General features: G+C 48.7%; 1 protein-coding gene across 2 annotated transcripts; it reads right to left on the reverse strand.

Annotated features, from left to right (window-relative positions):
• Window positions 1–2,155: 2,155 nt before the first annotated feature.
• Window positions 2,156–110,527, reverse strand: IQSEC3 (IQ motif and Sec7 domain ArfGEF 3). 2 transcript variants are annotated; one of them, XM_030322638.1, is made up of 14 exons: window positions 109,962–110,527; window positions 76,541–76,624; window positions 54,518–54,797; window positions 41,751–42,880; window positions 39,584–39,745; window positions 23,772–23,894; window positions 23,149–23,315; window positions 17,889–18,028; window positions 16,649–16,774; window positions 14,586–14,685; window positions 14,248–14,409; window positions 11,319–11,411; window positions 8,966–9,015; window positions 2,156–5,690 (listed from the first exon to the last, which is right to left on the reverse strand). In XM_030322638.1, the coding sequence occupies exons 1-14, from the start codon at window positions 110,525–110,527 to the stop codon at window positions 5,256–5,258; spliced, it is 3,618 nt and encodes a 1,205-aa protein (XP_030178498.1). In that variant the 3' UTR covers window positions 2,156–5,255. The 2 variants fall into 2 exon arrangements, with proteins under 2 accessions (XP_030178498.1, XP_032449786.1); XM_032593895.1 differs by lacking the exons at window positions 76,541–76,624; window positions 109,962–110,527 and having other exon boundaries at window positions 5,530–5,673; window positions 54,518–54,576.
• Window positions 110,528–137,645: the final 27,118 nt, after the last annotated feature.

Consider the following 137,645-nt stretch of genomic DNA (forward strand, 5'->3'; position numbering starts at 1 on the left):
TTCCTCACTGTGGGTGTTTCTCTTCTGGGGCCTGCACTGGTGGCCTGGGTCCTCCCGCTACGGCCCAGCCCTAAACGCCACCCCCACCCGGCCTGCCTCTGGAATAGCCTGACAGCCTGCTTTCAACCCACCTCCTTTCCCGCTGATTATCATCCCCATCTGTCTGGAGTTTTCCAGGAGAAGCCTAATTTTATTATTTCCTCAGTATAAGTAGTTCTTCAAATGCATTTAAGTAAGAGATAGTAACGATTTTCATGTAAGTAAATTCATATATTAGGAAATATCTCGGTTTCTGCCTCAAAACACTGTGGCCATTCAACATTGTGGAGATGGTCTTTGAACTGCTCACCTGCCCTCAGACCTGACCTTGACCTTGTTGAATATGCCTCCCCATAGAGGCCTTCCTTGACTGTTCACTCTGACACAGCCCTTCCCTGTCACCTCTAGCGTGCCAGCACTCACTATGTGAGAGTAATTGGTCTGTTTGTGTGTGACGGTACCACTCTGTGTGAGCTCCCGGAGGGCAGGAATTTTGTCCCATTCACTGTGTACCCCCCACCCCCAAGGCGGGGGCCTGGTGCATGCTGGGGCTTCGCAGCCTTGCTGACTTTCCCTGGATTCTAGCGCTGGCATCTCGTTCTGGCCCATTGCTCTCAGCTACAAGCCTATCCATCCCTGTCTCCCTTATTGGAAACATTCTAAGCCAATGGCTGATGAGTTTGAGTTTCCCCCCAAAGGGTCACTACCAGGGAGAGTCACTGGCCCTGGCTCTCCAGCCCTGTGGCAGATGGATCCAGGGGCCTCTGTTAGAGAGAATGGTCTTTCTCTCTTGCTGAGCCAGGAATGCGTTCCTTCCAGATGACCTCAGGGGCCGGCAGGCTTGGAGAATGGTGGCTAGCCTGTGTTCTCACACAGCAGCAGCCCTTTTGGCCTTTGGCCCTCTCCCAGGCCTGGGCTGAGCTGGGTCCCCTCAGGGGTGCTCTCGAGGGGCCTGTCCTCAGATTCTTGGGTCAGAGAGTTCCCAGGATGGGACAGGTCCTAGCTGGCCCCAGGCTGCTCCTGGAATTTCCCGTTTCCTGGAAGGAGGGTAGAGGTCATGTTCCTCTCCACTTTTGCAGGGGATAATGGGACCCAACCTGGGGAGCTGTCTGGATTTCAGGGTGTTCAGAGTTCTGGTCACCAGGAGAGCTGGTTGCCCTCTTTGCAGGTGTCCCTGGCCCCGCCATCTTGGCTGGTTGCTTTTTTCCCATGGTGCAGTGCCTCTGATGCTTCAGCTTTGCTGGAAGGCTCTCTCCTCTCTCCTCTGCCAGGAGAAATCACTCTCTGTGAAGCCTCTGTCCATGGAGCCTGATGTGAGCACTGCATGTAGCTGTGAATGCTGGCCCAAGCCCCTTGTGTCTCTCCTAGCCCTGATTTTCTTGTTTTCTCCTGCATTACAGCCACCTTGTCTTTGTCTTATCCTGCCGCCACCAAATCTCAGCATCCCTTCCAGCAACCCACAGATGTTTGCACCCCCACACTCTGTGGTTCCGTGTACCTTCCCTGGTAGTGTTCCCTCAGTCCCTTCACTTGAGCCTGGTGCCCTCCACACAGGGCTTGTCAAAGCAGACCTGTGATTAGACAGTCAGGCTTTGGGGGGTTGACCATGGTCAGTGGGACCCTGGGTCCCCAACATGCCCCTGTTCTCCATTGCAGAAAGTCATGCAGGGCAGATGCGGTCCTGGTCCCTTGTCTCTCACTCTACTGAGATGCACACTGCCAGTCATGGGGCCTCCTCCCCCCAAAACTGCTCCGGTCTCCACGGTTAGGTGCTCTCTTACCTGGCTGACAGGTAAGTTGGTGGGGTCAGCTCCCTGGCCCTGCGTCCCCAGCTCTGACCCATCATATGACCCCCCCCCCACACCCAAGTCTCCTTTAGTTAAGTTGGGGCTTCCTAACCATGTCCCATGGTGGCACAGAGGTACCTCCTCCTGGAGTGAGGGGTGACATCACTGTGGCCAGAAGAGAGCAGACTGGCAGCCCAGTGCTCAAAGACCTCAGGTCGGAGGGCCTCAGAACAGCCTCTGGCTTTGGCCTCTGGACAATCAGACACTCTGATTTAAAGTAGGACTTCCCTCTGAGAGAACAAAACAAATGCAACCAACACAAAATTTGCTCAAGTGACATATTTCAATATAATCTCTAAAACTCTATGAATTGAACAGATAAAATACCTCTGGGCTATTTTGTTACAAAATATTTGCCATTTGGATTAGTCGCTGGGTGCAGCCACCCTGCCTTTCCCTAGAGAGGTTTCTCTCCAGCGGGGTGAAGGGGCATATGCAGGGAGGTGGGGTGCAGCAAGAAGGTATATACAGCAGAACACAGGGACAGATGGACGGATGGTTACCAGGGAAGCCTATTGGACACAAAGACACATTCTGGCAGGCTGTGGGGGCACAGGTGCAGGGGTGGGGGGTGTCAAGGATCTCAGGGGTCAAGGACTCAGGGCTGATCAATACGTGTGCCCTTGGAGGCAGGCAGACTTCCAGCTCAAGCTGCCAGGGCGGGTCTTACTCCAGGTGTGGGGTGGGACTTGCCTGAAACCGTGTGGGAAAGGGAGTTGTATTTCCCATTCTTGATTCTGGAGTTGGGGCCAGATGGATAAAATTGAGCAAGGGGCCCAGATCCTCTAAAATAAGGCCTAGAGAGTTGATAAAGTGGGGCCACCCTGGGGTAATCGGACATGTACCCAGGACGCTGTGTCTGGGGGCCCAGTCAGCCCTCCATTGCCCCCACCATCTTGGGAGCCAGGGGGAGCCGAGTGCATCTGCAGCTGGGCTCACTGGGAGAGCTGGAGGCTCTGCCACGGCTGCTGCCATGGGAGGAGCAGGAGGCTTATCCCAGGTCTTTGGGGATGAGGCTCTGGGGACAGGGACAGCGGTGGGTCTCAACTTTAGCCTGTTGGCTGATCAGGGGAGGGTGGTTATAGGCAACGGGAACTCTTGCTTCCCCAACAGTGAGGGGGCCCCATTGCACCCCGCTTCAGGCCATCAGGAATTAAAAGGTCCTTATAGCTTGGGCTTGGTGCCACGTGCTGCTGACCCCAGGCTGGTCCGCCTCCTAGGCCAGGCCTCCCAGTGCTGCCACCGCAGTGACGGGGGAGGGAAGCCCCCACCTGGGGAAGGGGCCCTGAGATGCCTGAGCATCTGGGTCCTCAGAGAGAGGCTCCAGGCACATGTCAGCCCTGAGGCTGGTCCTGACCTGGAAGGTTAGGGCTGTGGCAGAGGTGGGGGGAGGGGCCAGAGTTGCCACGCCCATCAACAGGGAGGTGGGCGCTGTCAGCGAGAAGCACTATGTGAGTAGGTGACAAGGGATCCGATGGCTGAGACTGTGTCCCTTCTCAGCAGCTCCGGCACTCATGGTCCCCACCCTATGAGCACACTTAGCCGCCTCACAGCCCCTCTTCCTCCCTGCTGCCTACACTCCCTTCCAGCACGGCTTCTCATTTGAGCTTCATCCACTCCCTCCTGAGTCCCCGACTCCTGCGGCCTAGGCCTGCACTTTTTAAGGGTGATCCCTGCCTTGGCCAAGGGCACCAGAGGGGACTGAATCCTTGTGCTCCGTCAGCCAGTCTGTTCCAAAAGGCTGTGGGTTGGAGCCACTTGTTATAGGGAAGACCCAGGACAGGGGCCAGGGCAACAAGGACGGGGGACATTAGCTGGGCAGCCACCGAGGGAGGAGGCGGCAAATTGGTCACAAGTTATGGAAACCAGGCTGACAAAGACACAGCCAGAAATAAACTCACTGGGTGACATCATACTGACGTCTGGGTGACCACACACACACACACACACGCACGCACACGCACACGAAACTAGGTCATCTGGAACCTCCTAGAGTGGGGGAGGACTCTGTGCCTCCTAGCTGGCTCAGGGCACTCCCTTTAGGGCACAGGGTAGGCATCAGGAAGGAGCAGATTCACTTTAGACCTGCCCGATATTCACTGCCATCTCTTGGCATGCTTTGATAATGGGCTCCAAGTGGGACAGGATCTTAATGAAGGACAGCAACGAGCTCTTGGCACAGGACTGGAGAGTCCAGCCTGGTTTGGGACAGAACTTCCTTGAAAGGCCTGGGATTGGGGCAGGCTATGCTGCTGCCCCAGGTCTTTGGGGCTGGGCTGCCTGGGTTCCGTGGGGGTCTCATAAAAGCTGACCTGGGAGGTCAGCGAGCCCAGCTTGGCTCTCCTTTGCAATTGTGAAGGCGAAGGGGTCTTTTAGCCACTCCTACTGGAGGCAGGTCTGGCACCTTCTGGGGTGGGGGAGGGGGATCAGGGATTTAAAGGCTGAAGGGCTGGTTTGGGATGGCAGCAGGGGGCGTGCAAGCACCTCTGGACCACCTGCTCCTCTCACCCGTGGATGTGTGCAAACCTCTCCTGGAGGCCACAGAAATCATTCAAGAGGGAGTCTGGACGTGGGTCCAAATTCTACCTCTGCTGGCTGCATTTGTCCCTGGGCAAATCACTGCTCCTTCTCCCTGTTTGTACTTCCACATTGGAAGAACCCGTGTGTGTTTAAGTCCACGCCCTGGGCACTTTGCATTGGCCAGGTCATATCTGGGGCTAGAAAATGAAGAAACCCTTTTAAAAGTTGGATTTTATGGATGTAGGACCTCACGATTCCATGGCTCTGCCGACTTGATCTTTCCCTCTTAACCTTTCTCAAAACTTTCCTGAAGTCTGAGCAGCCCTGGGCAGGCAGGGCCCAGCTCCTGAGAAAGCAGGAAAAGGCCCTGGGAGGAGGCAGAGGGTGTGACCAAACTCCTGAGACTGCTGGGCTTCGGGGTGCAGCAGAGGAAGCCTCCTTACCTGGCCTGAGGCCTGGGGCCTAACACACTCAAGACTCAGAAGCCGGTTAGGCCCTCAGCTCTTGCTTTCTTCAGTCCACAGCCCAAGTGGCCAGAGTGGTGGCAGGAGGAAGAGGAGGTCTGGACGTGCCTGGCTGTGTGGGGCCCCAGGAGAGTGAGGTGGTGTCTCCAGATTGGGGGGAAGGGGTGCTCAATGGAGTGAGGGGAGCAGGGTTGGGCGAGGCAAACCCAGGTGCCAGGGATTGGGATTCTCTTTCCAAAATGATGGTGATCAGTGACCAGTAGCGCATCGTGCCAGGGCGTGGGGAGCAGCGAGCAAAGGGGCGGTGGGGGCTGCTGGGTGCAGCCGAGGGCCCCTCAGCGGCCAGCCCTCCTGGGACAGCAGCAGGGTGGGGGGGGGGCAGAGTCTACACCAGGCTCCTGGAGCCGCTGGAGTAGCGGCGCCGGTGCAGCAGAGAGCCAGGCGGGCAGTACTGGTGGGGGTGATTGTAGGGGGGTGGGGGCGGGGGCAGCGGAGGCTGGTGGATGACCTTGACCGGGGAGCCTGGGCCACCCAGGGGTGTGGAGCCACAGGAGTCGGAGGAGGACGAGGTGTAGCAGGAGAGAGCCTGGCTCAGCAGGGGCTCCATGCGGGCCAAGCAGGGCTTGTCCAGGACAATGACCTTGACAATTTGCTGGCATTGCACCAGGGTCCCGGGGGGTGTGGGTGGCAGCGGCGGCAGCGGCGGGGGCTGCTCCCTCAAGGGGCTAGGCTGCGGGTCTGGCAGTGGCACCGGCGCTCCCCTCTCGGCCCCCAGCCCGGGGTTGTGCTGAGACGTTTGAAGCCTGTTGTGAATTGACACCTAGTTTAGAAACAGCCAGAGAAGCATGAAATGTTACAAGACTAATTCCCAGCTGCTAGGACTGGCTACCCTGAGCCTCCCTCCCCACCATTCCTGTCTCCTATGCCCCTCGGAGGCTCCCAGCCCTCACCTGGACCCGCCATCTCTCCACCCACCTGGAGGAAACCTGACTGCTGAACCCAAGTGCCGACCCTGGGTGGGGAAGGGAGAGCCCGTCTCCTCACCTGTGAGATGGGCACCTGGGCCAGCCGCCCCTAGGGTTCTGCAGTGCTCTGCAGTCACATTTCACAGGCAAACCTCTCTCTGCCTCCCTCTCTACCACCTCTGAGCTTGGAAAACAGGGGAAATGGTCTTTGGCCCCTCCTTGCCTCCCAGAGCTGTGTTGAGGGACAGTCAGTCATCTTTGAGCCTTTCAAGCCCCCTCCTCCGGCCCGCTTTGTTAAAGGAGAAGCTTCATTGTTCTGTCGAATTACAAAGGTGCCCAAACCCAAAATGCCAGGGCCCCCTGAATACGTGATCTGGACCTACCGGATCCTCCTGGATCCCCAAGGCCAAAACCATGCATGTGAAAGCAGCCCAGACAGCCAAGGCCAGAGTGTGGTCCCTAGCTGCCTTTCTGGCCCAGCCTGCGTCCCGGTTAAATGTGTCCCACTGCAGGAGAGGGTACCCAGAAAGGACTCTAATCTTCACCCCCTCTCTCAGCCCCTGGAAGTCACTGTGAACCAGCCTGGCCTCCTCTTGCTGGCAGGGGGAGGTTGAGGAAATGGGAGGAAGGGAGCTAGCACCTTCTGAGAGGGGAGGGGTTAATTCCTCACCCTCCAGCTCCCCAGCCTGTAGGTGCAACGTGCCTCAGTCCCCTTCTAACACCTGGACTTCTGGAGTGGCTGAGACCTTCACCCTGAGGACGCATCCTACTGCCCTTGGGCACTGTCACCCAGGATGGGCTGCCCAGAAGAGCACAGAGGGGGAAATTGATGCTGTAGGGGAGGGTTCTTGATCGCCAGGCCTAGACCAAGATGGCTCAGCTCAAAACTATCTCAGAGACCTAAACCAGCAGATCCTATTGTCAGCAGAAGGTGCAGTCTCTGGGCCTGTGCCCTCCCCTTGGGCTGCTCCACAGTTCCCCAAGCGCCGGCTCCGTCCGCCCCTTCAATATCCACATTGCAGGCTTTGCTCTTCCCTCTCAACCTCCAACTTTGGCAGCGTTTTCTAGGCCCGAGATTCCCCCCAATGAAATGAAGGAGCCCCTGAGTCCCTCAGTGCCCTGCCAGGACACAGGGCAGGCACAGGGCATTGCTGGGGCCCACCTTCCTCCTGGGGAGCCCTCTGTGGACCTCATTCTGGCAGAAGGCCTCTGCCCCCCGCTGCCGGAGGGCACTGGCTCCTTGCCCCGCCTGCATGGATTCTGAGTTATTCCCCACGAGAAAAGTGGCCTGAACGGTGGGTGCAGGCTTTCTGCCCTCCTGCTCCCCCAGACTGTACAGCAGAAGTCTGACCGCACTAATCCAGACCCCCTGAGCCTGCCTTCTTTTCCCAGGGGCCGTGACCCTCCCGCCCACAGAGCACCGCAGCTTTTGGCTCCTCCTCGCCTCTTCTTCACTTCTCGCTTCCTGATCCCCTCCACTGTCTGCACCTCCCTCATCTCCACCTCCACCCCGTATCTCTAATGGTAAGTGAGCAGCAGGAAGTGACAGCAACACATTCATTTTGACCCCCTTCTCACCTTCCTGCTGATGAAGGGGAGAGAAAAGAGAGAGAAAGAGAGAGAAAGAAAGAGAGGAGATGGAACATGAGTAGCAGGTCAGAACAGCTCAGAGAAGATGGAGAAGCGCCTGCCAGAGGGGCTCGGCCAGGCAATGACGAGAGAGGGCAGAGGACAAGAGAGCTTGGGGTCCAGCTGAGAGGCCGGGAGCAGCGAGGCTGCCCTCCGTGCAGGGGAGCAGAGGCTGGCAGGGCCCTGGGGCTGGCTGGGGGTGGCAGCCTTGCAGATAGCCACATGGCCCTCTGGCAGGGTGGGAGGGGAGAACGGGCCATCAGGTCGCTTGTCCTCCCTGGGCAGGTCAGGCTAAGGCACGGGCAGAGCTGGTAGAACAAACCGGAAGGCTGGTAACTTTGTGTGTTTATCTGCAAGGCTAGAGAATGGGCAGCTGCAGGAAGATGGGGAGAAGAGGGGGCAGGGGATGGAATACCCACCCTGGGGGCTTGTCAGCTGCCGGGGCAGGAAGCTCCTCCGTGTAAAGGTGCCTCCTCCAGACACAGGTGTGTGGGGGGTGGGGGCCATGGGGAAAGAGGGAAGACACGGGGCTCCCCTGGGGTATCCTGGTGGGCAGGCTCCTCCCTCAGACCTCTAAGTGGGGGCTCCTCCAGCTTGGGGTGGGGCTGGGAAAGGAGGTGTCTGTGTGAGAAGCTAGTAGTCCCTGGAAGCCTGGCAGAGGAGTGGGAGGGGAAGGCTCACTGGGGAGCAGTGGAGGAGGACTGGGCCCCAGCAAAGCTTGTAGGGGCCACTGAATGCCCCCCAGGTGACACTTGGGGGCCTGGCAAGGACCAGCTTCTGTGGCTACGTGGCTTGGGGATGGGCAACCCCCCCTCCCACACGGACAGTCTTCAAATTTACGTGCTCCCCACCCCCAGTGAAATCCCTAGGATGACTCAACCCTGTTCTGCCTCATCAGCTCCTGCACACACCCCTACGCCATGGCCAGCTTTCCGAATGGACCAGCCGGTCCAGGGAGGAGCTCCACCCTCTCAGCTGCCCCCTCCAGTTCTCCACCTGCCCCAAGAGGCGGCTGAGGGCAGGATCCAGGGTGGAAGCGGTCACTGGGGCTGGACTTGAGGGGTGAGTCTCTGGAGGGGCCCAGGCTCCCTCCTATGGAGGATAGGGGAACTGAGGAAAAGGGAACAGTGGCTTCCCTGATAGAGCGGGTACTAGGGGGATCAGTGAGCGATCTCTGCTGGGGGAGTGGGTTGGGGGATGGGTGGGGTCGCTACGGAGGCGGCATGGGCATCTCTGCAGGTGTTGGTCTGGGAGCTCGGCCTCGGAGGGCACTCAGCTGGGGAATGGGCAGAAAGTGCTGTGGCATTATTAGGTGCTGGAACAGTGGCATTACCCATGCTAGCAGTAACTTTTAATTGTATCTCTTGAAATTGGTAAAATGGTGAGTCGGGCTGGGGAGGCATTGATTAATACCTGAGAAGAGAAACAACAGAGACAGTGAGAAGAAGGACAAGCGGGGGTGCACGGAACCACTCACCTGGGCAACCAGGCCTCCACTTACCTCCACGGTGCTCTCCACCGGCTTCTCCCCCAGGGCAGCTTCCCTTTTGGCTTTGAATGCAAAGAGCACAGGGCTCACTCTCCAACCAGCCCGACACAAATCCCTGCCTCTCCCTCCCAGCCCCCACCCCACTCCTCCACCCCCAATACCAAGCATCCTTGCAGTTACACGTTGTGGCCAGAAGACTCTGGGTACCATGCCACTCCTGACGGAGGTGCAGCCCCAGGGCGGGGGCTAGAAGTCGGAGCCCAGTTCTGCCACTTAGTAGCTGTGCGACCTTGGGAGTCCAGCCTAGAAGATCTCTGAGGTTTTTTAAGCGAGCATTACTGAGTCTCAGCAAGCATTGCTCAGTCTTGACAGCCTGAGCCACTGTCAAAGGTTCCCCGGTATGGACTGTGGAAGTTGGTTTTGCGGTGGCATTGGTTCTTGGCTCTCAGAGACATCAGGAGGCTCTGCTGTGTGTTTGTGGGCACTGCACTAACCTGCCTCTTTCAGCCACAGGCACCTTGAGGGAAGGGCCATGTTCCTTTTGTGTTTCTACCCCTGCTACTTGGCTGAGTGGTGGGGATTCAATGAGTGGGGACCTGTAGAGCACTCACCACAGGGCCTGGCATGCTTAGCTTAAGCTTAGCTGATGACGGCTGTGTAACTGCTGCTGGGGCATTCTGACTGGGCCAGCACAGCACCGGGGACCCTGCAGATCTCCAGGGACATCGTGGTAGCTTTTTCTGGCTCAGTCGCTCCTGGCTCCCACCCCTGCCCCAGCAGGCCACCCAGAGCCCCTCTGCTGGAGCCCCTGTGACTTCTCAACACAGTGTGCATGTGTGTGTGTGTGTGTGTGTGTGTGTGCTCACGCATGAGCAAGTTCCCTTGCTGTGCTCATCGCCCTGCTTTCTGTAGCACAGAGGGAGCTCTGCCATTATTTGGAACCTAGGAGAACCCCACTGGGGAGGTGACTGATGGACCAGGCCATGGAGACATGCATCCTGGTCTGATTGGGGGGTGCCGCTTCCAGAAGAGGCATGCTGGGATGCAGAGTGGGGTGGGGTGTCAAGTGCTTAATCACAACTGAGGTTTGGCTCTGGAGTTTCAACAGCTGTGCAAACAAGCAGTGACTCGTATACTGTGACCTTACAGACATGAAGGGGCCGGCTGAAAAATCAGGCAGGGTGGAGAATTATGACTGCATGATGGCAGGTCAAACCCATACACAGAAGATGATATCAGAGTGAGAATCTCCATGCAGCTGAAACAGCCCCAGGTCTTGTCTGGAAAATGAATCTCATCTCTTAGCTGAGTGACCGGTGCTGTGATGCTGTCTGTCCTGGCATCACAGTGTCATGGCTGTAACTGAGGGTTGGGGACCAGCCTGAAACCCACCGGAGTGTCTCAGCTCAAGCTAATGTCTTGCTGGAACCCTGGTCTTCTAGTGCTTAGCAGGGGACACACAGCAGGCACCCAATAAATGTTGGGTAAATGAAAGAACAAATGGCTGAATTAATTAATTAGTGAACAGTTCTGATGGTTTGCTGGGGGTTTGTTGGGATGGGAGTTAATTCTCACACCATCTCTCCCTCTAATTTTTATTTGGGACTGCAGAGTGGGGGTGGAGGTAACTCTTCCCATGCCCCCTGTGGGTGGGGGTAAAGGTGAGGGGCAAGAGGTAGAAAGTAGGAAGATGTCCATGGAAGAAATAAAGCAGGTCTAGAAAACGTGGCCAAAAGTGGTCAAAAAAAAAAAAAAAATCTGAGGCTGGCTTGATGCGTCTGGAGTGCATAAGTCAATTTGAAGAAACCATTTGGGAAGTTAGGTTTGGAGGTTTATCTGGGTTTGGGGGCGGGCTGACTCTGGCCTGGGATAGGAAAGCACTCGTGGCTCCTTAGGGAAAGGACTGGACGGGCAGATCAAGATTTCCAGACCCTCCTGGCCACCCTCCTTACTGGGCTCATGCTGCTTCTCTTTACTACACCTGTCACCCCCTCCAGTGAACCTGAGTCCCCAGACAGCCTGGGTGTGGGGTGGGAGGGGGTGGGTAGGAGGCTCCCCGACTGGGGTTAGGGCTGTCTTGGCCTGACTCCTCCAGGGAGAATGGTTGTTTTTCACAGGGACCCAGGGCCTCAGGACAGCATGTAAATCGACACATTCCTCTCACGCCTTCCTTCTCACTCGCACCACTAAGGCCCATGAGATTAAGCCTGGAGCTCCTAGCAGAAAGAAATGGCCATGGGAACGAGTACTTTCCTCACCCCAATTCCCCAGGAACCCCAGGCTGGGGGCAGAGGGTGGCCCCCATGCAGGCCCAGGGCCATCGTAGGCCTGGGGCCCGGGACAACGGAGCAGAACCAGGGCTCACCTGTAGGCGATCCGTGCTTGGACTGTGGGTCCACCTGTGCCCCGCTGGACTTGAAGGACAGCGTCTTTGCTCCCTGCTGCTTCTCCAGCTCCCCTATAGGACAGAGAGGCCCGTGAACAGAGAGGAACCCAGCCTCAAGCACAGTGAGGTGGAAGAGGAATGAGGAGAGAACAAGAAGAGGGGGGCTCCCTGACACGCTACGAAGTGTGGCCTGAGTCTGGCACCCCACTTCACAGCTAGAGCCTCGGTTTCTCCATCTCTGTGTGGGGGGAAGCTATTAGCTGCTTGAATGTCAGAGGCAAAAGAGAGGGCGGTGGGCTGCTTGGGTCTGAATCCTGGTTCTGGGGCTTCCTAGCTGTGTGGCTTTGGACAATTTACTTAACCTCTCCATGACTTACCGGAGGGGACATCGGTGCCCACTTCAAAGTGCTGTTAAGAGGATTACGTGAGGAAATACATCAAAGCCCTTGAGAACGAGGCCTGGCTGGAGGCAGGTGCTCAATAAATATTAGCTTTTATTATAGCAGAAACAAATTTCTTGGACCAGCGGACCTCGGTGATGGCTGGTGACAGCCAGCCTGCCCACCTTGTGCCCAGCGGGACAGACCTTCCTCAGGGTTTCCAGAGCTCTCCCAGGGAGGAGATTCCCCACCGAGGGTGTCGGTGCGGCGCAGTCCGTGTGGCCAGGGCATCTGTCTTGTCCACAACCTTGACTCCTCTCCCTAGACTGTCAACTTGTTCCTTCTCGTTCTCTCGGCGGTGCTAGAGAAGCGCCAGTTACCATCCTCAGAGGTTTGACGATTATTAAATCACTCCTTCAGTGTCTCTTTTCCAGGAGACATAACTCAAGTTCCTTTGATTAAGACCGCTCTCCTGGGTCCCATTTTCTGTCTCTCTAGTTGTCAGGAAGCCAGGAACACTGGACTGCATACTCCAAACCAGAACAGTTTGTCCTGACTGCTTGAAGTACACCACCAGTCAATACTTGATACTTATCTTGAATGGGGGGTCGTCCCTCCCTGGAAAAGGGCTGTCTTGGCTTTGGAGAAATTAGCATCGTAATTATAAGCACAGAGTCTGAGGACCTTGGTGCGAATCTTGCTTTGTCACCGACTGTGTGAACTTGGACAGCTTCCTTAAGCTCTGTTAGACTCTCCTTACTCGTAAAATGAGGACAATCCTACCTGCCTCACGGAAAATTGTGGCAGGGATTAAACAATATGATAGGTCTGGCATTCAGCCCAGTGCCGGGCATGTAACGCATGGTAGCTGTTACTGTTTTCACTTTCTTTTCTACTTCCTTCCCTCCCTGCCTCCCTCACCAGTACTTCATCTTTTCTCAGCTGTTACTTCCAGCCAGACGTGAGGCTCTCTCTCTGCTCCCCTGTCCTCTAGACAGCAGGAGATGATATTCACTCTTGATATACTGCTTCTGGCAATGTCTACTCCTTTGTACTTTGGAAGGGACAGGGATGCCGCTCCCGGGCTGATGGGGGAAAAGGGATCTCTTCCAGCAAGCATGGGGCCCATTGGTGTGCTGTGCCTCCCCAGGGCTGTGCAGAGCCATCTGTAACATTTTGACAGTGACAGAAGTGACATTTGAGGGTGTGTCCTTGAGCATGTTCAAGATCAACAGCCAAGGTGGCGTCTCTGAGCATCCAGTCCAGCCGTTGAAGAGTCTGTCTGTCATCCTGCTGAGCTCGCGGTTGCCCCCAGAGCGCAGACAAGGGAATGTACACCCCTACCACCCAAGCAGTTACCGAGTTGTACGGTCTGGTCTGGTGGGTTTTTGTTTCAACCAGATTTAACGGTTTCCTGACGATATTATACACGGAACGTCTTCTGTCGTTCTCAGAGGAGAAAGTACATGAGCCTCAGAATCAGACTCAAACGCAAGCGCCACCTTCTCCACTTCTAATACGCACACCCTTAAACACATCCCTCAGTGGCCCTGGGTCTCGTCTGTGAACTGCAGACAAGCACCTACCTTGCGACCTCACTGTGAATGCTGTAGGCAAACTGCCTGGCACGTAGTAGGTGTTCCAAAAACGCTGATTAAAAAGCACTGCCCTGTCATGTTGGTCCCTTGCTCCCAAAACTCCCACTGCCTTTCCTATTGCTTAATGGGTTTATATTAATTTAGAACCACTTCCCAACAGAGTGACCGTATAAGGCAGACCTGAAGTCTGTCTGTACTTTCCGGTTTAGTTTCTGAATCCATTCTTACTAAACTTCCCGATAAAGGCGATCTATGCTTAAGCAGCAAAAGCTTGCAAGTGGGCACAGCTTGCAGGCCACTGCTGCTCTTTTCCTAAACCACAAAGTAACTGGCAAACCACCCGGACCTACAAAGACCCCACATAGTTTCTACAATGCCTGAATTGGAACAATCAAGAATCAAGGCATTCCTTAGGGGAAAAAAAAGACAACTCCTAGGTGAGGGATAGTCAGAAAACCAGGCTGGACTCTTCAAAAAGACCATCGCATGAAAAAACAAAGTCGGGGGGACTATGATTCTAGATTAAAAGAGATTAAGGAAAATGACACAACCAGATGTAATGCGTGAATGTGACTGGATCCAGGGGGAGGGGCTGTACAAGGCAGTTCAGTGGGAAGAGAAGCACCTGGGTCCCCAGGCCTTTTGGGTTTGCCTCCTTGCCTTGGTCAGCTGGCTTGGATGTGTTGCTCAAACACCACAGAGTCCCCTGTTCCAGGGGACACCCCCACAGCCCCACCGGAGCATGTGCACCTCGCTTTAACTGTGATGGTGCAGTGGGGCCGGGGTGGCCTCGGGATGGCAGGAGCGTCTTTGGCTCACCCCACACTCGCTCCACAGTGGGGCGAGGAGTCAGACTTGTGCCGCAAGCAGCCTGTGTTCCCCACTGACCCTGAGCCCGCCCGCCCGCCCACCCGGCCACCGCATCCTTACACTCTATCCGGATCTGCTCCAGCTCTGTCACCTCAGCGATGGATTCCTTCAGGTCCTCCACAAACTTCTGCATCTCGTCCGAGCCCAGGGCACAGAAATGCAGCACCTGCTTCTTCTCAGAGCCCGAAAGCGGGGTCACCAGGGTGATGCCATGAGAGTAATCTGGAAAGCAGACCCCAGGCCCCCATGGCCGTGAGCAGCAGTGAGCGAGGCGGGAGCCGGCTCAGTGTGGAGAGTTGGACGGGGCTTTTGGGGTGCTTGCCCCCTTCCCCCTCCCTGCAGCCTCCAACTTCTCCCCAATACCCTTGGCCACATCTCCGGGGCCGAGGGAGACTCACATTCATTCTCAAAGAGGTGGAACCCCATGCCCAGCAGGCCCACTGACTTGCAGAACGTGTATGTGGAGGAGCTCTTCTTCTTCGGGCAAAGTTTGAGAATCTGTTCAAGAGAGGGAGACAGACATGCACTGAGCGTGTACACACATGTGTGCACACGCAGGCCCACGAGCACACAGGGACACAGGTGAGCACACACACAAAAAGAAACATGAACACACGTGCACGCTTATATACTTAGGGTACATTCACACGTTGACATCCACGCATATGTACACACACACACACACACACACACACATATAACAGGTATATAAATACACATACCCTATCACAATATGGGGTTTCTTGTATTGCATAAAACCCCTCAGTGGCTGTTCCCACTGCACTTAGAAGTGCACATTGCCCGCCTCTCCCCATCTGGTCCCTGCCTCACTCTGGCTTCATGTTCAAGCCCTGCTGTCATCCTTTCCGTGGCCTGAATAGGGCCAGCTTGGTCCTGCTGCAGGCCCTTTGCACATGCTATCCCCATTCCGCACCTCTCCCTGCGGCTCTCTGCATGGCTGGATTGCTCTCATTACTTAGATCTGAACTCAGATGCCGCCTGCTTAGAGATCTCCTTGAGCAACCCATGGAACAAACAAAAACAAACCAAACCACATTGGCCCTAACCCCAGCCCCTCCTTCCTCCCTATCCGGTCATTGGGTTTCATCGTCTTCACACCACCTTTTTCCCAATTTGATACTATCTGGTTTATTTGTTTCCTTCATTATTTCCTATCTCCCTCCCCAACTAAAATGGAAACTTAGCCAGTTGCTCAGTACTTAAACACTTCTTCAGCACCTTCTCCCAGCTGGGCCCTGGAGGCCCAGGAGCGCAGAAGCCAGAGAGAGCTGTGCCCCCAGAGTGCCTAACAGAGCTGCGGAGCAAGACCGGTCAGGGGGTAAACCAATGGATTGATCCATAAAGCATAATAAGCAGAAGAAAACCAAAGTGAAGGAATAAATAAGGTAATTCCAGAAACTGACAAGTGTTTTGAAGAGAATGAAATAGGGAAGGAATAGAAGGTGACTGGGCAGGCTACCTTTCGAGGTGCACAGGGAGGGCCTCTGGGAGGAGGTGATGTTTGAATTGAGACCTGAATGAAGACAGGGAGGTGGCTGGGCAAAGTCTGGCAGGGTGGTGGCAAGAACAAAGGTCTGAGATGGAAGGAGCCTGGGCCTTGGGACTCAGCTCTCGAGACCAAGGTGCCAGCGCAGGCAAGCGGTGGAGTGGAGGGTGGGGAGGGGAGGTCAGAGATCCAGGAGGCCTCCAAGTGGGGGGTGCGGGCTTCCTTTGCCTGGCATGGGAAACATGGCAGATATGAGGCCCCATTTGTACTCTGGAAGGATCACTCTGCTGCTCTGTGCAAGGTGGAGCTCAGGGGGGGATGGTTAGATGTGGGATAATTTTAGAGATAGTGCCACCATGACTCATGGATAGAGAGGATGTGGGAGACAAGGGAAAGACAGAGACCCGATCGTGTTCACCGCTGTTTCCCAGCACTTACAAAAATGCCCGGTACATAGTTGACCCTCATTAAATATTGTGGAATGGATACCTATTCCAAAGAACAAAGAATGAGTACGCCATAGACATGCACGCACACACGTGCACATACACACACATGCACGCATCCCCTGGGCCCCAGGCAGCGCAGGCCCCGCTCAGGCCCACCATCCCCCACTGGCTGTGGGACGAGAAGCACATCCCTGTCCTGTCCCGCCCCAGGTTTCTTATACTGTGGGAGAGGCTCATGATCTGTGATCTGGTTCATTCCCACCATGACTGTGGAACCATAAACAAATCACTTGACCTCTCTGAGCCTCAGCTTCATAACTTACAAAGCAGCCCTATGTGACTAAGCAACCTCACCCCCCATGATGGGACAGTGTCGTGCAAGAGGAATCAGCCCCTAACTGTGGCATTCTGAGTGAAGTCTCTGAGGCCCTCCCCGCCCCTCTCTGGGGTCAGGGCTAAGGCTGAGCTGGGCAGCAGGTGGCCCGGGCCTGGCCCGTGTACTCACCACCAGCAGGTCGTTGAAGAGGAACACCTCCCTCTGATGCGCGGCCTGCTTCTGCAGCTTGTTGACATCTGTCACCTCAAAGAGCCGGCTGCAGCAGACCAGGCGGCGGTGGGGCACCGACAGCACCTTTGGTGGAAGCAGGAACTTAGGGGAGGAGCCCTGGAGCTCACAGTCCTCCCCACCCCATAGCACCCACTTTCCGGGAAAGCAGATGGAGGCCAAGGTTTCTACTGCAAGGCCTGAACTTGACCCTAAACGTCCTCTCTCCTCACCGGGGCTCTTCCCTTGTCATGCTTCTTGGGGAGCAAGGCTTGGGGAGAAGGGTTCATCACGCTGGAGTAAGTGAGATGAAGGCACGGGGAATGGAAATTGAAAAGAGCTTCCAGATTGGTCAAATTTGGTTGCTGTCAACCCCCACGACCCAGGCTGCAGCCTGCAAGGTGGCCCCTTTGTCCCTTTCTCTACTGCACACCCAAATGCAAGTGTGCAAGAGGGAGGGGACTGCAGGGATACCTCAAATCTGCCGCGTGTAAAACAATCTACTGCAGGCCTCGGCAAGAAAGGCTCTGGGCAGAAAAGGGCCATCCCTGCAGAGAGGAGCTCAGTGTAGAGCTCAGACGACATCCTCAGACTGCTTCTTAGGTCAGCAATTTAGGGAGGAGAAACTGGAGACAAATACCAGAACCCACTCTACATGCTTTCAGTTTATGGCATGAAGAGTCTCTGCTGACATATGAGTAGTAAACTACAGAGAATCATTGCCAACATGGACCATATTGCCTGCGACACAGGTCACAACTAAGGGGCACACCAGTGGCTTACCACAGTCTAGAGCCTACTTCAGCCTCTTTCCTGTCTTCTATTCTGTAGGACCATCCAGGAAAGCCCAGTATCCATCCCATCCTAAGTCTCCCCATCTGGCCATCCAGATGCTTCAACCCTAGACCACTGGGCAGCCTTTCCCAACATCTCACCTCAGCCTCTCTGCTGCCATAGCTGGTAGCACTGAGGAAGTGAGGTAAGGGAAAACGGAGGGTGCAGTGTATGGTACAGAGTAAGGACTCAATTACTATGAAGTGAGCAAATAATGGAAAAGTGTTCCTGAAAGGGAAGGAGGAGATTGGGAGGAGATGTCAGCTGGTCTTGAGACAAAGGCAGGTGCGAGATAGGGGGCGCCTGGCAGCCATGGGAGAGGAAGTGGCTCCCACGGGGTGAGTGCTGTTCTGTAGTGGGCACTTACCGTCTTCATGCCCACAATGGACTTCTCCACCTTGGTGACATACGTGACGTGGTCCTCATTGGACTTGAGCTCCTTCTGTTGTATCCTTTCATAGATGCCCACCACCAGCTCCCTGGGGATGTCGGCGCCGTCATCCACACCTATCAACATGGCAAGGGAAGGGGAGGCGAAGGAGGCGGAGGACGGATGTGTCAGAGGCCTGCAGCCAGAGAGGGGAAGCCCCCACCAGGCTGATGTTCCACAGGGGTGGCCTTGATTTTGCCCTGTCCCTGTTGCAAAACCTTCAGTGACTGGCTTCCCAGCCCCACTGAATTAAAGACAGACTCCTTAGCCAGGCACCAGAACTACTACAATATGGTCCCAACACACATTTGCAGTCTCATCTCCTGCTGTTCCATAACCAGAACATCCACTCTCACCTCCCTGGTCTCTTTCCTCATCCTCAAATACAGCCTCCATGTTCCCACTCAGGGCCTCACTTCTGTAGTTCTTCTTGTGCTCTGTGTATTTGTCTACCCCCACCCCACTCCCTGTCCCCCATGAGAACAACTTGAAGGCTAATATTGTCTTTTTTTTTAAGTTTTTTTAAAAAATCTATTTTGAGAAAGAGAGAATCTCAAGCAGGCTCTACACTGACAGCGCAGACCCCAACATGGGGCTTGAACTCATGAACGGTGAGACCATGACCTGAGCCAAAACCAAGAGTCGCATGCTTAACTGACTGAACCACCCAGGTGCCCAGCTGATGTTCTGTCTTATTCTCTCTTGGATCTCCTCCCTCTCACACCTAATCCCCACCCCTGATTAGTTGTTAACTAAGAATGTGTGACAAGATTCTTCCCTCACTGGGAGCGTGGGGAGGTGGTGGTGGTTACATGTTAGGTGAAGAGGAGCCGGACAGCCCCCTGTAGCAATGCAGGTAAGGACACTCTACTCCCATCTCTTACTTCATAGTAATAAAACTCCAGGAACAAAAAATACTGACTTGGAAACAAATTCTTTGGGAAGTAGAAAGAGAAGCCATAAAAAATTTCTTCATTCTACCTTTCCTAAATCTTTTTTTAATGACTATATGCTTCTCCTATAAGACAGAAACATTCAAAGTAAAGCAACTTTGGCAAGTGTCCTCAAAGGAGATTTCCTACCTAGTGAGAGGACATTATACCTTCTATGAGCAACTCTTTGTATCAATCCCATTTCTTCCACATCTGATCTTGGTTCTTCAAGTCAGGCAAATTAGCCCATGCAGCACCCCTGGGGGCCTAAAAGACATCAGGCTGGGGGCAAGAAAGAGCAGGGACCAGGACTGAACACACAGAGGCTCCCAGCCGAAATGGCAGGTTGCACACCTTTGCTCCTTCTGAATATTCTGGTCAAAGGGAATTTTTTAAAGAGGCATATACACACAAAGAGAAAGAGAATGGGGGAAGAAACAAGGGCACCATATGACCTGGAAAGTGGATGCATGAGCAATCCTGAGAAAGTGGAAATTGAAGCCGGCCGAGAAGTTACAAGCTATTCAGCACACCACAGAACCACCAAAGGGCTCTGGAATGGGTGGCAACAGGAATCCCACTTTTAGTGGAGGTGAGGTCAGGCTGGAAACAGGAAAACAGGTTGATAATCAGTCTAAAAAGGATTTAGATCTCCCTGTCCCTTCCTCTGCTTCAGCAGCAGACTGAAGGTCAGTCCTCTAGAAGAGGTGAACCAGGAACTCTGGGGTGGGGGCACCCAAGCCCAGTCCAAGGTGGGAGTCTGTGCTGAAAACTGGAGCATGGAGTTGATGTCTATGTATTAAGAGACCCTCTCAATCCTTCTTACCCAAAAGATCTTAGAATATTGGCAGCCAGACTCATACCCTCTGGTCAACAGATCGGACATTTCTCTTCTGGGGAATCAACCAGCACAAGAGAAAAATCTGAAGATACTGCAGTAAGGGTGTCCCAATGAAACAGCTCAATTTAATCACCCTATGAAAAAGCCCACCACTCAGAACCCCCCACCCATACTCACAGAGTTTTTAATCAGCCTTTTAGCTCACTCTTAAATATTTGAGAACCATCAAGTTTCATCAAGTATATATGGAAAGTCTATAACACAAGAGAGAAAGAAGTACGGGAAAAACAGAAAAAGGAAGCCAGAAGAAATAGAGGCAAGTAGGGAGTAACCAAAACAAACAGATACCATCAGAGATACATGAGAAGATAGCTGCATCTACAAAACAAGACTAAAATGCTATAAAAGGGGAATATTTACAGAAGAAAAGAGTTATTAAAAATGAAAAATATGACAGCAGAAATGAAAAAAATTGTAGGAAACTCGCAAGATAAAGCCAAGGGACATCTTCAAGAAAGTCCAACCAGAAGACGAATATGGAAAATAGAAAACTGTAAAAATTAGAACATCAAACCAGGAGATCTAACATCTGAATAACATGAGTGCCAGAAAGACAGTACAGAGAAGATGATATCTGCACCCTCATGTTCACTGTAGCATTACTTACAACAGCCAAGACATGGAAGAAACCTATGTGTGTATTGAGAGATGATGGATAAAGAAGGTGTGTGTGTGTGTGTGTGTGTGTGTGTGTATAATGGAATATTAGTCATAAAAGAGAATGAAATCTTGCCATTTACAACAACATGGATGGAGCTAGAGGGTACTATGCTAAGTGAAACAACTCAGAAAGAAAAACACAGTATGACTTCACTTATATGTGGAATCTAAATGCAAAACAAATGGACAAAACAAAATAGAAACAGACTCATAAATACAGAGAACAAACTGTTGGTTGCCGGAGGGGAGGCAGGTTGGGTGTGGGCAAAATAAATGAAGGGGATTAAGAGGTACAAGCTTCCAACTATAAAATAAATTGAGTCATGGGGATATAATGTACAGCACAGGAAATACAGTCAATAATACCGTAATAAGTTTGTATGGTGACAGATGGTAACCAGACTTATCATGGGGACCATTTCCCAATGTATAAAAATATCAAATCACTATGACGTACACCTGAAACTAATAGGACATCAATTATACTTCAATTTTAAAAAGAACCATAATGAGGCGAAACATCAGGAAAATTTAGAAGACAAAGGAGAAAGAGAAGAGCCTGTACATTTTCAGAGAGAGAGAGAGAGAGAGAGAGAGAAATAATATGCAAAAGGTGAGGAATTGGAATGGCAGAGTAGCACTGTCCATTAAAAGACAATGGAGCAATGCCCTCAAAATTTTGAGTTCAGTGTTTCCAATCTGGAATTCTATGTCCAGCCAAACTCCCAATCAAGAGTGAAGGTAGAAAACAAATATCCAGACACACAAGTTCTCAAAAATTTGTGGCCAATGTACCTTTCGTATGGAAGAAAACTAAAAATGAGCCAGCTATGAAATCTAGGATACAGGAACCGAACACAGGAACAAGACAAAGGAGGTGCCCGGATGATAGTGGAGGGAATCCTAGGTGACTGCATGCAGCTGGCCCAGCCACCTGTCCAGATAGGAGCAGAGACTAGAGGCTCTTGGGAGAGAGACCCCAAGAAGAATACCTCTCCGTGTTCCACGTGCAGAGAGGAACTTGACACTTAGGTTGGGGAGTTTGGAGATAAATTAGTGGCAGGTATGTAGAGAGTTGAGCAAATGGGAAAAGAACACAATATTCACTCCATGGAAAGGAGAAATAGAAAGGGTTTGTAATCATGCTATACTTCAAGACTCAGCTTTGAACTGTGTTTACCTAGTCTTAATACCATAAACACTGACGTCACAAAAAGAATGCTACAGCTGTAAGAAGATCATGGGGATTCAGGGTAGTTTTAGTGGGGGTGGGTTGGGGAAGGTGGATCAAAGAGGGCTAATGCTCATGTTCTATGAAATTGCTATGGTCTGAATGTCTGTGTTTCCCTTCCCCCTTTCATATGCTGAAATCCTAGCTCCCAAAACTGATAGTATTAGGAGGTGGGGCCTTTAGAAACCAAATTATAAAGGTGGAGTCCCCGTGAATGAGGTCAGTGCCATGTAAAAAGGACCTCAGAGAGCCCACCCCTTCCACCAGGCGAGTGCACTGAGAGAAAGCCCCCGCCAGAACCAGGAAGAGGGCTCTCACCAGACACCAAATCTGCCAGAACCTTCATCTCGGGCTTCCTGGCCTCCAGAACTGTGAGAAACATGTCTGTTTATAAGCTACCCAGCCAGTAGTATTTTGTTATAGCAACCTGAACGGATTAAGATATAAATTAATAGATAATGCTCAACATTTTTAAAAATGAACAAGTAGCAGGGTATAAAAGAAAGCAAAGTATAGATACTATTTCATCCCATCTATATGAAATTCAAGAGCTACACAGCTAGTCAATGCGGACGGAAGGTCAGGAGCCTTGGCATTCTGACAGGGGCACTGACTAGGCCGGGACATGAAAGGATGTTCTGGGGCCAGGGGAATGATCTGGAACGAGAGCCGGCTGTGATCACACATGCATATGAACATAAACTTCATCATGCTTTCAGATTTGTACACCTTACAGTTTGCTTTCATAGCAATTTAAAAAAAAGAATAAGAACAAAAAAAAAAAAAAAAAGGAAGAAGAAGCACGTGGTTTCGCGATATAGAAGAAACACGATAAATGGCAAAAAGAACGTTGAGAGTGGCAGAAGAGTGGCGACAGGGGCAGGGACTAATTTTTTTTGTAGCAAGCCGTGTAGAATGATTTGACTTTATTAAATGATGTGAATGTATAGCTTCGATTCCTTAAGTGCTAAAGAAGAAAAAAAGCCAGTGAGTTGAGCACACATCACATCCTGCCAGTTTAGCTCTGATCCCTGCTAGGTGGTGCACTATGTCATTTAGAGAAGGACTTGGCTGCTGGGTGGCATGAAATTATCTGCAAGGCTGATGTCCATGGACCCAAGACCTAAAAGCCTCCGTCTGTCGTGCGGTGGGAAGGGCTGGCACACATAGGCGCCAGCTGTGTGGCCGGGGCCTAGAAGTCAACCAGTGGAGGACGTTCCACAGAGGGCAAGGGGCATTGCCCAGGGGCCCTTGCTGGTTGATGTAGGGCAGTGGCCATGACTCCTGGAAACTCCCCCAATGCCTGGCATGCAAGCAACTTTTCCAGATGGCTGTGTGTGACTGGGACCACAGAGCAGTGTCCAGTGCCCCTGGCTGCTAGGGTGATAATCTACAGTCAGCTCAGACACAGAATTCACGCTGAACAGAACGGAGCCTGAGCAGCGGCCTCGGCCCTCCTCCCATCCTCCTTACCTCTCAGGTTTCGGATAAAGTCCTCTAGCATCATCTTCCGGTCGGGCTTGATGTTGGGGCTGTACATGTCGGTGTTGAGGAGGATGATGGCAAAGGCGAGGATGAAGATGGTGTCGGGGTTGTGGAACTGCTGCACCACCTCGGGGTTGCACATGCAGTAGCGCTGGCTGCGGTGGGGACACAAGCGGGGTGCTGAGGTCCTTCTCCCCCTTCCCTGGGCTCCAGAAATGGGGGGTCGTGGGGGGGGACAGATGCCACTTCTCTGAGGGCATCGGGTCCCTGTAGCCTGGCCTTTTTCCCCACTGAGGGGACAGGGCCAGTGTCACACAGCCATGGAGTCCGTCACCACACCTAGATGCTCACCAAAGACTTGCTGGTCCATGGGGATGGGTGGGATGCACCCTGTCTACCTGGAGGGCCCCGGCGCTGCTCTAAGCCTAGAGAGCTCAAGGGCTCCTGTCCCTTTTCTTTCCTTCCCTCCTCTGCAGCCAGCCCCCCACCCTTCCCGCCCCACCAGGAGGGCTTCTCCCAGCCCCAGACGGACCCCCCAGCATCTCTGGTGCCCCACATCCCAGGCGTGTGTTTTGAGGGCTGTGTGAGGGAAGTGGGGATGGGGGTCCTACCTGAAGGCCTCTATGAGTCGCTCTACCTTCTGGGCTTCCCCCTGCACGCGGATGTGGGCCTGGAACTTCCGCAGGGCCTCGTCCAGCTCCATGCTGGAGAAGTCCATCTCGTCCACCACACAGCTGAGGGCAGGTCGGGAGGGGGGGTTCTTGAGAAGAGGTCAGCCCCTAATCCTCTCTCAGCTAGAGGCAGCTGAGGAGTAGGGTGCAAGGTGTAGCCCCCTCTCCCACTGGACCACCCACCCTGGTGGCCAGGATTCTCCCTCTGGTAACCTAAGAGGACCCTCCCTTACACCATCTTTCCTCCAGCACAAGAGCCCTGGGAGGCAGATGGCTGACTGCTGTCTCCATAGCTAAGAGCCTGAGACCCAGAGAGGCCAGGGGGGCTATCCAGAGCCACACAGCCAGAAGGAGGCTGATCTTCCACCTCTAGCTCCCAGCTCGTCTCCTCTCAGCCTCAGAGGGTCTCAGAGTCAGGCAAAGGTTTGAAATAGGAGTAAGTGCAATTTACTTATCTGCTCCTGTCCTGTTAGGAGCCTAGTTTCTCGTGCCCATTTGGGCTTCCAGGTGACGGACCCCTCCTCCCGTACCACCCCTCGGGGTCTGCCTCAGGCCAGATGGGAAAGGAGTGAGCTCATCCTAAGCTCCCTTGCAGCCAAGGAGCCCTGAGCTCTCAGGGAAGCTGTGGCCTCTGAAGAGTAAATGACAAATCAGCCTAATGTGGGAGGGGAACAGTGTGACAAACACGGCCGGGTTCTGAGCCTGGGCTTACCACTGAATTTTTTGTGTCTTTTGGTGAAGACTCATCTTTTAGAGCCTTGGTTTCTTTTTCTGAGGAGGAAAGAGGTCAGAGTCCTGCTCCCCAAGGGCCCTTCTACCTCTGAAATGCCACCTCTATCTAGCCCTGGAGAGTTTGCATCTGAATGTCTCCCTGCAGTGCCTGGGGAAATGGAGATGGGGACGTGGTTCCAGTCACCCCTACGAGGCAGTGTCATTCCTCCCAGGGCCCCTCCTGTTCTCCTGCTGCCTTGCCCTCCTTTGGGGTGGCCTGTCCCCAGGGCCATGAGCAGCGGGCAGGGATCCAGGTCTGGCCAAGCAGGAGCCCTGATGTGCCTGAGAACTGCAGACGCTCCCATGTGCCACCAGGCTCCCAGAGCCGACTTCTCCCCTTTCTGCACCGTGCTGTGGTCCAGCCTCCTCTCTCCTGGTCGTTTCATACCCAGCACCACAATGCCTGCTGGGGTCAGCAGCCCCTCTGCTTCCACAGCCCCGGCCACCACCGCCACAGGGTCACGGCCTGGTCGCTTCCTGCCTTCCTGCCCAAAAAGGCAGGGCAAGCTCTGGGCTCGAGCCCAGTGTGTGGCTTGGTGCCCAGCATACCGGGGGACTCAGGGAACATTTGCCCAGTGACCGTGTGAGCAGAGGGACGAGCCCTAAGCAGGACCCACTTCCTCCGTGATGCCAGCGCCTGTGCAAGGCCCACCACCTAGGAGACTCAGAGATCCTGACTCAACCCTGGCTCTGGTGTCAGTTTTTAGAAGGAAGCAATGGGAGACAGCCACACAACAGTGGTCAGGGGCCTGGTGGCCCCTTTCAGGGGGGAACAGAGAGGAGGGAGTATCACTGAGACTTCTAGAAAGGGGAGGCTAGGAGCCCCCTCTTGGATCCCACAGGGGAGATGGCCATCTCCAGGCTGGGAGTCCATCCTCCTCATAGTCAAGCCCAGCCTCCTCTCAGACTTATCTGCCTGGATAGTGAGAGAGAGGGTGGCACTGGGGAGGCCAAGGCAAGAATGTGGCCCAAGTATGAGTGGCAATGTCAGTGTCTGGGTGTTTGAGACGGAAACTGGTGGTAGCAGCCCCCGGGTCCAGCCTGGGGAGAGGCCACTCTGATTTTTCAGCAGTTCTTGTCGTCCTCCCTGAGCATTCCCAGGCTGGCAAGTGAACCTCAGGAGCAGCATCATGGGGCCCACACCCATGTATCCCCTAGCCCAGCACAGCCAGGAGTTATGAATCGTGCATGACGGACCCAGACAGCGAGGCCGTCAGAGGAGGTGAACCAGTGTGGTCCTGCAGCAAGGGGACCAGAGCTAGAGCCGGGGAAGCAAGGATAGGGAGGGAGGAGACAGACGTAGAGGCAGTGAGAGACACAGAGGATACAGAGTCAGGTCAGAAAGACCAAGAGAACAGGGACAGAGAGAGAAGGCAAGAGAGACAGAAAAAGAGAGGCAAGGAGGCAAAGAGGAGAGAGAAAGATCCACAAAATGGGGGAGACGGAGACAGAGAACAAGAGACAAAGAGAGACGAGGGGAGAGACAGAGACAGAGAGAGGAGAGAGAGGTGGAAAAGGACAGGAGATGGGTGTGGAGGACAGTACCACAGACTGGACAGGGGTGGGTGTTGCTGGGTATGGAGCAGAGGGGCCCCACCCGCTCATCCTGGCCCCCGCCTAACTCGTCAAGGCCCAGGGGGAGGGCAGTGGGCCCCAGGCTGGCCAAGCCCAGAGGACCCCAGGATGGCCCCCGGTCCCCCAGCCTGGCATCCAGCTGCTGCCCAGGACTCGCCCCATTGGCCTGTCCACCGCACCCCTACCTGGCCTCCATATCCCTCAGAGTCTCTGTCCTGTGCCCCCTGCCCCAGTGCTCCAAGGGTGTGACCGCCTGAAGCCTGGGCACCGCGGTGGGGGCCGCCAAAGGAGGCAGAGGGGTAGCTGGGAGAAAGTAGGATCTGCTCGGCCAAGCACGATGGCCTAGTTTCCAGGCCTTCGCTCAGGTGACACGCAGCCCGCACGCGCGTTCGCTCGCTGGCTCGCTCGGGGCTGCGGCTAAAAGCTCCAGTAATGAGCCCAGAGCCTGAGACTCAGCCAGGTGGAAACGCCAGCGCACAGACTGGGGAGTGCTGAGTGAATCAGTCACCGGCCACGGGGGCGGGAAGGACTTCATGGGAGGATGCCTGGGCCGTGGGGCTGAGAGTCTACACCCCACATCCTCAAAGACCCCGTGTGAGAGTTGCGAAGTGGCTTGTTAAAATGCAGCTCCCTGAGCCCCACCCCAGATCTACCCACTCGAATATGTAGAGGCGGAGCCTGGGAATCCGCATTCTTCACAAGCTCTCCAGGCGATTCTTAAGAACTGAAAGCCAGTAGCTGAGCTGAGTGCAAGGGTAGGAGGCGGGTCCAGCCCAGGTGGAGCCTTTGCAAAGTGAGTCCAGCAACTCACAGGCCACCAGGGCAGCAGCTCAGGGGCACTCGTGTGTCCCTGTCAGGCTCTCAGAGGCTGCTTCTGCAGAGCGGTCAGGGAGGAAAAAGGTGGAGACGGATGCCGCGCCCCCTCCACACACACGTGGACACACACATGTATTCCCGCCTTACTCCCTGCAGTTGCCAGCTTGGGGCATCAGTGTTCAATGCGGGCAGTGTCCTGGGGCTCTCAGATCCTGGGGAACAAATCTGAATGTGTTCTGCAAAACCCGCAGACAGGAGGGAAGGAGCTGTGTTGAGTGACGGCAGGGCACTACTGTCTCCAAGGAAACAAATGCCTTCCTCTCTGTAGAGTTGGGCTTTGGGCCAGGTGACCTCTCAGGACTGCTCCCGCTCTCTGAGAAGGGTCCAGAAGCAGAGCAGAGGGCTCCCAGACAGCAGGTGGCCACAGCGCCATTTCTGGCTGGCTTTGGAATAGAGCTGGCAATGACCGATGACCGACTGCTTCTCTCCCTCCTCCCAGCGAACCACTGTATACCTTCCTGGTGGGGCCTGTGGTCTGGGCTGAGGCTGTGCTCTCTCCTGACAGGCCTGTCCCGGCAGCCCCTCACCTCAGGGGCCTCTGCCATCCTGCAATCATCCACAACTCTTTTGCTCCTCCACTCAGCCTGATTCTCTTTTCTCTCCCGAGGTACAAGCCCAGGCTGCACCGTGACCCACTCCCCGCTCCTCTTCTCTCACTCTTTCCCACGGCTTCTCTTATTATTATTTTTTTAATGTTTATTTTATTTTTTTTTTAAATTTTTTTTCAACGTTTATTTATTTTTGGGACAGAGAGAGACAGAGCATGAACGGGGGAGGGGCAGAGAGAGAGGGAGACACAGAGTCGGAAACAGGCTCCAGGCTCTGAGCCATCAGCCCAGAGCCCGACGCGGGGCTCGAACTCACGGACCGCGAGATCGTGACCTGGCTGAAGTCGGACGCTTAACCGACTGCGCCACCCAGGCGCCCCAATGTTTATTTTATTTTTGAGACAGAGAGAGACAGAGTGCGAGTGGGGGAGGGGCAAAGAGAGAGGGAGACACAGAATCGGAAGCAGGCTCCAGGCTCTGAGCTGCCAGCACAGAGCCTGACGCGGGGCTCTAACCCACAGACCTTGAGATCATGACCTGAGCCTAAGTCAGGCGCTCAATCGACTGAGCCATCCAGGCTCCACGCCCCCCCACCCCCCCCGCCCACGGCTTCTCTTATTTTGTTGTGTCTACCAGTACGTAAAATCTCCTCTTCCCCATCCTTCTTTGCCACCCTGGAATTGTGGTGGGGAGCAGATTGTTTGACAGTTTTCCAAATCCACCCTGTGGCCTCCACCCAGGACAGCCAAGGACATTAGTCCCTCTTTGATCATCTTTAAGGTGAAAAACATCACATGTTTCTGGGTGGTCTTTTCTGGTGTATAATCTCCCCATTTTGCAGAAGGCGAAACTGAGACCACAAAGGGGCTTGCGCCAGACTTCCTGCTCTTGTGAGGCCTCTTCCCCCAGGGGGCCGTCTCCACTTCAACGGGGGTCCAACACTAGCGGGGGGGAAGTGCCCTCTGTGCTCATGTTACTGAGGATTGTCACTAAGTGCACCCTGACTTCATCTTCTCTCTCCATCCTGTGCGATATTAACCATTATCCTGTTATTTTATATTCCATGTGAAGAAACCAGCTCACAAAAGAGCTGCCCCTGCAGGGGGAGCTGCACACATCACATGCCTTGCTGGCATCTCCTGGGCCAGGCAAGCCTGCCTCCTTCCCCATCTAGTGTTAATGCCCTGGGGGCAGCTGTCTTACCCTGATGCCTGGCTGGAGCCAGTGGGGGGCCAAGGGGAGGGACAACTGGGTACCATCATGGTCACAGTCACGTGCTGGGAATCACTTCACTATCGGCAGTCAGCACAGAAGCTGTGAGGCCATCCCTCAGTTTCAGAGCTGGCCTGGGCACCCAGAAGCCACAGCAGGGAGCAATCCCCAACCCCCTTTCTTCCCCCTTCCCCTCTCTGGTGCTTTCTCTGGCCCCTGGTGGTGACTTTTTTCTTTCTCCCCTCCCTCCCTCCCTTCTTTCCTTCCTTCCTTCCTTCCTTCCTTCCTTCCTTCCTTCCTTCTTTCCAACAAACATGCATTTCCTCCTGTATGCAAGACGCTGTGCTTGGGACCTGGTGTAAGTGGCAAACAACACAAACACAGACCCTATCCTGGTGAGAGAGAAACATTATACACAGAGTCAAAAATAATCATTTCATTGTAATTGTGGCGAATCCTATGTAGGCAAAGGACAGGCTTCCGTGAGAGGACAAAAGATGTATTTCATATTTTGGAAAGGCCCCTTTACGGACATGACATTGAGCTGAGACCTGAATGATGAGGAGCTGACCAAGGGAAAGGGAGGGGTGGGGGAGCTTTCAGGCAGAGGGGGGAAAGCATATGCCAAGGCCCTGTGGTAGGAAAGAACTTCCAAGGACCTAGAAAGGTCAATGAGTCTGCAATGCAGAGAGTAAAGGGGACAATGGAGAGTGGCAGGCTATGGGGCTAGAGAGGCAGGCAGGGGTTTCACCAGACAGAGCTCTGTGAGTCACAAGAGGGTTTCAGAGTTTAGCCTGAATACAACAGGAGACAATAGGATATGATCAGAGGAGTGATACAAGCCAGTTTGTTTTATGAAGATTTCTCTGGCTATCGGGGGAGAATGAGTGGAAAAGGACGGCAGGGAACAAGAATGAAGCAGGGGCCCTGTTAGGATGCTACTGCCAAGGCCCAAGTTAGGGCTGATGGAGCCTAGGCTAAGGTGGAGACCAAGTGGATGGGCGATCTGAGATACATCCTAGAGGAAGAACTGATGGGAGCGGGCAATGGAGGGAAGGTGGGAGGTGAGGAAAAGAGGAGTCAATGGTGAGTCTCCAAGCCCTGGCTTGAGCACCTGAGGGCCTGGTGGTACTATTTTTTATGCTGAGTCCATGATGGGATGGACACCTATGCTGAAGGAGAGACCGAGACTGCAGATTTGGACACGTTATGTCTGAGATGCTCTTTCCTGTAGTACCAATTTAGTATCTACTAAACCATCGTCCTTAGCACCCAAAGTCTTGTCTTTCCTATTTTACAAATTATAACCCTGCCTGGACCCTTCTTTGCCTCGAGTCACTACCCCTTGCCTCTACTCTTCTTTGGAGCCAAACTGCTAGGTGGTCCCTATGCCTGCTGTCTCCACGTCCTCAATCCCATTCACCTTTCAATCCACTCCAGCCAAGCATCTACCTCCAGCATTCCACGGAAACTTCGCTTGTCAAGGCCACGCCGGCCGACATGTTGCAAGTCCAATGGCACCAACTTTTCATCCCAGCAGCCTCTGGGCAGCACCGACATGGCTAATCATTCCCTTCTTGAAACACTCCTCTCTCATGCTTCCCTCACACCACCCTCCCCTAGGTTGACTCTTTCTTCCCTGAAGGTGCACCTCCTTCACGAAGGGCCTCCTTCTGCTGCACCTCTACCTTAGGACTAGACACCAGGCTCCTTTTCCCTTCTTTTTCTTAAATGACTTTTTAAAAGTTTATTTATTTATTTTGAGAGGGAGAGACACACAGGAGGGGCAGAGAGAGAGAGAGAGAGAGAGAGAGAGAAGGAGAGGGAGAGAGGTTAGAATCCCAAGCAGACTCCACACAGCAGAGAGCATGATGCAGGGCTCGAACTCACGAACTGTGACATCATGACCTGAGCCAAACTGGTAACCATCTGAGCCACCCAGGCACTCCTCCCTTCCTGCTCTTAACAACCTCTTTCTAGGTGGCCTTACGCAATTCCTGGCTCTGAATGTCCCCTTCAACAGCTCTTAAGTGTTTCTCTCTTGTGATGCATTCACCCTTTTAATTTTATTATTAGTCACCAACCAGTTAATTCTTTTTGGTTGATCTGTATTGTTTATAAAAGACAACGTTGCTGAGTCCAGAGGGCACACGTACACCATAGACTCTGCATTTGGTTGGAAGTTGACCAACACACTTCTGAGTGCCTTGGTTGCTGAATTCCTCTGGGTGCTCTGGTCTGAATGGCAGTCATGGGGGCAACACTCACAAGACCACAGGTTGTGCTGGCATCTCTTGCAGGGAAGTCAGGCTGCCCATATTTCACCTTTCAGCTGCTATTTAATATTTTAACATGTTCTCAGTAAATACTTGACACTATCTGATTTGAGGAATTCTTCAGATGAAATGTCCCCAAACCCAGCATCTCCCCTCCCAAACTGAATAATACATGCATGTTTATTTGGTATAATTTCACAAATTACCCTAGAGAGGCTGAGAGCACAAATATATTCACATGCAAAGACTGTTCCAAATCCTTAGCAGCTCAGGAGGCTGTTTCCTGCGATCTGGCTGCCTCTGCTCTCCTCCAGCCCGTCACCTGCCTCACCATGTCTCCAGGCTCCGAGGACTCCTCCCTCCTGTGGCCACTGCCCAGGCTAAGGGTCCCTCCTTCCTCGAATTTCTCCCCACGTCTGTGACTGCAGTAGCCTCCCTAACTGGCCTCCCTGCCTCCAAGTCATGTTCCAGAACAATCCTTCCAGGACACCCATTTGGTCCTGCCACTCACTCCTTTGTTTATATTTTTCAAGGGCTTTCCACATCCCTAGCATGAAGCCCAAGTTTCTCAGCCGAGCAAGCAAGGCCCTGTTAGCCACTCAGCTTCTGCCCCTTTCACGTACCGCCTCCCCTCCTGCAGTCTGGCTCTCAAGCCTGCATGCTTTTGCACACAGTGTTCTTTCTTCTTGCCGCCCAACCCCTACCTGGAGGTCCCTGTTGAGCGATCCGTCTCTCTAGGAGTCCCCCTCGACCTCCATGCTATCCCAGACAGGCATCTGTCTACCAGTGCAAGTGTCTCCTGTGTCATAACATTTACCTGCCTGTCTTCCCACTCGGCTCTGTGCTCTTTCCGGCACAGGCAGTTCTTTTCCCCTCTGCATGCATGTCTGGCGCACATACGAATTCAGTAACTGTTCCCGGGATGAATGAATGCGTGAGTGAGAGACCAGCTGGGTGAATGAATGGGACCTTGAGCATGTGCTCGGCTGGGGAGGGAGCCCAGGGGCCTGAGCTTCTGGGAGCTCTGCCCGGCGGTCCAGGATTGCCAGGCCTGCTTTGCCAAGGTCATCTGGAGCTCACCCCGAGACTGGACGGAGCTGCCCAGGAAATGGCCCTGCAGATTCCAGACCGTGGGCGGTGAAGCAGGGTGGAGTACATGTGCTTCCCACTTCCTTCAGCCTCACGTGCAAGTGAGTGAGTGATGAGAGCCGGGGCTAACTGGTGCCCATTAAACCGCTTCCAACCGAGCACGGCTGCACCTGCCCAGGGAGGTGCCGCTGCGGATCCGCGAATGAGTGAATCAGGGGAGCGAAGCTTCTGTCCAGGCCTCCCTCTCTCTCTCTCTGTCCTGTGGCAAGTACCTCACAGGGGCTGGGCAAGCAGAAGCACAGATGTTCCCTGCGTCTGCATACACAGGTACGATCTGGCATGAAATTGTTTGTTAATACTGATCAATGCGTGGAGTCAGTGTGTTGCAGGGAAATGAAGCGTCATACACGACTGTGATCAAAATGAATTTCGTCATCTCAATTTTTTTAAATGATAGCAAGACAGCGTCTGGCAGACAAAGGAACTGACTGGGAGCTGAAAATAGGTAATGATAGCAGCAGGGATTTTTAATTGGCCAGAAGAGACAGCAAAGATCTGGAAGGTGAGGCGCACGCAGGCTGAGGCTCGGCAGAGGTGCGTGTGCCGCAGACGGCGGTGGGGCGGGAGGGTCCGGGTGGGGGCACTGGCACTCCGGGAGGAGACTAAGCCCGGGTTTCAGGATTAGGATGGAAAATGAAACCGCCTACTGCCATGGGATATAGCAACCTTGGTTTTATTTCTGCAGTTCTTGGCTCATACAATTCAATTAAAAATATCCCCATCCACCAGAGAGTTATTTTTGTTAGGCACAACTCATAACATGCCCAACAAAGGTCAAGGCTTTTTGGAAAAGTGCAACGTGGCTCAGAAAATAGAGCAGAAGGGAGCTGACGCAAGAGGACCTGCCAGCGTCCCTGATGGTGACATGGGAACAAAGAAAAATCTCGTCGGGGAGGGCCCCAGAAGGGATGGCTGCCAGTCGCACCTTGAGGACTCAGGAACCAAAAGAACCAAGTTTAAACTACCCAAGTGAATTAGAAGTCAATGCGGATGTCTGAGGTGATTTTCCCTTTGCTCGGCCTGGGCCAGCATCCCTGTCTGCTGGGGGTTCTCGAACTTGAGTGGGCATCAGAGCCCCCTGGCAGGCTGGTTAACCCACAGTTGCTGACTGAGTTCTGCAGAACCCAGAGTTCTGACTGAGCGGGTCTGGGCTGGAGTCTGAGAACTGACATTGCTAACAGCTTTTCAGGTGGTGATGCTGCTGCTGCCGTTCCGGGGACCACACTTGGAGAACCACTGCTCTGTGCCATTAACAGTGGGTGGAATGAGAAGTCAGCTGTTGGTGTCAGACACCCTTGGGGTTGATTCTGGCTCCCATCATTTAGCCTTTTTCAGTTCAGGTCCCTTAGCCTCTCCATGCCTCCCTTTTTCCATCTACAGAATGGAGCGGACAACTATAACATCTAGTGGGCAGGTGGTTATGAGTTTTGAAAGAGACATTTTATTATATTAAGTGCCTGGTCTGTAACAGACCTTAGGAAATGACAGTTTTCGTTAGGCACCTAGAGACAAAGTCTGAGTTGACATACCAAGTAAGTGAGGTTGAAGTCCATTCTAGCATAGGTATTAAGACCTTTCCCTCATGAACAGTTCCATCTGCCTGAAATTCCATCTCTAGACATTCATCTGACTCCTTAAAATGTCCATCTATCAGGGAGAGGGGAAACTGGTTCTAGCTCAGACCTCTTGAGATTTTATGAATCAGTTTCTCAGTCCCGCTTTCTTTTCAGATGAGCAGAGCGAGCAAAGGTGAGTCAAGGGACGGGATAGTACCTGATTTCGTTCAATCTGCCACTGGCCAGGGGATTAGTCATTTCTTCTCTCCCGGCCTCAGTTTCTGCCCGGGTGAGATGAGACGGCTGGACCAGCAGGCCGTGCAAGGGGTCTTCCAGCACTACATTTCACCACTGGGGTCTGACAAAAACTACAAGGCATTTGGACCACACATCCCTTGAGATAAGGCACAGGGGAGGACAGCTTGGGTTATAGAACCATTGTGCCTGCCATCATTGATCTCAGCCATTGGTTAGCTCTGTGATTATGGGCAAGCTACCTAACATCTCTGTTCCTCTGCTCCCGCGTTTGGCACAGATCAACGGCACTCACCTCACAGAGCTGCTGTGAAGACCGAATGAGATTTTGCATGTATGGGTCTTGGCGCAGTGCCTGTTGGCACACAGCGAATGCTTGATAGATGTGAGCTGTCAGTGTTATGTCTCACAGCCTGCTCAGTCGCAGCTGGCCCTCCTAAAAACCCCAGGAGAATGTAATCTCAGGAAGCCCCTTTCCTAGAATCCTGCTCCCAGGAAATCCCACTTCAACGAGTGGTGGGTTGAAGCCACACCTGAGAATCACATAGGGATGTCAAGAGCCCTCCAGAGCTAGGACCCGAGCTATCAGGAAGGGGCTGGGTGGTAGGTCTTTGTATGAAAGCCCAACTTAGATGCTAACGTGACCAAGCCAAAGGGAGTCTCCACTCTGGACTTGTTCACCCCATGCTTGGGGTCCAAAAATCTCCACTATAGGAGTAAGTGGGTCTGAAATGTTCATGACTCTTTATTGTTAAGGAAAGTCTCTCATCTGTCAGTGTGTGTGTGTGTGTGTGTGTGTGTGTGATGGGGGCGGTGGGGGCAAGGGGGAAGGGCACTGGAGAGGTGAGGGGTCAAGATCATAAACTTAAAGACTTCACTTTTAGAAGAGACTCCCGCCTTCCATCCCCTGGGCGGCCGCAGTGTCAAACTTTCAAAGCAGTGGAAATAACCCCAAAGTCTATCCCTGCCTACCCGGTGTCTCTTCCACCCTCCTCCAGACCCACAGGGGTCTGCATGGGCCCCAGCCTCCTCTCTCCTTCAGTGGAATTCTTCAGAAATAAAGTAACCATTCTGAGGTTACACGTGACACAATGGGCAGGATATTCTCAAGTAATTTCTTCCTAGCCATGAAAGGCTAGAGCCTTCCAGCCTGTTGAGTTTGACAGACAATCTGTCTTCATTTCTGAATGTCCCCTAAGAAGAACAAATCTGTTACACTCTGGCCAACACATTTCCAAGGAAATGAAATAATGCAATCTGACTAAAATGTCAAACTCTAATATTGAACAAAAGATGGGAGTAGACACAGTGAGAGAAAGAACACCCAGGAAACTCTTCTGGCAACCCAACCCAAGAGCTGCCCTTCGCACACTGCTATGGAAAGGACAGACACTGCTGCCCTTCATGTGTATGTGATTCACATTGGAAAAGATCACCCAGCCCAGAAAAGGGACCACTCACAGCCAGCGTGGAACATTCCCCCATCCACTGGCCTTCAAACCTGCTGAAGCGAACATTTCAGAAGGGAAATAGAGCAGAGTCAAATTTCCCAGCCATGTGAAAACAGAGAGAGAAGCTTCCAGCACCAACGGATCCTAACCCCAGCTGATGTCTGGCTCCCTTTGCTAAGCCAACACTGCCCCTCTCTCCTCGGCACCAGAGGGGGCTTCCCCAGAGTGCAGGACGGTCCCCAAAGGAGCTCTCCCTTCCCCAGCAAGCTTCAGCATGTTCTCGTTGTCCGGGGAACAGACCTGATCCCAAACCAGACATGGGGTGGTCTGAGGTTTCCCTGGCCAGGGTGGGGAGGTGTTCAATGCCTTGTGTTTTCAAGTGGGAGAAATAATAACAGAAATAGCTAATGTTTATAAACAACTTCCTAAGCATCAGTCACTGACTTAAGCACTTTACATGCATTTAAAAATTTTAACTCATATGACATGGGTAATATTTTTCCCATTTGACAAGTGAGGAAACAGGCTGGTTTCTCCTTTAAAAACAAACCAAAGCTGGGGCGCCTGGATGGCTCAGGCGGTTAAGCATCCAACTCTTAATTTCCGCTCAAGTCATGATCTCAACATTCATGAGATCGAGTCCCGCATCTGGCTCTGTGCTGACAGTGCAGAGACTGCTTGGGATTCTCTGTCTCTCCTTTTTTCCCTCTGCCCCTCCCACTCTCTCTCTCTCTCTCTCTCTCTCTCTCTCTCTTTCAGAATAAATAAATAAACTTAAAAAAATAAGATAAAAAAAACCCAAAACTTTCCTAGGTAACCAGTGGAATGGATGTGGCCCTTTGCACTCAGAATGCCTTCTATTATTATCTGATAAATCCTGGTTAAACACATTCCTTCTTGGAGTGTATCTTCCATGGAAACAGGGTACTAAGCAGTGAAGAGATCAGCTTCCAAGGGCACCAAGGGTCAGATTCTGGAGGCAATGTCACCACATCAGATGTAGGTGCTCAGACATAAGTCAGCACCTGAGGTGGATTCTGCTCAGCCCCTTCTCTCTTCCCTCCCTCCACAGGCCCACAAGCAGTTGGTCGTGGTGGGGGTCCCACCCCATCCCCTCCTAGAAGCCTCTACCCTCTCCTCTTCTTGCCTGGCTGCATCTTGGAGAGTGCTGGGGCTGGGGCTGTCTCAGTCTCCAAGGGGTTGGGTGATTTATGTCCTTTTATTCAGCAAGCAGCTTTGTACAGAACGGACGCGACATGCTGAATGTCACCAGGCGGGGGCAGGGAAGCTGTGTGGAATCCCAATGAAGCCTTTTCAGCCTGAGCGAAATGGCACTGGTGACTTTGTTACTGTGTGTTTTCTCTGGTGGGAGGAAGGAAGAGGTAGCAGACCCTGAGAGGGTGCAGGATAGCTGGCTTGGGTGGCAGGGAAACCCTCTGAACCCCAATGTCTGGCTCCCCGGTGAGTGCCTGCCCCTTCCTGGCTCTCCATCTCCTGTGGGCGCCCCACAGGAGACAAGCCAGCCGGTCAGCAACGCGCATTTGGGTGAAGAGGCTCCTTTCTGTGGAGCTCTTACGTGTAGCGGCTGAGCATGCCAGGGTCTCAGCACCCAGGGCATGCATGGCTGCAGAACAAAACACGAGGGGCTGAGGCACCCACTGGGGCAGACTGGGGCTTTGGTCTGCACCCCACTCTCCTGAAACCGCAATGCCTGCTGGAGGTTCCTTGGCCCTTTGTCTCCTTTCCATACTCCTCCTCTCCTCTCTCCCCTTGACACCTGGGTCTGTAAGTTCCCCCCAGGCCACAGCCAAGCCTATTCCTCACTGCCCCCATCCCACATTCTCACGGGTGCCCAGCTCAGCCCCATTCCCAACACGGAGTAGGCACTCAACATCTGTGGAACGAATGGAGAACTCTGGTCCCCCAGCACTGCTCTGGAGCCTGCGGGCTGCTCTGGGATGAGCCGGTAGCATGACAAAGCATGACCTGGATGTTTAGGGCAAACAATTCTGCATGATCCCAGTGTGCTACAAAGGCCCTGTGGAGTGGGAAAGACCACAGATTCACAGGAGTCAAAGGGACCTCTGGGAGCACACAGCCCGACCCTCCCACTTTACAGATGAGGAAACTGAGGCCCAGGGGAGGCCTCCCAGCATGCGAGGATCAGAGCCAGGGTTCAGAGCAAGCCCTCTCAGGCCCAGCTTTCTCCTGCCACCACACACTGCCCTCTCATCCAGAGCCAGATCCCCACCTCAGCTGCTAGCCGGGTCCCCAGCTCGGGCTGCAGTGCTGATCTGTCTCCAGCCCGCACACTCAGTCTCCCGGGGAGGATGGTAATCAGTTTGCACTGTGCTGTGGAGGCACCACCGGGGCTGGAGGAAAAGCATGTGTTCCTAGCACTCCAGGTGACTGTGGGCCTAGCAGGTCAGAATTTCAAGGCCAGACACACAGGGACTGGGGAAGGCAGAAGAAACAGCAGTCAGGGCCTGTGCCCCCAGAGCAGAGAGACAAAGCAGGGTCACCCAGGGGCGGGGGCAGCTGGGAAGAACTAAAGGATGAGGCACAGCCCCCCCCCCCCATGCCCCCTCCAGTAGAACGGGTACAATAGCCAATGAAAAGGCCAGAGAGATGAGCCAGATGGGAGAAAACAAGGTGAGGAAAGAGACAAAGAAAACCTGATCTTTCTCCTCTTTCTATCGTTTCCTCAGGGCATCCCCTCAGGGCCCCCTGCATAGCAGAGGTAGTGGTGGGGAGGAAGGGGAGCCCAAGGGAGAGGAAAGGAGGGGGAGAAGGAAACCCTGCACACTTATCAGTTTACTTTTCTTTGCAGGCACTCAGAGCATCTTAAGACCTAATGGAGGGGGGCGGGGTCTGAATGTCCAAAGCTGCCGAGAGTCAGAGGCAGGACATGGGCTTGGTCAACTAAGGGGCATCCGGGGATTTCAAAGTCCCTCAGCTGGGTCCAAGCCCCTGCTCTTTGGACTGTACTCAGCAAAACAACTACCAGTGAATTTAGAAATGTGATAGGGATTCCAGAGGACAACTGGTCTACCCCTCATAATCCAAACCCTCCACTCTACAGGTGTGGAAATGCAGGCCCAGAGAGCAGGGACTTGTAGAAAGACACAGCACCAAAACTCCTTCATAAACAGAAGCCATGTCTCTGAGCTCCCACTCCAGGGACATGGACAACCCTGCCAGTCAGCCCATGCTCCCAAACCCTTGAGCAGGAGCCCCCTGCCCCCATGTAGCAGGCCCTTGCTGTTCTGAGAGCAAGTACAAAGGAAAGAGGTCTCTCAGGAACACTTCTGAGGAAACACTTCTGCTGACTACCCAAGAGAGAGGGGGGAAGTGGGGTGGCGGGGGGGGGGGGGCTTCTTACAGCATGGTGACCTTCAAGAAGGAAGTGAGCTTAAGGAGACTGGATCAGGCTTCATGGGGCCTCACCCTCTCTTTGCCAGGGGAGAGGTGGCTCCAAGGCCCCAGGGATGCCACCCCATGCCCTGTGGCTCCCGGGGTGGCGAGTGTGAAGAGACTCTCATGTGCTCAAGCCTCCACATGAACAAAGCTGAACGCGGCGGTCCCCTCATCCTGCCCCCATCTATTGATCTTGGTGGTAAACATATCTTTACAGAATCACTCTATTTCTTGCTCTAAAAACCCTCAGTCTAACTTCTTTTTTCTGCCTCCTGTTTGCCTCCACCAATATGACACTGAGTCCATGTGGGGAGCAGGCCAGCCTCTGGGGGCTTGGAGGCGGGGCAGATGCCCGCTAGAGGGTGGGTTGAGGCCTTTCACCAGGTAGAGATGGCCCCAGTGCAGACATAGTCCCCTTCTTTTCCAGACTCATTCTCTTGCCCCCTGAGGGTAGCAGGGAGGGAGGCCTTTTTGTCTCCTTTGACCATTCCTGTACCCCTGGTTCCTTCAATGGTACCCTGCCAGAGGGCGCTCAGTAAATGTCTGCAGGACTTTGGAGGGGGAAACAGAGGCTGGTCAAGATTGGGCCAAGACTCCAGGGGTCCTGCTCACTCCCCTGCACCCTAGGGGACCCTAGGTGGATGGGCCAGGGAGAGGGGCACTCACTCCAGCACATCGCGGTTGAACTGCTTCTTGCTGTTACCCAGGAACTCCCCGATCATCTGCCGGCTGAGGCCCTTGCGCTGGAGCAGGAAGTGGGCCACTCCAATGGGGGTGTCAGGGATGAAGCCTCGGGAGATCAGGAACTGGATGCCTTTGTCCGGGTTTCTAGGGGTGCGGGTAGAGGTGGGAAGAAGGAGTAGAGAGTGAGCCAAGGCCATCCATGACTACTTTCTTCCAGCCCATGGAGCCCATAAAGGTGCCTGGAGGTTTCTGGGAAGAATTCCTATGAAATGCTAGGATTCCTTCCACTGCAGAGGGGCTCTGGATCCAAAACACCTCTCTCCACAGCCTCACCTTCCTGCACACCGCCCCCCCCCCCACCACACACACACACCAGGAGTGAAGGTAGCATGGGGAGGGAAGGGGTTGGAGGAGGTCTGGCCAAAATGAGTGAATTCCGGAACAGGTGGAGAGGTGTTCTTCTGTGTTCCCTGAGGGCCCTGAGGCCTGCCACCAAAGCCCTTCCTCCCTGTCTGTATTCTGTTGTCTATACTCAGTTCCCAGCCTGGAATCTGGAAGGAGGGTGAGACTGGGGGACTGAGGTGAGCTCTCCTACCACACTGTCCATAGTGTCCATAGACTCCTGCTCTCCACCATTTACTTTCTCAGGCTCCAGTCTCTACATGTGGGTGTGGGTGCCGTGTCTTCAGGCAAATGTACTCACAGTGTGGTCTGCACATCCATGCTGTTCCCTGAACTGTGTCTTATTGGTTCAGGAGAAGACAAGTACGGAGAGAGAGGGTAAGCATTTAGAACCTTTTATAGCACTTTGACATTTTCAGGATAACCAAGCATGTGATTGTTTTTCTAGCAGTTCATTTTTATTGCATTTTACAGAAGTATCAGCCCACAATATGTCAGGTAAAAACCCAAACTGGTCCTTCACCACAGATAATTTGAGAACCACTATCTTGAGGGATCGCGGTATCTGTGTGCGTGTGAGCGTGCACACAGAAGTCGTGCTGTGGAGGTGTGAGGGTGGGGGCTGGGCTCACCAGGGGGCAGCCTGACTTGGAGGAAAGAACGAGGGACCAGCAGCCAGACCGGCCTGAAGCTCACCGGCTACGTCACCGTCACCATGTGCAACTCGCCTGACCTGTGTGAGCCTGTTTCTTTTCTATAAGATGGCACAGTAATGCTACCTGTAGATATTGTTCAGAAGTTAGCAAGATGTCTTATGCAAGGTGAGCCATGAACGGGCGCTATTCCCCTCCTCAAGCTTCTTGAGACCGGGGGATGCGTCCTACCCGTCTTTGTGGTCGCCGTGTCATGGCACTCAATAGATAACAGCTGAGTGAATAGATGCACGTCCGTGTGGCTGGAAGGGGTGTTCTATTTCCTGGCTCAGGGCTCTGAAGGAAGGGGTGAATGGAGGGTGGAGATGAGTGAACCTATACTCGAGGCTTCCATGGTAGCGACATGAGCTTGCCACCAGCTGCATACATTCTAGTTGCTAGGACAGTTTTGACTGGGTGTCTGGCTGGGGATGCCATTTTTCTGCTTCCGTTCTCCTGTTCTTTTTCTGTCCCCCCTCTGTTTGCTTCACCCCAGCTTCCTTGTCTCCCCCTTTTATCCACATCCCTCTCCTGCCTTTAATCTGTATTCCTTATTCTAGGTCGCTCCTCTCCCACCCCACTGGCCTTTGCTCACTGCCTCCTCGCCCATCCTCTCCTGTCTCCTTGACATCCTCCCCAGAAGATAATGCTGTTTCCCTAACTCCGTGTCCTACCTGAATGATTTCTGCTCAATCCTCATACGACCAGTACTATTATTCACTGAATACTGTATTTTCTTTTAAATTCTCTCGCTTTTCAAGTCCTAGCTTCATCGTAAGCAGTAATAGTGGTGAAAGCACGGGGCTCGATGTGTCGTTTTGTCCCTAATCCTTAAAATACATTTGTGACAATGAAAAATAGAACGTGTATTCCTACACAGTGTCTCAAGGAGCAGGCTGGGCACAAACGCCACGTGGTGGGGAGGGAACTGGGATGATGAGGACAATTACTTGGCTCCCTGCTCACCTTTACAGGTCCTCCCCCTCCGGCCCCCGCCCCCGCCTCTTCTTTGCGGCCCGGGAGTCCCTTGAGCTCCAGGGCGGGTGCTCACTCACATGTTGAAAAGGTTGAGGCCGATGCGATAGAGCCGTTTGCGCAGCGTGTCTGTGGAGAGCGTGGGCGACTTGCAGCTGGCGGGGTTCTCGCAGTGGTAGCGCGGCAGGCTCAGGATCATGGCCTGCAGGGCCTCCTTGGAGGCTGAGGCCGATGCTTCCGAGCCCGACTTGGCCGACTTGGTGGACGTGCTGCTGCTACTCAGCTGCTCCGAGTTGTCGCCGGCCTCGGCCTCCGTCTCCTTCCCCGCCTCCCCGGCCTCCTCCTCCTCTGCCTCTGCCTCCGAGACCGCTACCGCGGCCCCCTCCACCACGGCCTGGGCAGCCCCAGGTGGGTGCGCGCCCAAGGCGGCGCTGGCTCCGGCCTCTGCGCCGGTGTTCTCGGCGGGAGCACCCCCCTGACCCGTGGTGGGGGCCTCGGGGGGCTCCTGCCCCGGGGCTTCGCCCTGCTCCGCTTTGCCCGCAGCCGCGGGCTCTGCCGGGGCCTGGGCGGTCTGCGCGCCCAAGCAGTTGGCCACCGACAGAGCCGTGGCGGAGGAGACAGAGATGTTCTGGTTGGCGATCTGCACGGTGACGTCCCGGAAAGCCATCATGAGGGTGCTGCTGTGGCCCTGGGGCAGGCCGGCGACCTCGGCGGCCTCTTCCCCGGGCGCCGGGCGGGCGCTGTTGAGCTCCCGCATCTCGGCCTCCAGGCCGGGTGGCCCCGCGCCCGCGTGCAGGGCCTGGTGGAGTTGGTAAGCGCCGCTCTCTTGCAGGGAGCACATGGTCTTGAGGCTCCAGGTGCTCAGGGCGTCGTCGATGGACTTGGCCAGGGACTGCACCTGCTCGGTGAAGGAGTCCTCCAGCTCGGTGAGCGTGCCCGCGAAGGTGGGCGGCAGGGAGGGCGAGCGCACCAGCGGCAGCCCCATGAGGCCGTAGCCCTCCATGAGCGCCTTCTCGGCCGCCAGGCTCTCGGCCGTGGGCGCCCGCACCTTGCGCAGGGAGATCCGCCGCGGCAGGCGGCTCTCCAGGAGGGAGTTGCGGATCTTCTCAAAGTTCTTGCTGAGCTGGTACTGGCGGAAGGCGGTTTGGATGGTGCAAGCGGCGCGCCGGGACACAAGGTGGCCCCCGTACTTGTGTTCTAGCATTTCAATCTGCGAAAAGAACCAGAGAGGAAGAGCGCAGTTAGGACTGGGAGTCACCGACTAAGCTTTGGCGGGGCCCGGCAGTGCACAGCTGGCGGGTACGGAAGGGCCAAGTCTGAGCACTCCCAGCGTGTCATGGATACTTGCCAAGATTCCTAGAGAGGTAGGATGTGGGACTGGCTTCCAGGGATTGGCCATGTCCTGGGGGCAGGGGACAGGTGTGTTACTTCTGCCTGTTGTGGTGGTTACTTATTTTTTTTATTTACTTTTTTAAATGTTTATTTATTTTTGAGGGAGAGAGAGAGAGAGAGAGAGAGAGAGAGAGAACGCATGGGGAAAGCAGAGAGAGAGGGAGACAGGCCGAAGCTGCCTTCAGGCTCTGAGCTGTCAGCACAGAGCCTGAGGCGGGGCTCAAACTCATGAGCTGTGAGATCATGACCTGAGCCAAAGTCAAAGGCTTAACTGACTGAGCCACCCACGAGCCCCTGTGGTAGTCATTTTTAAATGCTCATATCAGAGATGCATATGGAAACACTTATGGGTGACACACAAGTTATCTTGAATTTGTATTAAAATACTTCATCAAAAAAATGGAACTGTTAGATGAAACAATGTTAATCGTAGTTATCTGGGAGTTTACTACAGTATTCTTTCTACTTGTGTGTACATTTAAAATAATAAAATAATACAAAATTAAAAATTAAAAAGAAATGCTAAAAAAAAAAAACCCCAACTCGCTGCTACACCTTGTTCACCTGCTTTCTTCCTCAGCATTCACATCAGTGCATTGCGGAAATCCCTGACCCTGGGATCATCATAACGGTTGGGACTGGGGTTTGATTAACGCTGTGTTCCTAGCACCCAGCCCTAGGGCTGGCACATAGTAGATGCTAACTAGATGAGATATGAGCGACCAATAATATTTCACCATGTTTCCCAGGGTCATGGAATGGGACAGATAGAAAGGCTAATTTTGTCCCTCAGTACCATGCTTCAACCTGCCTCCTGTTGAAGGAGGCTCACCAGGGACGGCAGCTGGAGTGACTGCCTCTCACAATGCCAACAATTTCCTGGGCTCCTTCCCTGTGGGTGCCCCCCACCGCTGGACCAGCAGAGGCACCCTTCTAGACCAGAAAATCTCATAGATACAACCCCAAACCCCAGGGATAATCCCAGGTAAAAGGAGATGACCTCAATCTTGCCTTCAGCTCTTCTGTCTTGCCATTCAGGGCCCTTCCCAACCCCAAACCTAGTGGCATTATGCTGTCTCTCTTCCCAAATCCAGCTGTCCTCTTGGAAGATAGTTGGGAAACTTCAGCTTATTGAGGTTTGAGTGGCCAGTAAGGCCTCCTGTATGACTCCCCTCAGAAGTGTTTGCATGTCACGAGATACAAGGCCTTAAGCAGAATGTCTTCATGATCCTCATATTAAAGGGCTTTCAAGATACTCTTAAAACTCACACCAAGTGTATTAGTTAGCTATAGCTGCATAACAAATTACCACAAGCTCAGCAGCTTAAAACAATACCCACTTATTTTTTCATAGTTCTGTACGTTAGTAGTCTGGGCATGGCTCATCTGGGTTCTGTGCTTGAGATCTCACCTGGAAGAAATCAAATGTCAGCTGGGACTGCAGTCTCACACAAGGTTCAGGGTCCTCTTTCAAGCTCATTGCTGTTGGCAGAGTTCAGTTTCCTGAGATTCTAAGACTGAGGTCCTCACTTACAGCTGCCTGCTGTTCCTGGCGACACAGTAGTTTGGCCATTCAGGGCCAACCAGAGGAGTGTCTCTGAGGCTTCACCTCCTTTTATTATTTTTTTTTTAATTTTTTTTCAACGTTTATTTATTTTTGGGACAGAGAGAGACAGAGCATGAACGGTGGAGGGGCAGAGAGAGAGGGAGACACAGAATCGGAAACAGGCTCCAGGCTCTGAGCCATCAGCCCAGAGCCTGACGCGGGGCTCGAACTCACGGACCACGAGATCGTGACCTGGCTGAAGTCGGACGCTTAACCGACTGCGCCACCCAGGCGCCCCTTCACCTCCTTTTAAAGGGTTCACCTGGTTAGGTCAGGCCACCCAGAATGATTTCCTTTGGATTTGGTCAAGGTCAACTGCATGGTAACCTAATGACAGAGTGATATCCTATTATATGCCCTAGTCCCATACCCACTCAAGGGAAGGGAACAATACAGGATGTGCACACCAGGGGGCAAGAATCTCAGAAAGGGGCATCAGGAATCTGGGGGACCATCAGAATTCTGCCTGTGGGGTTTTATCATGTACCCAGGATCTCCAGAGAAACATAGAAATTTCTGACATCTCAGAGGCATTTCATCACTGCTTTTGCAGAAATCATGTCAGAGGGGAGAGAGCTCAGCTCAGTCTCCCTGCAGAACCCTGCCAGGCTCCCTGAGGTCTGGAATGGAGATTGGCCTTGACTAGGCAGGAGAGCCCTCCAAGGGGGAAGTTATAGAGAGTGAGGGAAACTGACCACTTAACTTTCTCCTTCCGTCAATTTCTGTCACACTCTTATCCCTCCTCAAGTCCCATGAGAAACTGACACCAGGCAGGAATTCATATTTCTTTCCCAACTGGCCTATTCACATTTCAAGGGAAACCTTAGACCCAAAAGCATTCTCTTCAGGTTATGAGATGCCATTGGCAACAGAGGGAAGGTATGAAATCCCATTGCCTGAAATGTTTCCAGAATGGTAAAGATGTCCATCCCCCTGGCACAGTATCATCCTATCTGGAGGCAGAAGGCTGGCTGAACTAACCCTAGGAGACTTCTACTAGCCAATGTCCCCAGTGTCACCCAAGCAGAGAAGAAAACAAGATTTTAAATATCTTGAACCTGGTTCATCAAATCTTCCACTATACTGTAAGCCCCATGAAGGCAGAGACTTTGCCATGTTTACTGCTTTATCCCCAGTGCTTGGAGAATGCCCAGCACACAGGAGGCCTTCAAGGAATATTTATTGAATGGATTAAAGAATTAATTGCAAAGTTATCTTTGTGACTCTCAAAAACCACCCTAACTAACCCATAACTTTCTTTTCCTGGAGCGGATGCATTTCACTTGTGTTTCCAAACTCCACTGTGTCACTGGCCCCTTTCCACCTGCCTACAGACCCTCTCAGATCTCCCCAGGCTAAATCATAACTCCTCTTGACTCCCCAGCTCTGGGGCACTAGCCCAATATCTTTCTTTCTGTTTTCCACCAAACCTCTTGGAACACTAGTCTACACCCTCTGCCTCACTCCGTGAACAAATGGCGAATGGCTGATCCAAGTTTATATGCCCTGAGCCCCCAGCATCGGTCTTCTGCTCCCACTGGTTTTCTAAAATGACTCTTATGAAGGTAACCAGAGACCTTTCTTCATGAAACCTGAGGGTCCATCCTCAACCTTCCTCCTCTCTCTTTTCTGCAGCTCTTCGTATTTTTATCACCTTGAAACTTGGACCTCGGCTCTCATGACCCAGTCTACCTTGGTTTGCCTGCTTCCATACAGCACTTCCATCCTATATTCTGACCTCAAAATCCCTAAGCATGCCAGTTACAAGTCATATGAGTGCCATCTTCCATTCTGCAGAGACATTTGAATTATTTTCCCATGCACTTCTGGACATCTTCCATGACTTTTACATTGGAGGTCATTAGAGCAGCCTCCAGTAGCTGATAATTAACAACTAATTAAGAGGGAAACTATCTCCGGCAGAGCCTTTGTGGCAACTCTAAGTTGTCCTGCAGGCTAGTATCTTCTCACCTCTTGTGTGAGAACCTTGTCCACTATCATAACTTCACTGTACTTTAATCGGCTGATGAACAAGCCTTAGGGGAGATAATCAGCCCCAGATCTGCTTCTTCTCTGCTGGTTGGCCTTGGATAAGTTTCCTAACATCTCCAACTCTCAGTTTTCTTATCTGTTATGAAGCTAATCCTGCAGACTCTGTAGCTTGTTATGAGAATTGAATCATTTCATATGAACTTGTCACATAATCAGTGTGCAGTAAGTGGTAGCTATTCGATGACAATGATGATTCGGTGAATGACTCTCAAATTTCAATTCCTAGGCTTGATCCTAGATCCCTCTGTTCACCTATATAAAGCCACTGCCTTGCCCCACCTCCCCGAATCAGCTCTCGATGATTTATTTGCCTTACAGTATTTTGGCTGTTATGCTATCCAGTCTGGGAACCTTGTATTTGTCCATGCATCCTCCTTTGCCCACCCTCTGCATTTGTCAGCCTCCAAGCCTTTATTCCACCACCTGCCCCACCCCCAAAACCTTTTGCATCATCCTGACCTTTCCACCAAACTGTTGCCACATGGGGCTCTCTTCGACTCCCCACTTGGACCACCCTGGCAGCCTCCCCACTGCCTCCCTGCTCCCTTCTCACACCCACCCTCCATCCTACACTACATTACCCTGATGAAGGCTCTTGAGGAGCAGATGTGAATACAGACGTTCAGCTGCTTGAGAGCATTTCCCCAAATAAGTATATAAATGCTTCCTGCTGGCCTTCCGACCCTGAGCAATCTGGCCTCAGCCTACCTCCCGTTTTCTACTACTACACCAAGCCTCTGTACATGCTGGCTCGACCTCTGCTCCTCCCCCAGCCACACTAGGCTTCCCTGCTCTGAGAATTTGCTCAGCCTTGTCCCTCAGCCCATGATGTTCTCTCCTTTCTTCAGGACCTGCCTCAAATGGGCATCCTCTGTGAAGCCTCCTCAGTTCCCCAACCAGACAGGGATCTTACCACTTTAGGTGCCTGTGGAGAACGTTGTTTCTTACTTCTCTTGGATGCCCAGTTTTCTCCACTAATCTTTGTGATATTTAACTAACCTACCCTTCCTTCTCTCCACACCCCCTACCCTGACTCCAACAGAGCATCAGTTATTCGAGGCCCCTGATCCATGGACAGCACCTAGCCCAGAGCCTGGCAAGGACCAAGTGCTCACTATGATATTTTAATTCAGTTGTTGGATCTTCTCCATTTGTTCCAGTGCATTTAACACAACCATCTCCCATTTATTCCAGCCTCGTGCCTGCTGCAACCCCAGCCTGCACTGTCCCCCACTGTTTCTTTCCATCCTTCGCTGCCACCCTCCATGCTCTCTGATTTCCCATGGAATGTATCTTACAGGAAGGATGGTATTATCTGTCTCTACATTCTTGGTGCCCAGTGTTGAGCCAGAGCCATGGTTAGGGCTTAATAAATGTTTGCGGACATGAACTAAACTGAACTCTGTCCTATGTCCCAGGGGAAATAAAAATCTAGGTTCTCTTCCGGATCCGGGCTTGGAGTCAAATGCTCCATCCTCCCCCTCCCCCACAACTCTCTCAGACACATACATATACATTTCCCTCCCACAGAGCTCGGGAACTTGGCAGCGTCCCAGGTCAGTTCTGTCCACCCAGCCTGGCCCTCCCAACAACCCTAACCCTTTTCTTTCTTTTTTTTTTTTTTTAACGTTTATTTATTTTTGAGACAGAGAGAGACAGAGCATGAACGGGGGAGGGTCAGAGAGAGGGGGACACAGAATCCAAAACAGGCTCCAGGCTCTGAGCTGTCAGCACAGAGCCCGACGCAGGGCTCGAACTCACGGACCGCGAAATCATGACCCGAGCCGAAGTCGGCCGCCCAACCGACTGAGCCACCCAGACGCCCCTAACCCTTTTCTTAACCAAGGCCAGGTCAGAGAGCTAAGAGAGTTGGATATGGGGGGTGGGTGGTCCCCACAGTGGGGAGGGGTCTTTGGGCCCACAGGCCTAAGAACAGCTCATCTCACTTCTCCCTAAACCCCATGAATCATGGGTAATTGTAGCCTCGCTTCCTCCCAAGAGAGCAATCTCTCTGCTTCTGCCAGAAGAAGCTGTGGAGGGGGGCTCAGGGGGCTCTGTCTGCCTAACGAGCCTCTCAGTGTTAATTAGAACATGCTCCCTCTTTTCAGGTTGCTGCAGCAGCTGAGCCTGAGAAGGGCCGCTGAGAGATGGTCGCCAAGTCAGGGTGAGGGAGGAAGAGCAGCTAGCTGGGGGGCTGCAGTGCTGGGGAATGAGGGAGCCAGGCCAGGGTGGGGGTGGCTTTCACATGTGAGCAAGGATTTCCTCTGATCCAAGATTTCCCAGCTGAGAATGTTAAAGCATTACATGGAATGAGGCTGCAGAACTTGGCAAGGGAAGCCTTACATGAGGCTTAGGAGCAGACAGTCTAGGGTGGGGAGAGAGGAGCTTGGAGATGCTAAGGGCGGCCCCAAGGGAAGCCAGCCTGCACTGGGCAGGCTGTGAGCCCCGCGTCTTCCCTGTGTGCCCACCTCCCTGTCCAACTGTCCAAAATACAGCAAGCATTCAACACAGCAGGGCACTGAGGCCTGCCTAAGAGCAGGGCTGCTCTTGGGAACCTCTTCTGACTACAGCCAGCTAGGGGTAGGGGGTAGGACAGCTCAGCTACTCCTGGATCACAGAGACTGTCTCAGGTAGAGCTGCTGCGGGGAGCCTGATTTGAACCCCAGGTTGGGCTCCTTGCTGTCTCCAGTGCTCCCACAGAACCCTGTGCACTGCTTCCTTGGAACCTACCCCTTCACTGGGATGAGGAGGCTGTGGAAGACTCTGGATAAAATCAAGGACTGTGGAGTCCCAGTCTTGGCTGCACCAGGAATGCACACCTAGAGATGTGTCTTTGGGCAGGTTACTTAATATTGCTAAGCCGTGATTTTCTCATTCTTAAAATGGAGATAGTAGTAGTACCTAGCTCACTGGGATATTATGCAGGTCTGGGGAGATATTGCATGGCAAATGTCTGGCACATAGTTAATGCTATTAGTGCTAGCTAGTACTGGTTACGAGTCAGTGCCCATCTCTGGAATGAGCTCCCTGACAACTGTGCCTGTGTCTTTTGTATTGTGGTGTCCCAAGCCTTGCACAGAACAGCAATGCAATTCTGTTCCCTGAACCAGATGCAAGTGAACAGAAGGACTATCCCTGATGAGCATTGCCTTCACCATCATGCTCTGGGGGTTGGTCCTCAGGTGCCCTCCATGCCCTGGTGGGATTCTTGCCTTCAGAGGAGAAAGGAGCCTTAGATATTCCGGTACAATCCCTCATTTCACAAGTGAAGAAACTGAGACCCAGAGAATTGGAAACATGGCCACCCTAACCCTAACCCTAATCTCTTCCCTTGAAGGTATCCCCTGGTGAGGCTGGACCCTGAGGCTTAGGTATGGGAGATCTGTTGTGGAAGGGTCTGCTCTCCAAAAAGAGAACATGGTTTCCACCCAGGACCTGACTTGGGTGGGGGGCAGGGCCTGGATGCTACTGACCGTAGCTGCATGGTCCCCTGGCTTGGACAGCATACACAGTGATGCCATTTGGACAACCCACATGAGCTCCAGTGGGCTGTTCCTCAACGGTGGCACAGAACAGGATACAAACTCCCTAGAGAACCTGAATGAATTTGGAAACCACTCGGGTGCCCTATGTATCCTTGCCACACTGCTTTTCTAAAGGATCCTCCAAAGGAATCTACATGCTCCCTCCTTGTCCCCCTAGGTTGTAGCCCTGGGCTCACTGTGAGATGAAGTGAGGGAGCTGAGGGCAGAGGGAATGGAGGATGGAAAAGCTGTCCCAGAGAAGCTGGCACTTCTTCCCACTGTGATTGTGGGGCAAGGCCCTAGGGGCTGGGAGAACAGGGAAACCCAGAGGCGGGTTTCGTTCTTTCTTTCTTTCTTTTTCTCATGTGTTCCTCCAGTACAGAGCATGTCCTAGGCACCAGGGACTGTGCTGTGTGGGGAAACAAAGGTGAACAAGAGTAGCATCATCACCTAACACAGAACCCTAGGGAGTGCTCACTCCTCACACAGACCATGAAGTAACTGGCCCCTCCGAAGGTGTTCTGTGCACAATCCGCTCAACTGTGCGACAGCCCTGAGAATGACATAGTCCTTGCCTGTACGAGTGGGACAGCTACCAGATGGCATGGAGGCAGCAGTGGAGCACGCAGTGAAAGCACACACCCAGGCTTGGGGATGCTGACCTGAGACATGAAGTATGAGTAGAGATCACCCAGGTGAAGTGTGATGGGGGACAGGTGGTGAGTATTCCCAGCAGAAGAAATAAAATATGGCAAGGCCCAGAGGCAAACCATAGCACAGAGATCTGGAGAAAGGTGAGTGGGGATGGCAGGAACCCTGCGTGGCAGTGGGGCAGGATGTGGGGTTGTGTCAGGTGGTAGAAGAACCAGGAAAAATCTGTCCTACACACAGTGAGGAGCCATGGAAGGCTTTCACACAGCAAAATACCATCATCTGATGTGCTGTCTATAAAGAGGGCTCAGCTACAGGGTGGAGATCAGGTTAGGAGAGGCACAGCTCCAAGTAGGGGAACCTGTGGGGGTTTCTCCAGGGGCTCAGGTGAGAAGTGATGGTGGCCTAGCCTGGGGTGGGGGCAGTGGGGTTAGCAGGAGAGGGTGGAATTTGGGAAATAGTTAAGAAGTAGCATCAGTGGGCTTGGGGATGGAGCAGATCTGGGGTGGGGGAGGGGTGTGGGGACAGAAAGGAACCACAGGCAGTGCCTGAGATTCTGGACTGGCTGATGGAGCAGGCCTGGCAGGTTGGTGGACTAGGGAGATAATGATTGCCCAAGATCTTTCTAGTGTAAGTACTATAGGATTTGCACAACTGGTGGAGATGACAGAATCAGATATTAAATCCTAGATCTTAAAGAAACCTATAGCAAAGTCAGGTCCGGGACCCAGGCTTCATTTGCCTCTCCCCCTTCAGGTCACTAACTTAGTATTTTCCCCTTTCCATCCCTGAGCATATCTTCTTCATGCCAGGGACAGTGTCAGGCATGATATAATGATGGGGATATAATGATGAATGAGTCATGGGCCCAGCCTTCTAGGAGGAGTCAAGTCAACAGGGAATGATGATACAGGGCTGAAGGGCGATGACAGTACCCCCTGGGTACTAGGGGATTTCTGGGAAGGGGCATCCAATGCAGCCTTGGGAGGGCAGGGAAAGCTGCCAGGGAGGAGGAGGGAGAACAAATTGAGGCCGAGTGCCAAGTGAGGGGGGGAGCAGGAACGTTAGTGGTAGAGGCACAGAGAATAGCGTGTATGAAGCCCCAAAGAGTTAAGAGACAACTGAGGCCTGGAGAACCTAAGCAACTTGTTCAAGATCACACAGTTCATTTGCAGAAGAGACAGGAGTTGAGCTCAGTCTCTTATAAACGTGTGTCGTGTTTTTAATCACTTTTCTCTAGCCCCCTCACTTTTTGCCCTCTTCCTTCTGTCCCCAGCCTATGCTTGGCCTAGAGAGATACATGAGCCAGAGGAGATGCGCTATTCCCTGAAGCTGCATTCACTCAGCATAAAGGTGCCTGTCACACCCTCAACTTCCCCCCCCCCACCCCTGCTGGCTTGACATGCAAACCCATCTCTCAGAATGGTGTCTACTATAAAAAGGCCCATGATGCCAATCAGAAGCCTGTATCGCTCTCCATATGCCACCTAGTCAGTCAGAATTAAACTAACTCTCCTGCCTAAGCTGAAGTACAGGTTTCTTTTGGTATTAGTCACCGGATATTCATTAAATTGCACTGCAATTTTTTGGGGGGCAAGTAGGGAGCACTTTTTTCTCTTTGTTACCCCACTCTCTTATTGCTTTGCACATCATAGTTATTCAAAAATTATTCACTCAGAGGGCTCTTACTATGTTCAAGAAACTCTGCTAGATGCTGGGGGAAGGGTACAAAGATGGGTAAGACATGATCTCTGTCCTCAAGGAGCATAGTCATGTGGAATTGAGAATACTTCTTATCTGGGCCAACTGACCACCCACATCACACTGTAGTGTTCCAGATGGACTGTCTTCTAGCCCCTGCCTGGGCATTCCCGGTAACACAGAACTCACTACCTCACAAGCAGGACTTTCTATATTTTTAACAGCTCTAATTGTTAATTGAGCTAAAAGCTTCCTTTTCTGTAGCTTTCATACGTTAGTACCACTATTTTTGACTGGAATGATAGAAAATATATCAAATCCGTTTTTCACATGCCAGCTCTTCCATATTTAAAACTTGTTTTCACGTCTACAATTTCTCCATATGACTCCAGCCAATCCTATTTTCCTTCTTAGGAGAACCTTGGAATCCTCACGATTCTTACTTCTGTCTTAAATGAAGCCCCAAGAACCAAGGGCAGGCTCCAGACAGGCCCTGACCAGAAACCAGTGTGGGGCTCCAGCCAGCTGCTCCCCTATACTGAGGCTTATCCACCCTCCTGTGAAGGCTGCTATACTCACTTCTCTGGCAGCCATTTCACTGGTTATTGATTCATCTTGAGCTTACAGTCAACCGAAGCCACAAGTTCTCTCTCCCAGGACCAAGCCTGCCTATCTTATACTAATGCTGTGGGCTTTTCAAAGCTGAGAGCAGAACTTTAGCTCTTTCCCTGTTTCATTTAGACTTTTTCATTTAAATCTTTATGTCTGGATGAGATTTCTACAAAATCTTGGATTCTATCACCAAGGTATTAGCTGTTCCCTTTAGCTTTATGTCACTAGAAAGTAGTGCCTTGTCAAAAATGGTTGAACAGGACCAAGGACAGTGCACCGCTCAAGGCACCAGGAAACGGCATGGATGGAAAAACCAACGTTTTTTGAGAATTCTGTTTGAAAACAACCCACCTGACTATATTGTCATCCGATTCACTTCCTATCTTGTCCACATATATATCATGGGAGATTTTGTTAAATACTTTACTGAAAACCAGATGTTCCACCTCCAGCCGACCTTGATGCTGAAGGAAAGAAATGAAGTTGGTTTGGCCTGATTCAGTCTTAGGGACCTTTCTACTAGCTTTCCTTCCCCAAACTCACTTTGTCCATGGAGTTAAAGAATGTTTCTTTAAAACCTACACATTTGGAGATGATTCAAGGTCTAATTCCCAATTTCGAACCAGTGCCCAGAGTGCTTAACTGGCATTCCCAGTCACAGACTTAACTAGAGCAAGACCAAGGGGTGGATCCTATGTCTATGGCTCCAAGTTCAATGTTCTTTCTTAACAAAATTCAGTCATGATATATTTCCCTAAGCATATGCACATGAGTACACACACACACACACACACACACACACACAAATGGAATTTGTTCTCCAATAGGGGACTTTGGTTTATCTTGGGAATCCTCAGTCTACCCAGAGGAGACCACCATCTTTGCATCTCATTTGAACCTAAGTGTGCCTACACATGGGGCTTGCTCCTTGGGTGGACATGTGAGTGGGCTATCTCTTCTAAGCAGCAGTGGAGGTAGGGGCTTCCCCAGAGAACAGTGGGCCACCTGCCTAGACATTTGTGAGGGCAATTTAGGCATCCTGCACATGGCAAGAGGAGCAGACCTCTGGACACGCTGCCTAAGGGACAGGCATTGCAAGGGTGTGGCCCAGGCCCTGTTGAGGCTGCTTGCCTGACAAACTGGGCTACAGGGATGGGCAGAACACTTAGCTCAATTTGGAAAACTAGTGGCAAAAGAGGCGTGCCTACAGCACAGCAGAGGTGGGCCCAAGTGGGGAGATACCCTGGATAGCCCCCGAAGGCAGGGCCCCTTCACCACCCTCCCCGCCCCCCTTGGAGGCCCTGGGTACCTGTTTATTCTTTAGGTCAAGGGAGAGCTCGTAATCGGAGGCGTTAGGGGCGTGGGAGCAGAGCGCCGTCGCCAAGGCAGGCTGCTGCCGGCCGGGGGAGGCCGCGCGGTGGGAGCCAGCCCTCGGGGAGGCACCCCCCGCCCCCGGCCGCTCCTCCTCCTCCTGCAGCTCCTGGGCTTGAGCCTTCGGGGCATGGGCACTGGGTCTGCCGGCTGCCACCGCCGCCGCTGCCACCACGGAGTCCTCCATGCCCCCACCGGCCTGGGCACAGGAGCCATCGCTGTGAACAAAAGGCAACGGTGCTCGGTTGGGGGGGGAGCGGGACAGGGTGCATGTGGGTGCGGGGTGAGGAGAGAGACTGGGCACTCTGGCCTGGCCTTTCAGGCAGCGATGGGCCTTCCTAGTGGTGGGGGCTTGGGGGTGCCTCCTGAAGTCACCTCTAGGGAGGGGCTACCTTGGCAGGGAAGAGCTTCAGGCAAGGAAGAGAGCCTGAATTTGGAGAGGGTATCCCAGGCAGAGGAAAGGAGCAGCTATGATCAGAGCTCATGAACCTCTGCTTGCTTAGAACCTCTGCTCTGCAGTAGAGCAGAGTAGGTAGGAGTAGACTTCCTGGGTTGGAATCTGGACTCTGACTCTTATTAGTTATGGGAACCTGAACAGGCTGCTTAACCTCATTGTACCTCTGTTTTCCCATCTATAAAATGGTCACAGTAATAGTACCTCCTTCATAAGGATGTTGGAAGGCTTACATTAGCTAAAGTTAAGACAGTGCCTGGCTCAGGGTCCTTGCTAAATATAAGTGTTAACTATCATCATTATCAGTGGTCTGGTTCCCTGGCCAGTGGCTTAGGCAGCTGGAAAGAAGCTGATCCACACACTGAACCAGCTCCATCTTTATGCTGCCCAAATGACTGTGGGGAAGGAGTGATGCTTACAGGCCTGGTCTGAGCATAAAGCCCCTCCAGGCCAGGCGGACACCAGCTTTTTAGGACTGGGTCTGTGAAGAGAAGGGTGGTTGCCCTGCTGGGTCTAGGGGAAGATCTGTCTTTGGCTCCTGGCCTCTCCTCCCCTCCCATGGAGCCCCAGGAGGCTGAGCCATAGCTGCTGCCCACCTCCTTACCCTGAGGAGATACCTGCTAACTGGAGCCGTCATACCCCAGCCTGCCCTGGGGAATTAATACACTCAGGTTGCTCCCCTCCCTGGCCAGTCTCCTAGTTCCATCCCTCCCTCAAGGCCAAGTGCTAAGTCACCTGTCCATGAAGCTTTCCCAAGCAACTCCAGCTTTGACTGCTCCGTCTGCTAGCACGCTAGGAGCTGCACTTAGAGAGTCTATCTCTATTTCCCAGGAGCAGAAGCATCGTGGCTACAGCATGGGCTCAAATCCATACTCTACCACCATGTGGCTTCAGTTAAGTTGCTTTTCCTCTGAGCCCATCTCTGGCTTCCTCATTTGTATGGTGGAGGTACTAGTACCTATTTTATCAGGTTATGGTGAGGGCAGAGGAGTCAGTATATATAAGGTGTTTAGCACACTGCCTGGCACAGAGTAAGTGCTCAGTCAGTGTTAACTCATGTCCCCCATCTATCGCCTCTTAGAGTCCAGGACCTATATTCTATTTTATCCCTGCTCCCCAGTTAATGCTGGGCAGATGATCAGTGCTCAGTTAATACTTGTTGATGGATGAATTGAAGGGAGAGCAAGAGTCAAGGGACAGCAGACAGAGATAGAAGATCAGGACTAGAAGGGACCCTAATGTCACCTAGTCCAGCCCTCCAATCTCCCTTTCTTATAGAAGGTGGGGTGACCTGGTTCCAAAAGCCAGGCAATACTTAGGGGTTTTTTTTGCTCTATAGTTTTGCCTCCATGTAAGGTGCCCCCAAATCAACAGGCAGAAAAGAGACCTCTTCGTGTTGCTTTCACCCAACTTTGGAGCCTCCTGGTACTAGAATAACCAAGGATGAGTGGCGAACCCTTCCACTCAATCTCCATCTATCCTCCCCATACTCCTGGCCTCATTGCTCCCATAAAGGAGAGTACATTGGCTGGCCCTAGCAACAAGGAGCCCCAAACTCCCTAAGGAAACCCTCTATATGCATGATTCTTTCCTCCATCACTTTCTGTATGGCCATTAATCGAGTTGTATAGTTGGATGAGCTCTAGTTATCTGATATGGTTTTTTTTTTCACCAGTTTTCACTGGTTGAAGATCTGACTGCAACTCATCTTGTCATAAGACTTACCCATTCTTCCCATAGGGCACACAGATATAGCCCTTCCCTCTCCTATCACAACCTGCCTCCAGGGCCTGGGGGCACCATTCAGTGTCATACATACATCTCTTCTCCAGACTGTTCTTGGTGCTAATGCCCAAGCCTCTTCACCCTAAAAGGTTTTCCAGAATCTTTAGAGAACTGGTGGCTACTCAGGACTACAAACACCTTTAAAAATAGCCCTATGCTTTCTTTTACTGTGGGAGTCTACTTGGCAAGAGGTTCTGGGGAAGTTGATGCCCCCTAATAACAATACTCAACCAGTGATGATGAAGGCAGGTGAATAAATACTCTGACCTCTCATCCCTTGAGCAGAATAACTCCAAAGCACATTCCATGCCATCTCCCAAAAATGCCCAGTGGCCAAAGTCATGACCTGATCATTAATGAACATGTATTGGCTTCCTTCTCTTCTGTGTCTCATCCCCCACCCCCACACTGGCACTTCTTGGAGTCATCTTATCCCAAATAAACTACTTGTGTTAAACCAAAACAGATTTTAAAAATAGCCTTCTTTGTGGTCCACCCCTCTGAATATAGTCAGACTCCAAGGCCTTGTCTCCTGAACTCATTCATAGTGCCTGGGAGTTAGGAGACCCCTCACTGTCATCTCTAGCACATGCACATGCACATGCATGCATGCACGCACACACACACACACACACACACACATCCCAACACACACACAGACACACACACACACACACCAACGCATACACTGATGCATACATAATGCTTCTAACTAGCTCTGTGGCTTGGGTAATTTGTTCATCCTTCTGTGTCAGTTTTCCTTACTTGTCACATGATGAGAACTTACTTATCTCTAAGCTTGGAATTCTGGAAGCTTGGATTCCAGTGTCAAAGCCAGTACACCAAGGCCCACCAGCCCCAAGGTTCCAGACTGTCTGGCTGATGGAACCAACTCTGCCTTTGCCCACCTCTATGCAAAGGGATCTGAGAGACTATGACACACCCCTCAATCCGAGTATATGATGAAAAGTATTAGAAAGAGGACTTTGTCCTTGCCTTCCCTCCTTAGACTTCTCCACTCACTTGTGTGGTATAAAGTAGCTATGGGAGACTCAGAACTAATGTCATCAATATGGCAAAGTTTAAGATTATACAGTACAGAGAAAAGAACATGGGCTTTGGTGTCAGGAAAACCTGGGTTAGAATCCTCTTTCTGCTACTTACTATGTGAACTTGGGCAAGTTGCCTAACCTCCTTGTGCCTCTATTTCCACAAAACAGGCATCCTAACTCCTTTGCAAGGTTGCTGTGAGGAATAAATATAGCTTGCAAAGAACTTAGTACAGTGCCTGGCACACAGTAGTCCTTGATAAATGATGACCACAGTGGTGGCAGTATTTGGAGCTGGAAACCTACAGCATGGAGTCTCAAAGGAATTCCCAGAAAAACAGCATGGAGAATTTCTATGTGGAAGGAGAAGGGGTTCTCAACATTTAGCCCTCTTCAACCTTCACAAAACAAACAGTAAGGTTTTTCCATCATAGCTCATGTTCCCAGACCTCCAGACTAACTCCCATGGTCTTTAGGGAGAGAAGCAAAGGCAAATTGGCTTACAGAGACTTCCTCCCACCCTTGTTCTCCACCTACTGGAGCAACAACACTTTGAAGGACCTTGGTGTTGGGGATCACAAATCATGGGATCCATCACCTCTGATGAATCCATACACATCTACCACCTACAGGAAGTCTCCTTGGCTGTACCAGTCACAATATGAGGTATGCCCTAGGCAGACATTTGTCCAATGCTCCTTGTGTGGATCTGTGTTGTAGTCACTTTTCAGGGAGCTGTACAGGCCTGAGTACTTAAAACTTCTCATCAAAAGAATGTTCCCAGCCTCTCTTTCCCTCTCTGTACCCCATCTATAAAAATGGGCCAGTGAAAGAGTTTAGAATATTCATCCTAGCTGTTGCAGCTAGAAGGCCATATACTTCAACTTAGAGATCATCTACTTCAATCCCAGTCTCTTATGGAACCGTAAGCCCATTGTTCCAATGTCCAGAACATCACACTTTGCAAGACACAGGCTGTGCCCCCTTGAGTGTCTAGAGTTTACTGGGCTGACCTGATATCATGAAGCTGCTGTCCCCAGTGGGTCAGATTTCAGGCAGCCTGGCACTTGGACAGGAATCATGTGAATGGTATTCATTCACTCCATGACCTGCATAGATTCTTGTAAGGAGAAGAGAGGGAGAGGAGGGGAGAGAGAGGCTGGTGATGTTAGCTATCTTGGGCTCATTATCCAGCTGTATGGAAACAGATTCCTTGAATGGCAGCCCACTAGCCTAGAGATACTTAGTGTGACTGATGACATAAAGGAGATGCTAGTCACAAGAATCTTTCCTGCGTTGGGACACCCACTTGAGAAGGGAAAAAGAATGTAGGTGGCACCAAAACAAGAGGGTTCTGAGAAGGCTTTGGTGGCACCCGTATGACATTAGACCAATAAAAATACAAGGACTCAGGCCATGAATGGGGGTTATTCCACACATGAGAAAAAGACAGGATTTGAGCATGGCAAATGAAAGTCTTTGAGAAATTGGGGGAATAGCAGTTGCTCAGAGGAATACTACATGTGCCCAAGACCAGAATGACCTGTGTGTTGGGACTGAACATCACATCAGAGAGTGTCACCTATGTGGGAAGCTGACTTGTGCTTGGAGGGATGATAGGGGCCCGGAGAGCATGGCATATATATGACTCCCCTGGAGTTCTAGTGACCACTCCATCCTATCATCGCTGCTATCAAAGCTGATTTCATAAAATGTAGATACTTTAATGTCAATACTTTGCTCAAAACCCATCAGTGACTTCCCAATACTCCTGAGATGAGGTCCACCAGCGTGGACTTAGAAGCACTTGTGATCTTACTACAACCTCCCCTTCCAGCCACATTTCCACCAAGTGATCCACCCACTCTGTGCACACTGAAATTCTCCCCAAATCTGCCAAGCCCTCTCAGACCACTATGTCTCTCAACAACCTTCTTCTGCCTTGAGATATCTTCTCTCCATGATCCTAATCTCCCACCCCCATTTTCTCTGCTTTGTCAACTCTTTCAGGACACACTCATTGCCCCTGGGAAGAATCAGTCCCACCCTCCAATGTGCTCTCATAATTCTTGGCACTCGCCTCTATTTCAGCAATGACCACTTTGTGTTCTAATTATTCATTGATGTGTCTCTCTCTGTTAGACTATGCCATGTACACCTTTTTATCACCAGTGCAATCACAGCGGGCTGGCTCATAATACATGTTTAATAAATGTTAAATGAAAAGATAGATGGCTGGACAGGTCGATGGATGGACATCATTTAATCTCTACTACTTTCCCAAGGGCAGAGGTACTGAGGTAGGGTCAGTGATGCACCACCCAGACTCTCCTTCAAGGACTGACTTGTTGCCCAGCTCTGGGAGACTGCCTTCTGCTGTCAGCCCCTTCAGCTCCTTCAGGGAGTGTCTCAAAGGCAGTGTCTCCTTGGCCCAAAGTCACGTCCTTCCCAGAGCTGTCGGAATCCAGTGACTGATTGAGGCAGGGATATAAAGGCTCAGCCATTGTTACTTAACATGGGGCAAGTTTGGTAGGTCATTCTCCCTCCAGAGCTCACCTGGGACTGGCTGAGGATTTTGTTGGACTTCTGTCACTTGGACTTTTTCTTTTGCCCCATGCTATGTTCCTGCCCTCCTTTCCGTGTGTGTTGATCCCAAGCACATCCTCTAGGAAACATTCAGCACCCTCAACTCAGAGTCTGCTTCCCAGAGAACCAAATCAGTGACATAACCAGCTTTTCTTTCTTCTTCCTTCTTCTCTAGACAGCAAAGATTACCTGGGTCTGCCTGCCCACACACCTGTAGAACCTTTCCTGTTTCCCAACACCTTTGAAACACCTTGAAAGAACTCTGGGCTCTCTTTCCAGAAAAATGCACATGATTTCATACATGCCAAATTTTACCTTCACATTCTGAGGCCTTAGAGACTCCATAGACCCAGGCTAAAAACACTATTCTGGAGAGATGATCACAGATTATCTGCCATACGCTGAAGACTGTGCCAAGGGCCATAGGCAGCTCTGGTCGTACAAAGTATTTGGCTACCACCCACCTGAGAGTTTTCAGACACTGTTTACTGTTATCCTAGCACCGACGGCATCCTTGTTCACAAGTAAGAGAGCTTGAGTGGAGTGAGGCCCCTGGTTCTGCAACTTGTTCGTTAGCTGACTTGGGCAAGATACCTAACTTTTCTGTACCTCAGTTTGCTCATTTGCAAAGTGGGGATGTGAATATCTCCTTTCAAAGAGAGTGAGAAAGGTAAAATTAATTCATAGATAGGCTGGTATGCTGGCCACAATGGGAAATACGGCCTCTTTTTTTTTAAGTTTATTTATTTATTGGGGGGGGGGGGAAGTGCACCCATGAGTGGGGGAGGGGTAGAGAGAGAGAGGGAGAGAGAATCCCAAGCAGGCTCTGTGCTGTCAGCACACAGCCGGATTCAGGGCTCAGTCTCAGCAACCATGAGATCGTGACTTGAGCCAAAATTAAGAATTGGATGCTTAGCTGACTGAGCCACCCAAGTGTCCTGGAAATACAGCCTTTCTATGCACCTGGCAGGACCCTGTGCTCACACAGCCTCTGCCAGGGAGCTGACTCAGGTCAGTGAGTGTCCTCCCTGGGCTCCCAGGCAAGGCCATGTCGCCCCCTGCCAGGAGCTGGAAGGATGGAGGTAACTGGAGAACTGTGCAAGAGCCAGGAGAGGGCACTTAGGTCCATGCTGCCCTACTGGAGGCTGGCTTGAGTGATGGCCTTTGGCATGAAGGTGGAGAAAGGAATGAGGAGGCACCTAGAGACCCACCTCCTGAGGGGCTTGTTGGTGTTGGTGCTGGTGGGTGGCCGCGGGAGGCTGTTTTCCCATCTGCGCAAGACTAAAGCAGTGATTACTAGAGACCTTGCCAGGAGGGTTTAGGGGGGCTAAAGGATTCCTCATGTGGGAAGAACCTCCAGAAGTCCTGACCAATTGCACTACATTAGCCCAAACTCTGCCAGCCTTTCTTTTTTTTTTTCAAGCTTATTTTTGAGAGAGAGAGAGAAAGAGAGAGAGTGAGTGGGGGAGGGGAGGGGCAGAGAGAGGGAGACAGAGAATCTGAAGCAGGGTCCAGGCTCTGAGCTGTCAGTGCAGAGCCCAATGCGGAGCTTGAACCCACAACCTGGCGAGATCATGACCTGAGCCAAAGTCAGATGCTTAACCAACTGATCCACCCAGGTGCCCCTGCCTGCCTTTCTTAAAGTGCTTTTGGGACAAAGAAACTAGGAATTTTGCAGAAAAAAGCTAACAACATGGCTCGCATCTGAAGACTTTTCAGCCTTTACTAAAACACTTCCTTATCTCCCATGTCTGAATCAATAAGGTGATCGTAGATGGTCAGAATAAAGGCACCAAGCAAGGAAAGCCAAGCATCCTCTGGGTCCCAGATAGTACTGGGGAAATCTGAGGTGAACAGAGGGCCAGTGCTGGAAACAGACTCGCTCTGTACTCATTCTAAGGACAGGCTAGAAAATGCTACTCCAGGTGGTGGAAGGAACACTGGGCTGTGAGTCAAGGTCCAATTTGGCTTCTGCCCGCAGCATTTGGTATAACCTTGGGCATGCCACTTCTCTCTGGACCTCTGTCTCCTCATCATGAAATGGACAGTCTCTGCAAAATGCTTTGACATCTGGAAGGAAGGAGAGGCTCAGCTTTCTCCATTTTTCCTTTCCTCTCCATGGGCCCTAGGCCCACACTGCACCATCCCTGCCCAGTGGCTGGGCTCTGGCTCCTCTGCCCTCAACACCCAAGGACACAGCATAAGCCTCCCTTTACTTCCCTTACGTCATTTAATCCATGGCAGCACCTGCCCCAGCCCATGGCTCCTTGACCTCCATTATCCAAGCTGGAAGCCAGGTCTCAGAATAGAAACCCCTGGAGGAGGGCAGCTGTGGCTTTCTGGGTTCATCCACTTGCAGAAACTGCCCTGGATTCATTGACTGTGACAGATGCTTCTCCTTCCCCTCTCCCAAGGGCCCTGAGAGAGTAAGTGATGCTCTCTCTTGTCAGCTCCTTGGAGACTCTGGGCTTTGGTCTCATAGCTGTTCCAAAAAAGTGCTGGCTGGTTTGCTTTGTCTGTAGGGGTTTCCTGTCAAAGGAACCACAGTCCTCTGGACTTGTGCCTTCCCCATATCCAGGCCCACAGTACCGTGGTGCTCACTCAAGGATGGTCACAGAAGCAGCCCAGGCAGACTGTCCCCAGATGTCCAGTGTGGGCATCAGCCTCCCCTACTCAGCCCACCCCACAAGGGAACAGCAGCACCTGGGCACATCAGAACCTGCTGTCCTCCAGGGAAATCTCATCTAGAAGTTTCCTCTGGACACCTCCCTCACAGGCTCCTAAACTGGCCACACTGATTAATGCCATCTTCTTGCCACTGGAATCCTAATATTTTGAGCATTTTATTTTCTCACAAATAGGCATAGATCTGGTAACAAAATCAGGCTCTAAGGACATCCTACCCGCTTTCTGCCCCTTCCCTGACACACAGCACACAATTTCACAAATGCATGTTTCTCTAAGCCCAGACACAGAACTCACTGTACCCCTAAATGCACCTCAGATTTCTTCACCGTTTATGTCTGCTTGTGTTATCGTCCCTAAGAGATCGTCCCATGCCTGACATCCTCGTGGCACCCAACCCTGCAAGGAAGCTCCAGAAACACTGCCTTTAAAACCATCTCTGGACACACAGCCTAAAGTCGTCACACAGCCAGTGCAGGGAACACTTCGTATTTACAGCCTAGTGAAACTCTGGATTTTATTTAATTTTTTCTCTTATTATGAGCCATTTTACATATGGAAATATGAGTAACATATATAAAGTGTAAAGAAAAATCTTCACTTGTACCCAGCTCAAGAAATGGCACATTAGAAGACTTTGACACCTCACATATTCCTTCTCCTCTTCTCAAAGGAATCTTTGTCCTGAATTTGTGTTTATTATTTCCTGCTTTTCCTTGGGGGCAAATGTCCTCCTTGTCCTTACGTAAGTGGCGGTGGCTGCTTTTGCAGCAGCACCAAGCCTGCATAGCGTGCTCACGGGGCAGGTCCGGGAACACTCGAGATCTTGCAGACCCCACACAGGTCAGGAGGCCCCTCTCCAAGGGCAATGGCCTGCAACTCCATGCTGGCAGGACAGAAAAGATGGCAGGGATCTGGCCGCAGCTGAGCTGCACCCATTGTCTCAGCAAGGAAGACTTTTAGGAAAGAAAATGGACTCATTCTTTAAGGACCTATTCCCCCGCCCCCCCACCACCACCATGGTCTGGGTATGTTACCATGGGCCACGGTGACTCTCAGGAGCCACATAAGTGATGCTGGGAGAGGTGTACTCAAGAAAGACATCAGCCCATGAGCCAGCTGGGAGCCAGGTCCAGGGTGTGAGTGCTTTGGGGTCCCTGAGAGGAGGGAACACAGGAGGCCACAGGCAATGTTGGCCAGTGCACAGATGGGGACAGCGCTGCAGCAGGTAGGACTCCACGCCAGACAGCCTGGCTTTGCACGCTGGCTCTGCCGTCGACTTGCTGTGTGACCTTGGGCAAGTTGCTTAACCTTGTGCCTCGCTTTCTTCTCTATGGGAGAATTAAGGTGTGTAAAATGCTCAGTAAGCCCTATATAATGAACAACTATCTTTTTCCTTTTTAGGATTTCCAACATGCTATTCTGTTCAAACAAGAAAACAAAAAAGCAAAAACCTCATTCCGTTTCCGAATATGAAAAGGTAGGAAGGAAGTGACTTCAGAATAAAGAACAGTCCTTAACTTGAACTATCTTTCTCTCACGTTCTTGTGAGAGAGTTCTTTAAATGGAAAAGTAGTGCTCTTTTCTGCACAGCATAATTTCTGAAGCTCTGAGTTACAGAGGATGCCAAGAGAAGCCTGCCAGGAGGTATAAGGGCTGGGAGGCAGCAGGATATAACGAGTGGGAGATGAAGAACCAGACTGACCATGGTTTAAAATCTAACAACTCACTTGCTGTGTGGTCTTGGCTAGTTCCCTAACTTTTCGGAGCCTGTTTCCTCTTCTGTTGGGAGAGTTGACAAAACAATGTCCATAAAGCTTCTGGGACCTACTGATCCCCTGTAAATGTAGGTTTCCTTCCTTCATCTGGGCATGTCGCACTTCCTCACCTTCTGGCTCAAGAGCGATGACTCCCTGGAGAGCAAAGACCTCATCTAATCCTTCTTGGGTCCCTCTGAGGGATGGTGATGATCGCAACACACACAGTGCATCCCAGAGGCTGGGCCATGCCCAGCTATTTTGTTTCCTCATGGCTATAAAGTCCCTTTATTCCATCCTCCTCCCGTCCCACTCAGATCGGCCCTACCTCACCCCAGCAGAGCAGATGTTTTTTTGGATCTTGAGCTATTTCCAGGGAAAGACATTCTCCCAGCTCCTCACAGACTCAACTTCACCACAAGCCAGGGAAAAGGTCTCCGATGGCCTACGGGTGTCTGTGGCAGTCAGGTGTGTGCTGACCCCAAACAGGAGTCTTGTGACACAAGAGATGGAAATGGCAAATGCCCGGTAGTGTAGGACACTGCTCTGGCCATCCATCCAGTTTCTACGGAACAAGATTATTGACCTATTTCCTTTCAGTCACCTTCATTATCTTTTGCTTTCCGACTTGAAGTTCTTCCTAATGTCTAGCTTCAGTCATTCTTGCTACCGAAGAAACCTTCACAAGCTCACAAGTATCAGAATGGCTGTGCTATTTTCTACATGTCTGCGGGTTTCACACGTCTCTCCAAACGTGTTTAGGATGAAGGGACAATGCATAGCACACTGGCTTTGGGAAGAAGCCTCAGAGATCCCAGCTTGGGGAACCACCCACCCCTCCAGGCAGGGCAGGGGCCAGTGCCAGGCCATAAACCTTTCCCTGAAAGGGTTCGACCGTTTCCTCCTTTTTAAATAAAAAAATTTTTAATCTTTATTTATTTTTGAAAGAGAGAGTATTGATCAGGGGAGGAGCAGCGAGACAGGGAGACACAGAATCTGAAGCAGGTTCCAGGCCCTGAGCTGTCAGCACAGAGCTCGACGCGGGGCTCGAACTCACCAACCATGAGATCATGACCTGAGCTGAAGTTGTACACTCAACTGACTGAGCCACCCAGGTGCTCCCATTTCCTCCTCTTAAGAGAACAGACAAACTGTCAGCTGGCAAGAATTTTCTGATAAAATGCCTCTGCTCTTAATCTCATCCTAGCCTGCACTGTGACAGCCTGGTGCTGGGTGAAATCATTTCCTCTCCTGCCCTGATGTCTAGAAAATCTCTCTGGGCCCGTTGGCCCTACTGGATTGGCATTCATCTGGGTCTCTAGCTTCTTTGATCTTTTCCCCAAATTGGTCCCTTAATTCTGAGAGTCTCTCTTTCATTCAGATATTGGGCTCTTTCCAGCAGCCTATGTCCCAGGCTAGGCTTGAATAGAAACATCTGAAAGATGCCTCCTTCTCCGTGCCCATCACCTGCCATCCAAAGGAGGGACTAGACCCTCTTTCTGAAGGGCATGTCTCAATGACTCTGAACATTCCAGGTAGTGTGTCCCCTCCTACTTGCCATACCAGGGGCTCTGCCATTAGACCCTCATCTCCTAAAGTAGTCAGCACATTCTTTCTAAACATTTCCTAGTCATACTTGAGTTTCTAGTCCCCTTCTCTGGGACTCCTGGATCTTGATTGATTTCTCCCTCTCTGCTCCTGAAAAATCCAGCTTTCAAATAGCACTTACTGAGTGGTTCCTATATGCCAAGCACCTTTCCAGGAATCATCTCATTTAACCACCTCAACCACTGTAAGAGGTAACTGCTCCTGTTATCCCCATTTTACAGGTAAGCAAATTGAGGATGAGAAGGTTTATGTAATTTAACCAAGGTAACAGAGTTTGTAAGTTGCCAAGCCAGGATTTAGACCTGGATTTGAGTTGCTCTGTCTGTGTTCTCAACCGCTCCACATTCTAGTACTTCCTTGAAGTCTTCCTGAATTTATCTTCGAGCCCAGGGTACTATTTTACTACCTTCCCACTTCTCAGATCTTCCTGTCCAACCTAGAAGGGCATCCACAAAACTCATCTGGCGCATCCCTCTGCACTTGGAGAAGAAAAGAGACTCTCATATTTTTAAGTTCGTTATTAATCAGTAATTGTGAGTATCCTGTTCACTGGTATCATTGCTCATTATGAATTAATAAATTCATAGTAATATACAAGTCTCTTATAATGCTGTTTCCGGTGAGCCAGGTCCCCTGAAATCCGAGGACCTCAGGGTCACCTAATTGCTTCTCCAAACCTGCCAACCTGCAGCCTAGACGTGGAACATGGGAACCACGCTGAGATCCTGCCAGTCTGTGTGGGTGGTGGAGCATAGCCGAGGCAGTGCATTCAAACAGTGACAGGCAGGAAGCAGGCTTTAATGCCCCCCGTTTGTTGCAGCCCCTCTCTTTATGCGGGCTTGTTTTGATCTCTGTCAGCTTCTTCCTTTGGAACCTGAACAAGTTGCTTCTTTCCCCTATTTCCCCAGCTGGAAAACGGACACAGTAATTCTTGCCCCTGTGGCCTTTAACAGGTTTGTGGTGAGGATCAGACGGGTGAATGGTTGGGAAGGAGTTTTACAACCCGGAGCACCCTGTACACATGTTAGTTAAGGTTATGACCAGCTTTCCACCGAAACTTCCTTCATTTTCCATCATTTCTGTCCTTGGAATGAAGGAAGCTGCATGCATGGCAGAAGGGAAGCGGGTATCGGGCTCTTTCCTGGAGCATCCCGGGGGACAAAGTCCAGCGCCCAGGCAGGCCCTTGGATGCGGAGAGTGGGGTGAGGACCAGGGAAAATGACAGAAGGTGGTTGTGAGAGCCTGGACGACTCAGAGCGAGGCGAAGCTTTCCTCCTTTTGAAAATTCCCTTTTGTGTTTTAACAATCAGTAGAATAGAGAAAGACAGAACCCGTGCACCAGCCCACTTGATGCTTCTTTCTTATGTGTGCTCGCACGAGTTTGGATGCTGCCGTTCCCATCTGCTTCTTGGGTCCACTGTCCCCCATGTTCCTGTCATGCCACTTGCCCTTTGTTTTGCTTTGTAAATGCTCCCGGGTGCTCCTGCTGCCTCGGCCCAAGGCAGAGTGTCTTCTTACAGAATCACTGCCACAGGGACCCTGGGCATTAGACGGTTCACCCCCTTATGTAGTAGCTGGGGAAACTGAGGCATTGAGCTGGTGGTAGAAAGCCCCAGCTCTTCAGGAAGCCTGAGTTCTAGACCCTGTTGGGCACGTCACCAGCTGGGAGAGCTTGGGCAAGGCACCTTCCTCTGGTCCTCAGTCTCCTATCTGTGTGATAGAGTGGTGTATCACTTGGGTCTCTTCCAGCCAGAAACCCTCCGGTTCAAAAGCAATAACTCCTGCTAGCTCTTCTGCCTGTCAGGGACAGCATCATATGCCAGTCTTCCTTCACAGACAGCTGTCTTTCCTGGTTTTTGTTTTTGTTTTCTTTTTGTGGTTTTTTAATCATCATACACACACATACACACACACACAAAATCTCTAAGAATCTCCTTCCTTAAGCTGTTCCAAGGCCTCTGTCAAAGGCAGTAGAATCGTTAAGAATGCCTGGTCTGATTAAACCACTTGCTGCAGACTATGATGATCTCCTCTCTTTTGGTTTGATGAAACAGATTTAAAGCCTTTTTGTCATATATCAGAAACACTCACTGAAATTATAAATTATTGTCATGGTCATGTTATTGGTTGAAAGACAAATGAATGGGTGAAGATGACTTTTCAGAGGAGAAAACAAACCCAAACCAAAAAGGCCTAAGAGTGAGGTTAGAAAAATCTCTAGGCTTGGGGCGCCTTGGTGGCTCAGTCGGTTGGGTGGCTGACTACAGCTCAGGTTATGATCTCTGCGTCGGGCTCTGTCCTGAGCGCTCAGAGCCTGAAGCCTGATTCCGATTCTGTGTCTCCCTCTCTCTCTGCCCCTTCCCTGTTTTCTCTCAGTCTCTCTCTCTCTCTCTCTCAAAAATAATAAACAATAAAAAAAATTAAAAAAAATAAAAATCTCTAGGCTTGCAAAAAGAGGTTACTCTTTCTGGGAATGAAAAAAAAAAAAAGGAATACCCAAAAGACTCAAACAAGAAGTTTCTGGGAAATGAAAAAAAGAATCTCTTTCCCTAAATTGGACAAAACTGTGCATTAATGAACACCAGCGGGACAGAGATAGTTAGATGTTCCTTGTGGTGGCTTTCATTCTGTTGTTCTGGGAGTAGTATACTTAGTTATGTTTATTTCTTTAAATAATAAAGCCTGAAGCTTTTTCTCCCCCTGAAAATGTTCTCCCAGTTATTCCTGTCTTCAGCTTGGTTGCTCTGATGTGTTTACCTCCAGGTGCCTAGAGTCCTCAAAGCCTCATTTGTAGGGTGGAGGGCCAGCCTTCACCGTCGCTGACCCACAAACCAGGCTTTCTTTGAGGAGCCCCCTCTAAGCAGCCCCCTTCCTGTGGCAGGAGAAGTAAGAGCCTGCTGTTCACTCCCCCACCATGCTTTCACTTCCTGTGCTTGAGAACACCCCCCCTTCTTTGGTCACCTGACTCTGGTGGCAGCACCTGCAATAGATACTTGGTTCAAATCCTAGTTCAACCCTTTGCCCTTAGACAAGCCATTCATCAGCTCTGATCCTCACTCTGTCCTCGAACCTGGGACTGAAAGCAGTTCATGACCCTTTGGTGGGAATTAAGCTAATATCTGTCTAGCACGTAGCAAGGGCTCGCTAGCTGACAGCCAGTGTTCTCTTTCCCTCTCTCATGGGTAAGGGACACAAAATAGAAATACAGACTGAAGAGGAATTCTCTAATCATCTCTCAACACACTGCTGACAGAAAGCTGTCTGTCCTAACTCACAGCTCTTTGAAGGTGGGCCCAAGCCTGGCCTCATTCACATGACACAGCCTCAGCCCAGGCCTGTGGACAGGGAAGTTTGAAAATGCCCTTTGGTGACAACGGAGGTCTCATGAAGAGACTGGTCTTAGAGGATCACTGGGTGGGAAAAATACAAGAGGAAATCAGCCTGAGCAAATACTTGACTCCAAACACAAGTTTCACGTTGCAGCTGAGGAAAATTCACTGAACAGAAAGCCAAAAACCATGACAAGACAAAGCTTTCCTAAAACTCTCTGGAACTGGGGGTATGGGTGTGGGGGCCATCCCCTAGCAGGGTATCAAAGTATTCTGACATCTATTTTGTCCTTTGTGCCTCCTGAGTCTGGCAGGGAAGACACAGATGGGACAAAAAGCATGGACATGAAGGGACAGGCCACATGGTTGGTCAGGGAACAGGTTTCTCTAGCTCCAGGACCAAATTCTTCTGCCATTGCCTGTGGTTATCCTCAGGTGTAAAGCCCAGCCGAGGCAGATTCTGCCATAACTACACAGAAATCCTCAGGACACTGGCGAGCAAACCTAACCTGCTCAGAAAGCCCAAATAAGAAGGAGCAGCCCCGCTCCTCCCCCTGCTGTTTGCCACTTGAGTCCAGGTTTGCTGTGTCCTGGGCCAGACTGATGTCCTCAATCCTCAGGAATCCCACCTGGGCCCCACAATCAGATGATCCATTCCAGGGCAGGTCATCATGGGAACTGTCAGAACACTGTGTTAGGTCACATGATCCCAACCCTTGCCAAGGCCTTTGGGAACTACCCGCGGGACGCTGAGGAGACCAGACAACTTCCCCTTGGCCTTGCCTGCTGCCCACTGCCTTCCCGTTGTGCCGAGGCAGAGACCCCAGAGCCTAGGGGCTGGGCAGCTTAGGTGGGCCGACCCTCCAGCCCCACTCAGGCCTAGAAGGGAAGCGTGTCTTCTCTGTGCTTCTCTAGGGAAGAGGGGACAGAGTTCCGCAGTCCCAGAATGAGCCCCTACCCTCTACACTGCAGGTGGGGCAGGATTCCCGGCAGCCTCGGAGCCAGAGCTGGGGATGTGACTGATGGAGCTGGCGCGTGATGCCGAGGCTCCCTAGCCCAGCTGTTTGAAGACTAAACTGTATCGATTGAGAATTTAATTGCTCCGTAATCGCTGAGTAAACACTGGCTGGTCCATTGATCATGCCCCAGGCCAGCTGGGAAGAGCCAAGAGGCGGGATAGAGGCGCCAGCGATGCGAACGAAGGGCTCTCCCAGACAGCATCCTTGGAAGGAAATCCCTTCCTCAAGGATATAGTAGGGAGTGCAGCCTCCAGCAGAGCTCACGGCCACCCACCGCCCAGTCTGCGGGCTGGTTAGCAGGTGCAGACCAGCGCCAGGAAAGGATGGGGGCTTCGGAGGGGCTGCTTAGGGCGGGAGGTTCTCTCTGGACACCATATACTAAGTGGGAAGTGCAGGCTACAAAATCTTTTTTTTTTTTTTATGGGGGGTAAATGTAAAATACAGTGCTTAGAAAAATAAAACCCTGGAAGGTTGCACCCTAATATATTGACAGTGGTTAATTCTATATAACTGAATTCAATTTTCTTCTTTATATTTCTGTATTTTCCACATTTCCAACAACTAGCAAGTATAACTTATAATCAGAGAAAATAGATGTTATTTAAGATCAAAAGAAATGCCTAGAAGGGTTTCTCCTGTGCTCTGGAAGAAAGAAAGAAAGAAAGAAAGAAAGAAAGAAAGAAAGAAAAAAAACCCTAGCAGCAGCTCTGTGGAAAGTGGTTGCATTTTGGAGTTAGACCTGAGTTCACCTTCCAGTTCCAGAACTGATTAGCAAGATCCCTCTGTCAAGACACGGGACTTCTCTCCATCTCAGATTCCTTATCTAAAACTTCGAATAACAGCTATCTCACAGAATTGAGATAAAATACTCAGAGTGCTTAGTGCAACATACCTGGCATGTTCAAGAAATATTAGTGTCTCTTCCATCCTGGAGGAAGGCTGGGCAGGTAGGACCGAATAACAGGGGTGAGTCATTGAGTTCACTGGGGCCCAGAGTACCTTCTTCCCCAGGGCTCCCCAGGGGAGGGAGTTGTTTTGTTTCCTCCCTATGCTTCCCCTAGCTGAGCCGCCACCCCACCCTTACAAGCCTCCTCTCATTACACTAATAGAAGGCAATCTTCCTCCACTCGGCCCCATTGCCACCCACAGAGACAAATGGGCTGCCATTCTGTTGGATGCTGCGTGGTGGCTGGCCAGTTCCAGGGTCATTGTCAGGGAGAGCGTGAGAGGGAGGAGAGGGATGGGACTGGAAGTAGGGCTGCAATTACTAGTCTATTCAGCTCCCTAGAATAAAGCCCTTGTCATTAGCTAGCAGCAGGAGGAGGTAGGGAAGGCAGAAGAAAGAGCCTGACACACACTTACTGCACCCGGCTCTGGGTTCCAGGCCGCCCCCCACCCAGCTCTCACCTGAGGGCCTAAGTGCCCTGGTAAGCACAGAGGTTTGCCTGGGCAGGGGGTGGGGGGGTGGGGTGTGTGTGTGTGAACCCAGGCCCATTCCCTGGTGGTCTCACCATCCCCTCAGAGGCCTCTGCCAGCCCCATAACTACTCCATTGCCCCCCAGTCCCTGATGCCACCCCTTGGCTCCTTTCTTACAGAAACCCAGCTTCCAGACTTGCTCAACTTTGGGTGTTCCCACCTCCTGGGGTATCACTCCCTGGCAGGCTCCACATCCCAAGGTAGAGTTTCTCCTGACCCCATCCCTCAAGGCTTCTCTTCAGGTGGCTGGGGCAGGTTGTCCTAAGCAACGCCCACCCCCCAACCCAGGGCTGGGGCTTATCTGTTTCTTGGGGAGGGGTGAGGGTTTCTCCTGGCCCCTTAGTCTCTCCTCTGGGCTGAGGGTTTGCCTCAGGCTGTGGCAGCTCCTCTCCACTGGTCTGACCAATGGGGCTGTGGGTGATCAGCTGCCGTGAGGCCCCCATGGGATTTGTCCAGAGTTCTTAAGAAAGGGATTCTTGCTAAGTCCCACAGCTTGGAGTGGGGCAGGAAGAGGACAGACCCCTCAAGTTGGGTTGATCTTGATCACCACTGGCTTCAGCTGGGGTGCAGAGGAAGAATGTCAGGGAGCCAGCTCTGAGGTCACACACCAAAGGTCCTAGTGACCCTGAGACCTGATCAATTGGTTTAGATTTCTTATTGGGGTCTCCTGTGCAAACCAATGGGCTTATCCCCAGAAGATTCAGAGGCTGATTGGGCTGGAGCCTGGCTGAGCTGGTGGGAAGCCAGACTGACAAGAGCCTAGCTTGTCTCAGAGCCCTGCAGCCCAGCCCAGGATCTCCCAGGGTGGCCCAGAGGGCTTTGTGACCCATCAACCCTGCGCTAGCCCTCAGCCCAATCTCTGACTTTGGCAGGTTCTCACAGAGAAATTCCTGGGGAGGTGTGGGCTATGCTCTGTGGAGGTGGGGCACCTGGTTAAAGGAAAGTGATAAGGGGGTGTAAAGGGGTCACAGATAGGGTTAGGAGCAAGGATGTGGGGGTCTAATGGGAGAAAACGTTCTTAGGATGCAATCCCCCCAGGAAGCCAGGAACAGACAGACTGACACATACATTGTTGGACTGTCAGAAAACATCCAGAGGGCCTCCTCCCAGAGAAGCCAAGAAACTGACATCAGAAATAGACAGACAGACAGAGAGGCAGAAATACACTCTAGGAAACTACAAATGAAACAGAACAACTTGGAATAATTGGGAACAGAAGCAGACAACAGCTGAAGGTCTGGACCAACTGGGCGTAAGTCTCCCTGTCCCACCCAGAGGGGAGGGCTGCAGGAGGGTAGTCCCTCCATAACCGAACATCCCCCTACCCTCCCTCCCAGAGCACCTCTGTCCCCCACCTTGGCACCTGCCTTTTCAAGGGAAAACTAAGATAATAGATTTCCTACCCTCCCACTCCAAATCTTGAGAAAGAGGCCTATTCCCTTGGCAGCCATGATGGGGGAGCACCCCTCCCCTGCCCCACATACACTTGTCACTGTCTCCCACATGGCACACCAGCCCCTCCCATCCCTTCCCACCAGGGTCCAGGGCCACAGGGCAGGTGGGCAGGCAGAGGGGTGTGGGCATGAGAAGGAATAAGAGGCCTGAGAAGTGAGAGAAAGGATGACCATGGAAAATCCAAGGAAGGATTCCTGTTGCCACACCCCTAGGACTGAGCTTGAGGGCACCCTGTCATCCATCTTCGCCGATGCCTTGTGCTTGGGTAGTAGCAATTAAATGCTTACTGAATGGAGCTGGATTGACGGGGTGGGAGGCAGACTAGACAGCCCTTCTCCCCGCCTGCCAAGGAGGAGATTTTTAGGAAGAAGACTCAGCTGTGTGTCTGAATAGTGACAGCCCATTGGAAGGAACCAGGACCCTCTGTCTCTTTCCTCGAAGATCATCCTGATGCCACTCCGCTCTCTGTCCTCTTTTCTCTTCTCTCCTGCCCTCACATTCTCCCATTTCTGTCTACTTCCAGTTTCCAGGTGAGCCATTTCCAATTTGGAAATTGGAAACTAGATGGGGAGATCCTTCAGAACTCAAGTGGCCTTACTTGTTCTTATGTCCCCGGGCACAGAACTTGACCCACAGACCACCCAGGGCATGGGCACAGTGCTCCATCCCTCTCTTTGCCTTCCATGATCCTACCTGGTCACCCTCGGAACAAGCACACCTCCCTCAGCCCTGGACTGAAGGATCCCAAAGTGCCACTTGCTTTGGCCTGACTCTGACACCTCAGAGTCCTGCCTACACCCCAGCCCTGACTTCCCTTTAAGGGAACATGAGTAGTGATGCCTTTCAGGGGTGATTTTGTGTCTTTGTGTCAATAGCTACCATCTCTGATGCCTACCTAGTGCTCTCCAAGGAATAAAGGAGGAAAGATCATGGAATCACTCAGTCTCAAACAAAGAAATGGTGAGCGGTAGGAGTGACATGCCTTCAGGGCAAGTCTGGGCGCTGGTACTTTCTGGCCACGTGATTATAGGCAGGGCCCTTGAGTGCTCTGAAACGTACTCTGCTCTCAAATAAGACAGGGACGAGAAAGCCTGGTCTAACCTCACTGAGCAGCTGAAAGACCCAATGAGATTATGCGTCAGTGTTACTTTCCTGACAGACCACCCTCTTGGGAAATTGAGGCCCAGGGGAGCTGAGCAACTTGCCCAAGTTCATCCCAACAACAGGAGACTGTAGATGAGGCCAAGTTCAGGCCAGAATCCAAGTATCTTGACTCCCAGTGACATAAGAAACAAGTAAAAAAAGAGAGAGAAATGTGCAGAACTAAGAAGAATTGGTGGAAAGAGAACAAAGCGTGACCAAGGCCCCGGGATATAGACACAGGAGAGGAATTTGATGTGGGCCAGAATGGGAGAGGTGAAGCAGAGAGACAGGTGAAGGTGGAAGACAGACAGAAGCACAGAAGTGCAAGGAGGAGGGGCCACAAAATGGGAGGTGGAGGGGAGAGGGTCCGCGTTCAGCTACTCAGAGTGACTCCTCATTTCTCCTACCCTAGCTGAGGAAATGATCTGCGTGGCGCAGAATTATTTACCTACGCTTATGTTCCAGGGGAGTCTAGAGCTTAAGAAACCCAAAGAACTCTCTGAGCACCTGTTCAGGCGGCTGTTAGGTGTTAGTCCCACATTGTAAGACGTCTGCAGCAAACAGCTGTGGAGGAGAGGGGCCACATTGTGGGAAGCAGGCGGTGCCCGCAGCCTTGCAGCGTTTCTGTATCCATTCAGCACTTTGTTACTCACCGCCCTTCCCGTGCAGGCTTTGCAAACGTGATGATAATTCCGCACAGAAACTTAGAGGTGGAGGTACTCCACGTTAAAAGGAAAAGTTTATAGTACACGTAAAAGCTAAACAATTTGGTTTTGTGATGACGATGACTACTCCCTGCGGAAGACAGCTATGTTGTTGGCATTATTGGAGAGACCCCAAATATGTGCTGTAAAATTCACATTTTCTGTCTGATTAGATTGGCATGCTGGGCCCGTTCCATCAAATATATGTATATATATCTAAGTTTTATTACCCTAAGATGTCATCAGTGACTAGGAAGTGATCTGATATTTTGCTAGTTAAAATAGTTAAATTAATTTAAAATTCTTTAATTAAAAAAATTAATAAACGAGAAAGGGACTATGACTAACCCACGACAAGATGAAGCGGGCCTGAGACAGTGACACCAACCCCTGACTCAACATTCTCCCCCTTCCTCCCCAGGTCAACATCTAACTCAGTGAAAAGCCTGACAATTAAAACTCAGTCATCTTGGCTCTTTTATGGGAGGAGAAAGATTAGAAAGAAAAGAAGAAATCTTTGCTACCATAGAAAAGGCAGGCACAACCCTGGACTGAGCACCTGCTTAGTGCCAGACACCCTACCACGTGATTATATATTCTGTGTATAATCCAACTAACTTCCCTTGATTTCTAAAAAGATGATATTTTATGTAGGCTCTTTAGGGGAAGGAGCCTAAGTTTGGCATTTGAACATTAGGGTATAATGGCCTCCAGAGTTGGGAATGGCTCATCTGGGGACCAGAGGAAGGCAAGAGCAATAGAAGGCATGAGGCAGGAGGTAAAAACAGACAGACAGACAAAAACACAGGACTCAGAGGAAGAGGCCGAATGGCGCTGTGCAGTGTGCTTTGCTTCGAGGGGAAGGACAGTGGGGGTGGGGAAGGGAGGACGGCCACCAATGCATTCCCACCTTTGGGAGGCCAAGTCGGAGCAGGCGGGCTTCTGCTCGGCATCAGCGGCTGGGCAGCAGAACTGGTGCAGCACGGTCTCATTCCTGAGGGCAGAGCAAGAGGGAGAAGGTCAGGGGCAGCCTTGACATGTTGGGCCCAGCTGGCACTGACACATCCCCCACCACCTGACCCGAGAACCCTTCAACCTGTGTTAACATTACTCCAGGGAGGAGCTTCTGGCTCTTCTCCAACATGCAGTACGCCCAGTTCAAACACCACCTCCTGCTTGCAGTCCCCGGACCTCCCATCAACCACCTCCTCCTCCTCCTTCTGAGCACCCCCCATCCCCGGCCCTGTCCTCTGCATAGGATGTACCATTTATTCAGCCCTCCCGTTTATCATTATAGTTCTTTATGACCCCATTCCCTACTATGATCTGGCAAGGCCAAACTAGGTCTATTCACCCATCGTGCACAGAACTGTATGCAGGGAATGTGTTTAAGCTGATCGTATGGGAAGGTAGAAAGCACTCATACAGAGATTTTAGGGTTGCTGGCTGAAAATCCAAGGCACGGTGCTTGATGAGGGATTTGTTTGATGCAAATGAAAACGCTAACCCGGAGGCGGAGATAGAAATTCTAGTGCCAACTCTACAGCTAGCCAGCTGTGTGATACCTCATCACCTTTTCCAGGCCGCAATTTATTTACTAATGAAGTAAATGGGTTGAACCAGAGAAGTGGTTCTCAACCCTAGCTGCTTATTAGAATCACCAGGAGCTTTAAAAACCATCAATGCCTGGGCCCTAACCCCCAGGGACTGATTCACTTGGTCTGGACTTTTATAAGGTCCAGGACTTTTTACAAGGACTTTTTATAAGGTCCCAGGTGATTCAAAAGGTAGTCAGAATTGAGAGCCATTAGACTAGATGATTTTCAAGGTGACTTCCATCTCTAAAACTCTGTGATTCTAATATCTACTTTGAGCCACCTTGGGATTTAACAGTAAAATTAATTTTGGATGAAGGTATGCTGACATGTGGTCTTCTCTCCCTTAGCAAGCATTCACCATCATGGAGTCAGAGAATGACAGACCTGGGAGGGCCCCCAAAGATTTCCCAAAAGACATTTTTAAAACTTCCGTTAGCCTCAGAACACTTTGTCCAAACCCAATCTTTCCTGGAAGCCCATTTTGTAAAACAACGAAGGTGGTCCCTCTATGGTCAGGGAATTGGAGGTCTATGCCTCCTTGATCTGCTGGTCCCAGTCTTGGTAGCCACCTCCCATGTGTCTCTTGGGGGCCCCAGGATTATAAGAGCATAGATTAGAAACTGCTGTGTTTGGGGTGCCTAATGGTTAAGCATCTGACTACAGCTCAGGTCATGATCTCATGGTTTGTGAGTTCGAGTCCCACCTTGGGTGAACACAAGCCCGGCTTTAGGTGAACAGAGCCCAGCTTCAAGTAAGCTGGAGCCCCACTTCAGGTGAACATGAGTCTCACTTTGGGTAAAATATGAACCCCGCTTTGGGTAAGCCCGGCTGCTCTCTCCCTCTCTCTCTGCCCCTCATGGGATCCTCTCTCTCTCTCTGCCCCTTGCTCACTTGCTGTCACTTGTGCCCTCTCTCTCTCTCTCTCTCTCTCTCTAAGAAAGAAAGAAAGAAAGAAAGAAAGAAAGAAAGAAAGAAACTGCTGAGTTTATCTCTTCTCATGGAAGAAAATAATGTTGGAGCCTACCTTAATCTGACAAAAATAATTCCAGAAAGATTTCATGCTTAAGTGAGAAAACATAAAACAAGAGAAGATTTACAAGGAAACTCAGGAATACAGTTTATGTGTTGTGGAGACTTCAAAACAAAACAGGAAATTGAAATGCCATTAAGAAAAAGAAACATATCTGACTACATACAATGAAAACATCTTGTATGGAAAAAGATACTCTCATAAGCCAAACAACAAATGATAAAGTGGGAAAATATATCTGCAACACATCTGACAGAAGGCCATATCCTTCTGACAGAAGGCCTTCATATCCTACATTGAGATCCCACAAATTCATAATGCAAAGACAGACCCAGTAGAAAAAATGGGCAAAGATTAGGAATCCCAGTTGACAGAAGAGGAAATCCAAAGCGCTGGTAAATAGATGGAAAGATGCTCTACCTTACTAGTCAATAGGGAAGTGCAAATTAAAGCAGCACTGAGATGCCATTTCCCAACCACCATACTGGCAAACATTCAAAAGACTAGTTACAATAAGTGCTGGTGTGAATGTGGGGAGAAACGTGCCCTTGTCTCCCACCTGTGTGGTTGTGAAGTTTTACAGCTGTTTTGGAAATTAAAAAGAACTCATGTCGGATACAAAATCAATGTACAGAAGTCAGTTGCATTCTTATACACTAACAATGAAGCAACAGAAAGACAAATAAAGAAACTGATCCCATTCACAATTGCACCAAGAAGCATAAAATACCTAGGAATAAAATACCTAGGAATACCTAAGAAGCATAAAATACCTAGGAAAATACCTAACCAAAGATGTAACAGATCTGTATGCTGAAAACTATAGAAAGCTTTTGAAGGTAATTGAAGAAGACATAAAGAAATGGAAAGACATTCCCTGCTTATGGATTGGAAGAATAAATATTGTCAAAATATCAATACTACCCAAAGCTATCTACACATTCAATGCAATCCCAATCAAAATTGCACCAGCATTCTTCTCGAAGCTAGAACAAGCAATCCTAAAATTCATATGGAACCACAAAAGGCCCCGAATAGCCAAAGTAATTTTGAAGAAGAAGACCAAAGCAGGAGGCATCACAATCCCAGACTTTAGCCTCTACTGCAAAGCCGTAATCATCAAGGCAGCATGGTATTGGCACAAAAACAGACACATAGACCAACGGAATAGAATAGAAACCCCAGAACTAGACCCACAAACATATGGCCAACTAATCTTTGACAAAGCAGGAAAGAACATCCAATGGAAAAAAGACAGCCTCTTTAACAAATGGTGCTGGGAGAACTGGACAGCAACATGCAGAAGGTTGAAACTAGACCACGTTCTCACACCATTCACAAAAATAAACTCAAAATGGATAAAGGACCTGAATGTGAGACAGGAAACCATCAAAACCCTAGAGGAGAAAGCAGGAAAAGACCTCTCTGACCTCAGCCGTAGCAATCTCTTACTCGACACATCCCCAAAGGCAAGGGAATTAAAAGCAAAAATGAATTACTGGGACCTTATGAAGATAAAAAGGTTCTGCACAGCAAAGGAAACAACCAACAAAACTAAAAGGCAACCAATGGAATGGGAAAAGATATTTGCAAATGACATATCGGACAAAGGGCTAGTATCCAAAATCTATATAGAGCTCACCAAACTCCACACCCGAAAAACAAATAACCCAGTGAAGAAATGGGCAGAAAACATGAATAGACACTTCTCTAAAGAAGACATCCGGATGGCCAACAGGCACATGAAAAGATGCTCAACGTCACTCCTTATCAGGGAAATACAAATCAAAACCACACTCAGATATCACCTCACGCCAGTCAGAGTGGCCAAAATGAACAAATCAGGAGACTATAGATGCTGGAGAGGATGTGGAGAAACAGGAACCCTCTTGTACTGTTGGTGGGAATGCAAATTGGTGCAGCCGCTCTGGAAAACAGTGTGGAGGTTCCTCAGAAAATTAAAAATAGACCTACCCTATGACCCAGCAATAGCACTGCTAGGAATTTACCCAAGGGATACAGGAGTACTGATGCATAGGGGCACTTGTACCCCAATGTTTATAGCAGCACTCTCAACAATAGCCACATTATGGAAAGAGCCTAAATGTCCATCAACTGATGAATGGATAAAGAAATTGTGGTTTATATACACAATGAAGTACTACATGGCAATGAGAAAGAATGAAATATGGCCCTTTGTAGCAACGTGGATGGAACTGGAGAGTGTGATGATAAGTGAAATAAGCCATACAGAGAAAGACAGATACCATATGTTTTCACTCTTATGTGGATCCTGAGAAACTTAACAGAAACCCATGGGGGAGGGGAAGGAAAAAAAAAAAGAGGTTCGAGTGGGAGAGAGCCAAAGCATAAGAGACTCTTAAAAACTGAGAACAAACTGAGGGTTGATGGGGGGTGGGAGGGAGGGGAGGGTGGGTGATGGGTATTGAGGAGGGCATCTTTTGGGATGAGCACTGGGTGTTGTATGGAAACCAATCTGACAATAAATTTCATATATTGAAAAAATAAAAAAAGAAAAAAGAAAAAAAAAGAACTCATGTCGGGCACCTGTGGGGCTCAGTCGGTTGAGCTTCTGACTCTTGATTCCGGCTCATGTCATGATCTCATGGTCATGAGATCAAGCCCCATGTCAGGCTCTGAGCTGAGTGTGGACCCAGCTTAAGATTCTCTCTCTCTCTCTCTCTCTCTCTCTCTCTCTTTCTCTCTCTAAAGGGTTAGTATTCAAAATCTATAAGGAACTTAGCAAACTCAACACCAAAAAAACAAAACAAAACAAAACAAATAATCCAGAGAAGAAATGGGCAGAAGACATAAATAGACACTTTTCCAAAGAAGACATCCAGATGGTCACAGACACGTGAAAAGATGCTCAACATCATTCATCATCAGGGAAATACAAATCAAAACCACAATGAGATACACCTCACACCAGTCAGAGTGGCTAAAATTATCAACTCAGGAAATAACAGATGTTGACTAGGATGTGGAGAAAGGGGAAACCTTTTGCGCTGCTGGTGGGAATGCAAACTGGTGCAGCCACTCTGGAAGACAGTGTGGAGGTTCCTCAAAAAGTTGAAAATAGAACTAGCCTACAACCCAGCAGTTGCACTACTAGGAATTTATCCAAATGATACAACAGTGCTAATTCAAAGGGTCACATGCACCCCAATGTTTATAGCAGCACTATCAACAATAGCCAAAGTATGGAAAGAGCCCAAATGTCCACTGACTGATGAATGGATAAAGAAGATGTGGAATATATATATACAGTGGAGTATTATTCAGCGATCAAAAAGAATAAAATCTTGCCATTTGCAGCAAAGTGAGTGGAACTAGAGGGTATTATGCTAAGCAAAATAAATCAGTCAGAGAAAGACAAACATCATATGACTTCACCTGTGTGGAATTTGAGAAAGATAACAGATAAACATAGGAGAAGGGAAAGAAGATAAAAACAGCGAGGGAGGCAAACCGTAAAAGACTCTTAAATACAGAGAACAAACTGAGGGTTGCTAGAAGGCAGATGGGTGGGGGGATGGGCTAAATGGGTGATGGGCATTAAGGAGAGCACTTGTTGGGATGAGCACTGGGTGTTGTATGTAAGTGATGAATCACTGGGTTCTACTCCTGAAACCAATACTACACTGTATGTTAACTAACTTGAATTTAAATAAATAAATTTTTTTAAAAAATTCTCTCTCTCTCTCCCCCTCTCCCCACCCACTGCTTGCTTTCTGTCTCTGTCTCTGTCTCTGTCTCTCTCTCAAAAAAAAAAAAAAAAAGAGCACATGTCTTCTGACCTGGCAATCCCACCTCTGTAATTTTATACCCTAGAAATGTAAGTAACCTGTTCACAAAAGTATTTGTACAAAATGTTGTGGCAGCATTGTTTTCAGTGGGGGAAACAAAACAACTGGAAATAACCCGAGTCCCCACCAATCAGGGCATGGTTGAATGAATTGGGATAGCTTCTTTTATACCAGGGAGTTGTGCACTGTACCTCTATATGGAATTATGTGTGATATCTCTTGGCCTGGATGGATTTCCACACGTATGGCTAAATGAGAAAAGGAAGCTTCAGAGAAGCATATGTAGTTTTGTAAAATAAACAAGGACCCCTCTCCCTCAAATGCCTATTCTATACATTGCGCTGTATTTCTACATATATATATATATATATATATATATATATATATATATATATATATATATATATCTAAGTGCATATATAACTAAGCTGTTCACACTGGCTACCTCAGCAAGAAGGCACTGGGACAGAGTAGGCAAAAAACGGAAAAGGAAAAAATATGCTTGGTGTAATGTTAGCTGAAAATGTTAAATATAAATTCCTACTCATGACATTATTGTAAATACATTAAAATTGGATATGTACCTGAACAAGGACTAGAAAGTTTCAGGAACCTACACAAATATTAATGTCATTTCAGGACAGATCATGGACATTTTTATCTTGGATTTGTGTTAATTTAATAAATTATTGCTTATGGATTACATATAATCTATAGATTATGGACAAATAATTAATGCAACTAATCTAGTTTTGTAAAAGGGCAATAAGGAAAATAATTGAATCTGACCCCTCATTTCCCAAATGAGAAAATTGAGGCATGGAGTGGGGAAGTAATTTGTCTAAAGTAGTTCCCTGACCAAAGTCCCAGCTCCGTCTTCCAGACACCCTCATCTCCTTCACTCCAGCCCTTGGTTCCTGGGGCAAATCAGAGTGTTCAGGGAATTGTCTGGATCTCAAATGTCTGATTATAGCCCCTAGGAATGAGGAGAAGGGGGAGGAGGAGGAAGGAGACAGGGAAGAAACCAGAAGGGCTCAGAGCCATGACCCAGGTATGCAGGTATGGCAGAGAATGTACCCCCCCACCCCAGTTCCTGCCACAAGGTGTACCTGTGCCCTGGGGGTCAGGTTCAGAATTTCAACAAATGTCCCCGAGATCCTCAGCAAAGAGGCAGAGTGTGTTCACCACTCAGGGCACCAGCACTTAGCTAGGAGCTAATTAAAGCTTTAGCCAGGGCCAGGCCCTCGAAATTCTGGGACACTGTACACCTATCATTTCCCACATCTATATTCAGTTTGAGACTCAGGATTCCACTGCATGGCCATAAAAATGGTGGAGTAGTTTGGAGGAACTAATGGTGTGTACAACATCACAGTAAGTAGAGGCATGAAGAAGGGGGACTCCCAGTAGGAGAATCAAGGAGGCAAAACCAGGATCCCAGAGGAGCAACTTTGAACGAGGAACCCCCTCCTCTCCTTCACTGAGGTGAACACAGCAGATCTAACCACCAGGGAACCTCTCCAAAGAAGATTCCTTGAGTTCCAGGAAAAGGCAGAAATTATAAAATCATTTCCCGTCACTTCCCTGACACCTACCCCTCCTGGTACCATCATCACTAGGGCTGGCAGAGCCTGAAGACTGAGCTCCTTTAATTTTTTTTCACTGTCTCTTAATTTTTTCACCTCTTCCGGGAAGTCTTCTCTATCTAAACATGAGGAATAGGAGGAAAAGGTCACTCCCTTGCTCAGAGGTCACTCCTATTCCTGAGGGGTGGGAGAGGCTGAATAGCCAAAACAACTTTGAAAAACAAGAACGGGGTGCCTGGGTGGCTCAGTCAGTTGGGCGTCTGACTTCAGCTCAGGTCATGATCTTGTGGTTCGTGAGCTTGAGCCCTGTGTCGGGTTCTGTGCTGGCAGCTCAGTCTGGAGCCTGCTTTGGATTCTGTGTCTCCCTCTCTCTCTGCCCCTCCCCTCTCATGCTCTGTCTCCCTCTTTCTCTCTCAAAAATAAACGTTAAAACATTTTAAAATAAAATAAAATTAACCTCATACCTTGTGCCATATTTATATATAAATTAATACAAAATGGAATATAGACCTAAAGTAGCAGATACCATTTAAAACTTCTCAAAGAAAACACAGGAGAAAATGTGTATCTTAGAGTATGCAGAGATTTCCTAGCTAGGACACAAATAGCACAGATCATAAGAAAAAAATTAATAAATTAGGCTTCATCAAAATAAGAAATATTCTCTTTGAAAGACACTGTTTAAAAAATGAATAATCCTTACAACTTAATAATAAGATCAACAACCTTATGGAAAAAAATGTACAAAAGATTTAAAATAGATACTCTGCCAAAGAAAATATACTAATGAAGTGGTTAGTTATTAGGGAAATGCACATTAAAACCTCCATGAGAAACCATTCCACACTCACCAGAATTAGTAAAATTTAAAAGTCTGAAAATAGCAAGTGTTGAAAAGGGTGTGGAGCACCTGGAACTCTCACACACGTCTTTCTGGTGGAAATGTAAAATGGTGCAACACTTCAGAAAGCATTCTGGCAGTTTCTTACAAAGTTAAACATGCACTTACCACATGACCCTGTAATCACATTCCTAGGTATTTACCCAAGATAAATATAAACATAGATTGATAAAAACTATTCATAGCACCAAACGTTCACAGCAGTAAAATAAAACTGGGAATTCTATACATGTACATTCAATTAATCTTTGACGAAGGTGCGAAGAATGCACAATGGGAGAAAGAGGGTCTCTTCAACAAATGGGGTTGAGAAAAGTGGATATCCACGTGCAAAATAATGAATTTGGATCTGTATCTTACTGTACACAAAAGCAGCTCAAAATGGATGAAAGACTTAAACATAAGACCTGAAACCATAAAACTCCTAGAAGGAAAAAAACACCGGGGGAAGATTCACGACATTGGCCTTGGCAATTGTTTCATGGATAGGACACCTAAACCACAGGCAACAAAAACAGAAATACACAAGTGGGACTACATTAAGCCAGAAAGGAAACAGAGTGAAATGGTAACATACGGAATGGGAGAAAATATTTGCAAACCATGTATCAGATAAGCAATTAATTTCCAAAATATATAAGAAAGTCCTACAACTCAAGAGCAAAAAAAAAATAATAACTCAATTAAAAATGAGCTGAGTTGAGTTTACCTAAGTGAAACATTCCTCCAAAGAAGACAAACAAAAGGCCAACAGGTATATGAAAAGATGCTCAATGTGACTCATTACCAGGGAAATACAAATCAAAACCACAATGAGGTATCACCTCACCCGTTATGATGGCTTTCATCAAAACATATGTATATGACAAGTGTTGAGGAGGATGTGTAGAAATTGGAATCTTTGTACACTGTTGGTGAGAATGCAAAATGTTGCTATGGAAAACAGTATGGAGGTTTCTCAAAAAATTAAAAATAGAACTATCATATGATCCAGAAATCCCACTTCTGGGTATTTATCCAAAAGAACTGAAATCAGGATCTTGAAGTGATATTAGCACCCCAATATTCAATGCAACACTATTCACAATAGCCAAGATTATAAGCAATCTAAGTGTCCATCAATGAATAAATGGATAAAGAAAATGTGGTATATACATACAATAGAATACCATTCAAACTTTAAAAAGAAGGAAATCCTATAATACATGACCACATTGATGAACCTTGAAGACATTAAGTAAAATAAGTCAGTCAGAAAGACAAATACAGCATGATCCCACTTATGGAAGGTAACTAAAATAGTCAAACTCATAAAATCAGAGACTAGAATGGTGGTTACCAGGGGCTGGGGAAGAGGGGGAAATGGGAAATTGCTAACCAGTGGGCATAGTTTTGATTACACATGATGAGTAAGTTCTAGAGATCTGCTGTACAACATTGTGCCTGTAGTTAACAAGGCTATATTGTACATTTAAAAACTGAAGAGAGTAGGTCTCATGTTAAGTGTTCTTACCAGAGTAAAATAAAATACAATGAATAAAGTTAAACACCATATTTTGGTTTGAATATCCATGTCTTAAACCATGTGACTAAAATGAGTGGTTCCCACTTTGGGAGCATCTGCACCTTGGCCAGAGGAGTAGGAGGGAGTAGAACTGGCCCAGAGTTAATACAAGGAGGGCACAGGTACATGTCCTCACCAAGCACTGTCTATAAATTCAGGAAATGATCTATCCTGCACACATATGGTCCAGGCGTTCTAAATGTATGTAGAGCCAGTTTTTATCAATAAAATAAAAATACATGTTTTTAAAAAAAACAGCAACAACCTAAATGTTCATTAACCGGTAAATGCAAATTGTGGTATATCTATACAATGGAATACTATTCAGCAATAAAATGAACAAGCTTACTCATATGTGCACCAACGTGGATGAATTTCAAAAGAGCATCATACTAAATGGAGGAAGCTGGACACAAAAGTCTACACATTGTATGACTTCCATTTGTATGACTTCTTAGAAAGAGCAATATAACAACAGTGACATCAGATCAGTCTCAGTGATAAGGGAGGGAAACAGTGAACTGCAAAAGGGAACAAGGAGTCCTCGGGGTGAGGGAAATGTTCTATAGCTTCATTGAGGTCATGGTTGCAGAACTGTAGACAGTTTGTCTAAACCCATACACTTGAAGTCAGTGAATTTCATTGTATGTACTTGTGCCTTAATACAGCTGATGTTTTTAAGACTAAAATCTTTTTCTCCCCCTTCTCACTTCTTGATACTTCATCAAGAGGCCTTAGAATAATTTCTTTTCTAACTTTCTTCCTCCCATTGCCCCCAGATCACCTAATTATTAACCCCCCTCCAAGCAGCAATAAAAAACACCGGATTTTTCCTTTCCTTCAACCGCTAGATTGGATTTTCAGAGACCAGATGGCTCATGACTGAGCCAAAAGGAGTCCAGGGGGCCAGAAAATAGGACAATGAGAAACTGGGGGTGGGGATGGTTGAATGGGGGAAATTTTGGAGCTGGGCCTGGGGCCGAGAGCCCCTGAGAAGTGCAGTGGTAACAGTGCTAAGCTGGAGACCCAGCTCCCCTTTCAAAACTGTGGGCCCTCTGGAAGGTCAAGTCATGGTAAATGAGGCTCTTATTCTTGCCCTGTTTATGTCACTGAATTATAAGGATTCAATAAGACTTTGAATGTGAAACTGCCTTGGGAGAAACATAATAAACCCTGCACAGATGCAAAATCTTATAATGACTATTATTGATATTATTAGTCCTCGTCACTGAGGAACTCAGCAACCACAGCGCTATTGCAAGCAGAGACCTACCAGGGTGCCATCTTGACTTCCTCTTCCTGGGCCCCCACCCCCTCTTCCAGGCATGGAGGCAACGGACGAAGGGGTAGATTTTCTTTGCTCATTGGTGCAATCTGCCACTGCACAGTCTTCCACAGAAGGCTTTGGAAAGATCTTAGTAAGGCAAGTGCTTACAGATGATCCAGCAGCCAGGGGCAGAGAAAGGAAGTGGCTTGTAGTTACTTACATGTGGATTTTGCAAGTTTTTCACTCAATTCAAATGAGAAACAGTGGACCCCATCTCCCTTCACATCTCCTTAAAAAGGCATCAGGGTATTCTCTTCCTAACAGAAAGGGTCACCTCTCCTCCTTTCTCTCCCCGACAGAGCTCAGAGCCAATAACACTCCATAACTGCTTGCTTGTTCATTTACTCGTTGAGCACTTCCTGCCTGCTAGAAACTTGATGTACGATAACCATGAAATGATGGACTGGAGAGGTAGATATTATTATTCCCATTTTACAGATGAATAGAGAAATTTAGTAACATGGTCAAAGTCACAACGCTAGGAAGATGTTGAGGTAAGACTTGAACCCAGGCCTGGTTCTAGCCCCCAAGTTATTTTACTGCCACGGAAAGAGCTGGAGATGTGCAGTCAGCCAAATAGGAGGCCTGGGTGCAAGTTCCAGAAAGACATCTAGCTGTGTGGTTTGGGCAAGTCACTTGAGCTCTCTGAGCTTCTCCCCTTATCTGTGAAACCCATTCCCTCACTGCGTTGCTTTGAGTGTCGTAAGAAGCAACCGGCACAAGAGCTCCTTGTGCATGAGGCAGACCGAAGGCCACACCGGGGTGGAGCCACTCGTTGTTATGGCCTCCTGACTTCAGCTCCACCTCCCAGTCCATGTCTCAGACCACCACAGTGCCCTTCTGAAAAAGTGTTTTCATTTCATGGAGGTGGCAGGCACAGGGGAAAGACCTTGGCTTGGAATCAGGAGGACTTGGACGTACATAGCTCCTTTGCCATTTACTAAGCTTTGTGACTTTGGGAAAGTCTCTTAACCACTCTGAACATCTTCCTTTATCACTCAAATGGACATAATAATAGTAGTACCTCACTGGATAGTTGAAGGAACTCAATGAGAAAATATACTTTAGGAATTTTGCCCATAGCCCACAGTAGTGTATAATAAATGGCAGTCGCTCCATTCTTGAATTAGTTGTTCCATTTTCCAGCCAAATGGCCAACTCTGGGCCCTGTGTGTGTCTATATCCCTATGCACGTGCACAGGGCCTGCCACTGATTACCTGTTCATTGCTTGCTAAACCGACAGCAGAGTCGGCCTGGGTATAGTCACCATGTTTTACATGAGGTCCTCAGGCCTGATTCATCTTGCAGCTCAAAGGGTGTGCCCTTTTGCCAAACTCTCCCTATTTTCACCAGCCCCCCGCCCTTGGCAATCACCGTGCTACTCTTGAGTTTGACATTTTTTTTTTTTTTTTTAAGATTCCATGCATAAGTGATACCATGCAGTATTTGTCTTTCTCTGTCTGGCTTATGTCACTCAGTGTAATACCCTCAAGGTCCATCCATGTCGTCTTAAATGACAGGATTCCCTTCTTTCTCATGGCTGAATAATATTTCAGTGTATATCTACAGCACACTCTTTATTCATTCATTTGTTGGTGGACACTTAGGCTGTTTCCCTATCTTGGCTCCTATAAATAATGCTGCAATGAACAGGGGAGTGCAGATATTTCTTTCAGATTCAGTTTTAGTTTCCTTCAAGTAAATACCCAACGTGGGATCGCTGGATCATATGGTATGATATCTTTAAGGTTTTGAGAAAATGCTGTTTTCCATGGTGGCTGCAGCCGATACCCCACCAACAGTGCACAGGGCCCCCTTTCCACCCTCAACCTCACCCACACTTGTTATTTCTTGCCTCTTTGATGATGGCCATCCTAACAGCTATGAGGTGATGGGATACATTGGGGATTTGATGTCCATATCTCCAACGACTAGTGGTGCCAAGCATTTTTCTAATGTACCTGTTGGCTATTCATATGTCTTCTTTGGAAAATGTCTATTCAGGTCCTTTGCCCATTTTTTAGCCAGATGTTTGGGGATCTTATAGATTTTGGATATTAACCCCTCATCAGACATATGTTTGGCAAGTATTTTCTCCCACTCTGTAGGTTGCCTTTTCCCTCTGTTGAGGGTTTTCTTTGTGCAGAAGCGTTTTAGTCTGATGTGATCCCACTTGGTTATTTTTGCTGGTGTTGCCTTGTGCAGTCCTCATCAGTCACCTTCACCACAGTGATGGGCACACAGTGCTGCTGTCTCTTCCCTTCTTTACAGCACTTCACAGTTTATATAGCATTTTCTCACCTATCTTTTACCCTTTGTACCACCTTGTGAGTTAGAGCCAGTTATTCCCCTTTGCGGATGAGGAACAGAGATGTGACCTGGTTACCCTGAGGTCACACAGCCAGTAAGGGGTGGAATGAGTATTGAACTGAGGTCCTCGGGTCCTAGGGGTGCACTGGCATGGAGCAGTGAGGGAGCCACATACTCTAGGGAAGAATTCCATCAAGGCCCCTTAAACTACAGGAAGTAGCATAGTCCCATGGAAAGCAAGCAGGCTGGAGGTTTGGGAAGACGTGCATTCAGGCCCTACCTTTCCACTGGGATGGCTGTGAGATCTTGGGCAGATCATCTGACCTTCTTCTGCCTCAGATTTTCAGCTGTGAGGAGGGAGGATCATAAAGGAAGCTACCTCATAGGGTTATTGTGAAGATCAAACAAAATAACCCATGTCATGCTAGTGCAATGCTTAGCAGAGAGCAGAGTCAAAATCGAAGTCCGTACCATGCACCGATACGGGGACCATGCACCAATACAGGCCACGGCAAGTCCAGACTCCAGAGTCTGGTTTTGCTACTTTCTAGTTAATAGGTTGGCCTGCTGAGCCTCAGTTTCCTTAACTGTAAAATAGGATGCTAATGGCATCTACCTCAAGGGTTAGCATGAGGATTCAATGAACCAATATATCTAAAAAGCTCAGAAGTGTGCCTGGCCACGTCAATATGTCCCTGCTGTCCCTAGATCCAGAATTCCTCTCTCCCAGCCCTGGAGTTGCATGCAAAGTCTTGCAATAACAGCCCCTATCCATCTCTGAATTATATCATTAGGAAACAGAGTGAAATGCACGGATACCTCCACCAGAAATCCCAGGCTGCCTTGATCTCCAGATCTCCAGGTTCCGCCCACCCTCCAGGGCCCAGCACCCAGACCTCTGCAAAGCCTTCCCCCGTTGCTGCTGTGCCTGCACCCCAGCCCTGCTGGCCTCAGCTCCTGCCCCTGTCTGGGCTGGACCCTCTTATCTCTGGATTCCCATGCCAGCCTCCTTCCAACCCCAGTGGGCTGCACCATCAATTTTTTCCACGCTGCGTCACCAGTGTTCATGTATATGCCTTTCCCTATACTAGAGTGAGTTCTACAGGGCAGAGCAGCGCCTGGGACCAATTAGCTTCTCCATCCAGGATGGCATGCAGTCTGGCTCGTGGCATGCAGTAGATATCATTTGCTGACTCAATGTGTGAATAAAGTCCCTATTACCGAGGGTGCTGGAGAAAAACGGGGAATTAAACATGCACATTCGTGAAACGCGTACATATGTCAACAAAAGCCCAAGTACATGCCACAGAGACCTGTCCACCATTATTATCAAATATGCAGCTGTACAAAGCCCTTTCCAGACGTTGCCTCAATTTAATCCTCATTTTACAGATGAGGAGGCTCAGAGAAACAGGATACTTGCTTAATATCACATAGCCTTGGCATCAACGTGGCAGTCTGGGGGAAGCCTAACTCAGACCAGGAAAGTCGGTCTCTCATTTGAGTGTGCCAGGGGACCCCAACCTCCTCCTCCCTCCACGCTCACCAACCCAGCCACGCCTCAGGCATGAGGGCTTCCTCTGAGCCCCTGAGCTTCCTGCTGCCCTCTCTCCTTCCTGCCCAGCACGGTGGCCCTGCCAGCAACCCCCGAGCCATTCAGTAGCCTATCTTGAAGCCTACTTGTTTGAAGTCCAGCCGTCTTTGTAGGGAGCCAGCCAGCAGAACTCCCGGTGCCAGGCTGGGCGGCTCAGCAAGAATTACAGAGCCAGGCGCTCGGCTGCATCCCACCAGCTCTTCTCATGAGAGATCTCTCTATTACCTGGCAGACAGGTGCCTGGCTACAGGGGACAGCCAGCTTGAGAGGACGGATCGGAGCCACCCAGCCCATGCCAGCCACAGAGGCTGCTTCACACCACATCCTGCCTCGTACCAGAGAAGCACGCCTACACAGTGTTACTCACCCACTCTTAGTCAATTGTGGGCATTCACTGCTTTTTCCAGGAACGGTGAAGGCAGATCCTGGTCAATAACAATGGCTGCATTTGTCAGTGTTTCTGATTTACCGTAACATTTTTGAGTGCCCTATGAATAATCCCAGTGAATAATGGTAGTAAAAATAATCATAGTATGTAATTATAAAAATAATTAATATTAATATTAATGCCATGTACCTGATGAGGAAATTAAGGCCAAGGGAGGTTTGATGACTCCTGAGACACAGCTAAGACTCCAGCCCCATGCCCCGCCACTGCTGTCTACTGCATCCTGGCACTCGCTCCTGCCTTGCCCTACAACCCCAAGGCAGGCATCTCAGGGGAGATGGCCTCTGGGCTGTGACAGCAAGAGCCTTGATCTTGCCCTCTATAGCATAGTCAGATTTGGAGTTAGACAGAAACATAAAACCCCATCCAGCCAATCCCCAATCCTGTACCTCAACTACCTCCTAGCCACCTGCCCTGCTCATGTGCTGCAACCCAATTCACAAACCCACAGAAACACTCACTGCTTCTGGGAACCAGCTACACACCAACACTCAGTGTGCTTACAGACACTTGCTTGGGAGTGCAGAGATTCATACACACATAAATATACATGCATGCTCCTCATTGTGCACACACATATGTGCACACACTCCTTAACACGCACACCTCATTTTGTGAACACACCCACAACTCTCACAAAAATGCACATGGTTCCTAAATATACTCCAAGTCTCACACTCAATAGAAACTCCCCAAACCTATGCACACACAAACCTATGCACACAAAACCTATGCACACACAATACGCGAATGCACATGCATTCACTCTTGCGTATGTAGACACACATAGACATATATACATATTTTCACATACAACTCTGCATGTGCAGTCATGTGCGTGCACACACACACACCACAGAGCCCAAGGATTTTCTAGCCCCTACATGAACCCTCCTGACCATGTGGGTCCTGGAAGGATATGATGTTCCATGGGGACCTACAAATCATCCATCTGTGGCTATGTGTGGGTGGCATTCTGCCAGTCCTCTAGCCTAGTCCTGTGTGGCATGGCAGAGATGAGTGGGCCAAAGGCCAAGTTCAGAGCTGCAGCAACACGAACAACTGTCACATGGGCATGGTGCCACCAACCTTTTTGTCCCTGAACATTGAGCCAGGTTCCCCATCAGGACTTGCCTAGGGGAAGCGCTTCTCATGCTGCAGAGGACTCCCCTAGAGTGGGGATGGCTATGTCAGGGTATGAGAGGCTAAAGCTTGCATGGGAATCTTGAAGACACCACCTTACTGTGTGACCTTGGGTGGGCCACCTTAACCTCTCTGATCCTCAGTTATCACACCTGTGAAATAGGGATAATAATACCTTCCCATCAGGGGTGTGTGGATAAAATGAGGTGGTAGATGGACATAAATGCCGAGCACATAGCAGAAATTAGCACACGGATATTGAAAGAAAGACGGAATAAATGACTGAATAGCAGATGATTGGGAATGGCACTCTAGGGCTCTCTCTGCTGAACTGCTCTCCCTCTTCTGCTCTTTGAACTCCCAACTCAGTTTGCCACAGTAGTGCACCCTTCCCTGTTCAAAGTTCCACCCCCATGTCTTCCCATTTGTCTCTCACCCCCCAGACTCCTCTGGAAGCCCCATCTGACCCTCCAACCCCATCTCTCCCACCCCCTTCCCTTCTTTTATTTTTTGAATACATCCATGTCTTCCAGCCCCAGGGCCTTTGCACAGAATGTTTTCCCTTCAGGTCTTCACATGGCTCTGTCCCTAGCTTTATTTAATCTCTAGGTGAGGTCTTGCCTAGCAAAACTACCCTCCCCCCCAGTCATCCCCTTATTATCCCTCAGAGTCCTTATGAGTTTATATGCACACACATATGGTCATTTTCTTGTTTAATACCTGTCTTCTCTTGAATATGAACTCCGTGATGGCAGAGTCTTTGTCTGACTGTGAATTCCCAGCGCCTGCAGCAGAGCCTGACACACAGTAGGTGCCCAATAAATATTTGCTAAATGAATATACAGATATGACTCCAGCCCTTGAGGCAACTAAATAAGATTTTTCCATCCCTAAGTAACAGTAATGTGCTCAGCTCCCCTCTCTCCACCTTCCTCTTTCCTATACAGCATAGTTCATTATCTTTTAATATTTTCCCAGCCCCTAGCTAGTCTAATTATTCACAGCACTCATGTGAATATTTGTGTATATGTGTTGATAAATGAGTGTGCTTGGGCCGATCTATTCTAATGGTTCTTAAGCAGGGAGCAGCATCAGAATCCTGAGAGTTTCATTTAAAAAACCTTCGGCTGCCCTCCCTCCACTAACCGCCTTGTGAATGACAGTCTCCAGGGCGGAGTCAGGGGCGAGTGCATCTCTTAGCCATCTGGATACCTGTTACTGCATCATCTGCAGGAAGGCAGTGGAGAGCAGAGGTGAAGATACCAACTGCTGGAATCACACTGCCTGGGTCTGGGTGTGGATACCACCTCGTGACGCTTGCTTGCCCTAGGACAACTTACCTAACCTCTTTGGCCTCATCCCCCACTGTAGCAGTCATCAGCACATATACAAGGATAAGTCTGTAAAGCACTTAACCCGGTGCCTAGCCCATAGCAAGCGCATGACAAAATGTTCACTTTGATTAAATTATTGCGGCTTCCCTCTAGTGATGCAGTCATCCTCAGTTTCCCTACAGGGCTCAGCTAAGGGCCATTCTGTGGCAGATGGTCAGCAAGTATAGTCGCCTGTTGCATGATGGAAACAAATGTGTGATTTCTCCCACCTTCCAGAGCGGTCTTCTGTCTTAAACCCATGTCCCCCTCCAGTTATCAACCCATTACTTTACTCTTCCTTATAAGAAAATTCATCAAAGACTTTTCTATACTCACTGTCTACTGTTCCTCTTGTTCTGTCATCCTTTAAAGTTCTTAGTAGGGAAATTTCAAACATACATTTTACCAATCTTTTACCCCAATAGTTTTTGCAGGAGTATTTTATTTTTGAGGGGAAGGGACAGAGAGACGGGGAGAGAGAGAATCCCAAGCAAGTTCCACGTCCAGAGCAGAGCGCAACACAGGGTTCAATCTCATGACTGTGAGATCATGACTTGAGCCAAAATCAAGTCAGACTCCTAACCAACTGAGCCACCCAGGCGCCCCAGCTGGAGGACTTTAAAGCATACCCCAGAAATAATATCATTTTAGACAGAATATATTTCTAACAAATAAGAACTTTAAAAAAGATACAATAAGAGGATCATTATTATACCTAACTAAATTAATAATTCTCCATTATCTGTGTTCAAATTTCTCTGTTTGCCTTAAAAATGTCTTTTTAGAGTTGTTTGGCCTAAATTAGGACCTACTCAAGTTCGACACCTCACATTTGGTTGATTTGTCTCTTTTCCCTTCTTCCTTACACCCACACTAATCAAGCTCCCCCGTGATGCTACCAAAGCTATGCTTTTCAAGGTCACTGATTACCTCAATACTGTTAAGGCTGACGGCAGTTCTCGTCTCTCACCCTACTCCAGGGCTTGCCTCCACCTTCTTCCCCTCCTGGTTGAAACACCTCTGTGCTAGGACACTGCACACTTCTCCAGCCTTTCTCTTGAAACTGGCGTGCTCCAAGGCTCCATCCCTAGTCCTCTTTAGTATTTTCTCGCTTCTTGGGGATGTCATCCAGTCTTAGGGCTTTCAAAGCCATCCCAAATTTATACGTCCAGTCCGTTCCAAATGCCTACTAATTGTCTCCACTTGGGCGTCTACATCCCAAACTTAACATGTCTGAGACCTCACCTTTCGTCTCTCCCTGTCCAGACTTCCCCATCTCCTCCTTCCAATAACTTTAGCCCAAACTCTTGGACTCACCCTCAAATCCTCTTTCTCTCACACACCGCATTGATCCTTCAGGAAATACTGCTGGTTCGACTGCTTGTCACCACCGTCACTGCTCCTACCCCAGGTTCACACCACTTCCATCTCTCGATTGGACCTTACCACAATGTCCTGCCTGTGTCCTTGCTTCTGGCTTTCTTCCTCTTCAGGCTATTCTCAACTGAAACTCAACCCAGCAGCCAAGGTTCCTTTTAACCCAGTTTTTCTGAAAGTAAAAGCCAAACTCATCACAATGCACGTCAAGACCCTATCAGTGTTTCTCAACAAGAAACATTGGTATTTGGGGGCCCCTGGGTAGCTCAGCCGGTTAAGCATCCGACTCTTGGTTTGGGCTCAGGTCACGATCTCACAGTTCTTGGGTTTGAGCCCTGCATTAGGCCCTGCGCTGAGGGCATGGAGCCTGCTTGGAAATGTCTCTCTTCCTCTCTCTCTGCCCCTCCCCCACTTGTGCTGTCCCTGCCTCTCTCAAGATAAACTTTAAAGAAAAAAAAAGAAACATTGGTGTTTTGGGCAGGAACATACTTCACCATGGCAACGGTCTTGTGCACTATAGGATGTTAAGTGTATTCCTTGCCCCTCAGCACTTCCCCATCAACCCTGTCAGCCATTGTAACAACTAGAAGATCCCCACACATTTCCAAACAGCCTGATGGATCCCAGGTGAGCAGGATTTGCTGCACCCCTGCACTCTCCCACCTTCCCCACGCCCCACCAACATTTCCAATGTTGCCTCAGACTACTCTCCCTGCAGTCCTTCTGCTCCTGTCTTACTTGAACAACCAGGTGGGTTCTCTCACCAGGACTCTGCCTCTGCTGTGAGCGCTCACCCCACCCCCCAACCCGATGGCACAGAATCCCCCCCTCCAGGCCTTTTGCTCAGGTCTTATCTTCTCAGGGAGGCCTTCCCAGGGTCCCCTGTTTGAAATTGTAAACCCCCTTACTCCCAGGTCCCCTTCTCTGTTTTATTTTTCTCCAGAACACCCCTCCCATCAGATGTGCTGTATGGTTTCATTCTTAATCTTGCTTAGTTTTTGGTCTGTCAGCTTCACAAAGGGAGTTGAGGATATTTTGTTCACCACTGTACCCCAGTGCCTGGAACAGTAGTAACTGGCACACAGTAGACAATCAAATATTTGTTAAGTGAAAGAACACACATGCCATGAATATACACTTATGTAGAGAAGAAAACAAGCACTTTTAAACCAAGGAATAAAGAATTGATTTCATACTTTGCAAGGACTGGAGTATACTCAGTCAGGGGTGGGAGGTAGGGAGAGTGGTGATGAGAACCTCAGTTTCTTCCTCATGTCAGTCCAGGAAGACTTCCTGAAGGAGGTGGGGCTTTAGGACTCACCTTCAGCTCATATGAAGGAGATTATAACACCCTGGCAGCTCTCCCAATCCTGATGGCCGTAGGCAACAAAGGGAGCCAAGCTAAAAGAGTGGTGAAGACTTTTCAGGTGAGGAAGTACACTTCCTGAATCTTATTTCCACCACGATTTACCAATGTCTGCAGGAGACTACAGCAGCTGATGGAGGTCCGAGTTGAAATAGCCCTCCTAGGTAATGTGTGCCTACCCACCCACCTCTCAGAAAAACACACCCCAAAGAATTACACAGAAGCAGGCTACCCAGAGCTTGCCTTCCAAACTTCAGCAGACAAGAAGAAAGAATTCAGATTCGCAGCCATGCAATGGCATATTTTACAGCTATTATAAAAGAATAAGGTGGCTCTTTTTATATTGAATATGGAAGGATCACCAAATGGATATTAGGCGGAGGAAGCAAGGTGCAGAACAGCATATAGCTTACTGTCATTTGTGTAAAAAGAAACACACACACATAAACACAAATATATACAAACATTTATGTATGTGTGTGTGTGTATTTGCTTGAATGTACATGGACTATCCGTGGAAGGACTCATGGGAAGCTGCTAACAGTAGTTCTTGGGGGTGGCAATGGGGATGAAGGGGTTGGAAATGGGGTGGGGAGACACTTCACTATCAACTCCTGCATTTTTTAATTTTGTGCTATGTATTATTTATTTGAAAAGCGTAATTTAAATTTAAGTCTTTTAATGTTTATTTTATTTTTGAGAGAGAGAGAGAGAGAATGAATGGGGGAGGGGCAGAGAGAGGGAGACAGAATCTGAAGCAGGCTCCAGGCTCTGAGCTGTCAGCACAGAGCCTGATGCAGGGCCCCAACTCAGCAACCCGACAGATCATGACCTCAGCCCAAATCTGACACTTAAGTGACTGAGTCACCCAGGAGCCCCAAGGGTAATTTAAATTTTAAAAAGAGCACAAATAAATTAACAAAATGAAAACCAACAGGGCCAGGTGAAACGTTCAGCATTTTTGGTGTTAAAACGAAAGCCACTTGCACAAGTACAGGCCACCAGAAGTCTGAGGACAGAGTCCTTCAGCCCTCGCTGACCTCACTTGATAGGTCCCACTTGTGGCCAGGGGCTGAGAAAGCCAGTGGGTTCCCAGGTGCCATCCAAAGCTGGGCAGGATCCAGAACCTGCCCTGCTGGTACAGGGTGAGGGAGGGGCTCCCTGTGCCCAGGCTGGTCTGCCCATACCTCCATGGGCTAAGGACTCATTCCTAGCTCCTGCGTTCTAGAAAGCAGTGATGAGGTGGCCACACAGAGCGACCCACAAAGCCACGTGGAACAGGAAGTGGTAGGCTTAGGTGTGTTCTTCTGAAAGAAAAAAAAAAGACAGGCGTGGCGGGTGGGTGTGGATCATGGACAGGAAGGCAAGGAAAGGAAGAGATGACCCTTCTTCAAATGTTTGAGGGATTGTGAAGAAGTCGTCCTGTTCTGCACCCTCTGGAAGCCACAGGGAGGTAAGGAAGAGCGCTCTACCTTCAAAAACCACTTTCTGACTCCAAAGGTCCTAAAAATAACAGCAACTACTATGCTCTTTTGAGTCCTTACTGTGTGCCAGGCACTTGCCTTGCTTGGTGCTTTATTGGCATTTCCTCTTAATTTCCACAGCAATCCTATGAAGCTAGGACTATCCCTATCCGCATTTACAGATACGAAAACCAAGCCTGTCGCTACTGAGTATCAGCTCATGACGGAGTCAGGATTCAAACCTAGTGCTACAAATGAAGCCATATGCTTCATCATAGGTTGGGCCAGAATCCCAAGATTATGTGATCCTATAAAGCACAAATATAAACACGGGAAGCTAAGTTACAGCCGGGATTCTCTCGCCGACATGTCTTGGGTACATGGGAAGCTAGGGGAGGTGGATGCTGTGTAGAAGTCGGACCTCGGTGGCACCATCCTGATCCCTGAAGCCGCCCCCGCCTTCTCCCCTTCTCCAAAGGGGATCCACTCACACCAGCCTGGGCTGGGGCCTACGGAGGGAGGCCTGGGAAAGGATCCGCACCCTCGTGCGGAGAGGTCATGGTCGGGGGGGGGGGGGAGCCGGCAGGGCCGCGGGCGGCGGCAGCAGGAGCAGCAGCGGCCGCATGGTGACGCAGCACGGAGGCCCCCCGACCTCCCCCTCGGCTCCCGGGAAGGCGCGGGCGGCGGTGGCGCCGGGGGCGCTCCCAGACGCCGTGGGCGGGCGGCGGTGCGCTCGCGGGGCGGAGAGATACCGAGGGGAACGGTCACACTCGAGAGACTGGCGGGGGCGCGGGGAGAGGGGACCAGGGAGAGGGGCAGGGCGGCCTCAGGCGGAGGCCGGCAGCGCGAGCGCGGCCAGGCCCCCGGAAGGCGGGCGGGGGCGCAGCGGGCCGGGCCGAGCCCGAGCGCACAGGTGCCAAGGCTGCGCCTCCGGAGCCGGTGACTCAGCGGCGCCGCGCCGGGCGGGGGAGGGCTGGGGGCGCGGGGCGCGTGCGCGCGGGAGGCGGGGGGCGCGCGGCTTCCCCCGGCCGGGGTGCCCGCCCCCGCGGGGGAGCGCAGAGCTCGGCGCGGGGCGGGGCGCGGCGCGGGGGCCGGAGGTTCCATCCTGCTGTCAGCAGCTCGCCAAGCCGCCCACGCAGCCGAAAGCCCGGCGGCACGCGCCCTCCCCATGGAGAAGCCCCCGGGGAAGCGGCCAGAGGAGGAAGGGCTTTCCCCAGGCTTTCCGAGCGAGTTCGGGGGGCAGAGGTTCCTGATTCCTGAGCTCTCCCCTCCAGCTGCTCCCGGTTTTCATGCAAAATCCAGAGGGAGCCCGGTGGAAATTCCTTGGGCACTTACAGCTGGTAGCCTCTGCAGCATTCACCTCGTTCCTCCCCGACCTGCAGGGAACGCCCTACACTGCAGGGGTCTCCTTTATCTTCTTGAAAGGGAGAGTGAATTCAGTCTCCCTCTATCCCCCTTCCTGAGCTCCCTTCCTAAGGCTCTTATCATTTGGAAGCCACTTTTCACGTGTGAGCGAGGTCCTTCGTGCTGCAGCAACCTCCTAACAGCTCTCCTTTTCGTGGACTTGGCGAATCGAGGGGAGACAGAGTTGAAGAGCTGAGCAAAGAGTGATTGTCCCCTTTGATCAAAATAAAAACCAAGGCCCAGAGAAGGGGAAGGATTTGCACCAAGCTTATACTTGGGGTCTGTGAGGGTGGGCACAGCATTCAGAACTCAGGGGTCCTGACTTCGCGGTCAGAGTCCAGCCTGCTTCTGGAATACCCTTGGGCCCCCGGCCCTCCCTGATTGCCTCTTAGCATTTAAGTTGCCCCAAGAATGTCAAAGATGCCAAATAAGCCGGTTCGGAAGCATCCAGGGTATCTCTGTAAAGACCAGACTGTGCACAGGAAATACTGAAACTAGACACAAGCAAGAGATTCCCAACTGCTTTGCAGAGTTTGTGTTGCTGTTGCTGCTTTAAAATAATCACTGGGTTGAACTGATGTGTTGAATGAAAATCATGGTGCATTGGAATCATTTATCAAGGAAGAAATCGTGGAATTCCCTTGCCTCTCTGCCTGGGATGGGGAGTGTATTCCTGGTTGGAGGCAGGGAGGCAGCTGGTTTGACCTGATGGCTCCAAAGCCCTGAGAGGTCATGTGGTACCAGGCCCTGGCCGAAGCTACTCAAAGTCAGGTTCAGGGAAAACCACAGGGCAGCTTTCCATGTATCACACCGCTGCAGGCTACTTGAACTTCCAAACACGGTACCTCAATAGAAAGTCTCAGATCCCCAACCCCTGCACTTGCCCACCCTCCAGACAGCCTTCCTCTCAGGAGCTCACAGCCTTTGGAGGCCAGGTCTCTTTCACACCTGCAACAGAGTGAGGGAGTGGAGGCATTATAGACTCACCCCATTTTACGGAGGGGAAGACCCAGCAGAAACTGGCTAGCCAAGAGAGATGAAGTAAGTCATGCAGAGAAAGGAGATAGAACCCAGAGTTCTGACAGTATGAACAGAGCGGGGTGTCCTGGGGAAGTGGGGGGAAGACCCGCTGAGTTCTGCTGTGAGACCTGCATGTCTTTATATGGTGTCCGTTGTGATCCATTTCCCCAGCCCAAGTAACCCACTCACCCATGCACAGCTGCACCCACTCAGTCCTGCAAGCACGTCCACACCTTATACACATCCACTCACCCTCCCTGCAGTGTCCTGACATTTCCATCAACACAGCTGATACTGTCTGGTAGAGAAATAGGAGTAAAGAGGCCTGGAGCTTGAGACTGGTTCCCATTGCATTCTCCCAGGCCAGAATCCAGCTCTCTCTTCTCTTTCCACCTGGACACATGGCCACAGTTTGGGTTTCCTTTCTCTCCCATCATCATAAACCTTTTGCCTATTTCTTATACAGCCTTCTGACAAGGCCAAGGGCAGATCAGGGGGGTGGTGTGGGTGGCCCTGAGATGAAACACTCAAAGGGCTTTCTCATGCTTAACTCTTAACACAGCTTCCCAGGCTCAGGACCAGACTGGTCTGGGGTCAGAGGCTGGGGGCAGTGGGAGGGGAGGCTTCTCCATGCTCATGGATAGCTATGGGGGTGGGCTCTATTAGCTGGGAGGAGCCCTCATATGCCTCTCACTCCCCAACTGGCCTTAAGAGCTGAGCCACTGATCTAGGTTCTCACGCATACTAACTGCAGAAACTGGGCTGTTGGGCTTACGTACAACCTACTTCCCCTGTGGGGCCTCCCCTCCAGTTGAGATCTTCTTCAGCTCTGACACCATACCCTTGCCTCCCTCCACTCTGCAACTGCTGAGCCGGCCTGGATCGTACATATTAAGAGCTTATTTATTCAGGCAGTATTCATCAAGCACCTACGAGATGTTGAGGTAGCCTCTCATCCCCCATTTGTTCCAGGCCCATGAAGTACCAACCTGTCCTTTCTGTTAACCCTTCCTGTCCACAGGTTCCCACTGCATAGCAAACCCCAATAGAGTTGCCAACTAAAAAAGTATTTTAAGATCCTAAAAAGGATCAAAAGAGATTACCAAGTGTCAGGATGCTCCTTAAGTTCCTGCCTTATGACTTGCACATGAAGCTCACTGAGAAAGTATCCCTTTACGACCCAGATAATTACTTTTCCAAGACACGCCAGTGCAGGAGTGCCATGGGTCCCCCTACCCCTTCGCTTGCCAGATCCAAGCAAAGCAGTGCTGGTTCCCTGAAAAATACAGCAGAGCTGAAAATCACTTAGGCTTTCAACAGCCTCCCCCATGAGCCCTTCAACCTTTTGTGAGCCTCATGCCTGGTCCCTTAGTCAATCGGTGCCACCATGGCATCCTCCTTCCTTATCAAATCGGCTCTTGGACACTGCTCAAATAAAACCTCTTTCATGCTGAAGTGTGAAGGCTGATATAGCTAAATGTGTTGTTTTTCTCCTGTCCTAGGAGAATTTGCATTTTAACAAGGGGGATAACCTTGAAGTATCGTAAGGAATCTCTAATTGTGGAGTTGTTGGCACAGGCAAGCTAGTCTGAAGGCAGAGACCTCCCTGGGTCCCCTGAGTCGCCATAACTAGCTGTAGGTTTGGCCTTGTACGCCCACAGCCCATTACCGTATAGTGTCAGGAGAACCAGATGATGAGTTCTAGGCCCAGTTCTGCCACTGATGCATCTGGAAGCATCAGTCACCTCTCGGGCCACAGTTTTCTCATTTGCCAAATGAGAAGTTTGGACCAAAGGACTTTTTAGTACCTTTCCAGCTCTGACTCCCCCTAAGGGTAGGAGGACCCTGATCCAGCTCCTAAAGCCCTCCAGCCCCTACAGCTGTGGCCAGAGGGAATGGCCTGATGCCAGCACAGAGTGTGGGCAGGGACTTGGACAAGACTGCATGGCCTCTGTCCACAGTAGCCTGACTGCCTGCTGGTGACAAAAGGTACCACTCAGCACATACACTGGTCCTGCAGAGTTACATAACCCTCCCAGATGGGATATTCCAAACAAAGAGCAACAGCAGAACAGCCCATGCCCCCACGGTGCCCAGGGCCACACATAGCAGGCTTTGCCTGTGGTGGCCTCACAGTCACAACCACCCTGGGATGGAATTTCAGAAGCCCACTCTCTTTTCTGTTTATTTGTTTGCTTGTTTGTTTCTTTGTTTCTCCTAGATGTTATTTCATCTAAGAAAGTTCTTTTTTCTCTAGGCTTGATCAGAGAAAGTAGAGCCCTCCCCCAGCTCCCTGCCTTTCCCCTCAACCACCACCCCAAATCCCACAACACATCAGACTCTCCTTTTCTCAGTCAATCTCTGCTGTTGTTTGCAACTTTTTGACCTCAGAGGTAAGCAAAGAGCAGGTCTACCTTTCCATCCCCAGGATGGAAGAATTTGGAAGAATGGATATAGCTTTCATTCCAGGGAAGTTGCAAGCATTCTCCTGGTTCAGATTCCATTCCCCTCACCCTTTACTTTAATCCTTGACAAGTTCATATACTAGATGAGACTGTGGTTTCCCCACTTAGAAAATGGGCAAGGTCATTCTTATCACCATGGGGCACTGGGTGATAATTCAGATCCCTTTGATTTCCTTAGGAGAAGTGCAAATAATCTTACAATGATGCAACAGAAGACAGTTAGTTGAGTTTAAGGAAGTATTTCCCAACTATAAAGTCATGGGACCTCATCACGGATCACCAAGGGTTAGAGGATTTGTCCTGCTTGGCTGCATTTCAGGGTAAGCTCCACATTCTCATATCTGCAATAGCTTGGGTATGCATTGTCCAAAGGTAGAGGGGTAGATGAGAAAAGGGCACAGGTGGAAAGCAGGCTTGGAAGGATGGAGGAATCCTGAACTTGGATTCTAGTCTTTCACTGTGGTCTGACTGTGGATGGGCCCTAGGCCCTGGTTTCTTTATCTGTAGAAATACTACAATGTATTAAGCACTTACTATGTGTCCTGAACAGTACTAACAAATGATACTATTTAACTTTTAAATTTTACAACAACTCTTCAACGTATATATTACTTCTCATTTTATAAATGAAAAAAAACGGAGGCTTAAAGAGGGAAAATAATGAATGTAAAGTCTCGTAGATGTTAGAGCAGGATTCATACCCAGATTTGTTTAATTTCAAAGCCCATGTTCTTTTTGAAAATTTTTTTGTAAATGTTTATTTCGAGAGAGCGCAGAGGAGGGACAGAGAGAGAGGGAGACAGAATCCCAAGCAGGCTCTGCATGGTCAACATGGAGCCGGATGCGGAACTTAAACCCACAAATTGTGAGATCATGACCTGAGCCAAAATCAAAAGTCGGACACTTAACCGACTGAGCCACCCAGGTGCCCCACAAAGGCCATGTTCTTAACCACCTAGGTCTTGAAAATTCTGTGATCCTGTGGTTTCCTTAAGTTCTTTTTAGCCTGAAAAACCTAATTTCTCCCTCATTCTATTCCTGATCTTTGTTTGTTTGTTTGTTAATGCCCATGTTCCTTGAAATGGAGGTGACCACCTTCCTCCATGGAAACAAGAAACCCTTTCCAGCCTGTATGAGAACCTACACTTTGTGCTTTTCCAGAAGCAGAAGAGGAAGGTGCTGCAGTCGCCCAAGCCTTGGAAATCCTGCCAGATGGCCTTGCATTTGGGGATCTGCCAGGCGCAATGAGAGTGTCCCCAGGACTTCTTATAAGAACCCCCTTACTAAGCAGCTGCTTAGTGTTCAGGGCCATAGAGAGTCCGTTTGGGCCCCAGTGAAAAGTTTTGAGGGTCCCCAACAAGGTCAGTCTGTCTAAAAATCTTTACACAGGATTTAAATTCAGGATCCAAGTCTCTTTCTGGACCACAGGTCTTACTGCTGATCCCACCTTTCCCCTCCTTTCCCATATCAGCCTCACTTTCATTAGCTCTCCACCCAGACCTGACCCCATCTGCCTTTTCTCGTAAGTGACCTTTGAAACTCAGGCTGCACAGATATTTGCTGAATCAGCAGAACCAACTGCTGCTCCTCTTGCTTGGTTTCAGGCCAATAGGAAAATGCTCCAGGATGCCTTTGTATGGGGCCCTTATGGTGCTAACTCTGTGGGCCTGGGAAGGGCTTGGGGATATGGAAGGACAGAGCAGGATGGAGCAAGGCACAGGGAGCTTGTGAGGAGGACAGAGACCAGTGGGTTTTCCCTGAAGCAGGGGTAACTTGTTTCTCTTGAATTGTGTTCTTTTTGGATGAAAAATTGGAAAGAGCAGTGGTCTGGGCTCTTGTACAAGCAGGGGACAGAGGATCTTTATAAGTGCCTACTTGTGCCGGCTTCTAGGTGAGCAAAAAGACACACACTCCTTCCTCTTGGTGAGCCTTCACTCTGGCCCCATTTTCCAGCTGACCGGCAAGAAGTCCTCTTCTTGCTGGGGGTAGAGGAAGAAAAGGAGGATATGCAGTTTGGTGAGCACTGACCTTCTCGTTGCTTCCCCAGCAAAGCAGGCCTTCCAGCTACAGGTAGACAAGGACTCTGAGTATCAAGGCCCTTCTTTGTTGAAAGGGTTTAGCCTAGTAGGAGGTGATTAGGATAGGGGGGGACTGTACTTTTAGGGGATGGGATGATGTTCATATGCAATACAGGTATCTCTGTGAATTGAATCTTCAGGGCTCTGTCCTCCTTCCAGCTACCCTTGGCTCTTACTCTTCCTGACATAAACCCTTGACTCCAACCAAGATAACCTCTCTGGGCTCTCAATATGACTTATATGCTCCCCCTTTTCACCCTGTTCTCTTCTGATAGAGGGTGGCTCTAGGCAGCAGCAATCTGCTTATATTTGTTTAGATATTTCTTGATATATGTCTCATGTATGTTGAACAAGGACTATTTGCTTCTTTCCTGTTTTTCCCCAGCACAGGGTGTACAGTTTTGAATGGACCGGACACTAGATAAAATACAGCTGACTGACTGACAGACCTTCACAATCTCTTAATAGCTCTCAGAATGGGCCAGACTTGAGCTGCCATCTCCAGGAGGACAACCCTGACTCAGTAGGAGCAGAGACACCTGCTCCAATCAGCATTTTAGACAACAGGCTAAGAAGCACATCTAATGACTTTCTAACTATCCTTCAGCCTCCAGTCAGTATGATACCATGGAGCTCAAAAATTGACCTAAGATTTATTTCATGCTTAAAGGATGGGAGTAGAGAAGAGGAGACTTCCCTGGGCAGCTTACGTGGAACCAACGGATAGATAGAAGGAAGAAAATATGGGAGAGAGAAACAGTTTGAGGGGAGAGAAGAAAGAGGAAAGAGAGAAGGAAGGACAAAGAGAAAGGAAAAAGTGGTGAGGAAGAGAAAGTATAAAAGGAAGACAAAGGACGAAGGAAGAGAAGAGAGGACAGGGGCTACTACTGAGCCACCCAGACTTCATGGCTACTTGGAGGTGGGTGTAGGAGCTGAATTTGATTCACAATTCAGGAATCTTACCCAGCCTCCAGTAATCCTCTGCTTAAGGGTTGGGGAACACGGGAAAGCCCTGGGATCCACCAGCTCTAAATGCATGGCTGGGTGGGTGTGCAAGCATGTGCTCAGACAGAGGAGCTGTGGTCACACTGAAGCAGTAGCCTCAGGGAGGGTCATGTGCTTCCATGGCAAGAAGTAGACTTTGCCAGATCAGGCTGAGGCTCTGACTCCAGCCAGGAAAAGGGATAATCAATTCTGTAGATGCTGTGAGCCTTGATTGAAAAAATAAAGAGGAGGAAGCTAGATCACTGCTTTCATTAAGAGGCAAAAACAGTGGGGGCTGGAGCTTAGCAAGAGCCAGGAAGCATGCAGAGAAAGAACATTAACCCCTCCAGCATCTTTCTTCCATGGTATGTCTGCACTCACTCACCCCCTCATCATTGCTTCCTTGGCCTGACCTCCAGGGCCACCACCTTCCCATCTCCCTCAGCGAAGAAGGGAGAGAGGCCAGGCTGCATATTAATGCAGATCTGATGACAATTAAATGATCCATTATTTTTTGGTTCCAGGTTCCCCAAGGCTCTTGCCTCTCCTGGATTTGGGCAGGAAGAGGAGTTCTGAGGATAAGAGACAAACCGTGTGGGAAGATAATGCATCTAACACAATGCCTGGGCCCTTGTAACCCGCACTCAATCCTCAGCAACCTCACCAGGGCTGCATTCTTACTACAACGAGGCCAGAGAAGGACAAGTAAAAAATGAGAAAAGATTTCAGTAAAATTATGATCCAAAGACCTCATCTGCCATATCGTCTTCCTACTTCAGCATGCCCAGTAGAGAACTGATTCAGCAGGGAGCTCCCCAGGAGAAACACCAGGGAGAGGGCTGCTGGCTCTGCTCTTCTCCTCATCTCACCCTATCCATAAAGATCTCCCTCTCTCTCTCTCTCTCTCTCTCTCTCTCTCTCTCTCTGCCTGCTGGCTGCATCTAGCCCTGCACCATCGAGAGGTATGGGCAGAGGATGACAGCCATACAAAATGGGGGTCATGGGTAGAAAGCAAGGTGGGGCCAAACACGTAGTCAGCAACAATGATTTATTCCTGAGGTTCTGTGGGGGTGGAGGGGGACTTAGGTTGAAGTTAGGCAGAACCGTGGAAAGAAATGAGTGGCACAAAAGGCACAAAAGGCATTCAGCCAGCCAAGATGTCCATGATTCACACCCAAGGGGAGAGAGAGTTGCAGGGAGGAGGTAAGGCATTCTCTCTAAGTATCTTGGTATCCAGCCTCAGAGAGAGCAGAGGGAAAAGCTGGAGGATCTGGAGGAAGGAAGGAGCCACTTGTGGTATTAACCTCTTATTGCCTGGCACAACTTTCTAAGGGAAAGATTTTTAACAACTTCCACTCTCCTCCACCATTCTAATTACTTCTTATTTTTGTTTTGCTCCTATGGGAAGCAAAAGCAGGACAAAGGAGAAGAAAAGATGAGGACACTATGGTTTGTCTCTGGTTTTGACTTGTGAGGCTGGATAGGAATCCAAGTGATTCCTAAATCCCTGGTTTCCCAGCAAGAGCACCTGGGAAGGAGAGTTTGGGCTCTCTAAGCTACTTTGGGGACCACAGTAAAGTCCTCCAAGAAAAATTAACTAAATCATTCTTGCTCATGCTTCCTGAAGGGATGAAAAGAAAGTGTGAAAGAGAAGGGAGATATCAAAGGGCATGAGGAGAAGAATCAGGTGAAGAACAATAATTACCAGGAAACTGTGGCTGCCCCCAGGGAAATGAATGGACTCGTTCTTCCCCCGCCCCCCCCCCCATTTGGGGGAAAAGCCAGGCAATACCTTGTAAGAATATTATCTTTTTTGAACCATGGGCACTGAGGGAAAACTGACTTTCTGCTTTTTATGCCAGATAAGGAAAGAAAACCATGAAACTGAAGGAAGAGCAAATGGGCCATTGAGGGACCTGGGGAAGAAAGCCGCATTTTCTTGGGGCCTGAATCAAGTGCTATACGTCTGCCAAGCCAGATCATCCTGGATCTTCACCCCTAAGAGCCCATGGTTCCAGTCAAATCTACCCTGTGAGCTAACATATCCTGACCCAACTTCTCTAACTATGTAGATGTGAGGAGAAAATGAGTTTTTAAGGAATACACCAAATCTTCACAAGTATCTGCAGACCTAAAACATGCTGAGACTGGATGAAGGTGGGATTCTTGGCTCTCCTCCTTCCTCTCCCCACCCCGCTCTTCCTTTAGCATCACCATTGTCAGGGGCAGGTGCTGACTAGGTACTGATTTCCCCTGAGCTGTTCTTCCATGCAGTTCTCCCATCACCTGTATAATCAGAGGAAGGAAGCTGATATGTCACGGCCTTTCCAGTACAGAGGTGGGAATATTCCAGTCCTCTTTCATCTCTTCTTCCCACGTCCCTAGTTCACAGACACTGAAAGTAAAGAGCTTGAGGTTCTAGAGTCCCTCCCTGGGGTTAATGAGTATATCTCTCTCAGGACCCAACATGAGGATTCCTATTATCACCAGATAACCAAGCGGAAACAAGATTTGCAGTCACCAGCCATAACAGAGAGATTTAAACATCCAAATACCAACAATTCCTTTTGTCAACTATCCCTTTCATCATTGTTCCCTTTCCACAATTGCCAACCACCCTACACAGAAATCCTCCTTGAGTCAGAGGAAAAAGCTATAGCCAGGTTGAGACCTCAGGCTACAACACAGTCCTCCACCGGCTTGGTGGGATGTGTCTTTGCACCCCTTTAGTTCTATGGGGATTCAGAAGAAAGATGCCCACTCAGGTCAGAGCAGAGTAAGCTTCCCCCAAAGAGCCACTCCTGGCTTTGACTCCCACTGCATCACTTAAAGAGCCAGACTCGTTCCTCTGGGAAATGCTTTCTCTCACCCTTTATCTTCCTCTACCTCCAGGTCCCCTGCCTTCTCACATCATACCTGCTTTTCAACTGTATCCCCTGCATCCTAAATTTTCTCAGATTCCAATTCTACTCTGCCTAGACCCTAGCCGTTTTAAAGCTCTTAACATGTCTCTTTGCCAAGCCTCTGTCTTTTTCATATCTCGCTCTCCATTCAAATAATTTTACTACCCAAACTCCCTTCCAAATTTTTCCTAACTTAAAAAAATTCAACTGTTCTTTTTTCTTTGGTTTAATTTTCACCAAAACTTCCTTCCAATCTTGTCCTCTTTAAAACCGGTATCCCTGATAACTTAAAACCCATTTCTTTCCTCCTTTGCCCCCAGTAATGGTCTGGATGCTCTCTTTTGCTCCAGCATCCCCTCAGCCCTCTCAAACACTGATATCAATCCCTCTTTTCCCCCAAATCTCCTTGACACACTTCTACCTCCGAGCATCTGCTCATCTCTTCACTTCAGGTTACTCTAGTCCTTCAGACTCTGAGGTGCACCTGGTTTTCCCCTTATCTCCTCCTTTTACCCATTTGCTTCCCTGTCTGTCACAACAGTCCCCATCCCTTCTTCCCCACTCACTCGGGTCTCCTGCTCAGGACGCCCTTGCCGAGGGCGGCGGGGGATTTGTGCTGAAGGAGGGTTCCAGCGGCAGTGCAACAACTCGGGGGACGCTCTTTCTCCTTGTCGGCGACGGCCCCGGGCGCCACTGGGTGCTGGTGGGGAGACTGGGGTGCGTGAGCCCTGCTGCTGGGGCCCGGCTGGGGCTGCACCACGAGCTGTCCGTGGTGCTGAAGCGGTGGCTGCTCCGGCGCAGGCTGCGGCGCGGCGGGCGAGAGCTGTCCGTGGTTCTGGAGCGGTTCCTGGGCCCCAGCGGCGGCGGCGGCGGCGGCGGCGGCGGCTGTGGCCGGGGTGACGGGCAGCGGGGCTGGCGACGGAGGGACGAGCCCGGGCGGAGGCTGGGCTTGCAGCAGCTGCTGGTGCTCCCACAGGCTGCGGTTCTCGGCGCTTAGCTCGTCCAGCCGCCGCTCCAGCTCGTCGATGCGCTGGCGCTGGGTGTGGATGAGGCTCTGCTGGTTCTGCACGATGGCCGTGAGCTCCTTGAGGTAGAGCACGGCACGCACCGGGTTCTCCAGCAGGCTCTCCATGCCGCCCGCCGCCGCCTGCGCCCTGCCTGCGCCTCGGCGGGCGGCGGGGAGCGCGAGGGCGCGCAGGAGCCGAGCAGCCCCAGCGATCCGCTCACCTCCCTCTCCAGCGGGCCCAGCCTCCCTCCCAGCCGCCGGCGCCGCGTCACGGCCACACAGACATTCACACACGCACCGAGGGGCGGGACCGCGGCGCCAGGGCCCACCCACCCACCCTCCCACCTCCGGGCTTCGTGAGGAGTCTCGGCCTCCTGCAGGGCTGACAGAAGAAAAGGGAGACGACTGAGGGAGTCGGGCGAGGGGCGGGTGGCGCGGGGGCAGCATAAACGAGAGACTGGAGATAGATAAATCAGGGGAGAAAAGGAAAGCGGCTGAGGTAGATGTACCTGTGCTGTGAGAGTGCGGTGGGACGGGTAGGAAAAGAGAAGCAGATAAGGAAAGAGGGAAAGAAGAGGGAGACTGAGAGAATGTTGGGGGGCGGGGGAGAGAGAAAGTGGCAAAAGGAAAGAGAAATGTATTTAAAACGAGGAAGTCATGGGACTCTGAGAGGTCATGATTTCTGTTTCCTATGTCCAGCCATCCCAGAGGTTAGGGGTCACCTTAAACACCTTCTGGAATGCATGGGTGGCTTAGTAGGTTAAGCCTTGACTTTTGCTTTCGCCCAGGTCATGATCTCACTCACAGCTCTTGAGATGGAGCCCTGCGTTGGGCTCTGCGCTGAGAGCAGGGAGACTGCTAGAGATTCTGTCTCCTCTCTCTACTCCTTCCCCGCTCGCTCTCTCTCTCTCTCTTAAAATAAATAAATAAACATAAAAAGTATTTTTTAAAAATTTGAAAAAGACCTTCTGGGGAGAAGTCACACTTGCCCCTTTTGTACTAAACAATATATTCTCTTGGGGAATTCCCTGAGACACAAAAGTCATAGAACTATAGGGGACCCTAGAGAACATCTAGTCCTTCATTCAGCCAAGAGGAAACTTAGGGTGAGAAGTCTGTTTATGCTGGGTGTTCTCTGGACAAAACTGTCCTCAGGACAATTTTGGCCACTCTAATATGAACATGAACTAAATATACCAAACCCTGTGTGTCATGGGTTCATGCTTCCAGAAACTTCTGAAGACATTATTCTGTGTGAAAAGCAATTATGGGGGCACCAGAGTGGCTCAGTCAGTTGAGCAGCTGACACTTGATTTTGGCTAAGGTCATGATCTCACGGTTCATGAAATCGAGCCCCACATTGGGCTGTGTGCTGACAGTGTGGAGCCTGCTTGGGATTCTCTCTCTCTCTCTCTCTCTCTCTCTCTCTCTCTCTCAAAATAAATGAATTAATTAAAAAAAGAAAAACATTTATGAAATGCATCCTCCTAACAAACACTGAGCTAGGTGATGGTAAGATCAAGATGACTAGGACGGAATCTTTGGCTTCTTGAAGCTTACAATTAAGTAGGCGAAACAGGTAGTAAATACTTAATTTTGATATATGATGGTGGTTGTATGTTATAAGATAGAGATATGCCCAGAGTGCTACAGGAGCCCAACAGCTTGGAGTATCTAGGAAAGTTTCTTGCAGAAAGTAACACTTAAAGTGAAAAGGATTTTCCAGAAAGGGGGAACAGAATGAGCAAAAGATCAGAGATATGAATCAGCATGAACTGAATAATTCATAAGTTACTACAACAAGTGTACATGAAATACCCATTAATTGCTAAGTAATGTACTAGGAACTATGCAGGCTATACCTAGCATAGATAATAAATTTATGGTTTCTATAATCAAGGAGATTATAATCAAATACAATAGGTATGGTGTGCACATGAACAACTAAAATACAAATCAAAATTTCTGTGAGAGCTCTTCAAGCCAAGTGCCATAGAAGCTCAGGGGAGGAATAGATTGTGTTTGACTATGGTGATCTGATCAGGAAGAGTTGTTATTCAGCTAAGCTATGAAGGATGGAAAAGATTGCAACAGGTAGACAGAACGGGGGAGCGGGGCAGAAGATGGAGAAGATATGTGAGACAGCAGGAAGGACTCAGGAATGAAATAGAGCACTTTAATCTAATTTGGCAGAGAAATGACCTTTTCCTCTGGGCTATAACTGCTCTTAGCATATCTGTTACTGTACTGCTCTACTCTCCACACAGGTTGTGTTCCCCCAAGGTAGGCCTATCTGTGAATACCATGTGTCCAGTGAGCTGGGCCAGCCAAGCCCATCTGGTGCCAAACTTGAATGACCTTATGGGAAAGGATATATGCTCTGCAAATATATTGGTTTCTCTGCACCTGCAGTATGTTTTTATTTTGCTTTCCTCCCATTTACTTTCCTAGGAAATTTCCTTTTGTAAAGAATGAAGGAAGGAGGCTTATCCACAGCTGAGCCAACAGTTGGGAGAACAGAGTACCAGGGAGGATCCTTCGGTAATGATCCCCCAACTAAAGAATGGGAGTTGAGGGATAGAACGAGAGTACACAAAAACTGAAACACTTTTCTTCTGAATTTTCTTTGCTTGTCTAGTTGATTTGTTCTTCATGAGTTGGGTGCTCATAGAGACAATACTATTTCTATAAGTAAAACAGCCTGCATTATTATCCATAGGACTTGTTGGAAATGCAGATTTCTGGGCCCCATGTTAGTCCTGCTGTGTTGGAATCACTAGGGATGTGATTCATTTTTTAATTTTAATTTTTTTCTTTTATTAAAAAATTCACTTTATTGAGTTACAGCTTGCATGTAATAATATGCACCCACTTTGAAACCACAGTTCAATGAGTTTTGACAAACATATACACCCATGTAATCAAAATTAACATCATTTAAAAAAGTAACCTCATGCCCCTTTGCAGTCAATTGCTCTTATCCTCAGTCCTGGTCTACCATTCATCTGCTTTTTGCCAAGATAAATTAGTTTTGCCTGTTCTAGAATTTCTTGTAAATGGCAATCATAGAGTATATACTCTTTTGTGTTTGTTTTTTTTGTGCTCAGCATAATGCTTTTGAGGTTCATTTATTCTGTTATGGTATCAATAGTGTGTTCCTTTTTATTTATGAGTGGTCTTATGTGGTATGGATAAACCATAATTTATCTATTCACCTGAAAATGGACATTTTGGTTGTTTCTAGGTTTTGGTTATTTTGAATAAAGCTGTCTTTGTGTGAACATATGTTTTATTGGGAGGAAAAACCTAGAATTGGAATTACTGAGTCATATACTAAATATATATCTAACTTAATAAGAAACTCAAATTGTTTTCCAAAGTGGTTGTACTATTTTTTATTTTCACCAGAAATGTATGAGAGGTTCAGGTGTTTTTGCATCCTCACTAACACTTGGTAATTTTAGCCTTTTAAAACTTTATCACTTTGAGTGAGTAGTAGCTTTAAAATGGCTTTAATAGATATTTTTCTGACTAATGCTGTTGGGTATCTTCTCATGTGCTTATTAGCCATTTATCTATTTTGTCTGCCTACTCTTTCTATTGAATTGTTTCTCTTATGTATTGAGGTGTAAGAGTTCTTTATATATTCTGGAAAGCAGTCTTAGTCAGATGTATACATTACAAATATTTTCCCTAGTCAGTATCTTCCTTTTAATTTTCTTAACATTGTCTTTTGAAGAACAAAGGTTTTTATTTTGATGAAGAAAAACACTTGAAAAAGAAAAACATTTTCTTTTATACTTAATGTTTTTTGTGTCCTATCTAAATTTTTTTTTGCCTGTCCCAAGGCCAAAAACATGTTCTTCTGTATTCTCTTCTAGAAGTTTTATCATTTTTGCTTTTAAGTTTAGGTCTATGATCTATTTCAGGTTAATTTTTGTGTTTGCTATGAAGAGTCAAAGTTCATTTCTTCCTTAAATGTTTGATATAATTCATCATTGAAGCCAAACCTGGAGGGTTTTTTGTGAGTAGATTTTTAACTACAAATTCAAGTTCTTTAATAGATACAGGGCCATTCAACCAATAAGTTTCTTTGTGTATCCACTTTGGTAATTTGTGCCTCTGGTAGGGAGAATGGCCACCGAAAGATGTCTCTGTCTTAGTCCCCAAAACCTGTGAATGTACTACCTTACATGGCAAAAGCAACTTTAAATATGTGATTAAATTAATGATCTTGAAATAGAAAGATTATCCAGGATTATCTGGATGGGTCCAATGTAATCACAAGAGTCTTTGTAATGGGGCCATGAGAGTGTCAGAAAGGAGATGTGACAACAGAAGCAGATGTCGGAATGGGGCAGATGCTATCTGGGGAGAAGAATCCAGAAAATGCAGGTGGCATATAAAAGCTAGAAAAGGGAGGGAAACAGATTCTTCTCCAGAGCCTCCAGAAAGAATGCAATCCCACCAATATCTCGATTTTAGCTAGGTGAAACGCATTTTGGACTTCTGACTTCTGGAACTGTAAGATAATAAATTTGTAAGATAATAAATTTGCTTTAAGTCACTATGTTTGTCATAATCTAACAGCAGCAATAAGAAATGAATACAAGTGTCTTTCAAGAATGTATCAATTTCATTTGAGTTGTCAAACTTGTTGGCACAAAGTTGTTTATAATATGTTCCTATTAGCCTTTTAATGTCTGTTGGCTGTGTAGTGATGGCTCCTGTTTCATTCCTGATATTGATAATTTGGGTATTTTTAAAAGTCAGTCTGGCTAGATATTTATCCATTTTTATATTTTCATATAACCAGTGTTTGGTGTCACTGATTTTTCTTTATTGTTTGTCCATTTGCTATTTCATTGATTTGCTCTCATGTTTCTTTTTTCTTTTTTCTACCTAATTTTGTTTCCATTTACTTTTTCAAAATTTTTTTTGATGTTTATTTATATTTGAGAGAGACAGAGAGACAGAGACAGAGACAGAAATTGAGTGGGGGAGAGGCAGAGAGACAGAGACAGAATCTGAAGCAGGATCCAGGCTCTGATCTGTGAGCTGTGAGTACAGAGCCCAATGTGGGGCTTGAACTCACAAACCATGAGGTCATGAACTTAGCCAATGTCAGACACTTAACCGACTGAGCCACCCAGGCACCCCTCCATTTGCTTTTTTAAAACTAGCTTCTTAAGATGCAAGCTTAGATTATTGACTTTAAGTCTTTCTTCTTTTTCAGTGTAAGTATTTAAAGCTCTAAAGTTCTCACCAGGCACTGTTTTATCTGTATCCTAAATTTTTCTTATTTATTCAGTGCAAAATATTTTTTAAATTTCTCTTCATATCTTCAAATCTTTCTATTATTCATTTCTAATTTAATTCTTTTATGGTCGGAGAACATATCCATAGGAGTTCAATCTTTTAAAATTTATTGAAAATTTTGGAACTTTTATATGGTCTAATTTATGGTCTATTTTGATGAATGTCTGTGTGCAATTGTCTGATAGCCACTCCAGCTTTCTCATTTAAAAAATTCTTTTAGGGGCGCCTGGGTGGCGCAGTCGGTTAAGCGTCCGACTTCAGCCAGGTCACGATCTCGCGGTCCGTGAGTTCGAGCCCCGCGTCGGGCTCTGGGCTGATGGCTCAGAGCCTGGAGCCTGTTTCCGATTCTGTGTCTCCCTCTCTCTCTGCCCCTCCCCCGTTCATGCTCTGCCTCTCTCTGCCCCAAAAATAAATAAACGTTGAAAAAAAAAATAAAAAATAAAAAATTCTTTTAAACATTTATTCATTTTTGAGAGACAGAGCGCAAGCAGGGGTGGGGCAGAGAGAGAGAGAGAGAAAGAATCCGAAGCAGGCTTTAGGCTCTAAGCCGTCTGCATAGAGCCCGACATGGGGCTCAAATTCATGAGTCGTGAGATCATGATCTGAGCCAAAGTTAGACACTTAACTGAGCCACCCAGGCGCCCCACAGCTTTCTCATTATTAATGTTTGCATGTGTGGTGGGCAGAAAAATGGCTTCCAAAAATGTCCATATACTGTCCCAGGAACCTGTGATTATGTTACCCTACATGACAAAAGAGATTTTGCAGATGCCATTAAAATTAAGGACCCTGAGATCGAGGAGATTGTCCTGGATTTTGCTCTGGGCACACCTGTGCCCAACATAACCACATGATTCCTTAAAGGCAGAAAATCATTTGTGGTTGTGGTCACAGGGAGATATGACTACAAAAGAATGGTCAGGGTAGTGTGATGTGAGAAGGACTAGACCTGCTTTGCTTGCTTTGAAGATGGAGGAAGGGACCATAAGCTAAGGACTATGAGTGGTCTCCAGAAGATGGAAAAGGCAAGCTAACTGATTCTCTCCTTGAGTTTTCAAAAAGGAATGCAGCCTTGCTGACACCTTCATTTTAGCCTAGTAAGACCCATGTTAAATTTCTAACTTACAGAACTGTAAGATAATAAATTTGGATGACCACAGAAACACAATACAGCATGTTACATCCCTTCCCCCCCATTCTTTTACTTTTAATCTATCTATATCTTCAAATTTAAAGTATTTTTTCTTATACATAACATGTATTTGGACTGGCTTTTTAAAAATCCAGCCTGACAATCTGTTTTTTAATTGGCATGCTTAGATCATTTGCATTTAATTTAATTATCAATATGGTTAGATTTATATCTACTGTATTTCTATTTTATTATGTGTTTCTTTTGTTCTTAGTTCTTTTTCATCTTTTTCCTGCCTTCATTTAGCTTGCATATTTTCTGGTACTCCATTTCATCTCTACTAGTGGCTTGTTGACACTACCTGCTCATTTATTTATTTAGTCATTGCTCTAGAGTTTACAATATTTGTTGTTTAAATTCCCATGATGTACTGATCTCACGGTCCGTGAGTTCGAGCCCCGCGTCGGGCTCTGTGCTGACAGCTCAGAGCCTGGAGCCTGTTTCAGATTCTGTGTCTCCCTCTCTCTCTGCCCCTCCCCTGTTCATGCTCTGTCTCTCTCTGTCTCAAAAATAAATAAGCGTTAAAAAAAATTTAAAAAATAAATTCCCATTACGTCCAAATATTGTATTTCACATATAATGTAAAAACATTACAACAGTTTGTTTCTATTTCTCTCACCCTCTGTGCTACTATTGTCATAGATTTACTTCTATATTTATTATAAATTCCACAATACGTTGCTATCATTTTTACCTTAAGTCAATTATCTTTAAAAAACTTTTTAAAATTTTAATATCTTTTTAATTTACTCATACATATGCTATTTTGGCCACTTGCATTTCTTTATAGATTCAAGTTTCCATTTGGTATCGTTATCCTTCCATCTCAAGAACTTTAACATATTGTATAGTTGTATAGTCAGGTCTGTTGGTGACACATGCTGTTATGTTGCTGTGTTTTTGTTTTTGTTTTTGTTTTTGTTTTTTGCCAGGCAAATTATTTATGTCCCCTCAATTGTTGAAAATTTCTTTTTCATGGATATAGAGTTTTTGACTTTGATTTTTTTCCCAGCACTTTAAAGATATTGTTCCAGTGTCTTTTGGCTTACATTTTGTGGTAAGAAGTCAGTGATCATTCTTTTCGTTTTTTTTAAGTTTACTTATTTTTGAGGGATAGAGACAAAGCATGGGGAAGGGAGAGGCAGAGAGAGGGAGACACAGAATCCAAAGCAGGCCCCAGGCTCCATGCTGTCGGCACAGAGCCTGACACAGGGCTCGAACTCACAAACTGTGAGATCATGACTGGAGCCTTCAAGTCGGAGGCTTAACCAACTGAGCCACCCAGGCACTCCAGGGATCATTGGATATGATGATCATTGTTATCATCTAATCATTGTTATAATCTAATCATTGTTATAATCTAATATGAGGAAAAGAAAAATCAGTAGAAACAACATGTGAGATGAAAGAGAGGTGAAATTAGCAAAGATTTAAAAATAGCTGTCATAAATATGTGTAAGTATTTAAAGAAATACAATGAATACAATGAGGAGGGAAGTGAGAAATATAAAAAAATAAGTGGAACTTCTAGAGGTAAAAATACAATATTTGAAATGAAGGTTTTACTCAGGGGGCATTAACAGTTTCTTAAAATCAATAAACTTAAAGATATAGCAGCAAAAACTATCTAACCTGATCAATATTGATCCACAGATCAGTGGGCCTCAATTTTTTGTGTGTGTTTTTTCTGTCTGTGCTTCAGTTTAGATAGCTTCACTTCTAGAAGTTTCATTTGGCTCTTTTTTATATATTCCATTTCTCATCTCATTATGTTTATGTTTTCTTCTAGTTTGAAGTCTTATTTTTCTGCCTCTTCACATATCTAGTGATTTTTTCATTCTAAGCTGGATGGTTTGAATGTGAGTTTATTGAGTGATAAATTTTGTTGTTTTCCTTTAAACAGTGTTGGACTTTGTTTTTGCAGGTAGTTGTTACTTGTGGACCCACTCAATCCTCTCAAAACTTGTTTTAAGCTTTATGTAAGGCAAGTCTAAGAGTAATCATTACTCTTGTCTAATTTATCCTTACTACTATGATGTGATCATTCTATCAACTGATTGAACAGCATCAAGGTATTTGCAGTCTGGCTGTTCAGAACTCTAATCTTTTCCAGTCTGTCCGAGCCCTGAAATTATTCACCTTAACCCCCCACAGTCATTAATTACTCAGTCACATAGAGTTTCACTCTGTGTATGTATGGCTTAGCAGACTCAAGAAGGCTATCTGCAGATTCCTGGAGCTCTTTCTTTATGTAACTCTCTCTTCTCTGGTACTCTGCCCTATAGATTCCAGCCACCCCAGCCTCCTCCACTCTCTGTGTCCTCAACTCAGAGAGACCATCATGTCCTGCTTTGGCTCCCTCTCCCTGTCCTACAATCTTGAAAGTTTCTCTAGGCAGTGAGCCAAGATGATTGTAGGGCTCACCTAGTTTGTTTTCCTTGTCTCAAGAATCATAATCCTGTGCTGATAGTTTTCCAATGTCTGGAAATTGGATTTCAAATATATGTTTATATTGGAATATAACAATTTTCTAATTGTTGAGCGTAGGAGGGCGAGTGCAGTCCTAATTTTTGGCTTCTGTCCTTAAATAACTGGCCAGAAAAAATTTTTTTAACTGGCCAGAAGCCAAAAAACTACATTTTTAGCAAGTACTCAGGTGATTCTGTTGTACTCTAAATGTGGAGGACTCCTGGACTAGAGGGAAATAAAAGTAATGCCTTACTTTTGTGTGGCACTTTCCAGGTTGCAAGACCTCTTCATATGCATTATCATTTGATCCTCACATCCACCCTCTGAGGAATGCAGGGTCAGGATTATGATTCCCCTCTTAGGACACAAAATTTGAGGCCCAAGGATGCTGTGACTTTTCTGAAGCAGGATGGTTGTTAGATGGGACAGCTGCAGCTGGAACTTTGTCTTCAGACCCTAATTCACAGACTCATCTCTCATACATTGTGAGAAGTGAGGAACCTTGGATGAGACAGGCCTAAGAGTGAGCTTGGGATTACCCTTCCCTGAGCCATGCCATGTGTTTTCTCTCCAGTGCTCAGACTGTTCTTTCTCTGCCACTGCATTCTAGACTATCTTCCAGCATTATGTTCCGTCACTTCCAGGTAGGTTCCAGTCAAACCGGACCATTTACTCCTCCCCAAATCCAATAACACTCTTCTTTCTTGTACTTTCTACTCTGGCTAATGTGGCTTCCTCACCCTGAATCCCTGCATATCTAAATCCTGTCCCACCAAGTCTCAGTAAAAATGCCATTTACACCATGAGTATCTTCCATTTCCTCTTCTTTCTTTAGATTCTCAAAACACCTTATTATGTGTCTCTTTCTGGCATTCACTACTCTGTTAATAGCTATCTGTATAGGTGTCTTCTCCTCCTGGACTGCAATCTTGTGGAGGGCAAAAATTAGTGCCTTATAAGTCTGAACACCCACCCCACATCTGCACTAATCCCAGGGCCTAGAGCACAATGGATGTTCAAATAATATGTTTAATGAATGAAGAAGTGCAGTTGGGGAGAAGATAATGACCAATTATGCTTACTTGTAGGAAAGAATTCCTAAAAGAGATGTCTCTCCTTTGAAATGACATGGTGGGACCTTGGTTAAACTGTGTGTTGTGCATGTACTTGTCTACATGTATACGTAAACAACAATAAAACGTATAAAAACAGACTGTAGAACAAAGTCATTTCTAGATTTCCTCTTAACTTTGACATATACATTTGTAAAGTCCTAATTTTAGGGCAGTTTTATGGGAGCAGAAGGGATATTTATGAGGTCTTTGATGATCAATGTCTCATTGCAGGAATAGCAAGGCATTTGGTTTTTCTGGTTCAGGGTACCTTTCTCCTTCCCCACCTACCTGACAAGAACAGAGGGTGTTGCCATGGCTGGTGACAAATCCTCTCCTATTAGCACAGAAGGCCCACAGATTTCACACCTCACTCTGGACAATTCTCCAGATGGGCAGGTGGGGCTGGGGGGATGGGGTTGAAAGTGGCAGTATTGCTCTTGTCCAGAAGATTTGATGGATTCTTAACAACTGGACAGGGCACTCAGGATCATTTCATCCAACCCTCTGCCTCCGGGCAGAAGAGCAACTAAGCCCCACAGACAAGAAGTTCTCCTGGCTCACATATATTTCTTATGTATTCTGTTGCCAGGGATAGAAATACATTAGGCTATCAGCCTACAGGGAAGTAAAGTAAATATGGTCTCTCCTTATAACCTTTTGGATCTGTTTTCACAGGTGTTGCCTTATTGTTGTATGATAATAGTGATGATAATTCTAGCCAACATTTGTACTTCACTTTATGCTTTTAAGTATCTCTGGGCCTTGGTTTCTTCAACTATAAAGTGGAAATAATAACCAAATGTGTATCATAGGTTATTTTAAGGATAAGTAAACAGTGCATGTGCTGTGCAATAACACATACTCATTTTATTTGATTGACAGTGAGTGGTGAGCAAGATATGCATGTTTTTCAGATGTGGCAAACAAGGCTTAGAGAGGGTGGGTAGTTTTCTTGAAGTTACACAGCCAGTCAAGGCAGAAGCACGACTAGAACCCAAGTCTCCCATTCTAAGCTCCTACCCCTTTTCCTTTGCACCACATATTAGGACATCCAACGTGGAGACAATACTTTGGGGGAGTGTTGATCAGCAATGACTTTATGCTGTATGTGTGATTAAATGAAATAAAGCATGTGAAGCACTTAGAACAATGTCTGGCACAGAGCATGTGTCCAATAAAAATCAGCTTTATTACTAAGTAATTAGCGCTATATTATGTATAAAGTACTTTCACAGATACACGATCTCATTTAGTCTGCACAATATGCCTATGGAATATTTTTATTAACCCGATTTTACAGGAAAGGGAACAGGGGCACAAAGAAATAGTGACTTTCCCAAGGCTAGTAAATAACAGAGCCAGAAATCCCCCTTTAGACAAAGCTGTTCTGGCTTTTTTTTCAGCCAGGGCTTCCTTTAAATGCAGCCTGAGAGGTGACTTTTTCCACATCTCACATAGCAAAGATCAGTTGAGGAGATGCCGTTCATGGTACGGGCCTCAGAAGAAGTCTCTGAGGCCTTCTTGCTATCAGCTTTTGGGCTAGGGAAACCCTATTCATCCCTAGTTGCCCACCTGATGGATTACGCTAGTCCTGCCAGGTTCTGAGACATTGTGGAGGCCTCCCAAGATTTCTGGCTTGAACAGACCCCTCATACCCTGCTTTCCCAAGATACCATTTTCTTGGGGCTTCTCTGGATTTAAGAATGAAATAGAGTCATGGAAAAGAACATAGGTTCTGGAAAAGGCAGATGTGGGTTTGAACCCTCATTCTTCCTTTTCCAATCAATGTGACCTTGGGGAAGTTATCTAACTGGTCTGAATCTCTATGCAATGGGTATCATGGGGTTGTCGTAGTAGGACAATATCAGGTACAGAGTAAATGTTAATAGTTTTTAGCATTTAGGAGTGGCCCCTGGAGTCAGAAAACTGATTTTACCCCTCTGGTCATGGCATGTGTGTGAGTCACTCTCTCTGAGCTTCCCATCGTCATCTGTGAAATGGGTCAATGTTGGTATTCCCTGAGCTCATGACTATGAATGCTCTTATGAACTGGAAAGTAGTGAACAAATTGTTAGGGCAGTAAACCAAATGGAATCCGTGGGCTCAGCAGAAGGTAGGAACACCCCTCCCTTATTGTTCCCTATCTCTAGCCCCAGTAAATGGACTGTCTTAAATTTGGAGAAGGTCACAGCCTCTATGACAAGCACATTGAGACAATCCAGAAAGACCTACAGTGAGAAGGGCATAGAAATAATTTTCCTCCTTCTTTGAGGGGGACTTTTGTGGGGTGTCACTGAAAATACTTGAGGGGCACCTAGGTGGTTCAGTTGGTTAAGCATCTGACTTCAGCTCACATCATGATCTCATGGTTCATGGATTCAAGCCCTGCAATGGGCTTTATGCTGACAGCTCAGAGCCTGGAGCCTGCTTCAGATCCCCTGTCCCCCTTTCTCTCTGCTCCTCCCCCACTTGTGTGCTCGCTCTCACTCTCACTCTCTCAAAAATAAATAAATGAACTTAAAAAAAGAGAGAGAATACTTGAGAAAGCTTCGAGTTGGAGCTGCAGGTCTAGAATCCTGGTTACTGGTTTTAATCTGTTCTCTCTGCTCCTGATAAGCTTCCAGAGCTGGGGCCAAGGTGTGCCATTCTCTGGACCTCAGGAGTCCCACAGTAGAGTGAGGAGGTGGAGGTTGAGTCACTGGATCTAGGAGAAAGGACCTGGGAGCTCACCTACTCTAGCACACCCTTACACCCAAATGCAAGCATCCCCACCACATCATTCCTGATCACCAGTCTCTGCCCAAATTTTCCCACAACACAGTCTCTGCATCACAAGATGGTTATCTAATTTTAGGATGGCAAAATGGCTAGGAAGATATTTCTTCTATTGAGCTGTGACATGCTTTCCTTTCCCTTTCTCCCACTGGTCTGAGTTCAGCCCTCTGAAGTTTCACTATACAAGTCAATCCCTAAACCCCTTCCAGCTCTATTTTCCCTGGAGAACAGGGGAGATAAGAAAGAAGGAAGGAGGGGGGAAGCCAGATCCAAACTGCCTGAGCTTTCTTACATAGCCTCTGTCTACACACAAGCTGTGGGTGTCACGTTTGACAAATTGTTTTAAAATATTCTCTGTTTCTGATTGCTGCCAACTCTTTCTCACCCCCAACCCACAGAAATTGCTCTAAGAATGACCCAGGAAGTGGGAAGCACCCCACCCTTTAGGGCTTCTCCAGTTTGAATGGTGATGTTCAGTAGTTTTCAAATTTTTATTATTTTTTAAATAATTTTTTCAGCAGAATCCTTTTTATCATATAAACTCTTACACAGAAATCAGATGAATGGGTGGATGGATGGATGGATGGATGCATTGGTGGATTGGTGGGTGGATGGATGGGCAGGTAGTTAGATAAAATGGGAAGAGTGTGGTTAAGTAAGTATACTCTAGGGCCAGGGTTCAAATCCCTGCTCTGTCATTTACTAGCTATGTGACCCTGAGCAAGTCATTTAATTTAGATCCTCAGTTTCCTTATCTGAAAATGGGTAAAATCCATCTTATAGGAATATTGTGATGACTAACTGAGTTAATGCACGTAAGGCACTTAACACCTGGGGCTATAAGTACTCAGTAAGTGTCTGCCATTATTTTTGTTGCTGTCATTGTTGTTGTTGTTGTTGTTACCACTGACTGAAGTTGGGGAGACTCTCCCTTCTCCTAACCAGTGAAATTTTTGAGACATTGCAGGTTCTGGGAACTGCTTGTAGGTAACTTATCTAGTTCATTTTCTCATTGGACAGAGGAGAAAACAAGGCCCAGGAAGGAAATATCAATTGCTTAAGGTCACACAACCGAGTGTGTAGAGTAAAGCCAGATCTGGAGCTGAGGTCTTCTACCTCTTGGCCTTTACAGTTCTCAGAGATCTTCCTTCATAGGCCAAACTGTGGACCAGAAGTCAAGGCCAGAGACAATTTGAGCATCCCCCAGCAGCCTGTGAGTCTAACCTTGGCTGAGCTTCTGTGCTCCCCATCCCCTCCAGGATGGGTCTGAGAGGTCCCCTGCTAATGAAGGAGCATCTTCAGCTCTCTCTTGGAGCCAGGGTGGAGGCTGAAAGGGAGGGGAGGAAGTGGATGAAGGCAGTGAGCTGTGAAGCTTAATTCACACTTAGGCCATGTCATAAGAGCACAGGCTACAAGATGTTACATGCTGTATGTGCAAAGTGCAGTGATTAATTGACAGGCGAGACTTGTCAGGCTTTCTCTGCCCCCTCACTCCCTTTTCTCTTATTCCACTTGAAATATTAGAGGAAGTGTCTCTCCCCAAGACAGGGAATTCCAGGCAGTGGTGCCCATCTGAAGTTTGCCTTGACTCTCCAAGGTAGTAGAAGAGGGAGGTCCTTAATTTTTATCAAAACCAAAGGAACTGTCTCTTGTATCAGGTGACAACCCTTCATTCATTCATGTGATGCGTATTTATTGAGCACTATGTATGTATGTTAGGAAGGGCCACCTTCATTAGAGTGTGATCTGTGCAGCCATGGGGTCCTGTGCTTGAGACTTGCACTAAGTATGATGCTCTGCTGTCCCCATCCTGAAGTCATTAATGATGACAACTTGAAATTTGTGTTTTCTAACTGAAGTCCAGTGGGACAATGGAGCATGCACATAGACAGAAGACATGTATGAATGTCTGCCATTCCTTGCCACCCCATTCCCATTCAGCCTTTTCAGTGCCCCAGAATCCCAGAATTCTGGTGAACCCACGCTATGGGCAGAGCACAAGGAAGGGATGTCCATGACTGATGAGTAGGGACACCCAAAAACCTGAGAGGCCATGTTTTCCATTCAAACCAGAACTTACACTGTACACAGAAAGAAAGCAATGACATTTGAGGATACACGAATGACCAAGGGAGCCTCCGATACCCTTTCCAACTGTTGTTACATCCCTATATTAGCCCATACTTAGGCTAAAAATGGTTACATACAAGGAGGGGGTGACCTATAGCTCTTTTTCCTTTCAGACCTGACTTACTCATCAACAACTCAAAGGTAGAGCATGCGGGTAGAATGTGAGTGTGTCAAAAAGTGAAATAAAAACATTGGAGTTTATTTTATGCAGCATTTCCATTGTTCTGTAAGAATGAAATTCATACACATGCACAAGCTATGAAATGTGAATCATATAATTTTGGTGATTTCAAATATGAGTTAAATGCTCATATTTCCATTTAAAATTTACATTATATAATATAAAGATAAATGGTAATATTATAATAATAGCTTAAATTATTTTCTTTTATTTTTTTTTAAATTTTAATGTTTATTTTGAGAGATAAAGAGAGCAAGCAGGGAGGGGCAGAGAGAGAGAGAGAGAGAGAGAGAGAGAGAATCCCAAGCAGGCTCCATGCTGTCAGCACAGAGCCCCATGCAGGGCTCAAACTCACCAACTGTAAGATCATGACCTGAGCCAAAATCAAGAGTCAAGCGCTTAACTGACTGAGCCACCCAAGTGCCCCAATAACTTAAATTATTATTAAACTTAAAATGACATTAACTAGAAAGTTAAAATGTCATATATATTTATAAGCTGAGAAATGCTAAGTAAGAAAATTATAGTGTTCTCTAAGGGCATATAGTAGTAGGACTTCATCTAGCCTCAGAATTAGGGGACACTTCTCTGAAGAAGTGATGTCTGAACTGAAGAATAAGCAGGTGTTAGTGAGGTGAAGAAAAGGAAAGAGTGTTCCAGACGGAGGGGACAGAATGTGCAAAGGCCCTGAGATAGGAGAAAGCCTGGCATAGTAGCTAAAAGAAAACCTACAAATCACATTAAAGAATTTATCTTTATCCTAGAAATTATGGGAAGACATTAAGAATCTAAACATGAGAGTAATGTGATCAAATCTGTGTTTTAAAAAGGTCTGACACTAAGTGTCATATGTTAGAACAGCCTGAATAGAGGAAGACTCCTTAGAAAGGAGGCTCTTGCTGTAACTGGGTAAGAGATGGTGGCATAGACTGTAGTGGGGTTAGAGAGATTGAATGTGCTAAGAGATAGGCAGAAAGAAAAGAGACGGAGCTGTTGGGGTCCAGAGAATAGAGGAGGAGAGATATCAGGAATGACCCCTAAGTGTCTGGTCTGTGCCACTGTGTGGAAAGTGAGGCTATTTCTAAAAGACGTTTCAGTTGGGGGACCAAGGGTGGAGAGTGAAGGAAGAGTAGGGGAGAAGGTCATGAGTTTACCTTTTTGTTCAGCAGAGGTCTCTTTGAAACATCTAAGCAGAAGCATCAAGAATACCCTGGGCATATCTATCCAGAGCCCAGAAGTGCATTTGGACAGAAGCAAACTGGCTAATAAAAAATTTCAGCCATGCAAAAGGCTAGAATAGGCACTTTACAAAACAGACTATCCAGACAGCTGGAAAGTACATAGAAAGTACTCGGTATTAGGGCACCTTTTTGGCTCAGTCGGCAAAGCATCCAACTCTTAATTTCAGGGTTGTGAGTTCAAGCCCTGTGTTGGGCTCTGTGCTGGGTGTGAAGCCTATTTAAAGAAAACAAAAGTGCTCAGTATCATTAGTCATTAAGGAAATGCAAAATGAAGACCACAGTGAGAGGCCATTTCACTACAAGGGCCAAAACTTTAAGAAATTGACAAAACAAAATGTTAGTCAGGATGTGGAATGACCAGAGCTCTGGTACGTTATTGGCAGACATGTAAAATTGTAGGACCATCTTGGAAAACAGTAAGGCAGTTTCTTCAAAAGTTAAACAGACAACCCACCAATCGCACTCCTTGATATTTACCCAAGAGAAATAAAACATTTGTCCTCACAAAGACTTGAAAAATAATGTTCATCGCAGCTTTATTCATAACAGCCCAAAATGGAAACAACTCAAATGTGCAGCGATTGATGGATGAACAAATCGTGCTATATCCATAAATACTGATTTTAACAAAAAGAAACAAACTACAGGTACCTGTAACAACGTGGATGGATGTCAAAAATATTAAGCTTAGTGAAAGATGTAACAGAGTGCATACGTATAATTCAATCTACGTGACATTCTAGAACAGGCAAAAATTATCGTTAGTGATGGACATCAGGTCAGTGGTATGGGAGGGGGAGCGGGGTGGACTGACTGCCATGTGGTAGGAGGGCACAGATTTGGAAGTGGATGAGACTGCTCTATATCTTGATTGTGGTGGTGGTTACTTGACCACATGCATGTGTCAGAACTCAGAACTGGACACTGAAAACAGGAGAGCTTTACTTACGTGAATTATGCTTTAGTAAAAAAAAAAAATTTTGTTTTTAAATTGAAGTCACAAGTATTGATAAGATTCACTAAGTGAAGAGGATAGAGAGAGAGAAAGAGAACCTGCGGCCGCTAATCTTATCAACGGGTAAGAGGTATGGTCGACCCCATCTTAACTATGAGGAAAACGGGGCTCAGAGAAGTGAAGTGACTTCCCCAAGATCACACAGCTACTAAGTAGTAAAACTGAGGCCTGGAGCCAAGCTATCTGGTATTAAGGAACATGTTCTTTTCAGTCTGCCCCATCCAGAGTCCTGGGTCAGGGGCTGAGCATAATGACAGCCCAGAGAATAGGACCCCAAGTCCTATTCTTTGAGGAAGACAGGCAGCAGCCGGAGGGCTGGGCCTGGATCTGAAAAACCATGTGGAAGAATGGAGAAGATTGCACATGCAGGTGGAAGGAATGGGGATCACCGTGAGGATGGCCTTCTGCCATATTCTCTCCGTCAGTTGTCACTGCGTCCAAGGGAAGCCCTAGCAAGATGACAGGCCGGGGTTGGGGGTTCTTCCTGGGCCTGCCGCACACCCAGAAGCCACCGTGAGATCTGCTCCAGGGGAACGATCGTCTCCTGCCCTCATCCTCCAGGGATTTCAACATGGCCACAGACAGCACTTCACACTTTCCAACTCCAGAAGCATGTGCTGAGGACAACTACATTCAAAGCTCTTTCCTGGGGCTCATTGATCAGTCCCAGCCCTGGTGATGTGCTCTCTCCTGGACAGTGACCACGGCCACATGATGGCTCACTCTGCCTCCTATCCCACCCTTGCTCACCACTCCCCATACCACCACCAGAGGGGGTTCCCAAAGGAAGTTGTGTCACTACCTTCTTACAAAATTTTCAATGGTTTCCCATTGCCTCGGCAGTACTTTGCAAAACTCGGGCAGTAGTGGGTCATGAAATCAATGTAATGGGTCATTTAAAAATATGAAATCAAAGGGGTGCCTGGGTGGCTCAGTCAGTTAAGCATCTGACTCTTGGTTTCAGGTCAGGTCATGATCTCACAGTTTGGGAGATCGAGCCCTGTGTCAGGCTTTACACTGAAAGCATGGAGTCTGCTTGGGATTCTCTGTCTCCCTCTTTCTCTGCCTCTTCCCCACTTGCACACACTCTCTCTCTCTCTCAAAATAAATAAATAAACGTTAAAAAAAAGAAAGTAAATGGAACAGAAAAGAAAGTAGAGTATATAACATGTGCTAAGGTTAGATACTATCTCTTGAAATTTCTGATTCAGTTAGGTCTATCTATACATAGATGTATATATTTATGTACTGACCAGAGATATAACATGGATTACAATCAAAAGGTCTAAAAGTCTAAAAAATATTGGTACGATGGGACAGCAATTACCTTTCCTGTCTCTCACTATGTGTATAGGTTCCCATATCCTATATTCTACCCAAACCAGGACATTCCTCCAAACACTATCCTCTTCATGCTTACATAGCTTGGCTCACATCCCTTCCTCGGTCTTTGTATTTCCATCCCTCCCTTTGCCTATTGTGATTCTGTTTGACAAAACACCTCTGAAATACTCACCCTTCTCCCCAATCAGGGCTCATCACATATTCCTCTGTTCCCATAGTACATTTTCCTACACCTCTCTTCAGCGTTTTTCATTCTGCTTGAATAAAGCTTAATTCAAATGTCAGTTTCTCCCAATTGCCTTGAGTTTTGAGCGCATATCTAATCCATCTTTGTTTTCCTCTGCAACTAACATAGTGTCTGGCACATTGAAATTGCTAGGGAAATGCTTATTTGATTGAACTGAATCCTCAAAAAACCCACTGAGGTGGGTTATTATTTCTATTTTGCACATAAAGTGGGGCTCCGAGAAGTTAGGTGACTTTCTCAAAGTCACACAGCTCGATTAGGAGAGGAACAGGTTCATCGATTTTCCCACAATGCAGTCCTGACCTCTGGCTGTGACTGGTCTCTGAAGTGTAGACCCCAGTGCAGATGCCTCCGTCACTGACCTGGCTGGGAAGAAATCGGAGCAAAGCATTCCCCATGCACAGGAATTACTTTAGTCCATTACTTCAGTCCATGTACACACATTCTCCACAGATTGACTGAAGCTCCCCATAGACCACAACCAGCTCTGGGGTCTGGAGAGGGGTGTGCTGCCTCACAGAGACTGGGCTTGGAGGAGGCTGAGAAAGGCAGGAAGAGGGGCAGCAGAGGGAGCAGAAGGGAGGGACTGAGAAACCCAAGAGAAGAAGATAAAGAAGAGAGGAAACAAGAGAGAAGGAGGGACAGAGAGTCAAAGAGGAAGTCAGGCAGAAGGAGGAAGGAAGAGGAGAGAAGGAAGTGTAGAGGAAGGCCTGTGGAGGGCCCTGTGGTTTCCCCAGTTGCCTGCCTGTCTGGCCAGCTCCCAGAGGGCCCTGTTCCTCTGTGGGTCAGGGCTTCTTGCCCTTTCGTGTGTCTACATGGGGCCTCTAGCATCCGGCGAATGCAGTGCCTCATCTTCTCTGTCTGGTCAGAAAGTGACCCGCCTTCAGCTCAGTGGGTAACATCAGCTTCTCTTCAGGTGGACAAAGCTTGACCAGGACATGGGGCACTTTGGTGGCAGAGCTGGATTTGAACTCACAGCTGCTGTGGGTTGACCCCTCCTAGGGACGCTTTCCTGGTAAGCCACTTCTTCAACTGTGGACTGTGAGTCAGGAGAGTGCCTTTCTGGTTCCTAGATCTGGAATAAAATAAATGAGTGACCTTAGTCAACTTTACTGACTTCTCTGGATCTGGGTGTCCGCATGTGTACAATGGGTCAGATGACAGGCATATCCATCACTGCCAGCCACTTACTAGGTGTTAATCCCTGGACATGCTTCAAGTAATTCGGTGTTTATAGCCATTGCTATTTTATAGGACATAGGGATAGACCCACAGTCGGCTCCAACTTGCAGGATCAGATTTTCTATAATAGGGAGTATGTCCAGGGAAAGTACGTTAGAAGTTAGACTCAATAGAAATCTACCAGCTAGAAAATGTCCTCCAGCCTTACAGTCTCTTCCTCTTCATTATCCTAACCATCCCCAACATCCACGAATCCCTATGGTTCATTTATTTTCTCTCCTAGTACTTAATGAGCACATCCCATGATCTGGGAACGCTACAGTAAAAAATAAAATGAGCAAAAATGATGATGAAAAAACATTGGAGAAAAATAAAGAAAGGGAGGTAGGGAGTGTTGGGGACAGGTAGAGGTGTGCTACAATTTTTAAAGGGTGACAAAGGAAGACCTCACTGCAATGGTGAAATTTAGGCCATAATCTGAATGAGGCAAAGGAGTGAGTCATGTATTTATGTGCAGGAAGGGCATCCAGAAGAGGGAGAGCAAGTGCCAAGACAGGACACAGGTGTTTCCTGGTGATTTTGAAGACCAGCAAGGGACCATGTGGCTACGGTAGAGAGAACCTGGGGCCCAGTGGCACTCCTGCCCTGAGAAGGTGGGGGAGGCTCAGACTGAGAAGGGGCTTTAGGCTGTATCAGTGCTGTATTGCCGGGTTGCACAAATGTAGCAGCTTCAAACGACACACACCGGCTCACAACCTCTGCAGGCTGGAAGCCTGGGCACAGCTTAACTGGATTCCCTGTAAGGTTGCAGTCAAAGTTTTGGGCAAAGCTGGGTTCTTTTTTTTTTTTTAATGTTTATTCATTTTTTGAAAGAGAGAGAGGTGGGGGAGGGGCAGAGAGAGAGGGAGACATAGGATCCAAAGCAGGCTCCAGGCCCTGACTGTCAGCACAGAGCCCGACACAGGGCTTGAACTCATGAATCACAAAATTGTGACCTGAACCGAAGTCGGACACTCAACTGACTGAGCCCCCCAGGCGCCCCAGAGCTGGGTTCTTATATAGGGTTCAACTAAGGGAGGATCTGCTTCCAAGCTCATGTGGCAGCATTCAGTTGCTTGCAGACTGCTGAATGGAAGCCCTCAGTCAATTGGATATCTACTGGAGGCATCTCTTAGCTCCTTACTGCGTGGCCCTCACCATATGGCAGCTCCCAACAAGGCATCCTCCTTCTTCAAAGCCAGCAAGGGAGTCAGGGCCCTGGCAAGACAGGTGTAGAATCTTATGTAACATAATCATGGATGCATAATCACATATAAACTGTCACCTTTAGTGAACTTTATCAAATAGAAGCAAGGCACAGGTCCTGCCCATATACCTGAGGAAAGGGGATTATGCAATGGTGTGAATACAAAGAGGTGGGGGTCATGGGGGTCACCTCAGAGTCTGTCCACTTTGCCCTCTGTCCCCCAGTGACTCATGTCCATCGCATTTGCAAAATAAATTCATGCCCTCCCCACCAAGATCAAAGTCCAGAAACTCATCTAAAGCAGGTTTAGGTATAGATGAGCTTCCTTTAGGTGTTCCTCTTACTTGACTTGTAAAACGAAAGATAAAAGTTATCTGCCTCTGGGGTGCCTGGGTGGCTCAGTTGGTTAAGCATCCAACTCTTCGTTTTGGCTCAGGTCATGATCTCACAATTCGTAGGTTTGAGCCCCTCATCGGGCTCTGTGCTGACATCTCAGAGCCTGCTTGGGATTCTCTCTCTCTCCCTCTCTCTCTCTCTGCCCCTCCCCTGCTTGTGCCCTCTCTCTCTCTCAAAATAAATAAACTTTTTTTTTTTTAATTTTTTTTTCAACGTTTTTATTTATTTTTGGGACAGAGAGAGACAGAGCATGAACTGGGGAGGGGCAGAGAGAGAGGGAGACACAGAATCGGAAACAGGCTCCAGGCTCTGAGCCATCAGCCCAGAGCCTGACGCGGGGCTCGAACTCACGGACCGCGAGATCGTGACCTGGCTGAAGTCGGACGCTTAACCGACTGCGCCACCCAGGCGCCCCTCAAAATAAATAAACTTTAATAAAAAACGAAGTTATCTGCCTCCATAAACATAACATACAATGGTGGGATAACAGCTATTGACATTCTTGTTCAAAAAAGGGTAATGTAGGAGGTACAAAGGAATCACTGGTCCACAGCAGTTCTGAAATCCAGATGAGCAAATGCTGGGTGTTCCCTGATTAGGTTTTAAGACCTGAGAATAATCCATGTTTCTTGGCTCTGCTTTCTGGGTACTGTCCTCTGGGTCATCCTTCCTTTCTCATGAAAGTTCATACGCATTTGCTTCTGAATAGTTTTTTTTTTTAAGTTTATTTATTTATTTTGAGGGAGGAGGGGCAAAGGAAGAGGGAGCGAGAGAATCCCAAGTAGGCTCCACGCTTAGCACACAGCCTGTTTCCAGGCTCAATCTCACAAACCATGAGATCATGACCTGAGCCAACATACTGGGGCATGCAGATACCCCATGTACCTGAGTAGTTTTACGAGCTTTTTTTCTTGCCAGCAGAATTTGGAAGATCCTACAGCCCCCTCTCATTTTGCACTCTATTCCTTACAGTTCAAGCTGGCGGTGCACTTGCTGAAACAGCTTTCTCAAAAACTTTGTGTGTCTTCTGCGGATTTCAGTGGGGTTTATTCCATTAGGCAAAAGCTATATCCCAGATCTTTGTGAGATAAGCCCTTCTCTACCCAGCTCCTGCTCAGATGGCCATGGGATAACTCACTTAAGCTTCCTCAAGGCCCCATGGTTAGATTAAAAGGTTCTGGGAGGCACATCCTTAATCTCTTGAAACAGTCCTTTGTGTGACTCAATACTACTCTGATCCTTTGATCTTCATGATGTTCTAACAAAAGATGGTGTCCTCACACCTTCTGCCTTTTTTCTAAACCAGTGTTTATTTATTCCATGTGCATGGAGGCCATTTCTTAATTTTAGCACCTTTTGCTATGTAAGGAGGCCGAGAATTTTCCAAATCGAGTCCTGACATTCAACAGTTTTTAAACCATTTTCCGCCTCAACTTATCTCTCTGCTCTCACATTTTACTAGAAGTAGCTAGAAGCAACCTGGCAGCACCTCAGTGTTGTGCTTGTTAATCTCAGCTATATTAACCAATTTATCACTTACATGTTCTATTTTCCACAGAGCTGCAGGAGACAATGTTTGTAAACTTTCTGCCGCTACCTAATGAGGACCCCTTCCTCCAGTTGCTATCAATAAAATCCTCACTTCCTTTTAATCCTCACTGGCAAGCCCTCCAAGTCCACACTGCTGCTAACAGTCAAATCAAGGCAATCCTGGCTCCTTCTACCACCTCCTCAAAATTTCTCCCAGCTCTGCCCACCACACCCTTCCAAAGCCACTCCCACATTCCTCCGTTTTTTTGTTACTGCAGCATCCCCATTCCAGCACCAAAATCGGTATTCCTTGTTTATTGCTGTGCAATAACTTTACCACAAATTTAGAGGCTATAAACACCACACATTTATTATCTCACAGTTTTTGGAAGGCAGAAGTCTGGGCTTGAGTGAACTGGGTCCTCTGTAAGGCAGCAGGAAAGATGTCCCCAGAGACAGGAAGGAAACCAGTGGTTTGCGGGAGGGGGGAGGCTGGGCAGGGGAGGAGAGAATGGGTAATGACCTCTGATGGGATGGATATAGAGTTTCCAGTGTGATGAAAATATTTTGGAACTAGATAGTGGTGATCGTTGCCCAATTTTCTAAATATACTATATACCCACTGGATTTTATACCTTAAAAGGGCTAATTATATGGTATATTATATATTTTTAAAAATTATTTCTTAAAATATTTTATTTTTATTTTTGAGAGAGAGAGAGAGAGCGTGAGCAAGGGAGGGGCAAAGAGAGAGGAGGATAGAGGATCTGAAGCAGGTCCCACACGTATAGAAGCGAGCCAGATGCAGGGCTCAAACCCACCAACTGAGAGATCATGACCTGAGCCGAAGTTGGCGCCCTTGTGAATTATATCTTAATTAAAAACAGAAAGTGTTGTCCAGGGCTGGGTTCTCATCCGGGGCCTGAATGGAGAAGAATCTGCTTCCAAGCTCACATGGCAGCATTCAGTTTCTTGCAGGCTGCTGGATGGAAATGGAAGGGCTCAGTTCTTGTGGAGGCAGACCGGAGGCTGCCTCAGCTCCTTGCTGCCCAGCCCTCTCGACCCTCTCCATATGGCAGCTTGTAACACAGCAGCCCACTTCTTCAAAGGCAGCCAGGGCTTGCCCCTGTCAACATGTTATTACAATTTTGTATTCTTATATAATGTAATCAGGTACATGTAGTCACTCCTGTCCTGTCACCTTTGCTGTATTCTCTTGGTTAGAAGCAAGTCACAGGTTCTGTCCACGCTCAAGGGGCAGGAGTTACACAGGGCATGAACACCAGGCAGTGGGGATCATGGGGGTCACCTCAGAGGCTGTTCCCACATAGGCAATTTTAAGGGTCTAGGGCTTTACTCTCAGATAAGGGTTTTGAACCGAGGAATCACATGACCTACCATGTTTCAAAAGGACACCTCTGGCTGACATGTTGAGAACAGACTGAAGGTGTCAAGAGTGGAAGCAGAAGACCAGTTAGAAAGCTACTGCAAAAAAAAAAAAAAATCCAGATGAAAGATGGGCTGGGAGGCTGTTATTAGATTGACACAGACACGGTCCTCTTCCACTTCCTAGGGCTCCCTGGAACTTCCCCAGGGGATGAGGACAGTCCTCCCCAAGCAGGCTCTGGCCCCTCTGCCTCCCATCTCTCAGGGCCCATCCTCCTCTTTCCTTAAGGTCTCTTAAGCCCAGCACACACTGGTTAGTCCACTGAAGCGAACAGCAATTGGACTGTCATTCCATCTGTCAGCAAAATATTTGCTAAATGTCACTTGTAACTACGGTGTGATGTTAATACTGTGCCTACAAGGAGGAAGAAGCAATGATCCATGTGCTGGAAAAGCTTGTGGCCCAGTAATGGTTAGGCCACTATAGGTGGGACACACTCTGCCAGCACAGGAACAAAGAATGGGGGAGGAGGCCACAGCGGCACTGAGGGGTATGGATCTAGGGGTATAGAGGTACCCAAGCCTCAGGATATAAACTAACAGACACAGCCCGCCTCCTGAAATGCATTTTTTTTAAGATTTTTTAAAGTTTATTTATTTATTTTTGAGAGAGAGCGAGCGAGCCGTGGAGGGGCAGGGATAAGGGGAGACACAGAATCCAAAGCAGGCTCCAGGCTCTGAGCTGTCAGCACAGAGCCCGGCACAGGGCTCGAACTCACGAACCAAGAGATCGTGACCTGATCTGAAGTCGGATGCTTAATGGACTGAGCCACCCAGGTGTCCCTTGAAACATATTTTTAACATAGCCACATCAAGCTGTCTCTGTTCTCCCTTCTCCCCCACCACCCTGCTCCTACCACCAGGCTATCTTCGGCCCTGTCCTAGAAAGCCTTCTGCCCTTCTTTACTAATTTTTCTCTTCCATCTGAAGCCAGAGTTAACAGCCTTTACATCTGGGGAGGAGCTGTTCAATAGAAATATAATGTGAGTTAGGGCGCCTGGGTGGCTCAGTCAGTTAGGCATCTGACTTTGCTCAGGTCATGATCTCATGGTTCGTGGGTTCGAGCCCCACATCGGACTCTGTGCTGACAGCTCAGAGCCTGCAGCCTGCTTCGGATTCTGTGTCTCCCTCTCTCGCTGCCCCTCCCCTACTTGCCCCTGTCTTTCTCTCTCAAAAAAAAAAAAATTAAAAAATTAAAAAAAAGAAGAAATATAACGTGAGCAAAATGTGTGACTTTGAAGCTTCTAGTAGCCACATTTTTTAAAGGTTTTTAAAAGTGAAATTAATTTTGGGGCACCTGCCTGACTCAGTTGGTGGAGCATGCAACTCTGGATTCTTGGAGTTGTGAGTTTGAGCCCCATGTTGGGCTTAGAGATTACTTAGAAAAAAAAATTGGGGGAAGAAAAAGTGAAATTATTTATATAATCTATATATCTAAACTTATATTAAAAATTATAAACGATAACTTGAAAATTTTCTTTTTTCATGTTAAGTCCCAAAAGTTTATTGGTATTTTACACTTATACCACATTTCAGTTGGGATCCTCAATTTTTATTGGAAATACGCAGTCTGTATTTAGATTCCACAAAATTTAGGTTGAAAAAGTAAATTCACATACCCAGGTTGTCTCACACATTATTTAAGTTTTCCAATAACTGAATCCATTTTAAAATTAATGTTTAAGTTACTTAAAATTCAGTGCATTAACAGTTCAGTTCCTTAGTGGCACACACAAGCCACATTTCAAGTGCTCAATGCCCACAAATGACTGTTGTCTACCAGAGCATAGGCCTCTGCAGTCTGGGCCCCAGATCTACCACTCATCTTCTGCTTTCTCCAATCACCCAGATTTACCCAGACCCTCCTGTCCTCAGCATGTCCACCCAAACATTGAAACAACAGCCTCCCTTTCCCCCTGCACCCCCATCTCCAACCTGCGGGAGCTACCCATGACTCATACCCAATCCCTGGCTCCCCTAGCCCACTTTTTACCTGGCCCTTCTATCTGGATTATCATTTCTATGCATAAACGTGAGTTTACCAGAAGGCCAATTTGCATAGTGATTAAGCGGATTCACACACTTTCAGGATCAGGAGGTATTCTCCCTACACTGAATTGGGCTCCAGAAAATTGGGACTTGCCATCTTTGTCATCTACTGGAGAAGACAGGATTTCAGTACTTGCTTGGTTTATGAGATGGTAAGAAAGAAAAGCTGCCAGAGCCTGAATGGTAGTTGAGGGGGCAGGAAAGGTGGGTGCCTTGGGTGTGTGTGGGTGGGGAGAGGACATTTCACATATGATTTATTGTGTCAGAATGACTTGGTTGTTAAATAAGTACTTTAAGGGATTATTTCATCTTTCATACTTTAAAATTTTTATAATTTAAGTTATTCCCCCACCCCCACCCCCCACCG

The sequence above is a fragment of the Lynx canadensis genome, chromosome B4 (genome assembly GCF_007474595.2).
Source record: "Lynx canadensis isolate LIC74 chromosome B4, mLynCan4.pri.v2, whole genome shotgun sequence".
NCBI lineage: Eukaryota > Metazoa > Chordata > Mammalia > Carnivora > Felidae > Lynx > Lynx canadensis.

Excerpts from the sequence above, each read along its gene's own strand:
- IQSEC3 (XM_030322638.1), bottom strand. The coding sequence starts at position 110,527 with ATGGAGAGCCTGCTGGAGAACCCGGTGCGTGCCGTGCTCTACCTCAAG. Across the intron at positions 18,029-23,148 it reads CTTTATCCGAAACCTGAGAG|GTGTGGATGACGGCGCCGAC; the intron begins GTAAGGAGGATG and ends CCATGTTGATAG. Across the intron at positions 5,691-8,965 it reads CGGTGGAGAGCACCGTGGAG|GTGTCAATTCACAACAGGCT; the intron begins GTAAGTGGAGGC and ends TTTCTAAACTAG.